This window comes from Mobula birostris, chromosome 7 (assembly GCF_030028105.1).
Source record: "Mobula birostris isolate sMobBir1 chromosome 7, sMobBir1.hap1, whole genome shotgun sequence".
Classification (NCBI taxonomy): Eukaryota; Metazoa; Chordata; class Chondrichthyes; order Myliobatiformes; family Myliobatidae; genus Mobula; species Mobula birostris.
The window spans coordinates 44,291,917-44,436,095 of NC_092376.1; the positions used below are offsets into that span (position 1 = coordinate 44,291,917).

Sequence of the window (144,179 nt, forward strand, 5' to 3'; positions counted from 1 at the left end):
TAAGAGAAAGTGTCGGTGAAGTACTGGCCGCCAAGATGGCAGAGCCATTGATAAACCACCACTTGCGTTTCATGATCTACCTGGTCTACCTACCTTGTCTGAGAAAAATCCTCACCCACAGGATGCCTGCTGTGATTACCCAGCTAGTATGCGAGCACACACGCCCTTATGGAACTCAAAAGCACTTTTTGCATCAAGAGCAGTAATGAAGCCAATTTTATTGCCAAAAATTTTCCACTATTTTTTTTCTGGTGAGGATGCTAATTCTGCATATGACCTTGAATAATTAAACTGAATTCTATAGTTTTGATAACATTGTTTCCCATCCTATATTAATAGAGATATAGAACTGTTGGATTATTCTTTCTCCTTTCTATACTACTTCCTTTGTACTGTAAATGTACAATTAAGATGAGCTGTGTATTTGACTGAACATGACAGTTCCAAGCTGTGGAACCAAGCCATTTCACTGATCCCTTGCCAACAACTGCTGAAAAGAAAGTATTTTTAAGAAATACTATATTCCACACTTGCTGAGTCACAGGCCATACTTAGCGGCTGGGAACATTCAGCCACCCCTGGATCACATGGACTCCATTCAATGCTTGGGACCCAGAGAAGAAACAGATTTCCTCAACTCCCTTTGTGAGTTCAGACATGACAGGAGGGTACTCTGGACACAGGCTTGTGAAGCAGCAGCCAAAGACCACATGTTTGCTAAAGAGGATTAACGGCAGATGGTTTTCAGATGATGGATTAGGCTTTAAACTCTGTGGTCAACTAGCCAGATTATGGGAGGATGAGCCATCAACAATATCTCTATCCTCCATTATGGCAAGATCTGGCATGTGTGCGCTAAAAGCATTTGCAAATATGTTCAAACGGAGGAGGTGTATAGAGAATCCAAATTAGCCACATCCAGCATCACAGAAGTCAGTCTCAAGGCAATTTGATTCACTCCACGTGAAATAAAGAAATAGCTGAGAGACACAAGGAATTCTACAGATGCTGGAAATTTTGAGCGACACACGGACAATGCCGGAGGAACTCAGCAGGTCAGGCAGCAACTATGGAGAGAAATAAGGAGTCAACGTTTCAGTCCGAAACCCTTCATCAGGATTGGAAGGGAAGGGGGCAGGAGGAGGAGAACAAGTTGGCAGCTGATAGATGAGACCAGTTGCGAGACAACTGGACACAACAAAGGATGTGGGTCCAGACAGTCACCTCACGATAATACTGAAAATCTGCTCTCCAGAACTAGCTGAGCCTCTGTTCATACCGTTCCAGTTCAATTGCAATTCTGACATTGACCTAAATGTATGAAAAATTGCTCAGGGTATGTGCAGTTCACAAAAAGTCGGGCAAATCCAAGCCAGCCAATTAATGGCCAAAGGGGCCAATTTCAATCACTGGCAAAGCCACGGAAGTATTGGCAACACTCACTAATCTCCATCATCCAGTTTCACCAGGACAGCTTGGCTCCAGACCTTGCCACTGCTCTGAGTTCCAGAGGTGAGGTGGCAGTGATTACCTTTGACATCACAACGGCATTGGACAGAGTGGGCATTTGGGCAACCTGTTAAAACCGAAATCAGGCCCATTTCCAGTTGCCCACCCATGAAATTCCAATGGCAGTTCCATCATTTAGTTTCCTCAGTTAATATTCTGGAGCTCGGCTGGAATAACCACAGTGTGACTGCAAGGTAAGGTTAGGCCAGAGACTGGTTCCTGGTGGTAATTAGCTCATCTCCTAACACCATTGTCCTTCCACCCGTAAAAAGGCTTGAGTCAGGATTGGTAAGTTAAATTAGTAATTTTGTTTATTATTGTAACATATACTGAGACACAATAAATAGCTTTTCCTGGCATACCATTCATACAGATCATTTCACTGCAAAAGTGCACTGAGGTAATAGAATGTGAAGCAACATTGTATTGGGATACTCTCCATTTCCTTGGATGACTGCAGCTTCTGCAATGCTCAAGAAAAGAACATAAAATAGTACAGCATAGTACAGGACCATTAGCACACAATATTGTGCTGACCTCTTAACCTATTCTAAGATAAATCTAACCCTTCCCTCTGACATGGACCTCCATTTCCTATCCTCCACGTACCTATCTAAGAGGCTGTTAAATGTCCCTAATGTCTGCCTCTACTGCCATCCTTGGCAGGGTGTTCCACACATTCACCACTCTATGTAAAAAAAAACTTAACTCTGACATCCCCCTATACTTTCTGCCAATTACCTTAAAATTATGCCCCTTGGTATTAGCCATTTCTGCACTGAGAAAAAGCCTCTAGCTGTCTACTCGGCTTATGCCTCTTGTACATCTCTATCAAGTTGCCTCTCATCTTCCTTCACACCAAAGAGAAAAGCCTGAGCTCACCCAACCTATCCTCATTTCTAGAAATGCTCTCTGATCCAGGTAGCATCCTTGCAAATCTCCTCTGCACCCTCTCTAAAACACCTACATACTTCCTAAAATAAGACAACCAGAATTGAACATGATTTTCCAAGTGTGCTCTGACTAGGGTTTTATACAGCTGCATATTAAGAGGGATAGATAGAGTGGATAGCCAGCGCCTCTTCCCCAGGGCACCACTGCTCAATACAAGAGGACATGGCTTTAAGGTAAGGGGTGGGAAGTTCAAGGGGGATATTAGAGGAAGGTTTTTTACTCAGAGAGTGGTTGGTGCGTGGAATGCACTGCCTGAGTCAGTGGTGGAGGCAGATACACTCGTGAAGTTTAAGAGACTACTAGACAGGTATATGGGGGAATTTAAGGTGGGGGGTTATATGGGAGGCAGGGTTTGAGGGTCGGCACAACATTGTGGGCCAAAGGGCCTGTACTGTGCTGTACTATTCTATGCTCTATATTACCTTGCACCTCTTGAACTCAATCCCCAATTAATGAAGACGAACATACCTATGCATTCTTAACCATCATATCAACTTGAGTGGCATCTTTGAGGGACCTATGAATGTGCACCCCAAGATCCCTCTGTTCCTCCACACTGCTAAGAATTAACCTGTATTCTGCCTTTAATTTCAACCTTCCAAAGTGAATGTCTTCAGACTTCTCTTTGATGAACTCTTCTGCCATTTCTCAGCCCAACTCTGCATCCTGTCAATGTCCTTTTGTAACCTATAACAACTTTCTACACTGTTCACAACATCCCCAACCTATTGTGTCATCTGCAAGTTTACTAACCCACTCTTCCACTTCCTCATTCAAGTTATTTATACAAGTCATAAAGAGAGGAGTCCCAGAGCAGATCCCTGCAGAACACCACTGGTTGCTGACCTCCAGGCAGAATACCCTTCATCTAAGCCACCCACTGCCTTCTTTAGGCAAGCCAATTCTGAATCCACACAGCCAGCTTTCCATGGATTTCATGCTTCCAGATGATCTGAATGAGCATACCATGGGGAAACCTATCAAATACCTTTCTAAAATCCATATCCACCACATCTACAGCTGTACCCAGACCAATGGTCTTCAATACATCCTCAATGTCTCCTCAGGCATGAGCTGCTCCTCACTAAGCCAGGCTGATTATCCCCAATACGCCTATGCTTCTTCAATTCCTCATAAGTTCTCTAAGAATCTTCTCCAATAATTTGCCCACCACTGAATATGAAGGTACCATTTATGGGTAATTTGGATAGTGCTTGAAAATGGGTGTGGGGATCTATTTTGTACTTAATCTGCACGTCCTCAACTTCATCTACACTTCATTTACTGGATTCTTATAGCTTGCATAGTCTAATGCTTTAAATGACTACCCAGCACTAAGTGCACAGTTGACTGCCTTATTTTGTAAGGGGTGAGGCAAGTAATGAACAATTAATATCTTTTAGACCATGTGACATACACAGGAACAAACTTAGGCCGTTTGGCCCATCGAGATTGCTTTGCTATTCCATCATGGCTGATTATTATCCCTCTCAATCCCATTCTCCTGCCTTCTCCTAGTAACCTTTGATCCCCCGATTAGTCAAAAAACTATTAAGCTCCACTTTAAATATATTCAATGACTTGACCTGCACAGCTACCTGTAGCAATGAATTCCACAGATTGACCATCCTCCGGGTGGTAGGTTATTGGTCGTTGTAACTTGTCCCATGATTAGGCTAGAGTTAAATCGGGAGTTGCTGGGAGGCACAGCTTGAGGGGCTGGAAGGGCCTCTTCTGCACTGTGTCTCAATAAATAAATAAATATATTAATTGCATGCACATTGAGGCCACACAGTTTTATTTTGAGTTTCAGGCTGTTTCATTATACGTATTCTAATGTTCTCTACCCAATGGCTTTTGTTTCAATAAAAGGCAACAGTTATCTATTTCAGCACACAGAATTCTGTCCAAAGTTTTCGGCTTTGTGCGATTCATCCCCCAACATCATTAGACATCTGCTTTTCTTGGTGACGAAGATTGATAGTTCCATAAATAACAAATTGAGAGCATTTTATTGTCATCTCCTGCCTCGATCTAGTGGTATCGGCAGACCTCAGCCGGCATACTCAGGTCGTAAGTGCAGTTCCCCTTTAACAGAAGCGTGGAAGCTGAGCCAGTCTGTACATACCATTCAAACACAGAGGCTTTTGACTCCTGTTCCCGACTATCCTGCAGATGAATGTACAGTCTCCTGAAAATAAAACTGAACACCTCAGGACACGATTATAGTACCAGAGGTACATCAGGGACTGCTGTATACTTTGTTTCATAGAAATGTGGCTATCCTCTGCTATTTCAGATGCAGCTCTGTAGTCCAATGGCTTCATCATTCTCCGCAAAGATGGGATGGCTCAGTCTGTTAACAGTAGGGGAGGTGGTGTATGCTTTGATTAACTCATCATGGTGCACATGCGTGGCAGTTCTGTCTCAGTGCTGTCACCCAACCTCAAACATTTAGTGGTTGTTTCATCCATTATATCTGCCAAGGTAGTTTTCTGCCATCTTCCAAGTAGTGGTGTTCATTCCACCCCTGGCCAACATCAGTCAGGCACTGGAGAAGCTCAGTTCCTTGATCATAGAAACATGGAAAACCTACAGCACAATACAGGCCCTTCGGCCCACAAAAATGTGCCGAAGATGTCCTTACCTTAGAACTACCTAGGCTTACCCCTAGCCCTCTATTTTTCTAAGCTCCATGTACCTATCCAGGAGTGTCTTGAAAGACCCTATTGTTTCCTCTTCCACCACCGCCACTGGCAGCCCATTCCACGCACTCGCCACTCTCTGTGTAAAAAACTTACACCTGACATCTCCTCTGTACCTACTTCCAAGCATCTTAAAACTATGCCCTCTCATGCTAGCCATTTCAGCCCTGGGAAAAAGCATCTGACTACCCACACGATCAATGCCTGTCATTATCTTGTACACCTCTATCAGATCACCTCTCATCCTCCGTTGCTCCAAGGAGAAAAGGCTGAGTTCACTCAACCTGTTCTCATAAGGCATGCTCCCCAATCCAGGCAACATCTTTGTAAATCTCCTCTGCACCCTTTCTATGGTTTTCACATCCTTCCTGTAGTGAGGTGACCAGAATTGAGCATAGTACTCCAAGTGTGGTCTGACCAGGGTCCTATATAGCTGCAACATTACCTAACTCAATACCATGGTTGATGAAGGTCAATGTACTGTATGCCTTCTTAACCACAGAGTCAACCTGCGCAGCAGCTTTGAGTGTCCTATGGACTCGGACGCCAAGATCCCTCTGATCCTCCACACTGCCAAGAGTCTTACCATTAATGCTATATTCTGCCATCATATCTGACCTACCAAAATGAACCATTTCACACTTACCTGGGTTGAACTCCATCTGCCACTTCTCAGCCCAGTTTTGCATCCTATCAATGTCCCACTGTGACCTCTGACAGCCCTCCATACTATCCACAACACCTCCAACATATGTGTCATCAGCAAACTTACTAACCCATCCCTCCACTTCTTCATCCAGGTCATTTATAAAAATCACAAAGAGTAAGGGTCCCAGAACAGATCCCTGAGGCACATCACTGGTCACCAACCTCTATGCAGAATATGACCCATCTACAACCACTGTTTGCCTTCTGTGGGCAAGCCAGTTCTGGATCCACAAAGCAATGTCCCCTTGGATCCCATGCCTCCTTACTTTCTCAATGAGCCTTGCATGGGTACCTTACCAAATGCCCTGCTGGAATCCATATACACTACATCTACAGCTCTACCTTCATCAATGTGTTTAGTCACATCCTCAAAAAATTCAATCAGATTCTGCCTTTGACAAAGCCAGACTGACTATTCCTAATCTTATTATGCCTCTCCAAATGTTCATAAATCCTGCCTCTCAGGATCTTTTTCATCAACTTTCCAACCACTGAAGTAAGACTCACTGGTCTATAATTTCCTGGGCTATCTCTACTCCCTTTCTTGAATAAGGGAACAACATCCGCAACTCTTCAATCCTCCAGAACCTCTCCTGTCCTCATTGATGCAAAGATCATTGCCAGAGTCTCAGCAATCTCCTCTGTCGCTTCTCACTGTAACCTGGGGTACATCCCATCTGGTCCCGGTGACTTATCCAACTTGATGCTTTCTAAAAGCTCCAACACATCCTCTTCCTTAATATCTACATGCTCAAGCTTTTCAGTCTGCTGCAAGTCATCACTACAATCACCAAGATCCTTTTCCGTAGTGAATACTGAAGCAAAGTATTCATTAAGTACCTCTGCTATCTCCTCTGGTTCCATACACACTTTTCCACAGTCACACTTAATTGGTCCAAAATAGCGCACTCTGTTGCCTTCCGTATCATTGTGGAGATTTCAACCAGACCGGCTTGAAGAAGTCTTTGAACAACTACCTGCAAAATATCGTCTGTGGAACCAGAGGAGCCAACACACTTGACCACTGTTAACAACCATCAGGAATGGTTACCATGCCATCCTGTACCCACACTTTGGAAAGTCTGATCATCTGGCTGTACTTCCATTCCCAGCGTATAGTCAGAGAATGAAGACAGCAGCATCGGTGGTGAGGACCAAGAAGGTACTTTTAAGGGAAGTGAAGAAGCACTTACAGGACTACTTTGAGTCTATGGACTAGACAATATTCAGGGAGCCATCTTAGAGTCCTAACTAATATGTCACAGTTGTCTATTAATCAAGACTTGTGTGGATGAGTGTGCGCCTTCAAAACATACCGGACATAACCAAACCAAAAGCCATGGATAAGCCAAGAGATTGTTTGTCTGCTGAGGGCAAGATCTATGGCATTCCAGTCCGGTAATCAAAAACTGTACCAGTTGTCCAGCTACAGCTTATGGGAGGCTATTTTAAGGGCCAAAAGCAACTCTGTTTGAAGTTAGTGACGGATTCGATGCACGTCAGCTCTTACAGGGTTTACTTCTTACAAGGCCATTACTTCCTGAAAGCGAAACCTACTACACTGTATCATGAATGGTTGTGATGCTTCACTCCCAGATGAGCTCAATGCCTTTTATACACACTTTGAAGGAGGGGAATAAGACCACCTCTGTGAATCCCTGCAGCATCCGGTGACCCTGTGATCTCTGTGTAGGATGTTACAATATCTTTCAAGAGGATGAACCTTTGCAAGGCATCACGCCCTGATAATGTATCTAGTAGGGCACTGAAAACCTGTGCTGACCAACTTCGATCTCTCACTGCTGCTGTTGGAGTTTCTTAATTGCTTCAAATGGCAACAATCATACCAGTGCCAAGAAGAGCTTGGTGAGCTTACGCAACAACTATCGCCCAGTTACACTCACATCTACTCTGATAAATTGTTTTGAGAGTTTGGTCATAGCCAGAACCAGCTCTTGCCTAAGCAAGGAAATAAACCCGCCACAATAGGTCTACAACAGATGAAGCCTCACTGGCTCTCCACTCGGCCTTTGAACATCTGGACAATAGCAATACCTGCTTCAGGCTGCTAATATTAATTATAGCTCAGCATTTAGCACAATCATATCCTCAGTACTAATCAACAAGCTGGGAAACCTGGGCCTCTGTACTTCTTTCTGCAACTGGACCCTTGACTTCCTCATAAGGAGACCACAGTCAGTGTGGATCGTAAGTAACATCTCCTCCTCACTGACAATAAAAAAATGGCGTACCTCAAGAATAAAATTGAAGACCTCTGAGCAAGATTGTAGTACCAGAGGGACCTCAGGGACTGCTGTGTACCTAGCTTCACAAAAACATGTCTATCCTCTGCCATTTTGGATGCAGTGCTCTAGCCCTCCATTCTCTACACCCCCAACTGTGTGGCTAGGCTCAGTTCAAACTCTTTCCATTTCCATCTATAAATTTACCCGTGACACAACTATTGGCAGAATTTCAGATGGTGACAAGGAGGCATACAAAAGTGAGATAGATCAGCTGGTTGAGAGGTGTCGCAACAACGACCTTGCACTCAATATCAGTAAAACCAAGGAATTGATTGTGGACTTCAGGAAGGGGAAATCGAGGGAACATGCACCAGTTTGCACCGATGGATCAGCTGTAGGAAGGGTGAGCAGTTTCGAGTTCCTGGATGTCAATATCTCTGAAGATCTACCCTGGGTCCAACATATTGATGCAAATACAAAGAAGGCAGAACAGCAGTTATATTTCATTAGGAGTTTGAGGAGACTTGGTACGTCACAAAAGGCACTCGCAATTTTCTACAAGTATACCATGGAAAGCATTCTAACTGGTTGGATCACCATCTCATCTGGAAGGGCCACTGTCTAGGACTGTGTAAAAACTACAGAAAGTTGCAAACTCAGCCAAATCCATCATGGACACTAGCCTCCCCAGCATCGAGGACATCTTTAAAAGATGATGCCTCAAAAAGACAGCATCTTTCATTCAGGACCCCCGTTACCCAGGACATGCCCTCCCCTCATTGCTACCATTGAGGAGATGGTACAGGATCCTGAAGATAACACACTCAACAGATTCTCCCCCTCCTTTTTTATATATATTTCTTAATGTAAGGTATAGATTTAAAAATTTTCATATATTGTAATGTACTGCTACCGCAGAACAACAAATTTCACAATGTAAGCCAATGATATTAAATCTGAATGTGGTTCTGAATCTCCAGTGCCTACTCTTGTTTTTTTTTTGCTTACTTTTCCTTTGTAATTTGGCACTCACAATACCCCTGCTGGTAAGATTGTTCCAGCAAACTGTAGCATCAAGACAATGATTGTTTTTATGACTATCTAAGTTATGGATAATGCAACAGAAATTCTTCATTAAGGATACATCATTGGCTTAAAGAAAGACTAGAGATACGGAATTGAAATATAGGATTTTATTGAGTTCATAGTCTTAGCTGAAAAAACATACCTTGAAATCTACTCTACACAGAAGTACTTTAACTACTATTTTAACCAAGTTTTAACATCTCATCTATGAATGCCAATGTTCATCTTGCATTTATAAACAGAATTATCATTTCTGAAGTAAAATGTTCCAACTGAAAGTTTTCCAATCCTTTGACAAGAACTGGAACATTGCATGAGAAACAGACATCTTTTGGCCACTCTCAGCATGCACTAATGAGTAAAAGATCATACAATTCCTTCCCCACCTTCTTCCAATACTTAGAGTCACTATCTTCCAATATATAGTCCACTACCAGCTACTCAACCAATCTTGATTCCTTCAGTAAGAAGGTTACACACATCATTCTTAATGCCAGTTATTTTGCTGAATTATTTCCTTCAGAGCACACTAGCAGTCAAATGGCACAGGTGAAAAACAATGCGAATGGCTATCTTCTTCATTTGAGAATATTAATACTTAAGAAATATTCTGTACAATGTACAGTAGCAATTTTCTAAAAAAACATTAAAGTGTACAACTGCATTTTCTAAAACTTTAATAGCAAAGATTTATATCTGGATACCTAATAAATCAAAACCAATTGGAAGAACACTGTCTATAATCCTCAGCAGGTAGTATAAGTGACTACAGTGGTTAATGCTGCAATCTTTATCTCACTGGTTGCTGTCCAAACCGTGGATCACTCATCACTTGTCTTCAGAAACCCTTTAGCAGCCTGAGCACAAAGATGTTTTGACAGTTCTTTATCGTCACCTTTGCAGCCTTAAACATTCCTTCCGCGAGCTTTGAACAACGTGCCAAATGGTTCACATAAAAAAAGTTAAAGTAAATCAGAAATGTATATTGTTGCTTAAAATGAAGCATATATTTAATAGGTTGTGGTTTCTGTCCGTGCTGAAAACACTGAAGTATTACATGATTTGCCATTGTTCAGCTGGAAAACTCAATATTCTGAGATTTCGTGCCCTGGTGGGATATTCCTCAGCTTTAGAAGGATGAAAACTGCAATGCTCCTCCGGCATGATCAAGTCATATTCTACAAAGAGTTCTGGAAATATAAAGTTAAAGTCGCTATTAACAATAAGTAAAGATACAGATAAATAAATTGTTACCCAAAGTGTAAAAAAGTCATGTGTTTAATTGAACTCATTGAATTTTTAATAAACACCCTCTATTTTTTTCTTGTTACCAACAACTAACACTTGTACATGGGAATACTAACAATATAATTAAAGGTATTTCTTTGGTGTCTTTCATATTTTATATTCAATACATCCTAATATTCTGTAACCTACATGTGAAGCGCAGCCTATAACTCAAGAAACATGGTAATCACAAGCAATAAATTCCTAATAATTTGCTTTGAATGATCTTAGTTAAGGGATAAATACTGGGCAGAACTACATTGGTAACTTCCATCTCTTGCTCCAACGTTGGGTTCTGGGATCTCTAATGTCCAGCAAAATGCACCTCTGATAGAATGATGTCCCTTACATACAGGAATGCCAGGTCATCTTATATATTTGTAATTAAGCCCCTGGAAGTTAGAGTGTTAACAACTGAGCCATGGGTGATACAATAATAAAGAATAGTCATTAGTAAATCATGTGATAAAAAACTGACAACTTTTCAGGCTAAACTTCCAGACAGAGTTTGATGCGCCAACTTTATATAAATTTGAAATTGCAACAGACCTAGTGACACACTCAACGTGTCAATGACCATGCTATCAAGTGGCATCTCCTCACCAATAACCTGTTCACTAATGCCCAATTTGGGTTTCTGCTTTACTGCAGACTTGATAAGAACTTCGATTCAAACGTTGACCATGAGCTCAATTCCAGAGGAGAGGGTAAAGTGATGGCCTCTGATAGCAAGGCACTATTTGCATGGTTTGGCAAATAGGAGTCTTGGTAAAACTAAAGTCAACTGATATCTGGAAGGAAATGCTGTAATGACTGGAGTCACACCTTGCACAAAGAAAGCTGATTGCAGATGTTTGAGGGGTTCAGAGGTCAAAATCTTAGTAGTGTGGCATTTCTACAAGGCTTCCTTAGTCAGAAGACTACAATGAACATAAAATCGTACAGCACAGGATCAAGCCCTTTGACCCCAATGTTGTGCCGAACTAAATTAGTAATCAAATGAACAACTAATCTCTTCTGCTTACACAATGTCCATATTCTTCCATTTTCCTCACATTCCTCTGCCCATCTAAATGTCTCCCTAAAGTCTTGAGTGTGTCAGCCTCTTCTACCACTCTCGACAGTGCATTCCTGGCACCCACCATCTTTTTAAAACATTTGCAGCTCACAGCTCCTTTGTCATTACCCCCCCCCCACCCCATCTTAAATGCATTCCATCTGGTATTTGATATTTTGACATTGGGGAGAAAAAGGTACTGTCTGTCTACATTCTCTATGTCTTTCATAATCTTATAAACCTCTGTTCAATGGTTCACCAACTTCTCAAGGACATTGAGAGATGCGTAATAATTGCTAAGCTTGCCAGCAATGCCCATATCCTGCAAATCAAATTTTAAAAAAAGCTCTGTTGTTTCAAAGAGACCTGATAATATATTCACATAATTGAACAAATTCTGCCTCAAAATAAAATGAAGGGTCCTACTGAGGGTCTCGGCCCAAATTGTCAGCTGTACTCTTTTCCATATATACTGTCTGGCCTGCTAAGTACCTCCAGCATTTGTGTGTGTTACTTGGATTTCCAGCATCTGCAGATTTTCTCTTGTTTGTGATCAAAATAAAATGATTTGTCCAAACGTGCACCTTGCAATAATAATTAAATGAGAAGTCTGAGTTTTGGAATAAAATACACCACTCACTATTTCATAATAAACAGATCCCAAATTTCACTTTAATAAATCCGATACAGACTTTAGAACTCTCCTAGAATTCCGTGACTTTCAGATCAGGGTAATGAGATTTCCTCCAGGTTAGAAACAATAATCAAGCTTCAACCTGTCAAGTACTATTAGAAGAATTATTTTTGTGGTTGGTAACATGATAACCCATACTGGTGTACATAGCTCAAATATAAACACAACTCTGTATGCTTAAATAAGTTTTGAAATCTGTATTGATCCTATTTATAGTAAGTGTCACTCGTAATAATATTGACAAATCTGCTGGGCTTTTTTATTTTCACAAATTAAATATATAATTAAAACAATATTCTTTTTCTGTTTAAATTAAGTCAATCAGCATAAAGTTTGATGAAACTTTCCACCTGACTGTGTCTATCTGTGCATGTAGATATGGGAGTGTGATAAGAAGGCAGCAGGCGTCTGGCTATTTCTGGTGTTTTAACTCATGGATTCCCTGTGCTCAGGTTGTGGTCAGGGCAATGTCTGTGCTTCCTTGTGCAGGAAATGTTGGCTATTAATTTCAGATTTAAACTGCCAGCTTCCATTTTTACCATTTTCCACCCACAAGAGACATCACCAGCTGCTGTCTCACATTGTCACTCCTTCTCTGTCAAAGAACATTCATATTAATATTCAAAGTACTCAAAAGCAGAAAACTGTTGCTTGAATTTTACACCTGTCAAAAATATCCATATAGATCATCATCATTTTGATTGTTGCAGTTGCCTCCCCTATTGCGACATATAATTTAATCCCTGGTGATCCTTAAGTTAAACTTTTAGAAAATCCAAATCTATCTCCTTCTGATCTCATAAACACAAGAGATTCTGCAGATGCAGGAAATCCTGAGCAACACAACACAAAATGCTGGAGGAACTCAGCAAGACAGGCAGTTTCTATGGAGGGGGATAAAGAGCTGACATTTTGGGTTGAGACCCTTCATCACATCCTGATAAAAAGTTTCATCCTGAAACATTAACTGTTCACTCCGCTCCATAGATGCTGCCTGTCTTGCTGAGTAGAGTGCGCTCCTTCTGATTTCATTTCCTTCTCCATCGGTAAAACACAACAGGCCAAGATGACCTGAAAATCTATTGACAGAAAAAGTAAGCAGCAATGCAGGAATAATTGTACTGTGAAGTTTACAGACAAGTGACAATTCTTTCTTCAGCTGTATACCCCCTGCAATACTGGTTCAACAAGTGTTGTCCAATTGGTCATGACCTCCTGCATTCCATGAGCCTTAGAAATTTACTTGTGCTGAAATCTATCTGAAAACAATGTCACTTCATTCAAGGTTCTATCACTAGTGTAAACATCTTGATTCCTATCCTACTATGAACCCTTAAGAACTTTTATATTTCAATAAGATTCTTATTCTTCTAAACGGCAGACCCCATCTGCTTAGCCTCTCCTTATATAACAAATTACCCTACCTTACGTGAGTACAGGTCGACCTTCACCAATCTGGCACCATTGGGACCTGAGGCGTGCCGGATTAGTCAAAGTGCTGAATTACAGAAGGATCACATTAAGCAATAGCTAACCTTCACTAATCAGGCTCCATTGGGACCTGAGATGTGCCAGATTAGTGAAAATGCTGAATTACAGAAGGATCACATTAAGCATAATCACCGCCGGATTATTGAAGGAACCGGTTTACAGGTAGTCGGATGAGTGAAGGTCGACCTGTATTGCGAAGTCATAGATTCCCAAATTTACTGATGTTTGATCGATGTTATTATTATATAGATGATTAAAGATTTAAATGAAACATAGGTGACATTCAACTGATCACTATGTCTTACCCCTCTATCTTCCTTTGGAACTTGCTCCACACTGCACTGCATTTGGCTCTGCTCTTCACCTCCATAGTTTGCTGTTGGGAGATCTTCGAGATGTTCAGAACCTTCTTGCTTTTTGCCCTCTACATTAGCTTCTTCCGTCTCAACTGGAAAGGACTGCAGACAAAGCAACTCAGATGCCTCCCCTTCCTTTGGACATGTATCTGAAGGCAGGATTATCGAGGCTTCTAAATTAGGGCTACGGGCAGTGATGTGTTCGGGAGAAGTTTCAATGTCTGAGGGGTGCAGAGACTCACAAGAAGAAGCGGTGTTGCTACAGTTGGAATCTCGCATCAGAGGCCAAGCTTCTGAGACATCACTATCAAAAGAGGGTGTAAAGATGTCAAGGAGAGAAGGCAGTACATCGCGACCACAGTCCTTGTTCCTGAGTGAGACAGAAAGCATGTTACAGTTGGCAAGGGGTGGTTGATAAAGACTAGCTGGTAAACCAGTGACTCAACAGTGCAGGGCATCAAATATCTTGTGATAAGATATGCTTAGTTTCTTGAGTAAAATACAATATATTGTGCAACAGTAAATGAAAATTCAATAACTGCACATACTGGAAATTGTAAGTAGAAGCAGAAAGTGAAGAAACACTTAGCAGGTTAGGCAGCAGCTGTGGAGAGAGAAACAGAGAAACATCTCAGATGGAAGACCCTCTGTCACCATTTGAAAAGAGAGGAAATAGATTTGGATTACTGTAAAGCTGGGAGACAGATAGATTGGGGAGAGGAAATATTTCTGTTAGGGTGAGGGCAGAATTGCCACTGCAATGAGTTGAAAAGGTCAACCTGTCAATTTATTCATGGGACAGTTAGACAGAGAAAAATTATTTTCCTTTCCTGTTTATAATTTCACTCCTTCAGGCAGAGTAACTTGCTTTGGCATGGTATTAAGTGGCAGGAATAACAGGCAGAAATGCGTGAAGAATAGGGGAAGATGCGAGTATTCTCAGTGCATGGTGGCAGCTAGAGACTGGGAATGATGAAAAAGCAATGTGAAGACAAGCCAAATGCAATGCAGTATGAAATGCCCGTTAGGTCTGTTTATGCGACTAGACAAAGAGTAACACAACATGGCACTCTGTGAACTGAAGGTAGGTTTTCCACATACTAGTAACGCAAGAACACAGGGTGAAAGCAATACGACTCAAAGTCAGGGTCCCCAACCAGGGGCCCATGGACCCTTCAGTTAATGGTAGGGGTCCACGGCATAAAAAAGGTTGGGAATCCCTGCTCTAAGCCATGATCGAATGAGTCAAAACAATCTGAGACTAACCAGTTAGCACTGTAAAAGCAGACTGTTAATTGTTGCTGTGGTGAACTGTGTGAGAGCTGGTAAAGCAGCTTGCTGTTGGACACGAGGTACTTCCTGCACTTACCTTTTCAGATGCTCTGACGCACTTGGAGGGAAAGAGCTTTCACTACTGTACTCCAGACTGCAGGTGTCATCAAAGCAACAAGACGGAACCAGGTGAACAGGACCTGAAAGAAAAAATCCAGTGACTGCAGGGAGGAAATGAATCGAAGTGGAGACAACAACATCCATGCTGTTCATTTTGGGGGCTCACCATGTTCCTGTTCACCTTCTTAGAGAATTCTAAAAAAAGTACTGTGCTGATTCTCTTTTCTCCTCATGTTCCGCCCTTACTACTTTTGTCTTTGTCTTTGTATCTTTCCCAGGATCTGTGCTAGCTTTTCCACGTGATGAGTTTTCCCTGTAGTTTGATCCTGTATCTTTAGCTTTTTTCTGGCACTCAGAGCTGCTGCCTCTCTGGATTATGAACTGGCTTGGTACCGCACATTAATTTTTGATTATCCCCATCTGATAGTCAGATAATTCTATCCATTAACAGATGCATTAGTCTGCAATGGCCCTTGGGCTATCTCTGTCTCGTTACAGGGAACTCAATTGATATAAATCTAGATTTTATGTTTCCCTCTCCCATACACCAGTTTGAACACTATTATAAACAATTAGATGATTTTTTTATGCTACAAAGTAAATATGGCTCATAATTGTTACATTGTCTAATCCAGCCAGGCCCAAAGCTGATTCAATGACATACTCTTACAGGAAACTATCCCAAAAATTGTTCTTACTTTGCTCACAAAAATCATCTGACACAAGCTAGCTAGTTACTCATCCCAATCTATATAAAGAATTAAGTTATGCCATCTCACAGCTACCACCAGAGCATGCTTGCACAGTAACAACCATGATATTAAATCATTTTCCATTTCTTGCTTCTACACCTGAAGTCTCTGCTTCTCTTGTTACATACCTAGTGCCTCACTGAAATCAGCTCGTTTTTATTTCCTCTTTGAATAGGAGTGGCACAGCAACATGGTGGTTAGCGTAATGCTTTACAGCCAGGGTTTGATGGCCGCCACTCTCTATAAGAAGTTTGCTTACTTTCTTCATGACCGTGTGGATTTCCTCTGGCGCTCCAGTTACCTCCCACATTCTAACGATGTAAGGGTTAGTAAGTTGTGGGACTGCTATGATGGCATCAGAAGCATGGCGACACCTATGGGCTGCCCTGGCACATCCTTAGACTGTGCTGGTCATTGACGCAAACAATGCATTTCACTGTGTGCTTTAATGTTTCGACATAAGCTAATTTAGTTCCTCAGAGTTGTAAGAATCCGTGTAGATGACTCAAGTCTCTGTACTTTACATAATCCCTCAGTCACTCGAAGATTATGCTCTGTTAGGCGGACTTCTTTGGCCAGAAATATAAAACTGCAGAGACTGCTAATCTGTAGGCAGTCACAGTACGTGGAACATCTTTCATTTTAAGGTAAAACACAAGGGAAGCCTCTAATTTTGATATATTTTTAGGATGTACAACTGAACCAGTGACAGAAGTTACATTATGTCTTGTCAAATTATCACTAAAGAGTGTGCGTTTAACTTTGGACAAGCATAATTGTATTAATGATATTACTTAAATTTATTGTTAGGTTTGTTAAGTTTGTTTAGAATTTAGTAAACCCCATAATTTTCCATCAAATTGAAATGAATAGAAAGAAAACAGTCATGACTGATGCACGAAAACCAATTTAAGCTGTGCTGCTTGCAATCCTATTGTGAGACCATATGATATAGGAGCAGAATTAGGCCATTTGACCCATTAAGTCAGCTCCACCATTTCATCCTGGCTGATCCAATATTCCTCTCAGCCCCAATCTCCTGCCTTCTTCCCATATTACTTCATGCCCTGACCAATCAAGAATCTATCAATCTCTGCCTTAAACATACATAAAGATTTGACTTCCACAGCTATCTGTGGCAAGGAATTCCACAGATTCACTACATTCTGACTAAAGAAATTCCTCCTCATCGTTCTAAAAGGATGCTCCTCTATTCTGACTGTGTCCGCTGGTTTTAGACTCTCCCACTATAGGAAACATCCTCATTATTTTTGCATTCCTCTTACAATGCACATAAAAAGTGACTGCGGTTTTAAACAGTAAAGAGGTATAAGCAAGGGGAAACCACTGCAATGGAGGTGTCAGTGTTCCCTGAAACAACACAGGCCCTTGGGCACCTTCCCTCACACTTACCACAGGTCTGTGCTGGACTTTGCTGACAGTAGGCACAAGCTCGGTGTGGACTCAGATTAATCCTCTGCCTGTCAAGTGAAGATAGTTCAGCTCTATTGAACTGAGCATCCTGTAGCCTCATTGACCCTAATAGCAAAATAAAAAGAATGGTGCTTGATGCAGATCTCAGTAATTCTCAACATACTGTTTCAGTAGCCACACCCTCTTTCCGAGCACAGGTACTGGATGTATCGGTGACCTTGGTTTTTCTACACCCACGTTAACAGAAGTTTTTTTTTTGAGATAAACAATGATTCAAACTACAAATATTCTTGCATGACTAGAGCTGTTTTAATCTTTTCTTTTCAAATATAATTAGCATATTAGATGGTACTCATGATTTTTAAGAAAAACCAAATATTTAACAGGGACTAGAAATTAGAAACATTTGAGATTCTGTGCTCATATTAGCATTGTAGATAAGATCTCCGTGTAAAGGATACACTAATAATACGTAGATGGTTGTCTTAATCCAACCCTGGGGTATTCCAAATGAGATCAAGGACATTACATTTTGCAGGAGTTTATCAACGAATCAAATAAGAACAACCAGCTCCATAACCAACATTCTCAGAACATCTAAAACCTAGCACACTTCAATTATTTGTAAATGAGTTCTCATGCTAAATACAGACAACGTTTCTTTGCAAACTTTCTGCATATCAATGCCATATGTATCAACCCACTGAACACAGCTGATAATTTGAAATTGGTCACTTCACTGAGAACTTTGTTCAGACATAGAGACAGGCTTAATATAATATAATTGAAAACATTCCTTCTTCATGACAAACACTTCTTTTAAAGTTTAAGAGTCCTTTCCACCAGGCCTGGATTCAATCACTAGACAGGTCATCTGCCTTCCAGATCAGTCTTTAAATTTCACAACATATTCTGAAATGATATAATAAAGCTGCTGTCTATGTGTGGTCTGTATCTTTGTACTTGAAATTAGTGGCTGCTTATGGTTAGTTTTAAATCCAATTGTAGATGTCAGTGCAATGAGAAGAGGTTCTATTTTTCTCACTGCTGGAAAAGGGCTGTTAACTTTTTGGTTCAATGAAAGACTGGGAAATAAAATATATTTTCTATTTAATCCATTCACAAGAAGATAATTTAACTACACCAATATATTACAGTTGTAATGACATTATAGAACCCTGAGGACTAGATAGATAGGAGTATACTCAGCTGAAGCCCGACTACTTGCTCCTTTTAGAAGCTCTTCAGATATGTCTGTACAGGAAAATTGTATTAATCACACCTTCACACCTCTTGTTACAATATTGCTTTGCAATGGTGATAAAAAGTGCCTGACTTTAGCCAGTGAAAATCATTACAGAATCAGAATCAGGTTTACTATCACCAGCCTATGTCATGAAATGTGTTGACTTAGCAGCAGCAGTACAATGCAATACATGATAATATAGAGAAAAAAAATCAATTACAGTAAGTATATATGTAGTGCAAAAACAGAAATAATATTAAAAAGTGAGGTAGTGTTCATGGGCTCAATGTCCATTGAGGAATCGGATGGCAGAGGGGAAGACGCTGTTACTGAATCACTGAAAAAGTGCCTTCAAGTTTCTATACCTCTTTGCTGATGGTAACAATGAGAAGAGAGCATGTCCTGGGTGATGGGGGTCCTTAATAATGAACACTGCCTTTCTGAGGCACCAATTCTTGAAGATGTCTTGGATACAGAGGCTAGTACCCAAGATGAAGTTGACTAATTTTACTACATTCTGTAGCTTCTTTCGGTCCTGTCCAGTATCAGCTCCCCCACCCCCCCCCCCCCCCATACCAGACAGTGATGCAGCCTGTCAGAATGCTCTCCACGGTACACCTGTAGAAGTTTTCAAGTGTTTTAGGTGACAAACAAAATCTCCTCAAACTCTTAATGAAATATAGCCACTGTCTTGCCGCCTTTATAGCTGCATTGATATGTTGGGACCAGGTTAGATCTTCAGAGATCTTGACACCCAGAACTTGAAACTGCTCACTCTCTCTGCTTCAGATCCTTCCCTGAGGATTAGTTTATGTTCCCTCGTCTTATCCTTCCTGAAGTCCACAAGCAGCTCTTTCATCTTACTGACGTTGAGTTCAGGGTTGTTGCTGCAACATCACTCAACTAACTGAAATATCTCGCTCCTGTCCATCCTCTCACCTCCATCTAAGATTCTACCAACAATGGTTGTGTCATCAGCAAATTTAGAGATGGCACTTGGGCTATACCTAGCACACAGTCATGGTATAGAGGGAGTAGAGCAGTGAGCTAAGCACACTTCCCTGAGGTGTGCCAGTGTTAGTTGTCAGCGAGGAGGTTTTATTATCAATCCACTGATGCAAGGATCCAATTGCAGAGGGAGGTACAGAGGCCCAGATTCTGTTGCTTATTGATCAGGACTGTGGGAATGATGGTGTTATACACTGACCTATAGTTAAAAAACAGCATCCTGACATAGATGTTTGTATTCTCCATGTGATCTAGGGCCACGTGAAGAGATATTGAGATTGTGTCCATTGTAGACCTATTGTGGCGATAGGCAAATTGTAGTGGGTCCAGGTCCTTGCTGAGACAGGAGTTGATGCTAGCCATGACCAACCTCTCAAAGCATTTCATCACTGTAGATATGATTGATACTGGATGATAGTCATTAATGCAGCCCACACTACTCTTTTACATGGCAAAAAGCTGATCAAACTAACTTTGCATGGGTTGTCAGTTTGATGTTGGCATCTTTTGGCAGCAGCCATTCTTATTTCACTTAATCATGTACCTTGACACTCGGACCACAACTGATAGGACTGTGGAACTGTAGTTATACCGACCTTGCCAGTGTTGAGCTACCCTGAATCTTAGGTAAGGTCTAGCAACAGTTAAGAGGCATCTAGACAGACACATGAACAGGTAGGGAATGAAGGGATACAGGCTATGTGCAGTCCAATGGGCTGAGTTTAAATTGGGCAAAGTGGTCAGCACAGATATTGTGGGCTGAAGGGCCTGTTCCAGTGCCATATTGTGTTGCATTTGCAGAATATATCTAGGTTCCATGTGTTTGGAGTAAAAAGATGAGGCAAATTTTAACTGGAGAGCAGCTTCCAAATGATCAGCAGCAGCCAACCTTCCCCTTGCTTTTCTGCATGTTATTGCTTAGCCAATCACATTGATGTGCAGTCTATTTGACTATAATGATACATTACAGAATTCAGTACTTTTCAGAATCAGTAGTAGAATTCAATAAATATTCATTGAAAAGTAGCAGTATTTATCCTTGTATTTGACACAACGGTGTTTTATCAACTTTAGCCATGAAGAGTTATCCTACCATTCTCTTCAGCTGTCCGTCACCTCCCTCTGTCACATCTCCTCCTTCCCTTTCTCCCCTCAGCCCTTTATCTCTTCTACGTACCACTTCCCAGCTTCTCATTTCATTCTCCCTCCCCCACCCACCCGTTTTCTCCCTCATGTGAGCTCACTTTTCACCTGCCAGCTTGTACTCCTTTCTCTTTCCCCTTCCTTTCCAGTCCCTCTGAAGGGTCTTGGCCCAAGATGTCGACTGTTTACTCCCCTCCATTGTTGCTGCCTGATCTGCTGAGTTCCTTCAGCATTTTACTCAGGAATTAGCTCTTGTTTCTGATTTGCAGACTCCATTCCCCACCAGGCCATACGTTTATAGAGGGTCATTTCAGGTCAGAAACTTACAGTTGGGATTCTTCTCCATAAATTGTTTCTTGCAGTAGATGATGCAGAGGATAAGGAGAGCGAGCAGGACCATGGCCAAAGCACTGCAGATCACTGCAGCCAATGCCGTGTCCCGAGGACTGGAGGACGTTGATGAGATTTTCACCAAGTTCACTCTAGCACTACCTAAAAGCAAAAGTAAATGGAAATTAGTGTCAGAAGTGATCTCAAAAATTTGGAATCCCACACTTCAGCCATAAATCACACCTAATCTGATTTGTATTCTGAACTATAGAGAATGAAGCAATTCTTCTATTCAGGGCCGAAGCAACTAGATTGGGCAACAATGTAGTAAGTGAGTCAGAGACCCTCTGTCAGATTTGACATATTAACTCTATTTATCTACCCACACATTCTGCCTGATCAGCTGTATCCAGTATTTTTTACTTTTACCTCAGATTTCATAGTCGCTACTGCCGTGTTGGAAACCCAACAGCCAATATGCACAAAGAAACTCTCACAGACAGAAATATGAAAAGCAAATGGTTGCAGGTAATGGAAATCAGAAAGAAATTGTAAAATGCTGGATGTACTGCAACTCTGCACAGCAAACTGAGACATGACAGTGACCGGATGGTTTGTTCTTTAACTTGACTGAGATATAAATATTGCTCAGGTCACAAATTCAGAGCAAGAAGGCTGTGAGAGGAACAGCTATGGATTTCCGGAGCAAAGGCATTTTACTACTCGGGGTAAAAGAGAGGCAAGACTGCACAGGTGCATGATGTCAGCCAGCAGAGTGAGAAAAGCTTAAAAGACCGCCATATCCAGCAGGCAGCGGAATGAGAGGGCTTTGGCTCAATGGGCTTAGGCAGTAACGAGGCGAGGTAGGTCTACCTGTGTTAATTGCAGAAAGGAAGTATGTGTGTGAGGCTGGTTTTATGTGCTCATTGTCAGATGTGGGAGGTCCTGTAGTCTCCCAGCCTCCCGGACGGCCATATCTGCACAAGGTGTGTCAAGCTGCAGCTCCTAAGGGACCGCGTTAGGGAACTGGAGTTGCAGCTTGAAGAACCTTCGTCTGGTCAGGGAGAGTGAAGAGGTGATAGAAAAGAGTTATAGGCAGGTGGTCACACTGGGGCCACGGGAGACAGACAAGAGGATCACAGTCAGGAGGGGGAAGGGGAAAAGTCAGGTACTATAGAGTACCCCTGTGGATGTAACCCTTGACAATAAGTACTCCTGTCTGAGTACTGTTGTGGGGGACAGCCTACCTGGGAGAAGCAACAGTGGCCGTGCCTCTGACATAGAGTCCAACCCTGTGGCTCAGAAAGGTAGGGAAAGGAAGAGGAAGGCAGTCGTGATTGGGGACTCTATAGTTAGGGGATCAGACAGGTGATCCTGTGGACACAGGAAAGAAACTCGGATGGTAATTTGCCTCCCAGGTGCCAGGGTCCGGGATGTTTCAGATCATGTCCAAGATATCCTGCAGTGGGAGGGAGAACAGCCAGAGGTTGTGGTACATATTGGTACCAATGACGTAGGTAGGAAAAGGGAAAGGGTCCTGAAAAAAAACTACAGGGAGTTAGGAAGGAAGTTGAGACGCAGGACCGCAAATGTAGTAATCTCTGGATTACTGCCTGGGTCACGTGAGTGAGTATAGGAATAGAATGAGGTGGAGGATAAATGCATGGCTGAGGGATTGGAGCAGGGGGCAGGAATTCAGATTTCTGGATCATTGGGACCTCTTTTGGAGCAGGTGTGACATGTAAAAAAGGACGGGTTGCACTTGAATCCCAGAGGGACAAATATCCTGGCAGGGAGGTTTGCTAAGGCTACTGAGGAGAGTTTAAACTAGAATTGCTGGGGGGTTGGAACTGAATTGAAATGACTGGGGAAGAGGCGGTTGACTCACAAATAGAGAAAGCTTGGAGACGGTGTGTGAGGGAGGATAGGCAGGTGATAGAGAAGGGACGCACTCAGACGGACGGTTTGAAATATGTCTATTTTAACGCAAGGAGTATTGTGAACAAAGCAGATGAGCTTAGAGCGTGGATCAGTACTTGGAGCTATGATGTGGTGGCCATTACAGAGACTTGGATGGCTCAGGGACAGGAATGGTTACTTCAAGTGCTGGGTTTTACATGTTTCAGAAAGGACAGGGAGGGAGGCATAAGAGATGGGGGTGTAGCACTGTTGATCAGAGATAGTGTCACGGCTGCAGAAAAGGTGGACGCTCTGGAGGAATTGTCTACGGAGTCTCTGTGGGTGGACGTTAGGAACAGGAAGGGGTCAATAAATTTACTGGGTGTTTTTTATAGGCCGCCCAATAGTAACAGGGATATCGAGGAGCAGATAGGGAAACAGATCCTGGAAAGGTGTAATAATATCAGAGTTGTCGTGACGGGAGATTTTAATTTCCCAAATATCGATTGGCATCTCCCTAGAGCAAGGGGGTTAGATGAGGTGGAGTTTGTTAGGTGTGTTCAGGAAGGTTTCTTGACACAATATGTAGGTAAGCCGACAAGAGGGGAGACTGTACTTGATCTGGTATTGGGAAATGAACCTGGTCAGGTGTCAGATCTCTCAGTGGGAGACCATTTTGAAGATAGTGATCATATTTCTATCTCCTTTAAAATAGCATTGGAGAGAGATAGGAACAGACAAGTTAGAAAAGCGTTTAATTGGAATAAGGGGAATTATGAGGCTATCAGGCAGGAAATTAGAAGCTTAAATTGGGAACAGATGTTCTCGGGGAAAAGTACGGAAGAAATGTGGCAAATGTTCAGGGGATACTTGTGTGGAGTTCTGCAGTTCTGTCTTCCAATGAGACAGGGAAAGGATGGTAGGGTACAGGAACCATGGTGCACAAAGGCTGTAATAAATCTAGTCAAGAAGAAAAGAAAAGCTTACAAAAGGTTCAGAGAGCTAGGTAATGTTAGAGATCTAGAAGATTATAAGGCTAACAGGAAGGAGCTCAAAAAGGAAATTAGGAGAGCCAGTAGGGGTCATGAGAAGGCCTTGGCGGGCAGGATTAAGGAAAACCCCAAGGCATTCTATAAGTATGTGAAGAGCAAGAGGATAAGACGAGAAAGAATAGGACCTATCAAGTGTGACAGTGGGAAAGTGTGTATGGAACCGGAGGAAACAGCAGAAGTACTTAGTGAATTTACTTCAGTATTCACTATGGAAAAGGACCTTGGTGATTGTAGTGCTGACTTGCAGCAGAATGAAAAGCTTGAGCATGTAGATATTAAGAGAGAGGATGTGCTGGAGCTTTTGGAAAGCATCAAGTTGGATAAGTCGCCGGGACCGGATGAGATGTACCGCAGGCTACTGTGGGAGGTGAGGGAGGAGATTGCTGAGCCTCTGGCGATGATCTTTGAATCATCAATGGGGACAGGAGAGGTTCCGGAGGATTGGAGGGTTGCGGATGTTGTTCCTTTATTCAAAAAAGGGAGTAGAGATAGCCCAGGAAATTACAGACCAATGAGTCTTACTTCAGTGGTTGGTAAATTGATGGAGAAGATCCTGAGAGGCAGGATTTATGAACATTTAGAGAGGTATAATATGATTAGGAATAGTCAGCATGGCTTTGTCAAGGGCAGGTCGTGCCTTACGAGCCTGATTGAATTTTTTGAGGATGTGACTAAACACATTGATGAAGATAGAGCTGTAGATGTAGTGTATATGGATTTCAGCAAGGCCTTTGATAAAGTACCCCATGCAAGGCTTATTGAGAAAGTAAGGAGGCATGGGATCCAAGGGGACATTGCTTTGTGGATCCAGAACTGGCTTGCCCACAGAAGGCAAAGAATGGTTGTAGATGGGTCATATTCTGCATGGAGGTCGGTCACCAGTGGTGTGCCTCAGGGATCTGTTCTGGGACCCTTACTCTTTGTAATTTTTATAAATGACCTGGATGAAGAAGTGGAAGAATGGGTTAGTAAGTTTGCTGATGACACAAAGGTTGGAGGTGTTGTGAATAGTGTGGAGGGCTGTCACAGGTTACAGCTGGACATTGATAGGATGCAAAACTGGGCTGAGGAGTGGCAGATGGAGTTCAACCCAGATGAGTGTGAAGTGGTTCATCTTGGTAGGTCAAATATGATGGCAGAATATAGCATTAATGGTAAGACTCTTAGCTGTGTGGAGGATCAGAGGGATCTTGGGGTCTGAGTCCATAGGACAGTCAAAGCTGCCGTGCAGGTTGACTTTGTCGTTTAGAAGGCATACACTGCATTGGCCTTCATCAATCATGGGATTGAGTTCAAGAGCCGAGAGGTAATGTTACAACTATATAGGACCCTGGTCAGACCCCACTTGGAGTACTAGTCACCTCACTACAGGAAGGATGTGGAAGAGATTGACTCTGTGGTTAAGAAGGCATATGGTGTATTGGCCTTCATTAATCGTGGAATTGAACTTAGGAGCTGAGAGGTAATGTTGCAGCTATATAGGACCCTGGTCAGACCACACTTGGGAGTACTGTGCTCAGTTCTGGTCGCCTCACTACAGGAAGGATGTGGAAGCCATAGAAAGGGTGCAGAGGAGATTTACAAGGATGTTGCCTGGATTGGGGAGCATGCCTTATGAAAACAGGTTGAGTGAGCTCAGCCTTTTCTCCTTGAAGCGTCAGAGGATAAGAGGTAACCTGATAGAGGTGTACAAGATGATGAGCTGCATTGATTGTGTGGATAGTCAGAGGCTTTTTTCCAGGGCTTAAATGGTTGCCACAAGAGGACACAGGTTTAAAGTGCTGGGGAGTAGGTACAGAGGAAATGTCAGGGTAAGTTTTTTACTCAGAGAGTGATGAGCGTGTGGAATGGGCTGCCGGCAACGGTGGTTGAGGTGGATACTATAGGGTCTTTTAAGAGACTTTTGGATAGGTACATGGAGCTTAGAAAAATAGATGTCATGTGTAAGCCTAGTAATTTCTAAGGTAGGGACATGTTTGGCACAACTTTGTGGGTCGAAGGGCTTGTATCATGCTGTAGGTTTTCTATGTTTCTAAAAGATAAATGAAAAGCAATCAAAACTGTAGATGTTGGAAATCAGAGATAAAAGGTGAGCAGGTAAGACAGATCAGTGGAGTGAGAAACCGTGGAAGCTGAACCATGGCCAGTGCACTGTTTCCAAGAATGGAGCAAGCAGGAAAGATCAAAGGGAATGTCTGAAATTATTCATTCACACTTGAGTTCCCGATCACAATAACATGTCTGTTCAGGTCAGATGCTGTATCTCAAGCATACTTTAATTTTCATATAGCTAGCCGTTGCAGTTCGCATTTCCAGTATTCCCTTTTATTTTAGCTTTCCTGAAAGTGCAGAATGCATTACCTCACACTTCCACCACTGTTTTTAATTTTCCTCTCTCTCATGGCCTCATTCATCTCCTTCAAATTACATCTTCTCCTGACAGGTCATTTATAATCGCAAGCACTTCAGTTACCATCAGCATTATAGCCTTGATTGGTATCCACTCCTATCGCAGAAAAAACACAAGTGTTTTTCCCATCCTCCTTCCCCACCTCCTCTCTGCAATTTAAATAGTTGGATTACTAAATTTTCCTAGTTCCATCAACATGAAACATTAACTCTGCTTTTCCCATTCTGTATTGATAATCAGTATGTTAGTCAACATACAAGGTTCCCAGCATTTTCTGTTGTTATCAATGGGAATAACACTCTTGCTTTTTTTACAAAACCATGTCTTGGTATTTTTATTAGGGGCTCCTGATAGGGCAGTGTCTTGGTTTTAAAGTTCATCTATAAGACAACATTTCTGAGAGGGCAGTAGTCCTTTGGTCCTACACCACAGAGTCAGTCTGGATTTAAGTTCCCAAATTGATGTGGGACTATAACCTGATTCGGAATCAAGAAAGCTATCACTTGACCAGCAGCTTACTGGTTAATGTCATTGTAACACTGTTAAAGTTTAGGAGCAAGCAGTTAATACTAACAAATATTGACTTAGGCTGGAGCTGATGAGGCACTGTTAATCTTTTAACTGTTTCCCTGGCAAGTTCAACACTGTCAATGTCAAGTCACTACTTGTTTTCTCAGCTTCTTAAAATGTCATGAAATAATCTTCATGTAGTGGGAATTACAGTTTCACTAGAGATATTGAATGCAAACATTCACAAATACCACAACGGAGAAGGATCTCTGTTAATCATTTAGTAAAACTTTGTATGAAAATTTAGAAATCTGAATGACATTCAGAATGCAAAAGACATTACATTTCTTATTTTGGTCCTGAGGTAATTCTTAGGTTATATTGTTTCAGAAGATCACTTTGTTTAGAGGGAAGACAGGGTGCCCATGGTAGCTTACCACTTAGCACGACACTATTACAGCTCAGTGCATACCATGGTTCTGACCCATGATTAGGTTAGGCTTAATCAGATGTGGCTCCAAGGGCAGGAAGGACCTACTGGGCACTGTATTGCTAAATAATTTATTTATTAAGATACAGCACAGAGTAGACTCTTCGAGCCCTTTGAACTGAGCTGCCCAGCAATCCCTTGCTTTAATCCTGGGCTAGTCACAGGACAATTTACAATGGCCAAGTAACCTACCAACCGGTATGTCTTTGGACTGTGGGAGGAAACTGGAGCACCCGGATGAAACCCACATGGTCATGGGGAGAACGTACCAACTCCTTACAGGCAGCAGTGTGAATTGAACCTGGGTCGCCTGTACTGTAAAGCTCTAACCACTACGCTACCGCACTGTATATAAATAAAGATTTATATTTCTATTTCTGATTTACTGCAGCAGTTCCAGTATTTCTCCCACTCACTCAGAAAAGTAATATTCTTTTCATTGCAGGAAGCTGGCTAACGGGAAAACACACGGCAAAAAAAAAGATTTAAATGCATTTGTTTTCTTTGATAAAATAATGATTGAATTAATGAACAACCTTAATTTTGCAGATTATAGAGCAATTTTCATCCCAAGATTCTGTTGTAATAAACCTTACTATTGAATCCTCCCTCCACTTCTTTAAATGTCAATACAGTAAGGTGTGGTAACAGAGCTGTGCACGGGACACCAGACATGGTCTAAAAAGGGCTTTGTTTAGTGTTGACAAAACTTCCTTTTATGTTCTACTCCTTTAATTATAAGGCTAACATACATTAGCCTTTTTGATTTTTTTTACATGCTTATTTGGAATCTGGGCTGGTGTCACTGTACAATTGTTATAAAACAAACCGGTTGAATTCTGGAACTAGGTAAGGAATGAAAAAAAGATGGAAACACTGAGATAATCATGTGGCACTTGTGGAACGAGATACAGAGTTAACATTTCTGGTCAAAGACACTTCTTCCACCTGACCTGCATTTTCTATTTTCATTTCAGATTTCCAGCATTTGCTACATTTTCTGATTTTCATTTAGAGATAGCCTTGTTGATTACTATTTGGAAAACAAAGTAAGGCATTAGTACCTCCAAAAGTCTTTCAATTGCAGCGACAGAGATAACTCTTGAACAGCATGTGAATAAAAACTGTAAAAATGTAATTTTTGCATTTATATGTTGTGGAATTGTGCAAAATCAAAGTGAATCTTGAATGCGTTTACTGACTAGGAAACAACGCCATGAGTTTGATGACCAAGTTTTGAAGTGTGCACTTTACCCCCCACTCACAGGTTCCATCTGCATACTTACTGAGTGATGACAGACAGATTCCTGAATTAGGACAGGCAATATCTGAGGAAAGGCTGGACTTAGTCGTATTTCTCCAAGTTCCCTCAGAGTTGCTCAAAACAGAAAGCTAAATTGAATAATGAGTGAAATTGTCTTAGCTCATTTCCTCTGGGAATTGATCAGAGCACATAAAGTCTAGTGGAAATAAACTAGGACAATTTCACTCATCATTCAATTATTCAACTGATAAATAGAGGGTTATGTGGGAGGAAATGGTTACTTTGATCTTAAGAGCAGGTTAAAAGGTTGGCAAAACTGTGGGCCAAAGGGCCTATACTATGCTATAATGTTCTATGTTCTAATATACCCTGCAATATATTTATTTTAAATACTAATTTCAGTGATCTAAAATAATAGGCCTGCCTCTAGTCTCTATAAATCAAGTTAGCTTAGCATAAGCCAAGAGGCAGCTTTGCCTACATTTTATGGTTCCGTACAGTAAGGCTTTATGGACTAAATTACTGGACAGCTTTCTTCCACTGAACATTGAAATTGGCAAAATTATCAAAGAATCACAATAAATTTTTGTACGCTTGATCTTGTTGATTCTTTAGGAGGAGCATGGGAGATTCAATGAATGTTATTTCAGCCTTCAAAGCCCTATATAACTGAGTGACTACAAGGCAAAAAAAGAATTACTGTTGTTAGGCACACAACAGCTTAAGAGAAGTAAATCCTACACGAACATAATCCCAGCATTATGAGGTCTGGCTGCATACCACCATGACAAGGTGGTTAGCCTTCACTTGCAGATGAAAGCCCTGGGGACTGGAACAAAGAAGTCTGCTTAAACAAAGAATAGGATAGAGGATTTTTTTTATTGGTGAAACAATTCAATAGAAACCTAAAATCTTTAATGGATTTCCTTTGTACTGGCATTTCTATACTGTATTATGCTTTCTGTCTGATTTTACCTGAGTGAACCTAACCTGGTGTTCTAGGCAAAGCCAGGGTGAGTCATCAGCCTACATGGCGAGTATGAACTTACCTCTATCAGATCTGACAGTGTCAAGTTACTGACTAAAGCAGTCCCTGAACTCAAGGGCACGGCTCTGAGTGGTAGCAGAGTCTTTTGGGCATTAATGCCTTCATGTTGTACTTGGGGTGGAAGCGGGAAAGGTGTGGTATTGGACATTGGACAGAAATGAGACAGCAGTGTGGTAAGATGCTTTTGGGGTCAAATATCATTATCACTAGGAAGTCCTGGATAACTCTACTACCTTTACTTCAGAATATTGCTGTGGTGTGGTGTTGAGGGATATTGTCAACAGAAAAATGGAGAAATAATTTTGATAGCCAGCTAAGCCAGGTCTTCTTGCCTTATTGCCTGTCAAATATGCCTAAAACATGGAATATTGTTGCATTTTCCTATATTTAAAAAGCATTCAAAAACTAGAAAAAAATTAATAAAAAATTTTTAAAAATCGTAAGAACGTATACAAAAAAACCAACTTAGAATTGTATACAAGTATTTAATTATTTACTGAGTCATTTCTGGGCTAGGCTAATGCATTATCTCTGTTTTTAACTAATGCTCCTGACTGAGCCACAGAGATGAGCAAACAACATGCACCAGGCACACTGATGAGAGTGTCATCACTGGTTTAAGTGGAAGCACCTCCACAGTCAGAATTCAAACATTTTCTGTTTGAACTGTGATTTTCACAGCCATAGAAAGAGTTTTCAGTCAATGAATACTTTTAATGTGCATCATTGTTGTAGAAACAAGGTAGCCAGCTTGCACTCAGCTGATACTCCACTGAACAGCTAGAAGTACTAAGGTGTTAATCTGAGATTCTATCGGCTTCATCAGGTGAATGTTATGAACTCCATTGCAATATTGCACAGTAAAAGCAGCAGAGAAAATCCTGGTGATATTTGCCTGCCTTCTCACTGTGATCCAGAATTCCACTTTGGCATCGTCCTGCATTATACACGCCAATGATTCTCAGCTTTATTTACTTGCTTTTAAATATAATTCCCTGTAATTACAGCCTGATAACACAAAAAATAACTCTGAGAGGGCAGCTTTGGATCTTCCTGGCTGCTGCCTTGCTTTATTGTATTCCTACAATTTATTAGTTCAGTATTGTACTGCAGCATTTGCACGTGAGGGCGTACAGGAGTGAGATATACCAACTAGTGGAGTGGTGTCACAGCATCAACCTTCCTCAGAACGCCAGTAAGACCAAAGAGCTGATTGTTGACTTCAGAAAGAGTAAGGCAATCCTCATAGAAGTATCAGAAGTGGCAAGAGAGAGAGCAATTTCAAGTTCCTGGGTATCAATATCTCTGAGGATCTAACATGGTCCCAACATATCGATGCAGCTATAAAGAAGGCAAGACCACAGCTGTATTTCATCAGGAGTTTGAGAAGATTTGGTTTGTCAGCTAAAACACTCGAAAACTTCTACAAATGTACTGTGGTGAACATTCTGACAGGCTGCATCACTGTCTGGTATGGGGGGTGGGCTACTGCACAGGATTGAAGTAAGCTGCAGAGAGTTGTAAAGTTAGTCCGTTCCATCATGGGTACTAGCCCCTATAGTATCCAAGACATCTGTGAGGAGCAGTGCCTCGGAAAGGTGGCGTCCATCATTGAAGACCCCCACCGCCCAGGACATACCCTCTTTTCATTGTTACCCTCAGTAAGGAGTTGCAGAAGCCTGAAGGCACAAACTCAGCGATTCAGGAACGGCTTCTTCCCTACTGCCATACGATTCCAAAATGGACATTGAACCCGTGAACACTATCTCACATTTTAAAAATTATTTCTGATTTTCCACTACTATTCTTAAATTTATGTCTTTAATATATATATATACATACACACATACACTTACTGAACTGATTTACTTGTTTCTATATTTATCATGCATTGCATTGTACTGCTGCTGCTAAATTAACAAATTTCACAACATATGCTGCTGATATTAAACCTGATTCTGATTTTAATTCCATTAGAATGGACAGAATTTTGTATACATCCATGTTCAGAAGTTGTGTGACTTATAGAAGAAAATGAACTTAGATGATACGTCCTTTTCCCAAAACCATCTTGACTGTACTTCTGATGGCGCCCCCTTTAAGGATTCCTTTTCATCTTTTACTTCTTCTGTTTCCTCATTTGTGCTCTGATAATGAGATTTTCTGCATATACTACCCCTGACTTCTCTTTTATCTTTCCTAATCCGCTTCTGTAACTGTGGCTTGCCCTTTACCGTGGTAGAGAGAGTACTTGACTGCATCTCTTCAATTTCCTGCATTTCTGCTCTGTAACAGAAAATGAGAATACTCGGCTTCATTTTCCACCCTCCTACTCTCCACATTGAAAAGATCGCCCTTCAGGGGGATGTAGCAGAAGCCAAGATTATGGCACTGGAAGTGGCTCTGCTGCACAGGAGGGCAGAAAAAAACGTGCCAGCGCTTTCGAGGTAGGGATTCCGTGGTAAGGGGTCGAGACTGTGGCCACAGATGGGACTCCTGGATGGTGTGTTGCCTCCAAGCTGCAAAGGCCACGGGGTGTCTCAGAACAGCTGCTGGGGATTCTGGAAGGGGAGGCTGAACAGCCAGTTGACATCATGCACGTAGGCAGCAACAACAGAGGAAGAAAAGTAGTTTGAGATCCTACAAGCCGAATTTAGGGAACTAGGAGATAAATTTTAATAAATAGTACCTCAACGGTAGTAATCGCAGGATTACTGTGCCATGTGCTAGTAGAGTAGCAATAGTAGAATGGTTACGATGAATATGTGGCTTGAGCAGTGAGCAGTGGGCAGGAGTAAGAGCTTTAGATTCCTGGGGCACTGAGAGTAGTTATTCCAGTACAAGCCAGGCAGTCTATGCTTGGGCAGAATTGAGATCACTGTTCTAAGGGGAATGTTAGCAAGTGTTGTTGGGAGGGTTCAAAGTAATATTTATTTATTGTGATACAGTATGAAATAGGCCCTTCGAGTGGTTCCACCCAGCAATCCCCCAGTTTAACCCTAGCCTAATCATGGGACAAATTACAATGACCAATTAATCAACCAGCTGGTATGTCTTTGGACTATGGGAGGAAACTGGAGCACCCAAAGGAAACCCACGAGGCCACGGGGAGAATGTATAAACTCCTTACAGGCAGCAGAAGGAATTGAACCCAAGTTGCTGGTACTGTAAAGCACTGTGCTAACCACGATGCCACCATACCCTAATATGGTAGGGGGATGGGAATTCAGGAGGAAGGTACAGAGGGCGGCAATGCAGAGACCAAAACGAAAGTCAGAAAAGTCAGAGAGTAGTAAAATTAAATGCAAGAGACCAAGATTACTAGATTCTCAAAGGACAATGAGCATTTTATCTGAATGCCTGTAGTATCCGAAACAACGTCAGTGAACTTGTGGCACTAATCAGTAAAAAGGGTATAATTTATGGACATTACAGCAATATGGCTGAAGGGTGGAGATGATTGAAAATTAAATATCCAAGGGTATCAGGAAACACGGAAGGATAGACAGGAAGGTAAGGGAGTGGGGTAGTGGTTTTAAGAATGAGAAAAGGGTGGTAGCGGGAGATGATACAAGATCTAAGGAGCAGAACCTTGAATCCATTTAGGTCAAAATTAGGGATAGTAAAGGGACAAATCACAGGTAAGATTCGACTATATCGACCACTGAATTACATGTTACAGGCAATACATCAAGGTGATTTGATTTATTGGAATAAATGGAATGGTAGTTATCATGGGGGGCTTTAAATTTTGCACACAGATTAGGCAAATCAAGTTGGTTGAGAAAGTCTTGAGGAAGACCTCATGGAATATATCCACGAAAGCTTTCTTGAACAGCGCATTAGTGAACCTGCTATCTTAGATCTGAGTCTGTCTAATGAGACAGGTGACAATCAACGATCTTGTAATTAGGGATTCCCTTTGAAAGAGAGCTCACAATATGATTGATTTTCTCATACAAATGGAGGGTTCAATAGTTTGAACTGAAATTAGTGCATTGTTATGATCTTGCACTTGATCGTTTACCTGCACTGCAATCTTTTGGTAGCCTTACATTTGATTCTGCATTGCTATTCTTTTACTTTACTCTAGCTCAATCATTGTGTCATGATCTGAACTAGATGAATGATATGCAGGATAAGCTTTTCACTGTATTTTAGTACATGTGACAATCATAAACCAATACCAATACACAGCTTCATCGGTACTTTTCCCTGATATTATTATTATTATAATAGTGTAAATTAATTTATCAACTGTCTCAGATTATCTCCAACTAATACTTGTTTTCACATAGAAAGAATCAGGCTGAGAGCCTGGCAGGCAGGAGATGTAGATGGAGTTCATGGAACCAAATATTGGGAATGGCAGGCAGAAACCTTTGCATTCATGTCGTCCTGATGCCGAAAGAAAAATTAAACTGAAAATGGTTTCAGGATGATCAAGTCTAAATTCTGATTTAAAAATGAATTTCACCCCTTTTTTAAAAATAAATGTAACATTTAGTGAAAAAACACTTGAAACAAATATAACTTATTATAAAACGTGGCTTTCCTGCAGACAGTTTTGATATTACCTTCTCCCTTATCTCATAAAATAAATTGTATTTTAGACTAGGGTAGCGGAAATCTTGCCCTAAGGTAAGGGTTCCTTACCTTAGAGCAAGATTTCCTTTAAAAAAGGAAGGCTGTGAATGTAACATGATTGAATTCACCTGCAGACTGAGAGGGAGGAGCTAAAATCATATGTATTCAGACTACAGTTCTATAAAGAGAATTACAGGGTCATGAGAGAGCAGCTGGCCGAAGTTGATAGGAAGGGGACCCTAGCAGAGGTGACAGCAGAACAGCAATGGCTGTCGTTTTGGGACTATTTCAGAAGACACAGGATTATTACATCCAAAAGCAGCAGCATTTTAAAGAGAGGATGAGGCATCTGTAGCTGAAGAGGGAAGTCAAAGAAAGCATAAAAGCAAAAGAGAGGAGATAAAATATTGTAAAAATTAGCAGGAGCTTGAGGATTGGGAAGCTTTTAAAAATGAACAGAAGACAACAAAAAATGTAATAAGAGGAGAAAAAATGAAATATGAAGATAAGCCAGCCAATAATATAAAAGAGAATACCAAAACTTATTTCAGATATATAAAGAGTAAAAGACAGGCTGAAAAATGATGCTGGAGAGGTAGTAACTGGGAACAAAGAAATGGCGAATGAGCATTTTGCATCTGTCTTCACTGTGGAAGGTACCAGCAACTTATCAGAAATTCAAAAGACCCTTTGTAAAACATAAAGATGACCATGCCAGTAGTCAATTTTTCTTATACACAGTGGAGATCCGCTCCCTCACAGCCCCAGAGATTCTGGGAAGGTGTGGAGAATGACAGGTTTTAGTTTGTTGTTAATGGAGATTGGATGCTTGATGGTTGGCGCAGACTTTGTGGCTGAAAGGTCTGTTTCCATGCTGCTCTAAGGGGAGATCTTCTACTCTGAGCTCACTGGTTGTCTGATCATGATGTTTTGTGCCCAGTGTGGTCCATGGTATAGTTGACAACCTGACTTCCAGCACAGTTGATGGAGTGCAGGACCTTTCCCGATGTTTGGATGGGGTAGTGACAAGAATAGTGTTGACAACAGTGAGGTTTCTATACCCCTCTCACTTCCCCCTGAAACATGCTCTTAAAAAGGAATATTTGCAAATACCTTTAACTTTCTAACAATATTAACAAACTACTAACAATAACTTAGAACACTGAACAAATTTCAGTACAGTACAGGCCTATCGGCCACGATTTTCTGCAAACCTTTTAACCTACACAATCAATCTAACATTCCCTCCCACATACTCCTCCATTTTTCTTTCATCTATGTCTCTTTAATGTCTCTAATGCCTCTACCAGCGTATTCCATGCACCCACCACTCTTCTCTGTAAAAATCCTACCTCTGACATCCCTGATGTACTTTCCTCCAAGCACTTTAAAATTATGGCCCCTCACATTAGCCACTTCTGCCCTGGGAAAATGTCACTGGCTGTTCACTTTATCTGTGCCTCTATCATCTTATACACCTCTGTCTAGTCACCTCTCATTCTCTTTCTCTCTAAAGAGAAAATCCCAGTTTTCTCAACCTCTCTTCTTTAGACGTGCTTTCTAATCCAAGCAGCATTCTTGTGAAACTCCTCTGCAGCCTCACTAAAGCTTCCACATTCTTCCTATAATGCATGGAAACTTAAAGACATGCAAGACATTAAAGCCAATATTCATTAATGCCTTGCAGCCAGAGCTCTGCTGAGCAGAAGGCTTAAGCTTTAGGGAGAGGCACCTGTGGATATGGTGCGATCTTGGACACCTTGTTCACTCACTGTTTTGTTTGGGCAGCTGAAGTCCATAGTCAAAGATTAATCTGATGTTGTTCTGCTGGCTTCCAAACACAAGGATATAACTACATGATGAAAGCAGCAGCTGAAATAGATCAAACAGGGTGGTGGGTGAGGGGCTGGGCTGCTCTCTGTTTGGACCCTGATCACTCTACAGATTTGCTTAGTTATCAGGATACATGTAAATACAGTTTCAAATGTCACTAGCCTGAGAGTATTAGCAGACATGGAACCAAATGTGTACAGTAATCGAGCACAATAACATTAAATCCACGCATCAGTAAATAAAAACTAAACTGATCTGTAGTGAGATATTTTAATTGGGTAAAATCACCAAACCAGAAAAAGTGAACATTTTAGATGAATATTAGCAGAGGAATGGTGAGCTGCCTTTGTTCTTTGGATTAAAGCACAGTTGAATGTGTCAAGATTAAAGTTTCTTTTTTTTGGTCTTACAAATGTTGACTAACCTGCTGAACAATACCAGCATTTTCTTCAAATGTCAACTATTCATGATCTTTTAGCTTTGGAGTGACTGTCATTCACCCGCGGAGCAATAGAGGGGCCTTGTGCATTCTCAGGCTCATTCTCCGCATCCAAAAGTATGGCATTAAATGCAAGGCGTTAGCAATCCTTATTTGCTATATAATTAAAAGAAAAGATTGCAAGTATATGCATGCTGAACACTGTTGCTGGCCAGACAGATCATTTGCTGCTTGACAGTCTCTTGTCTGCCTTCTAAAACAAACATTACTTTGCTGTTTCTGCCAGAGAGGAAGCTTTAAATAACATAGTCCTTGTTAAATGGTGGCAAATTAAAAATGTTAAAACTTGTTTTTGAGGCTATTTAAATTGTCATGAATTGCAGTTTGGATGGGTACTATCACAACAACATTTCTAGCCAGTAACAGAATATTTTCTAATCACAGCATAGGTTACAAGCATAGGCTGCATCTACAACAAAAACTTTACAGTCTCATCTTTGCAAGGGAGTGGATGAAACAATCCCTCCTCATTGCCATTTCATATATGCAACTTGTGAAAGTTATTCATAATTTTGCAAATATAAAATATAAAGAAGACATGCAACAATATAATTGATGTACCCCACGAATATGAATGAAATTTAAAATCAGCAGTTCTTTACAGAAGAAAAAGAATAATGTTAATGAGAAGTTAGTGAAGGGTTAAAGTTCAAAAGTTCAAAGTGAATTTATATATGTCACCATTTACAGACCTAAGACTCATTTTCTTGCAGACATACTCAGAAAATTCAAGAAACATAATAGAACTATTATGCAATTATTAAAGTTGAAACAGTAAGTTTGAAGAAAGTAGGATAAGAGATTGATTGTATGAAGACAAATCTGGGTTTTAAAAGCTATATAATAATAATAATAATAATAGGAGACCAAAAAAAGTGAACCAGTGATAATGTACAGAATTTTGAGGACTGGAAAAATGAATGCTCAAGAAATTATTTTACTTTGTTTTATGAGTAAGACTCTCATTCACAGTTGAATTTAAGTTGCCATTACTAGGGAAAAGTTGCTTGGGAAACAAAGGTCTGAAGATAGATACATCAGCTGGACCAGATGATCTGCACCTCAGAGTTCTGAAGAGGCGGCTGAAAAAATTGTGGAAGCATGATCTTTCAAGAATCAGTTCTGGCATTGTTTCAGAGGACTGGAAAATTACAAACATCATTTCACTCTTCAAGAAGGAAGAGAGCCAGAAGAAAGGAAACTACAAGCCAATTAGTCTGACCTTAGTGGTTGGGAAGATATTGGGAGTCGATTGTTAAGGAAGAGGCCTCAAGGTACTTGGAGGCACATGATAAAATAGGCCAAAGTCAGCATGGTTTCCTTAAGGGAAATCTTGCCTGACAAATCTGCTGGAATTCCTTTTGAAGAAATAACAAGCAGGATAGACAAAGGAGAATTGGTGGATGTTGTGTACTTGGATTTTCATAAGGTCTTTTACAAGATGCCACACATGATGATGCTTAACAAATTAAGAGCCTATGATATTAGAGGATATTAAAGATACTAGCATGGATAGAACATTGGCAGATTGGCAGAAGGCATAGAGTGGAAAAAAAGGGACCCCTGGCTGCTGGTGACCAAAGGGGTCTGTGTTGGGACCACTTTTTTTTACGTTATATGTTAATTATTTATGTGGCTGATGGGCAGATAGTGTTGAGGAAGCAGGGAGGCTGCGCAAGGACTTAAGACAGGTTAGGAAAATGGGCAAAGAAGTGCAGATGGAATACAATTGGGAAGTGTATGGTTATGCACTTTGGTAGAAGAAATAATAGGGTAAAGTATTTTCTAAATGGAGAGAAAATACAAAAGTCCGACGTGCAAAGGAACTTGGGAGACCTTGAGCAGGATTCCCTAAAGGTTAATTTGCAGGTTGAGTTATTGGGTGAGGAAGGCACATGCAATGTTAGCATTCACTTCAAGAGGTCTGGAATATAAAAGCAAGCGTATAATGTCAAGGTTTTATAAGGTATTGATAAGGCCTTACTTGTATTGTGAGCAGTTTTGGGCCCCTTATCTAAAAAAGGGTGTGCTGACATTGGAGAAGGTTCAGAGGAGGGTCACAAGAATGATACCGGGAATGAAAGGTTTACCATATGAGGACTGATGGATGGCTCTGGGGAATTCAGAAGAATGAGGGGGGGAATTCATTGAAACCTATCAAATGTTGGAAGTCCTTGATAGCGTGGTTGTAGAGAGAATGTTTCCTATGGTAGGAGAGTTTAGGACCAGAGGGCATAGCCTCAGAATAGAGGGATGTCCATTTAAGATGGAGATGAGGAGCGATTTCTTCAGCTAGAGAGTAGTGAACCTGTGAAATTTGTTGCCACAGGCGGCTATGCAGGCTAAGTCATTGGGTATATTTAAGGCAGAGGTTGATAGATTCTTGATTAGTCAGAGCATGAAAGGTTACGGGGAGAAGGCAGGAGATTGGGGCAGAGAGGGAACTGGATCGGCCATGATGAAATGGTGGAGCAGACTCAATGGGCCAAATGGCCTGATTCTGCTCCTATATCTTATGGTCTTATAACCTGAAGTCATTCTGTAGCCTGAACAGCTATCACAGATTCACAGAAAGTATGGAAGGCCCATTCAGCCTGAATATGCATTGTCTCTGTGCTAAAGAAATCCACTGTTGGAGATATTGCTGATGCCTAAGCAGCATTATCTTCACTAGTAAAGAACAATGTAAAATTATCTTTAGCTGTCATGCCCACTGCCTCCATGTGCCTTTTATAGTCTTACTGAGTACTCAGGATTGGGAATGGTATAGTTTCAATCTAATTTTAAAGGTTCTGAAGTAACTTATGAGGCCAAAATAGGAAGAATGGATTTTCCCACATATGGAACAGAAGGTGGTCAACAGGATGGTTGCCCAAGTAGCTTGTGAGGTAGTATATCCCTTCCAAGGCCTACACAGGGTTCCTGTGTGCTCCCAATTCTTCTCTAGAATTTCCCAGCTGTCAGAGGTGATGATGCAATTTTTCAAGCAAGCTTTTCACCTGGTAATCATCTCCCGTGACCGACCTCAGAATAGAATGCTTGCTTCAGGAGTCTGATATTGGGCATGCAAGCGATGCAACCCGCCCAGCATGGCCAACAGACTAACTGGAGTCCTGACGAAGGGTCTCGGCCTGAAACGTTGACTGTACCTCTTCCTAGAGATGCTGCCTGGCCTGCTGTGTTCACCAGCAACTTTGGTGTGTGTTGGGTAAATAATACACCGTTGTTTGAATGCATTCTTCTCTGATATTGGTTCTGCTGCAGACCCACCAGATAGTTCCATGACTTGTACGCCAATGTAGAGCAATGGTAAGATGCTGATGAAACATGTATCCACACTTCTTTACACCTGCAAACTCTGCATCAACTAATGCCTACACACTTTCCTTTTTTTATTGTACTGTACCACAAGCAGCTCGTATTATTTCAACTGGCCACACATAAACAAACTTCTCTCTGCATAAAGGACACCAAGATGAAATCTTCAGGAAGGTCAGAGGCATTGTGAACATGTTTACTCCAGAGAAGTTTGACAAGCTATGCATTGAGCTCCTCAGAATGGGTGTAGACTCAAATCTGGTCCTGAGAGGGACCAGCTTACTGACAGTAGACTGGAGAAAATGCTATAGAACAGAGTGAATTACACCACCTTGCAACTCGTCCATTTACATTCTCATCACAATGAACATTTGGAGAGGCATAATATGAATAGGAATAGTCAGCATGGCTTTGTCAAAGGCAGGTCATGCCTAACGAGCCTGATTGAATTTTTTGAGGATGTGACTGAACACATTATGACGGTAGAGCAGTAGATGTAGTGTATATGGATTTCAGCAAGGCATTTGACAAGGTACCCCATGCAAGGCTTATTCAGAAAGTAAGGAGGCATGGGATCCAAGGGGACATTGCTTTGTGTATCCAGAACTGGCTTGTCCACAGAAGGCAAAGAGTGGTTGTAGATGGGTCATATTCTGCATGGAGGTCAGTGACCAGTGGTGTGCCTCCGGGATCTGTTCTGGGACCCCTACTCTTCATGATTTTCATAAATGATCTGGATGAGGAAGTGGAGGGATGGGTTAGTAAATTTGCTAATGACATAAAGATTGGGGGTGTTGTGGATAGTGTGGAGGGCTGTCAGAGGTTACAGCAGGACATTGATAGGATGCAAAACTGGGCTGAGAAGTGGCAGGTGGAGTTCAACCCAGATAAGTGTGAGGTGGTTCATTTCAGTAGGTCAAATATGATGACAGAATATAGTATTAATGGTAAGACTCTTGGCAGTGTGGAAGATCAGAGGGATCTTGGGGTCTGAGTCCGTAAGACACTTAAAAGCTGCTGCGCAGGTTGACTCTGTGGTTAAGAAGGCATACGGTGCATTGGCCTTCATCAATCGTGGGATTCAGTTTAAGAGCCGAGAGGTAATGTTGCAGCTCTAGAGGACCCTGATCAGACCCCACTTGGGGTACTGTGCTCAGTTCTGGTCGCTTCACTACAGGAAGGATGTGGAAACCATAAAAAGGGTACAGAGGAGGTTTACAAGGATGCTGCCTGGATTGGGGAGCATGCCTTATGAGAATAGGTTGAGTGAACTCGGCCTTTTCTCCTTGGAGAGACGGAGGATGAGAGGTGACCTGATAGAGGTGTACAAGATGATGAGAGGCATTGATCATGTGGATAGTCAGATGCTTTTTCCCAGGTCTGAAATGGCTAACACGAGAAGGCACAGTTTTAAGGTGCTTGAAAGAAGAGATGTCAGGGGTAAGTTTTTTAGCAGAGAGTGGTGAGTGCGTGGAATGGGCTGCGGGCGATGGTGGTGGAGGCAGATATGATAAGGGTCTTTTAAGAGACTGCTGGAAGGGTACATGGAGCTTAGAAAAATAGACGGCTATGGGTCACCCTAGGTAATTTCTAACGTAAGGACGTGTTCGGCACAGCTTTGCTGGCTGAAGCACCTGTATTGTACTGTAGGTTTTCTATGTTTCTATGATTCTATTCCCAACATCTGCAAATTTAAAAAGAAATTCTTGTTAAAGTGGCCTTTTTTTGTAGTTATTGTTCATGCAATCTGTTGTCTATTTGTTATTTACAAAGATTACAGACAAAAACAATCCAGATCAAAGCTGTCTATTCTCTAAGTTGGCGGAGACAAGAGGAAATCAGCAATTGTTCAGAAGATTGGAGGAAAATTGGGGTGGAATGAGGTATGAATGTATATAATATTGGAGATGCAGAAACAATTTAACAGAAACCAGGTTAAAGAGCAAATAAATTGTGGCTTGAAATGGCACTTTAACCTAAGGCGGTAGATTGGTAATCAAGGGTGAGAGTGATGTAAACCAAATAGAATCGGGAAATCTTCAGAGACATCTGAGAAGATGCGACTACAGTCAAGAATCTCAAGAGTTGAGCACAGACACTGGGTGCAAAATTTCACTGGTAATGGTGTCATTGCTAAGCAATTTTCCTGTATACCTGTTACAAAAATTTAATAAACATCAACTCACTGTAACCCTTGTGTCCCTACATTTAAGGTCCAACTCAACAGAAACCCACAAGATTACTGTATTTTAAACAATTATTGTGGATAGAACATAAATGGAAAAGGAAACTAACTTTAGGTCAGAACCTCTGACCACTGGCAAAGGGACAGCAATGACCTGAAGAAATGTTCTTAAAACCTCTAACCATCAACTCCGTGCCAACAAAAATGACTGGAACATGCACGCATGATTAAAATAGAAGTACAAAATCACAACAATAAAACAAAAATTAACAAGTTATTTAATAATCTTTCTACTTCACAGTCATATGAGTAAATTACAATACACACACAAAAAATTAGTTTAACGGAACCAGATGATTTGCTAAACTCCAATAATGGTTTGTACTTGGACTTCATGTAACTATGCACTATTTTCAGAACTTGGTAAACAGCCAAAAAGTAATAATTCATGCAATTTTGGCATCATTGAGATGTAGAATTTTTAAGTTACAAATGAAGTGCTACATGACATCGTACATCAATGATTTGGACAAGAGGATTAAGTTGGTTTAAGATACAAGGCTGCGTGGGTGGTGAGGAGGATTGAGAGAAGCTGTAACGATATATAAACAGGTTTAATAAATGGTTGGGCAGACAGTTAATGAAATATAAAATGGAAACAATCAGATGTCATACAGATAGATAATTTATTGATCCCAAAGGAAATCAGTGTCACTGTAGCATTACAAGTGCACAGATATACAAATATCGTAAGTTAGATAGAATAAAAAATAAGATGCACGAGATTTAAAGTTAAAGATTACAAGATGTACAAGATTTCCAAGTTCACACTTATGATGGTAGTCCAAGAATTACCGTAATATTATACAGTAATAGGTGCACATTCACACCATCCAGATAAGAAGTGATGGTGACATTGCACAGGGTGTGGTAAACAAAGGTTATTGGCAGTGTAACAGGAGGGGGTCATCACTTCCCCAGCTATAAGGTTGACTCATTATAGAGCCTACCGGCTGAGGGTAAGAATGACCTCATACAGCACCCTTTGGAGCAGCGCAGTTGTCTTGTCTATTACTAAAAATGCTCCTCTGTTCAGCCAAGGTGGCATGCAGAATTTCCAGGAATTTCTGGAGGGTCCTTTGTTCTACCACAGCCTCCAGTATGTCCACTTTGACTCCTATAACAGAGCCGGCCTTTCTAATCAGTTTATTGAGCCTGTTGGCATCACCTGTGTTGATGCCATTGCCCCAGCACACCACCACATAGAAGATTGTACTGGCGACAACAGACTGGTAGAACATGAGAAGGAGAGGCCTGCATACTCCAAAAGACCTCAGTCTCCTCAGGAAGTGGAAGCAACTCTGGCCCTTCTCCTACACAGCCTCTGTGTTGGTGCTCCATTCAAGACTGTCGTCCTGGCGCACCCCCAGGTACTTGTAGGTTCTCACCACATCCATGCCCTCTTCATCAATAGTAACAGGGAGCAGTGCAGGCTTAGACTTCCTAAAGTCCATCACCATCTCCTTTGTCTTACTGATGTTGAGCTGTAGATGATTCAGCTTACATCATTTGACAAAGTCCTCCACCAGGGCCCTGTATTCATCTTCCTGTCCTCTCTTTATACACCTAACTATTGCTGAATCATCAGAGGATTTCTGCAGATGGCGTGACTTGGTGTTGTATCTAAAGTCCGAGGTAGACAGGGTAAACAGGAAGGGAGACAATACAGTCCCCTGTGGGGCCACAGTGCTGCTTAAAGCCATGTCTGACACACAACTCCGAAGCTGCACAAACTGTGGTCTGCCAGTCAGGTAGTCCATTATCCAGGGTACAATGGAAGTGCCAACCTGTATTAAACGGAGCATTTCCCCCAGCAATGAGAGCTGTATGGTATTGAAGGCACTTGAGAAATCAAAAAACATGATCCTCACAGTGCTGCCCTGATTATTCAAATAGGAGTAGGCTCTGTTCAGCAGGTAGATGACAGCATCGTCAACTCCAATGTGCTTCTGGTAGGCAAACTGCAGGGGAACGAGGGCTGATCTGACCAGGGGTTGGAGGTGAGCCAAGACCGGCCTCCCCAGGGTTTTTATGATGTGTTAGGGCCACTGGACGGTAGTCATTCAAGACTTTCTTGGGTACTGGGGCCATGCATGTTTTCTACACCGTCGGGACCCTTTCTAGGCTGAGACTCAGAAAGCTGATAGAAAGACATATGTAAAAGTAAAATTTGAAATAGGAAGAGATTGAAAGGCAAGGGCGTTTAGAGGGACCAGGATTGATGAAAGTTAATGTGTAGTTACAGCAAGGAACTAGAAAGGCCATTTATTGCAAATGGATTTGAATACAAGGGAAAATAAAATGTTATTACATTACACAAGGCTTTAACGGACTGCCCCTGTAATATTGTGTCGAGGTTTGGTCTCTCTGCTCTGGTATAGTGCAACCAAAGGTTCACTAGAAAGATTCCTGGTAAAGAGGGAATTGTCTTACAATGGGAGTTTAAGCAGGCTCATTCAAGCATAGCAGGATAAAATATACAAAATTCTTTGTACAAGTGCTTCAGAGATTCAGGGGTAATTCCACTGACTGCAATGTCCAGAACCAGGAGTCACTGCCTCAGCATGAGCTGTTGGCAATTCAGGACAGAAACAGGAAGAAATTTATCTACCAAGAAGATAGTGAATCTTCGGAATTCTCCAGTTACGACAAATACAAAGCTCAGCTACTGAGTATATACAAATAGGAAATCCATATATTTCTGGACACTGAGTGAACGAGAGATATGTGTTTCTGAGATAGCAAATTGGCTAGTTGAAAGGTACAGTAAGCCAGGCATATTGGGCTGAATGGCCTAACCCACTTCTTTATAGCATGTTCCCTTGAGAATGCTAAAACCAATTGCTGGTACTGTATAGATTTCTGTATTTGCCTCTGCATGCACAATATCCTTAAGGTGCTGCTAGTTTCATATCCTCTGATGGCAATTGCTGGTAACTTCGCAAACACAAGGAAATCTGCAGATGCTGGAATTTCAAGCAACACACATAAAAAAGTTGTTGGTGAACGCAGCAGGCCAGGCAGCATCTCTAGGAAGAGGTACTACCCGGCCTGCTGCGTTCACCAGCAACTTTTTTATGTGTGTTGCTCGTAACGTCACTGTTTTTATTACCATAGAATCTATATTTGCCTCTTTTTTCAATGGAATGAGAATTCAAATTGGAATTCAGCTGAGGTTCTTGCATCAAAGTGTTTTGCTAGGCATCAATCATGGTACAAAGTAAAAAGCTTGTGCTGAAGTACCTCATTGTGACTTTGTCAGCAGATGGAGTCATCCATCAGCCACTTGTGTTTATTTTTACACCTGAATGTGTGCTTGTTCAGCCTGGAGCACACAGGCCTGACCACAAGCAAACAGTAATCTTCTGAAGATCCTGGGCTAAGGATATATTAACATTCAACGGGAACTCCCCACCCTGCCCCCACAGCTCCCTTTCTTCCTCAATCCCATATATTCTCGCAGAACAAAACTGACATGTCTGTCCTCAGTTGAACAACACACAAGTTGTTTTTAAATTCATGAAATCCTGTAGATCGATAGCATGCTTTGTTTAATTATTCAGGTGCAGAACATTTTAAAGCTGGTTATAGCTGGTGTTAAAAAGACAACAGCCTGACAAAGGGGTTTTAATATTGGTAAGGGCCACCATTTAAGATCGGAGAATAAGTTCACTGGCGATCAATGATGGAAAACAGTGAAATAAATGCCAATGGGTAATTTGTTATCCAAACATAAAACTGTCACCATTACGGTGGAAGGCCCTTGACTCCACTTTGCTGTCTTTTCGGTCTGGACCTTCTCCAGTCAACCCAGACATATCTACACTGCTGCATATTCAAGGGAACTTTGTCTCCTGGGTTTTTGGCTTATGTGTATGTGTAAAAGTAGTCCTCAATGCAGCATCATTTATCAGTCCTGATACCAAGTTGTCATCCTTTGGTTTAAAAAACACAGGAGACAATGATGTGAAATCCCCTGTGACATTATGTTTTTACAGTTCCAGAAACAGTACAACTGCAAATCCACCATTAGTTGTCATTCCTACAAGTTTCTTTAATGCAGGAAAGATATTTAAATGAGAAAAGATGATTAATTTGAAGGCAAAAGAACTATAGCTTGGGGTAATATTCATTTCTCACTGCCTGCCTCTCCCTCTCCTTAACAGGGTTTGCGTTACATGAGCATGCTTGACTTGGCCACTTGTTCCAGTCTAACCTTTAAGTGGCACTGACTTTCCACTTGCCCTTCCACACTCAGCTGCTTTCAGGAAATCACACTCAAACAGGAATCGAATGACTTTACCATATACTGGTTATCTCAGACCTAAGAAATATCACATGCATATCCAAAGCTGCCATGTAAAACACAGCATTTACAGCATAATCTGTCACCCTGGGTTCAGATGAACTTGGAGCTTGCTGTGGATCCCTGCCTTCCCCACTTATGGCAAGGAGGGATGAGGAGGGCAGCTCTCATTGACTCTATGCATCCAGGAATCAGTCAATAAATATTACAAACATAAAAAAAAAGAGACCTAGCCAGCATAGTGCAGAGTACCCAATCCAAGACAGTATGGTGCCCTTGACTGGAGGTAAAGCTAGAGATGGAGCTTTGCCTCCGGAGGGCTTTTACAATATTTACAAGTTTCCGTCAAATTATTAAACGCGATTGAAATAATTAATCAATTGCTTTATCAGTTAAAAATTTAAAAAACTTAATTAAAACCACATTAATACAATGAACAGTAAAAATAAATTAAAATGAAGTAAAATAATTAACAGTATTTAGCAACCCCGTTCTCCAGACAAAAAATCTCTATTGAAATAAATGGGATCTGTCTGGCATATGACTGAAAGGGAAACACATCCAGTATAAAACTGCTGGCGATAGCTGAAATGTTAACTGCACAGTTGTTGCCTGTCCTGATGAGTATCTCCAGCATTTTGTTTTTCTTGTAAATTTCAAACAGCTGCAAGTTTTTGCTTTCGAATTCCCCAGCATAATGTTGGGCAGTATGGCAAGACAGGTTCAGCCTCTGGACTCTGCACAAAGTCCTGTAACAATGGAAGGGAGGGCTTTGCTTTTGGACTTCATAGAGTCCAGCAACTGTGGGGTGACAGATCCAATAGAATATGTAATTTGGTATGTCTAGGACTTAATTATGTGGGGAAAGTCAAACACCAGAGATGCCTTTCAGAACGGTCAGTCATAACATCTGACCCATTAAAATTATCTCCATTTTTTCAGATTTAAATTTTTTCCATAATTTCTTTCTACAGGAAATTCTATAAGAACTATTACAACCATTAGATTAATTTCAAATTACTTAATATTCAAATAATTAAGGTTTTAGAGGAAAAACTAGGTCGAGCGCAATGGCCCAAAACAAATGCTGGGGCTGATTATAAATCTACAAATTTATATTTGCAAATCTCATTCAAGCTTATAGTTGAAGAACCAAACTGCCTCCTTTAGATATGATGATCTTGTCCTGTAATCTAATTTTAACTTACCTAAGTATTTTAATTTAGGTTTAAATAATAAAACCACTAGGATTCCCCATTAGACTGAAGAGTATTAAAATTTGCCCAAGGGGTGAAGAGGCCCCATTGTTTTCCCTTTCTTTTAAAGAAATGGAGTGGAAGTGTGAGTCTGTACAAAGAAAGCTGTACAAGGAACCTCCTAGAAATTCTTCCTCCTGCCTCCTGCCTTCTAAACAGAGGGAGGTGATAACATCCGTTTATTACTGGGTAACAAACAAATGGAACGAGCTTGTACAGTATACTCACAGTGAGGCTCGTAAGGAGGAGGTGGATCCCCACATGGTATGCACTCCATTTCTTGAAAACCACCCAGTTTAGTCTTTCTGTAAAACCTGGAAGGAAAGAGAAACAAGTTTCCTCAGATTTACACAATACACATTTTGGGAATGTGGCAACACACTTAATGTTTCTCTTTCTCACACTGAGACACAAACTCAGAACTTCTCTGAAACGCTGTAGTCATAAGAGCCTGAAAAATCTTACCTCATACCCTTATCAGCTATAAAGAAAGGAAGGAGATGGAAGTATGAATGTGAAATGAGCATGATCCTTGGAATAATATTTTCGAAATAACATCTATAGTAATGAAGGAGAAATATACTTACACAAATTAATTAATAACGCATGTCATTAGTTTAGAAGATAAATAGCAATACACAAGAAAGGCAATCTTACCCAGATTAGGGGGTTATTGCCTTCAGAAAGAATAGAAATGAGATACTCATCTTCATCCCCCATATATGTGAGTAATAACATAAACCAAGACACTGTACAAAGTTCATCTCCCAAACCAATACCAGGAATGAAATGTAATTGTAGTCCTATTTAACAAAAACACACTACAAGTTTCCCCCACCATCCGAAGGTAGAGCGTTCTTATGAAACGGTTCGTAAGCCGGAACGTCGTAAAGTGAAGAAGCAATTACCATTTATTTATATGGGAAAAATTTGTGAGCGTTCGCAGACCCAAAAAATAACCTACCAAATCATGCCAAATAACACATAAAATCTAAAGTAACAGTAACATATAGTAAAATCAGGAATGATGTGATAAATACACAGCCTACATAAAGTAGAAATACTTTCCCGCAATCATTGCAGCACAGTCCACCGTAGTGAAAATCTCTCGCAAGCGCTCTCGGCAGAAGCACTCTCTCCAGTAACCTTTAAGCTATGAAGCTGCCAAATCATACCAAATAACACGTAAAAATACACAGCCTATATAAAGTAGAAATAATGCATATACAGTGTAGTATCACTTACCGGAATCGGGAAGACATCGAGCACACTGATGATGGTGTGTTAGGCTGTGTTGTTGGAGGTTGGGGTGGTGGGACACTGGGGTGTCATCTCATCATCGTCTGTTTCCATCAGGGCAGGCAGGTCATCTTCTTCTATGTCTGCCTGCCTCAATGTCGAAGGCCAAGGTTCGTCGTCTGCTCATGTGGAAGGCTTGAAAAACGACAGTATGCTTGACTACTTAGCCTCGCGCATTTTTCTATCATACAGTTCTTTGTAAGCACTCAAACCATCCTGCAAATATGCTCTAAACCTACGTACCCTCTCAAAACTAAAGTAGCACTTTTCTGCAATCATTGCAGCGTTGTCAATTGCAGCGAAAATCTCACGCAGTTGTTTCACGTTCAGTTCTTGAACGACTTCACTTTCGGTCCGTTCGCTACTGCATTCGGTTTCGATTGTTATCCTTTCCTCTTCCAATTGCATCAGCTCTTCATTTATCAGTTCTTGGTCATGGGATGCCAAAATCTCTTCAACATCATCTTCGACAACTTCCACAAGCCAAACTCACTTTGTCCTTACTTTGTTCCCCACGATCGAAACGCTTAATTATGTCTAGTTTTACGCTAAGTGTAACACCCTTACGAGCTCTTTTAGGCTTTTCCAATACCTTAGAACTCATCTTGCTAACAGATGCTCAAAATAAATCGACATAAAGCACAGATGCTCACAGGCACGTGTTTAAGCAATGCCGGCGAGAATGCAGTTCCGGGGAAAGAGCTTGGCTGCTTGGGGCGTGCGCTGCCTTTTTCGTGCGCTGCCTTTTTTCGTAACTGTGAAAACACCTTCTGTTAGCGAAAACAGGTTAACTAATGTAGGTCTTTCATAACAGCGAGGTGTCGTAAAGCGAATGTTCGAAAAACGGGGGACACCTGTACTTGCAGAAAAGAAAACTACTTGTAAAATGGCTAACCTGCAGCTTCTGTTCTTTAGAAGCTTAATACTACTAAATAACTCTGCATTTTGAAAAGGACCGAATCTCAAAAACCCTTTGTCAAATCCATCCTACAATTCCTAGTTGATATAGTTAGCCTATACCATAAATTGCTTCCAATCCTATTTAATTGTCATTCCCAAATGATTCTTGGGGTAAAGGCATACTTTTATCATGTTGAAGCTCAAACATATATTTGGATTATAAAGCTTTCTCCAGGGCTTAACCAAGATACTTGAGCAGGACTGCTATTGCTGAAGCCATCAAAGTGATGTGAAAAAAAGCACAATCTTATGTCCTTAGAAGAAGGATAATAAAAACAGACAGAAAAGGGTCCCTTCATTATTTCTGAATAGTCCATGAGCCCTACCTGATTTGCAGTATATATTTACTTTTGTAGCCTATAGTAATTTTTGTTTTGCACGCTACTGCTGCTATAAAACAACAAATTTCGTGACATATGTCAGTGAAAATAAACTGTTTCCTTTCTTCTCTGTAGAGAAATTAGCATATCTTTCAGCATCTTGGAATCATTCAACTGTTAAAACACAAGAGGCCATTGGGCTCTTTATAAGACAATCTTGTCAATCCTGTTTTTTTATCTCCCTGCATATTATCTTCCTTCATGGCCAGTCTGAATATCTTTCCTTGGCCATGATTATCTCCATTTCCAACAGTTTTGTAGGCAGTGAGTTGCAAGCAATCATTCACCTGGGCCTTTAGCTTTTGTCTATCACATAAGATCACTGTCACTGTATCTGTTAATGGGAACAGCTTCTAGCCATTTGCCCTCTCTAAACCAAGTTGCAATCCTGTACAGTTCTATCAAATCACCTCTCAATGCCCAGTTTGTACACATTTCCCCCAAGCACCTAGAAGCACTAGATCTCTTCACTCTTAAATTTCCTGACCTCTTACAATCTTCGAGACTTTTATTAAACAAGGCTCTTTTCTAATCATTGCATCTTTTCAAACTTTGTGATACTTCGTACAGCAAGCCATGATCCTTCAACATAAATGTCATTTTAAGAATTTTCAATAATTATTGGAAAGTCCTGATTTTAATCGGTGAAAAAGTGGGTGGGAAGTTCAAGGGGGCTATTAGAGGAAGGTTTTTTACTCAGAGTGTGGTTGATGCATGGAAGGCACTGCCTGAATCAGTGGTGGAGGCAGATACACTAGTGAAATTTAAGAGACTACTAGACAGGTATATGGAGGAATTTAAGGTGGGGGGTTATACGGGAGGCAGGATGTGAGGGTCGGCACAACATTGTGGGACAAAGGGCCTGTACTGTGCTGTACTGTTCTATGTTCTAAAAAGCCAGATCAGCTGGTAAATGCTAATTATGAATATAACAAAAATTAGTTTCAGATTTTGGGAACCCTTTGAATGTTAACTGAATACTTCATAGAATCATAGAAACATAGAAAACCTACAGCACAATACAGGACCTTCGGTCCACCAAGCTATGCCAAACATGTCCTTATCTTAGAAATTACCTAGGGTTACCCATAGCCCTGTGCTCCACGTACATGTCCAGGAGTCCCTTAAAAGACCCTATCATATCTGCCTCCACCACTGTCGCCAGCAGCCCATTCCATGCACTCACCGCTCTCTGCATAAAAAACATACCCCTGACATCTCCTCTATACCTACTTCCAAACACCTTAAAACTGTGCCCTCTCCTGCTAGCCATTCCAGCCCTGGGAAAAAGCCTCTGACTATCCACACGATCAATGCCTCTCATCATCTTATACACCTCTATCAGGTCATCTCTCATCCTCCGTCGCTCCAAGGAAAAAGGCTGAGTTCACTCAACCTATTCTCATAAAGCATGCTCCCCAATCCAGGCAACATCCTTGTAAGCCTCCTCTGCACCCTTTCTATGGTTTCCACATCCTTTCTGTGGTGAAGCGACCAGAACTGAGCACAGCATTCCAAGTTGGGTCCAACATAGCTGCAACATTACCTCTTGACTCCAAAACTAAATCCCACGATTGATGAAGGCCAATGCACCGTATGCTTTCTTAACCACAGAGTCAACCTACGCAGCAGCTTTAAGTGTCGCATGGACTCGGACCCCAAGATCCCTCTGATCCTCCACACTGCCAAGAGTCTTACCATTAATACTATATTCTGCCATCAAATTTGAACTACCGAAATGAACCACCTCACACTTATCTGGGTTGAACTCCATCTGCCACTTCTCAGCCCAGTTTTGCATCCTATCAATGTCCCGCTGTAACCCTGACAGCCCTCCACACTATCCACAACACCTCCAACCTTTGTGTCATCAGCAAACTTACTAATCCATCCCTCCACTTCTTCATCCAGGTTATTTATAAAAATCATGAAGAGCAGGGTCGCAGAACAGATCCCTGAGGCACACTACTGGTGACTGACCTCCATGCAGAATATGACCCATCTACAACCACTCTTTGCCTTCTGTGGTCAGGCCAGTTCTGGATCTACAAAGCAATGTCCCCTTGGATGCCATGCCTCCTTACTTTCACAATAAGCCTTGCATGGGGTACTTTGTCAAATGACTTGCTGAAATCCATATACACTATATCTACTGCTCTACCTTCATCAATGTGTTTAGTCACATCCACAAAAAATTCAATCAGGCTCATAAGGCAAGACCTGCCTTTGACAAAGCCATGCTGGCTATGCTTAATCATATTGTGCCTCTCCAAACGTTCATAAGTCCTGCCTCTCAGGATCTTCTCCATCAACCTACCAACTACTGAAGTAAGACTCACTGGTCTATAATTTCCTGGGCTATCTCTACTCCCTTTCTTGAATAATGGAACAGCATCATCCACAACCCTCCAATCCTCTGGAATCTCTCCCGTCCTCATTGATGATGCAAAGATCATAGCCAGAAGCTCAGCAGTCTCCTCCCTCGCCTCCCACAGTAGCCTGGGGTACATCTCGTCCGATCCCGGTGACTTACACAACTTGATATTTTCCAAAAGCTCCAGCGCATCCTCTTTCTTAATATCTACATGCTCAAGCTTTTCAGTCCATGTAAGTCATCCCTACAATCGCCAAGATCTTTTTCCGTAGTGAATACTGAAGCAAAGTACTCATTAAGTACCTCTGCTATCTCCTCCGGTTCCATACACACTTTTCCACTGTCACACTTGATTGGTCCTATTCTCATACGTCTTATCCTCTTGCTCTTCACATACCTATAGAATGCCTTGGGGTTTTCCTTAATCCTGTCCGCCAAGGCCCCTTCTGACTCTCCTAATTTCTTTCTTAAGCTCCTTTCTGCTAGCCTTATAATCTTCTAGATCACTGTTATTACCTAGTTTTTTGAACCTTTTGTAAGCTCTTCTGTTCTTCTTGACTAGATTTACAACAGCCTTTGTACACCACGGTTCCTGTACCCTACCATCCTTTCCCTGTCTCATTGGAACATACCTATGCAGAACTCCACACAAATATCCCCTGAACGCTTGCCACATTTCTTCCGTATGGTTGCCTGAGAACATCTGTTCCCAATTTGTGCTTCCAAGTTCCTGCCTGATAGCTTCATATTTCCCCTTACTCCAATTAAACGCTTTCCTAACTTGTCTGTTCCTATCCCTCTCCAATGTTATGGTAAAGGAGATAGAACTGTGATCACTATCTCCAAAGTGCTTTCCCACTAAGAGATCTGACACCTGACCAGGTTCATTTCCCAATACCAGATCAAGTACAGCCTCTCCTCTTGTAGGCTTATCTACATATTGTGTCAGGAAACCTTCCTGAACACAGCTAACAAACTCCACCCCATCTAAACCCCTCGCTCTGGGGAGATGCCAATCGATATTTGGGAAATTAAAATCTCCCACCACGACAACCCTGTTATTATTACACCTTTCCAAGATCTGTCTCCCTAGCTGCTCCTCAATGTCCCTGTTACTATTGGGTGGTCTATAAAAAACACCCAGTAGAGTTATTGTCCCCTTCCTGTTCCTAACTTCCATCCACAGAGACTCCGTAGACAATCCCTCCATGTCTTTGTCCTTTTCTGCAGCCGTGGCACTATCTCTGATCAGCAGTGCCACACCCCTATCTCTTTTGCCTCCCTCACTGCCCTTTCTGAAACACCTAAAGCCCGGCACTCGAAGTAACCATTCCTGCCCCTGAGCCATCCAAGTCTCTGTAATGGTCACAACATCATAACTCCAAGTACTGATCCACGCTCTAAGCTCATCCACTTTATTCATAATACTCCTTGCAGTAAACTTCATGATAACAAGAAATTTTTTTTTACACATTTTGGTTAATCAGTAACTATACAATTAGAACGTATCATAAAGAAAGCGTTAGACTGATCATATGTGCCTATCTAAAAAATTTTTCAACTGAGAGTCTGCCTTTGATGTGAAGATCTATGACTCCATCACACACTTCACAATCTATCACAAACTATGCACTAACCCACTCCAGCAAGAGACTGAAAAGGTCATGACAACCGTTAAGTAATAATCCCTCTAGGGAAAGACCCTGCTGAAGTAATGAAACACAGCAGAGAAGAGGAGAGCATGCAAGGATATCTCAGACTCTATAATTGCCAACTTAAAGAATGGAAAATCTAAATGCAGTAACTACAGAGAGGTCTCACTGATGTTTATCACAAATAACAACATCCCTCTTCAATCACCTCCTCCCAGTTGCTGAAGAGTTCCAACCTAGTTTACACTCATCCAACATGAGCTACAATGGGCATGATCTTGACTGTGTGTTAAGTCCAAGAAAAATATAGAGTAGAATCAACCACTGTACATGGCTTTTAATGAGTTCCTTAAAAACTTCAACTTTGTCAGCTAAGATTGATCATGGAGAACTTCTGAAATGTGCTGGTTACATGATGCCATGCAAGTTGGAATCCTAACCTGATGGTCCATCACAGACCCAGTACCAACAAGGCTTTGGTATCGCATCAGTCCTTTTCTCAATTTTCCCTTGTTGCAATTTTTCACCTCTGATCCAAGAAGCTCTCCCAGAGTGGAGTAGATTTACAGGACTAATGGAAAACTGAGAACACCCTAATCTCAACCATTAATTTACAAGATGTATAGTTGATATGATTTATATATATGGTTTCGGATTATATGGCCTCCACAGAGCCCTGATCTCAACATCATCAAGATTGTCTGGGATTACCTGGAGAGACAGAAGGAAGTGAGGCAGCCAAAATCTGCAGAAGAACTGTGGCACGTTCTCCAAGATGCTTGGAACAACCTAGCAGTCAATTTTCTCATAAACTGAATGACCGTGTCCCCAAACAAAATGATGCAGCTTTAAAGGCAAAGCGTGGCCATGCTAAATACTGGATTTGATTTAGTTTTTTACTGTTACTGCTACTTATAGTAATTTTTTTGTTACTTAGAAAATTTTCAAGATTTTTGAAAGCATATTCACTTCTTATTGTCATTTATACTGATTTTTTAATAATGAATTGCACTGTACTGCTGCCGCAAAACAACAAATTTCACAACATATGCCAGTGATATTAAACCTGATTCTGATTCTGAAATCAAGCACTTCCTATCTGAGGCCGAGTCTGGGGATCCCACGCAGGACCCTTCAGCCACCTCAGAAGGAACAGACTGGAATGGAAGAAGCAAGTCACTCCTGATGCTGAGAAGGGCCCAAAAGGACTTTTAAACGATCTGATTTCAAGGACCACTGGTGCACACTCTTTCTTGAATACAATCTCAAAATTAAACTTCTTCCCTCCCTTCAACCTGTACATTCCTCTCATAATTGAGAGGCTTTTAAGCGCAAGCTTAAACAGCTAAATGTTACCTACTTGTTGCGTCTCACTCTTTAGAACATTCATATGTGCTCCCTGGCACTTGGGATTCTAGTTATAAACACTGAAATCCTTGCTCTGTTAACAGTGCTCCGACTACAGTGATAGTTTACTTTTTTTGCTGGACTCAACTACAATTCCACGGAATAAATCTGACAATGATGGAGACATCACTTGGCTAAATGAACAAATGTGGAACACTTAAGTGTCCAACTTTGTTTACAGTTCTCATTTCCTGGGTTAATTCCTCACCAAAGTAAATTGACGGGGTATTAAATTCAAGCATAATAAAATGGTGGACATTACATTTTACAAACTGACCTTCCACAATAACCTTTAAAAGCATTATTTAGTGTACCAAAGAATGTAAAAACACAGCATCTCCAAACATCAGGCAATCAGTCTCAGAATGAGTAATGAATATAATGACAGGCAATAAAACTGGGAAACATGCTAATGGCTTGTAAAAATCAGCTCTAAAAGTCACAGTTGTCAGTGTTTGCAAAATGGTCAAAAAGTCACGTACAAAAATAAACAGCATCTGCAGAATCTCTTGTGTTTTTGAGCAGCTATTTTGGAATGCCTTTGAATAGCCTAATGTCCAAATTTAACAGCAATGTATTAAAGCTAGTACTTCTTTAAAACAACATGCCACATTCTATATTGTAACATGAAAATTTGATGGTGGCAGGCTAAATCATGGCAAACATGCCATACATGGTGAACTGTATTAATTAACTTTTGACTGATAGCAATCAGATCTACCATTATGAAGTATTTCAAGAGGTGCTTATGGCTAGAATTAACTCCTATCTAAGCAAGAACTTGGACTCACTGCAATTTGCTTACTGCCACAACATATCTACAGCAGAGGCAATCTCGCTGGCTTTCTACTTTGGAGCACCTAGCAAACAGCAAAATGTACAGCATGGTGCTGTTTTTATGTGTACAGTTCAGTGTTGAGTACCATTGCTCTCTCAGTATTAAACACTAAGCTTCTAAACATGGACATTTTTAACTTCCTCATCGGGAGATCACAGTCTGTGCAGATTGGTGACAACAAATCCTCCAGCAGTCCTTATTGAGGGGCAACAGTGGAAAGTGTGAGCAGCTTTAAGTTCCTGGTGTCCACATTTTGGAGAATCTATCTTGGGCTCAACACATTGATGCAATCACAAAGAAGGCACACCAGTGGCTAAGTTTGACTAAGTTTGCTATGTCACCTAATATTCTTGCGAATTTCTACAGATGAAGAACGGAGAGCATTCTGACTAGTTTCACCTCAGTGTGGTATGAAGACTCCAGTGCACAGGATCGAAAGGGGATTGCAGAAGGTTGTAGACTAGCCACCTCCATTATTGGCTCAACCCTTTCCACCACCAATGACAACTTCAAGCAATGATGCCTAAAGAAAGCAGCATCCATCACCATAGACCCCCACCATCCACAACATGCCCTCTTCTCTCTCATTATTATCATCAAGGAGTACAGGAGCCTAAAGACCAATGCTTAACCTTTTAGGAGCAGTTTCTTCTCTACCATCAGATTTCTGAACGGCCCATGAGCACGACCATTATAACACATCTTTTTCTCCATTTATTTATTTTGTAACCTACAGTCATTTTGTATCTTTGCACTTAACTACTGCCACAAAACAACAGAATTCATGTCATGTAGGACAGCGATAATAGTCATCGTCATACTTTATTGATCCTGAGGGAAATTGGTTTTCCTTACAGTTGCACCATAAATAATTAAATAGTAATAAAACCATAAATAATTAAATAGTAATATGTAAATTATGCCAGGAAATAAGTCCAGGACCAGCCTATTGGCTCAGGGTGTCTGACCTTCCAAGGGAGGAGTTGTAAAGTTTGGTGGCCACAGGCAGGAATGACTTCCTATGACGCTCTGTGTTGCATCTCGGTGGAATGAGTCTCTGGCTGAATGTACTCCTGTGCCCAACCAGTCCATTATGTAGTGGATGGGAGACATTTGTTTCTGTTGTTTCTGATTATGACTTTAATTCACTATGGGTAACGCAAATTTAGGAGACATCAATGAATTCAGGATGACACAGATCCTAGCGACATTAATCTACTGGGACAGTAAAACTTATTGGAGAACTGTACCTGACTATGGCCCCCATTTCCATCCCATTCCTAGCACATCTTTATGTCTTCCCTGGTTCTTTGTTGTTGAGCTTGATTGGAAGCTCAACATCAACAAAGATGCTTGACACAGATATGAATGGAAGGTATGGTGGGAGGTAGAGGGAATGAATGAAAGCTTTTCTTAGAAATAACTGATATGCAGACAATAAAATTTCAATGTTCCTAATTCATAAGAACTAAGATGACTCAAGCATATACCAAAAAGCTCCCATGAGGATGCACATGAGGTATATAGAACAAGTTACACCTTCACACAAGAGAGCAGTTAGCTCGATGCTATAAGGGCGTAGGGTGTTGGATATCAAAGTTCAAACTTGGCATTCTTTGTAAGGGTTTGTATGTCCTCCCGGTGGATTATGTGGGTTTTCTCCGGGTGCTCTGGTTTCCTCCCACAGTCCAAAAACATACTGATTGGTGGGTTCACAAGCAAGAGAAAATCTGCAGATACTGGAAATCCAAGCAACACACACAAAATGCAGGAGGAACTCAGCAGCCAGGCAACATCTATAGAAAAAAGTACAGGTGACGTTTCAGGCCAAAACCCTTTGGCAGGTTAGTACGTTAATTGGTCATTGTAAATTGTTCCCATGATTAGGTTAGGATTAAAATTGGGGGCTGCTCGACATTCGCCACTGCCAAGATGAGACCCAGTGCAAACATAAGAAACACCACCTCATATTCTATCTGTTTTATCTATATAACACAATGGTATGAAAATTGAATTTTCCAGTTTCAGGCAACCTGCTCCTCCAAAGACTCGGCTGTCTCCCCTGACCTAATCCATCTCCAATCATCTTATTTTGTCTTCTCTCCCATATCCCCCTGCCACCCCACCAACTAGACTCCCATTTTCCTCCCTCTTCTCATCCTCATACCACCCGCTTACTATACTCACTGCATTTCCCTCTCCCCCATCGGCCTACCTCTCCTCTAATGGCTCCCTTGATCATCTTTTGTACTCGTCAGATTACAGCACTGGCACCTTGTTTATCGCCCAACATCTGTCTCCACCTCCACTTGGTCCATCTGCCTGCCTATCATTGCCTTTTTCCATCTATCATCCACCTTCCACATTTCCCCAACTTCACCCCTCCTTTCCCTACCTGGCTCCATCCGTCCATTTTCCTTCACCCACCTTCAGTCCACCAGTCATCTCACCAATCCCATCCTCTCTTTAGATTGGCTCTCTTCCCGCTCCACCCTCAGTCCTGCTTCGGGGTCCTGGTAAAAAATGTCAATAATTCCTTTCCCTCCCCTCACCCAGCACCCACCCCCCCCACCAGAAGCTGAGTTCCTCCATCAGGCTGTTTGTTGCTCCAAATTCCAGCATTGCGGTCTCCTGGGTTACCATCCAAATGGAAGTACGGGGAGTAACTACATCAAGGCTGGAGAGCTGATGGAACTGAAAATGGTGGGAAAGGGGAAGAGGAGGTTTTCAGAAGGCATGAATTTTAAGAAGAGTTGGTGGGAAATTTTTTGAGTGAGAGGAAGGGGAATAGAAAAGATTAAGAGACCGAATGAAAATAACATAGGAGGTGTAGCGTCATCCCCAGTGTTTTCTTCAGCACATTTCAATTCTGTCCACGTTATATCAACTTTACAGTTTTACTGATGCATTTTTTTTTATAGGCATCCATTAGTCTCATGAGACCACGGATTTACGCCTTGGAAAGTTTCCAGGGCACAGGCCTGGGCAAGGTTGTATGGAAGACCAACAGTTGCCCATGCTGCAAGTCTCCCCTCTCCACGACACCGATGTTGTCCAAGGGAAGGGCATTAGGACCCATACAGCTTGGCACCGGTGTTGTCGCAGAGCAATGTGTGGTTAACATTGGCCATGCGCCAACACTTACTGATGCATAGTGCTGTGCTAAATTATAAAGAGTTCCCACTGTCAACAGTACACTGGTAGGGAAATGTTTACAAGTCCTGACATATTCAGATTAATGCCAGGCACATATAGGGTTGGAATGGAATTACTGACATACAACTAAAGAAGCAACTGTGGACCAAGCTGAAGATATACGAAGAGTACAGGATAAAGAAGAAAGTGAAATAAATGGTTACTCAAAGTATAGTGGACTTCACATGGCGTCTCAGTAAATTTCCCCACTTTAACCAATATTGAATTATGGTACACCGTCTCTTTTGTAGCAACAAAAATAGCTATTAAAACAGAAAGTAAGGTGTCTCTTGGACTACATTAAGATGAATAGGGCTTGTTATGGAAGATTCTGGTGCTTTATTTTACAAAATCAGACAGATATTTGAGCAGAATATGCAGCCAAACATTCTGTGGGAATAGATGTGGGATTTTTCCAACACTTTGTGCCTTCAAAGAGATAAAATTGAGTGATCCCAGATACTTAAAAGGTAAACAGATCACATCTGATGCTCCTTGAACCTACCCTGTCAAGCACTCTCCACATACTGCATTACTGGTGGCTGTGCAGTTGGCCTTCTGAATGCGATTAACGAGAGCACAGTCCAAGCATGGCTTACACTTCTGAAAACCCCAGTCTTCCTTGAACCTGCTTGGCCTGCAGGTCACGCACTGTCCATCATCCCCATATCCAAACCCGCATTCCTGAAAGGATTAATAAGAAAAGCCTGCTGTTAGAGGTAAGAGAAAAGGAGTGACAGTAAGGTAAAATTACTAGGACAAGAGGCATGTGTAATGAACACTGCAGACAGGCCTCAGCTGAGACAATGGCAACCTTTCACTGCATTCAAATGCCCCTTTCAGCGTTAATAATCTCGCTTACTGCTTTAATCAACACTTAATCATTCAGTTATTTCACAATGCACAGAAAATTTGAATGACAATAAGGACTGAGGTCCCCAACAGCTACATTATTAATGGCTATGGTGCAGTTATTTTTTTTAATTAACTTAGTCACATGAAATGGAATAAATGACATGTTTCTGCATTCATTCACTGTGTTGTTTTAAAATCTGAATAGTGTAAAGAGGTTAATTTGGTTCCGAAGAAATGATTATAGCTGTCCCTTTTAAGGACTTTATCATTTGAGGCTAAAATTTTTACTTATGGAACTTGAGCTATTTTTGTTTGCGTTTGTGGTGCGAATTAAATCCACAAATTAGGAATGAACAGTATAATGAGCCTTTAGTATAATATAAAAATGCCCTCCCCTTACTCAATTTATTCAAGTATTATTAATTATTCGGGTATGTTTTGGCAGACGATAAATGACAACCAAAAGTTGAAATTTTTATGATGGAAAAGTAGAGGAGGTAAGGGTTAGATTGACCGTAAGAGTAGTTTTAAAGATAAACACAATTTTGTGGAACGAAGGGTTTATACTGTGCTGTAGTGTTTTATGTTCTGTGTTCACTATCTAACCCCTTGTTTCCAATTGGCAGTTGAATTCAGGAGCCCAGCTGCCAGAGGAGTAATTGAAGCAAACCAAAACTGGGCATGTTCGAAGCACTCTCAGCAGGTCAGACAGCAACTGTGGAAAGAGAAACAGAGCTAATATTTCCAAAGAACCTTGTTGGAAATGGGAAAGAGAGAAGACAAGTTAAGTTTCAATTGCAGTGAGGGGAGACGAAGCAACTTCTTTTCTCTTTTTTCCAGTTCTACTGAAGAGTCGTCAACATGAAACATTAACTCTGGTTAAGTATAGAACATTGCAGCACGGTGGTGAGCTGCAATCATTGCAAGAGTTTGTTTATTGGTGAGGCTGCACGAGGTTTAAAAAGAACTTGGGGCCTCTCTGAACTTTTTAGCAATATGCAATCACTGTGATAAATTCATTCGTGGGGCCGTGAGAGGTGAGACTGCGCGAGGTTTAAAAGGAGCTCTAGGCCTTTCTGGAGTACTTTGGTGGGATGCAATCATTGTGCAAGGTCACTTGTTGGTGAGGTTGCACAAAATTTAAAAAGAGCTCAGGGTCTTTCGGAACTCTTTGGAGGAATGCAATCATCACAATCTTTTAGGCAATCGGCAGGGGCCAAAAAAAAGATAGTGAGGTGTAAAAGGAGCGGCCATTGTTGGAGTGCGACAGTGTTAGAGAAGTCAGGCTTTGACACAACAGGGCTAGTGTTACAGCGGACTGACTTTGATTTAACTGTCTTGGATGAGAACAGGCGGAGACTAGGACTTAAGCTTTAGAAGTTAGAGGTATAACAAGTGTAAGCAGGATGGTAGTTCAGGCAGTGGAACGGCCCTCCACTGACGGGAAAGATGTGAGATTTCAGGGTACCTAACATTCTCCCTGATGACTACATCTGTATGGTCCACCCAAATTCAACTCCTGATTGAAAAGATCAAGGAACTTGAGCTGGGACTGGATTTAACCAGGACTATCTGCAAGGATGAAAAACTCATAGATGAGGCTTTTTACTGAGGTGGTCACACCCAGAATGCAGGCTTCAGACAGTAGGTGGTTGATCACTAGGAGAAGAAAGGGGAATAAGCAGTTAGTACAGGACTCCCCAGTGGCAATTTCCCTCAGCAACAAGAACACTCCTTTGGAAACTGCTGGAGGGGATGGCATATCAGACCACAGCAGCAGCATGCAGGCCAGTGACACTGGCTGGCTCTGAGGATCAGCAGTGAAGGGTGAAATCAGGTAGTGATAGTGATAGAAGACTCAATAGTTCAGGGGCCAGACAGCCAGAATGGTGTGTTACTTCCCAGGTGCTAGGATCCAGAATATTTCAGAGTGGCAGCAGAAGATTCTCAAGAGGGCAGATGAACAGCCAGAGGTTGTGGTGCACCTTGGCACCAATGATGTAAGTAGAAAGAGGGAGGAGGTCCTGCACAGAGAGTATAGGAAGATCAGGAAGAGGCTGAAGAACAGGACCATCAAGTTAGTAATCTCTGGATTACTCCTAGTACTATATGCTAGTTAGGGCTCAAATAGGATGATAGTACAGATGAATGTGAAGCTGAGGAAGTGATGCAGGAGGCAGGGTTTCAGATTTCCGGATCATTAGGATCTCTTCTGGGGAATGTATGACCTGCAGAATAAGGGCAGGTTACATCTGAACCCAAGGGGAAACTAATATCACTGTGGGCGGGTTTGCTAGAGCTCTGGGTAGAGTTTAAACTAATTTGGCAAAGGGATGGGATCAGGAGTGATAGGGCTGAGGATGGGGCAATTGGTATACAACTCGATGCAGTGTGTAATGAGACTGTGAGGATAGACAAGCAAATGATAGGACAAAATTGTAGTGGGATGACTTGGAAGTGAAACATGGGGGCAAAATCAAAAAGGGTGATGAATACAGGATTGAAGGTGTTATATTTGAATGCACACAATAAGGTGGATCTTGTAACGCATTTAGAGATTGGCATAGATGATGTTGTGGGCATCACTGAGTTATGGCCAAAAGAAAATCATAATTGGGAGTTTAACATACAAGGATACACATTGTATCGAGAGGACAGGCATGTAGGCAGATGGGTGGGGTGGCTCTGCTGGTAAAAAAGAATGAAATGAAATCCTTAGAAAGAGGTGATGTAGGATCAGTAGATGTAGGATCCTTTTGGGCAGAGACAAGAAACTGCAAGGTTATAAGGACTCTGATGAGAGTTATATACTGGCCCATAAACAGTATCCAGGAGATGGGATATAAATTTCAATGAGAAATAGAAAAAGCTTGTAATAAGGGCAATATTATGATAGTCATATGGGGATTGCAATATGCAGGTAGATGGAAAAAAATCAGGCTGGTGCTGGTTTGCATGAGAGGGAACTTCTGGGATTCATACAGGATGGCTTTTCAGAGTAGCTGGTGGCTGAGCCCATCAGGGGAAAGGCAATTCTGGACTGGGTGTTGTGTAATGAACCAGATTGGATTGGGGAGCTTATGGTAAAGGAACCCTTGAGACAGTGATCAAAATATGATAGAATTCATCATGCGGTTTGAGAGGGAGAAGCTAAAGTCAGATGTATCAGTATTACAGTGGAGTGAAGGGAATTACAGAGACATGAGAGAGGAGCTGACTAAAATTGATTGTAAGGGAACGATGGCAAATGACTAGAATTTATTTTCTAGGGTAATTTGTAAGGCACAGAGTAGATACATCAACAAATGAAGTAGTACTCTAAAGAGAGGATATGGCAACCATGGCTGACAAGGGAATTCAACGATGCAAAGACAAAGGAGAGGGCATATAATATAGCAAAAAATTAGTGAGAACTTAAAAGGGTTGGGAAGCTTTTGAAAACCAACAGACAGCAACTTAAAAAAAAAGGAAAGATGAAATATGAAGGTAAGCTAGCCAATAATATAAAAGAAGATACCAGAAGTATTTTTCAGTTATATAAAGTGTAAAAGAGAGGCAAGAGTGGATATTGGACCCTGGAAAATTAAGCTGAAGAGGTAGTAAGAGGGACAAATAAACGGCTGACAAACTTAGTAAGTACTCTGCATCAGTTTTCACCGTGGAGAACAGAAATTCAACTGTCAGGGGCCATATGGCAGTGTAAACTGAAAGATCTGATGCTAGGTAAGTCACCTGCACCAAGGGTACTTTAAGAGGTAGCCGAAGAGATTGTGGAGGCATCACTGGCTTCTGGAATTCTTCTAGAGGACAGGAAAATTGCAAATGTCATTCCACTCTTTAAAAAGGGAGGGAGATAGAAGAAATAAAATTATAGGCCAGTTAGCCTGACTTTTGTGGTTGGGAAGATGTTGGGAGTCTATTATTGAGGATGAAGTTTCTGGGTACCTGGCGGCACATGATAAAGAAGGCCAAAGTTAGCAAAGTTAGCATGGTTTCCTTAAGGGGAAATCTTGCCTTACTATCTGTTGGAATACTTTTCAGGATTAACAGGCAGGATGGACAAAGGAAAGCCAGTGGATGTTGTTTACTTGGATTTTCAGAAGGCCTTTGACAAGCTGCTGAATACAAGGTTACTTATCAGGATAAGAGCTCATGGTATTACAGGTAAGATACTACCACAGACAGGGCATTGACTGACTGGCAAGAGACTAAGACTGGAAATAATGGGGGCCTTTTCTGGTTGGCTGCCAGTGACTAATGGTGTTCTGCAAGGGTCAGTATGGGACCATTTCTTTTCACATTATATGTCAATGATTTCAATGACGGAATTGATGTCTTTATGGCCAAGTTTGCAGATCAATATGAAGATAGGTGAAGAGGCAGGTAGTGTTGAGGTGGCAGGGAGTCTGTGGAAGGAATTAGACATTTTGGAGGAATGCGCAAAGAAGTACAGATGGAATATAATGTAGGGAAATGTATGATCATGCACTCAGTAGAATGAATAAAGGGTATTGATTGTTTTCTAAATGGGGAGAAAATGCAAAAATCAGAGGTGCAAAGGGACTTGGGTGTCATTGTGCAGGATTCCCTAAAGGATAGCTTCAGGTTGAATCAGAGGCAAATGCAATGTTAACATTCATTTAAAGAGGATTAGAATATAAAAGCAAGGATGTGATGCTGAGGCTTTATAAGACATTGGTCAGAACACACGGAGTATTGTGAGCAGTTCTGGGTTCCTTATCTGAGAAAAGAGGTGATGGCATTGGACAGGATCCAAAGGAGGTTCACAAGAATGATTATGAGAATGAAAAAGTTACCTTATGAAGAATGTTTGATGGCTCAAGATATGCACTTGCTGGAGTTTAGAAGAATGAGGGTGAATCTCACTGAAACCTATTGAATATTGAAAGGCCTAGATAGGGTGGATGTGGAGAGGATGTTTCTTAAGAGTGAGTCTGGGATGAAAGGGCATAGCTTTAGAATAGAAGGATGTCATTTAGAATAGAGATGAGGAGGCATTTCATTACCCAGAGAGTGGAGAATCTGTGGAATTCATTGCCATGGACAACTGTGGAGGCCAATCACTGAGAATATTTGAAGTTGAGGTAGATTCTTGATTTGTCAGGGTGAAAAAGATTATGGGGAGAAGGCAGGAGAATGGGGTTGAGAGGGAAAATAAATGAGTTAGGATGCAACGGCAGAGCAGACTCGATGGACTGAATAGCCTAATTCTGTTGCTGTCTTCTGGTCTTACAGGCCCTTTGGCTACTATGTTGTGCTGACCTTTGAAGTTAGCCTAAGATTAACTAATCTTTCCCTCCTACACAATCCTCCAGTTTTCTATCATCCATCTGCCTAAGAGGTCCTTAAATGCCTAATGGACTTGCCCATACTGCCATCCCTGACAGGGTGTTCCACACACCCACCACTCTCCGTGTAAAAAACTTACCTCTGACATCTCTCCCTATACTTCCCTCCAATCACCTTAAAGTTATGTTTCCCAGCATTAGCTATTTCCACGTTTGGTTCCCTTTCCAAGGATGCTGCCTCATTGGCATTTATTGTTTTTACTTGCGATTTCCAGTACCTTTACTATTTGACTTCTAGCAAACTAATTTAGTGTGAATTTAGCCTTAAGAAACACCCAATAACATCGACTCATAAACGTAATCTCTTTCGTACATATGATTCTAGGTTAATTCTCTGTGATATTCCCTTCCCAATCTTGCCCCTTTTATCAATACATCTCACATTTCCTATGTCATTTTAGGAAGATGAACCAGTGCAAGGTTTAACAACAGACCTGGTTTAGTTTGTCTGTGCATACAATTTTCCTAAAAACACAGACAAGTGATTGCACCAATTGTAAATGCACGAAATGGCCACTTTAACAAAGGAGCATTTACTTCTCATAGCAGTTCTACAAGAAGTATTTAAGTCTAAAGGCCAATTTATACTTGTGTGTCATATTGACACTGTAGGTACGGCATAGCCGCGTACCCTACGCCGTACCCTACACCGTAGCCTGATGCGCAACTCCCCGAAAATGTAACTACGCGTCGCGGCAATGCAGACTGCAACAACTGTGATTGGTCCGCTTGGTAGCATCGCACTTCCTCCTACGCTGCAATAGCTTCCCATTGGGCAACTGAAGGGCAGGGAAGGAACTCTGGCTGCAATGCTTTCCGTAAAGTTTTACAGACCTCCGAAATTATGGAGGACCCTGTGCTTGACGCCAGTTTGTAGCTAGCTGTTACAGCCTGTTGACTTCCACCTGAAGCTAAAACTCAAATGGTGATTGCCAGTCTCTGAGTATACTGTGCGTACACTGATGCAAAATAAAAGGTGGGAGATGATGAACCAAATCATCAAATCCACCTGCCGACATCGGAAAATATTTGAAATGCATCTCCTCATCTATGTCTCTCAGTGGCCGGACAAGCACAGAAAATTCACTCTCCTTCAGTTTCAGTTGCCATTGTTTGAAGTTTGAGTTTCTTCGTGTTGCGTTTCAACATGAAGAAACTCAACACAGTGGCATAGAAACCCCACCGCCAACTAGCATTTTGGCGGTGAATTGCAGAGCGACGCAGACACACCAATGCACAAGTATAAATGCTCACAACAGCGTAGCCCACTTGCATAGGCTACGGTGTAAGCCAGTACGCACAAGTATAAATCAGCCTTTAGGATCATTTTCAGGACCAAACCAACCTATGCATGATTTGCATATTAGTTACACAGTTCTTCAGCCCTCAACCTACACAGTCCAGCTTCCCGTCATTCCTTATGATTACAAGTAAAAGGTCATGAGTGATTCGTTCAACACTACAATAGAAATCGCTGGATGGAATTCAGATGAACTCAGATCATAGCAACACACACAAAATACCGCTGGAGCTCAGCAGGCCAGACAGCATCCATGGAAACGGTCGACATTTCGGGCTGAGACTCTTCAGTTCTGATGAAGGGTCTTGGCCTAAAACGTTGACTGTTTACTCTTTTCCATAGGTGCTGCCTGGCCTGCTGAGTTCCTCCAGCATTTTGTGTGTATTGCCTGGATTTCCAGCATCTGCAGATTTTCTCTTGTTTGGAACTCAGATCATAACTGCTTTCACTGAAAATTTATGACAACCTGATCTTTCACCTTGGGTGAAAGTCCATCCTAACTAAGGTTGAAGACATCATTAGCAATGGAGAACTACTTTAATTTAACAGAGTAGAACAGTTCCTTTAGTAGTTAATGAGTAAGTAACTGTCAATTGCCATACAAACTCCCGGGAGGGGGGAGAAGATGGCGGTGCGACGACAGCGTGCGCGGCCTCTCCAGTGATGAATATCTGTTATCTGTCAAGTAGGGGACCGCGCACAATTCTGATTTGATGGAGACAGACGTGAGAGAACAGAGAAACATCTGGAAAACTTCTGAAATGCCCGCTTCGCTGCCGCTGCTACTGTGTGGTAAAAGGAATCTCTGGAGCTGAAGGCCCCGAAATCCTCGGCTTTGCGTGTTTCAGTGGCCGGGGAGAAGTCGAAAGCACTCGGCAGAGGATGGCGCTCGGGAGGCTGTATCGGAGAGGAAGATCGGAAAATCGGAAGCTCGGAGTTTTCAGACGGATGGACTCAGTGTCGGCTGCTTCCAAGGCATCGGCAAGTTGACGGTGCCTGGAGGTTTATGGCAGGGAGTTTCTTCCTTTTGCCGCCACTATCGGGGACTCGGGAGTCGATCGACTCAGAACTTTGAGACTTTTATTTACTGTGCCCATGGTCTGTTCTTCATCAAAACATGGTATTGTTTTGCACGGCTGTAACTATATGTTATAATTATGTGGTTCTGTCAGTGTTAGTCTTTGGTTTGTCCTGTTTTCTGTGATATCACTCCAGAGAAACATTGTATCATTTCTTAATGCATGTATGCATTTCTAAATGACAATAAAAGAGGACTGAGTGTTCTCGTAATCTAAAAAAAACTTGTGCAGATGAGAAGCATGCAGGCTCAGAACCCAGTATCAACAGAATATATTCATAATAGTTAGGGCAACAGTTGGAGTTCTGAAATTGTTTTTAGCATCTATGGAAAAGGGATGGGCAAATCTGCATATTGATGTCTACCTAATAAAATATTGGCAGGAAGTTGCTTATGTACAGATGTCACAATTTATTGCCAAGGTTATCAAAAGAAGCCTCACAAAGGCAGGCAAAGTAACAAAACTATATCCCATCTGGGTTCATGGCTATTAGAGAGGAAGGAGTGTACTGTATTCAGAAAGTAATTATAACACAATTAGAAACAACTGTTTAAATAAATCTGCGCTGACTATTTCGAACCTTAACCCTTCTCTTTTGAGTTTTTCACTCATTGACTAGGTATTAAAAATGTTGATACTTTGGAAAGTTACCAGTTTATTGAAGTAATTTGCTTTGAATTCTCCCCTAGTGTCAGCAGCAGATTCAGTCCTAAGAAATTCAGATTTGCTCTCTTGTTAAATTATACCAACAGCCTTGTTTATCAACATCTGGGATCAGTACAACATTTTCTGTCCTATCTCATTAGAGATAATAGAGGAGATTTCAGAGTGGCCGCCAGCTACAAATGATGCAGATTTTAGTTTTAGCTCCTCAGTGTAGTTTTCAAGATAATGAATTGGTGATGTGATTAGGTCACTGATCATAACAATGAACTCTTTGTTTAGTGCCTGGCAAAGAGCCTTTAAAAACCATGATTCTAATGGGACAAAAACTCACACAGTGAAGAGGGGGCTCATGTTAAATGGCTGTTAATGAAATACAATTTGATGTAGTAAGATTGTTCCTTCATTAACTTGATAGATATAGGCAAGAATGATGCTTTCTATTTAGATCAGTTTTTGCAGGTCAAGTGGGGTAGGCAGAAGACTCACGGGCCTGCCCTATTTGACTTGCCACTAATTTATTAGAATAAACACTCTAGAAGAGTGGTAATTCAAATAACACTACAAGAAAAACTCAATAAGAGTTCTTTGGTCTAATCAGAGAGAAAAAAAAATCTCTTTATATCTTTGTATGTAGTGGCATGTATAGACGCAGATGGATTTTTACAAAAAGGAAGGAAGAGTCTCCCAAGCTTACTGTTAAGAGGCTGGAGATTGTAAAGGGCCAGCACATATACAGGGACAGAGTGGTGCATCCAGGCTTAGTCTGGCTGTGTGAGGCAGCTAGTTACAGAAATTCACTCTTTGGGTAAAAAAAAGTTTGCAGTTCAACTCTAATCCATCTAAAAATTAACTAAAATCTATGAAAATTCAAAAAAAAAATCTACAGATGTTAGAAAAGACGGCAACATTCAGCATCATCAGTGGAAGGAGGACCATTAAGTCTCTTTCTGTTCCTAAGGGTGAAGCCTGTCCTACTGAGGGTTTTCTGATTTTATTTATTTATTATTTTTCTCCAAAGCTTTGACATCACTAGAAAGGAAAGTATCACACCACTGAATGCACCTCAACACTGAGAGGAGATATTGAGCAGTCTGAGCTTGAGGTTGAAAAAGGAGCGGAGACTGATCTCCCACCAGTGACACTACCAGCATCACCACAGTGGACCCCACAGCCTGAGGCTGACCATTCCCTGTACCCAAACCCAAAAACCATGTGGCAGTTCACCAAGGCAATGAGCACAAGGGCTCAGCCTAACTCTATCTGAGAATCCTGAACTCCAATAACTATGGAGATAAAACTGTAATCTCTAAATATATACAGACTGTGAAGGAAACTACGTGGTGTATTAACGCCTTGCAAATACTTGCCAAAGTCAAGGCTGATGTGACTCTTGGCTGCCACATTTCTGTAGCTATAAGGTGGTTGTGATGTTGGTCCCAGTGATCATAGAGGTGTCAGCGGTGGGTGTGTGCAGGGAGGGGATTAATAATTGTACATCCAAGTTGGGTATCCCATTGCGGGGAGACAACTTTATCTCTAAATTTGGTGGATGGGTGGCTCCTTGTGGTTGATGTAAAGTAGTGTAACAATCAGCTCCGCTCATCAAAGTATACACTTCATCCGTTCTCTTAGCACAGACAAAAACCCTGGAAGCAATGGCTCAGCAGCAGAGTTGCACTCAGCTTTGTAGGACTAGATGGGTGAAGTGTATAAGTTTCTGGCTGGCAGCATGTCAGACTCCATGAGGAAGGGCTTCATTACCCTCATCAACAAATGAAGGAGAAGGAGGAGATCAGGAATTTTCAGTGTTGATTGTGAACTACAGTATAAGATTCTGTCCAAGGCTATTGCCAACCAGGTCAAGCTGCTCTGGGACAGGTGATCTACCCAGATCAAACCTGTGCTATAACAGGCAAGAAAACCTGTAACAGCCTTGCACTACTCTGGGATACCATCAGCTACGGATAGGACAGAGAGGTGGATGCCTGCCTGGTCAGTTTGGACCATGAGAAGGATATCACACATGTGCATGGTGGATATATTCTCCAAACTAGGTTCTAGAGAGGAAATCAGAAATTGGATCAAACTGCTCTCCATAGATATCTGTAGTGTAGTTCAAATTAATGGTTGGGATACCATTAATATAGTTCATCTATCCCCCATCAAGAAGGCCTTAGAGCTCTTCACTTCTTTTTTGACAAAAGACCCAACTGGTTCCCTCAACCAGCACCCTCCTTCATCAGTCAGAAATGGTCCTCACCTTCAACAAATTTCTCCTTCTGCTCTTCCCACCTTCTCCAAACTCAGATAGGAACCATGGGCACCCACACGCACCCAGGGCATGCCTGCTTCTTTGTTGGCTATGTGGAACAGTCCATGTTCCAAGCTTTAACTGGTAATGTTCCCCAACTCTTTCTGCGTAATATTGACTACTACATTGGTGCTGCTTCAAACACCCGTGCTGAGCTCGTTAATTTAACTAACTTTGCCTCCAAGTTCCACCCTGCCCTTAAATTCACTTGATTCATTTCTGACACTTCTCTCCCGTTTCTCAATGCCTCTCTCCATCCCTGGAGACAAACCATCTTCTGACATCTTTAATAAAGTTACTGATACCCATGGCTATACTGACTATATCTCCTTTCACCATCCTGTAAAAATGCTATTCCTTTTCCTTTTCAAAGAATGAGGTTTCCCTTCTTCCACAACTGATGCTGCCCACACCCGCATCTCTTCCATTTCCTGGTCAACACTCACCCTATCTTCCTTAACAAGGATAAAGTTCCTCTTGCCCTATCTACCGCACCGTGAGCCTTCACATCCAAACACATCATTCTCTGCAACTTTCACCATCTTCAATAGGATCTCACACTGTCACCCTGCCCAATTCCTTGCTTTCCACAGGGAAACATGCCCTTGTCCATTCGTTCCGCACCAATAATCTCCTTCCTGGCATGTATGCCTACAAATGACAGAAATGCTACACTTTCCCAATCTCTCCACCCTCACCTCCATTCAGGGCCCCAAACTGTACTTCCAGGTGACCAGCTTTGTGTGTGGATCTAAGTTACGTGGGCACTAGGTGTCACTGTGTGCTGAGGTTCTACTTGTCCCTGGTGTTGTGGAATAATAAAGGCTTGGCTTGCTATCTTGCAAAGCCCTAATCAGCTGGACATTGCCCCACTACCTGCCCTTCATGGAAGAGCACTTCCAAATAAATACCTTTGACCACAAGTCGATCAGGCACTGTTCAGCATGGAACATACTGTACAAACTGCAAGAACTAAGGATTCTGTGGGTTTGTTCCCTGAGTAAGTGGTCCAAACCATCTGACAGAATGCCTCATTCATCAGCAGATCTGACCAACAAGCACCAATACCTCATTTTACTGGCAGTGAGAGGGACCCCGCCAGTCAGAGCCTTCCTGTATAGACAACATATCATCCCCAATGTGTGCTACCCTCGGGATGGATGTGGTGGGGAAAATGTGGTCACCCACCTCTTTGCAGAATGCAGATGTGCGAAGAGGATGTGAAGATGGATGCAAGGGTCTGTGTCATGGTTTATCATCAGCAGCTGTGTATCAAAGGTCTACCTGATCTGCGGGCTGCTCCTAGGGACAGACACTGAAACAGGCATTAAGTACTACTGGAAGCCCATCAACTTGGTGAAAGTCACTCTTTGGACAGCTCAGAAATTGTTACTGTCACCTTCCTGTCAGCTTGAACTAGTCTTGCCATTCTCCTCTGAACTCCCTCAATAACAAGGCATTTTCACCCACTGAACTGCCACTCACTGGATGTCTTTTGTTTTTCACACCATTCTCAGTAACCTCTAGAGACTGCTGTGGATTAAAGTCCCAGGAGATCAGCAATATCTGAAACACTCAAACCACCAAGTATGGCACCACAATCATCCACGGTCAAAGTCACTTAGATCACATTTCTTCCCCATTCTTATATTTGGTCTGAACAACAACTGAACCTCTTGATAACATCTGTATGCTTTTATGCATTGAGTTGCTGCCATACGATTGACTGATTAGATATTTACATTAATGAGCAGATTTACAGATGTACCTAATAAAGTGTCCATTGAATGCATGTTCCCAAGTTGATGTGGGACCATAATCTCTCCACTCAGAAGCAAGAATGCTATTACTTATATTACAGCTGGCAACTTACTGGTTAATGTAACTGCAACATTCTAAGGCAAGCATGCTACAGGTGTACCTAAGAAAGTGCCCACTGAGTGTTAATCTGTTTTAACAAAAGCAATGTGACCAAAGTGACCAATTAGCTTCTCTCAGTACATTTTCTTGTTGATTTAGACTGGCTTCAAAACTATTTCTTCAAAGTACAAAATAAACTTTAATTGGAATGTCTTCTGCTTAAAAAAAACAAAGTGCCTGCAAATTAGATCAGTGTATATCTGACTGCACTGGCAAAACCAAATTCTTCATACATAAACTGTAGTAATACTAACAAGTCCTAATGACTTTGAAGTGTACGCCAAGAATGAATTATTAAAAAAAATGGCATATGAAAAATCTACTTCCTGACTGTTAAACATAAAAGAAAGCTGAGTAACATTTAGATAAGATGGGGGTTAGTTGGGAGTCACGCAATTTTTCAAGAATCTACAGATCCCAAACTGGATGCAGACATGATTTAACCCATTACATAAAGGAATATTTTTTGCATTTTTTGCAACATAGCCCTTTTTGCTTGCAATGTATAGAATACTTTGCTTTCTGTCATAAAAGTGGTAAAACTAGTGCAGAGTTTAATTAGTAAGATTACTTGTTCAGTGCTTAGGGGGGAACAGAAATAAGCAATCCAAGATATTTTGAATTTTTTTGTTATTTTGAATGAATCAGTGTGAAGAAGCATTGATCAATGTGTGCAGTGGTGAGTGCTGGAGACAGCAGCCAGAGAATTGGAAATGAATACCAATGAATTGATCCACTTGACCCGAAACAGTAGTGTGTGGGCCATGGCAGTCAAAGCTCAAACTGGGCACGGCACCTGATGATGATGATGATGGTGAGTGCTGACAGTATCTTGAAATTAGTTTCAATATATCGCAGTCTAACCCTTAAGCTCTTAATATAAAAACTAAGAATTTGTATTTATAAAATATCTTTCATGTTGTCAGAATTTCACACTTAGTAAAGCAGATTTTTGGAATATTACCACTATTGTAACATTGGTATTGATTGAAAGGGTGAGTAATTATCACGACATCAGGGACAGCATCGTTAGTCTCCTCTGACATGCAATCTTTTATTTTCACCAGTGTAGGCAGAAAAGGACATGGTCTATTATTTCATCTAAAATGTAGCAAATGCAAAAGTCACCTTCCTGTGTTCCTGCTACGGTAGTCATTGATCGACAACAACAATGCTGTTTTATTGTTGCTCTCTTTACATATGCTGCTTAGCTTCTTGAGTGTTTCTAGCATTTTCCATTTATTTTACATTTTCAACATCTACAAAATTTAACTTTACTATATTTTCTAGAACAGGGGTTCCCAAACTTTTTTATGCCACGGACCAATACCTTTAAGCAAGGAGTCCATGGACCTCAGTTGGGAATCCCTGTATGAAATGAATAAATGCTATTAATCATATTAAAGATCAAGTGAAATTTCAATATTATTTTACTTTAATGGAGCTACAAAATTTTATAAATCAGATTTTTTGTCATGCATTCTTCTGACCTGAGGTTATGCTGAATGGCTTCAGTTTTCATTATTTTTTTTAAGTTACCATAGTGATAAACCAACACAAGTTCACAAATTGGCCAAGACATCATCAAAGATGTAGCCTAATTTTGAATGAATATTTCATAAGTTTGTTTTCTTTTGTACTTAAAGCTGTAAAAGAGAATTCATCTGATGACACTAACTAGAAAAGAAACTTGCTGAATATTTATGCCTCTCTTGAACCAATTCCAATGGAATGACTTCTGTTCCTTTATACAGTTCAATCTTCAACCTAAAAGCAGTCTTTTCAGTCCTTTCATAAGATATACATTCAAACAACGCAACAGTTTGAATGTCTCAACTTAGCATATTTTCAATCATTAAATTTGCCTACGTCTTAGAATTGTGCAGAGAATCCTGAGTCGCTTGAGCAACAATTCTGTTTAAAATCTATAGTAGTTAAAATGTTTCAAAGACAAAAAATACACCTGCACTGTCTGTGTATTGGAGGTTACTTTCCTTTCCAACCAATCTCATCACCAAATTTAAAGGCATTAAATCCTGAGATACATTGCTCTTTGGTGAGAATGATAAATGAAAATTGTTGTTTTGTTGCGGAGGTCAGGCAAAGGAACAAAGAAATCTGTTGGATTTTGTTAGATTAGTATTGGGGAACACTTATTTTCCTGCTTTCCTCTATGTGACTGCACACAGTTTGGAACAAGTGAATGCTAATAAACATGCCTCCTGTGTTTACATATCTTGTTTTATGCTTCATGCACTTCCCCTATGATGCCTATTTAGATAAACATGATTTGAAAGTAAATATGGCAAAAATATACTGCTTTATGAAACAAAACTCAACATGCTGGGCATGCTGTTTTGGTGCCAGAATGTGTGGCGACAATTGTGAGCTTGCCAGCACATCCTTACGTGGTGTTTGTATTTCACTGTAATTTTTGATGTACATGTGATAAATAAATTAATCTGGTTTATTGAAATATTATCACTAATTAATATAGCTGATGAATTTACTAGCCCAGAAACCCACTCATAAATTTACCTAATCCACCTTCTGATTTTTAATATCCCGCCATCATACAAAATGAATCCGGCATCCAGCCTCTCTTACTCAAAAAATTGGCACACCTGGGCTTTTGCGGAAAAGCTCTCATGAGGTTATCAACCACAACAGAGACTCTTATCTTACCAATGATCCTGCCACATCCTGTGCTCTGTGGTGCCTGCAGCAGATGCTAGCCGCGCTCCTAGGTTAACTCTGCCCAGCACACAGTGGTTCATTTCCAGGAAGATTAACTAAACAAGGAAAATAGGAAGGGTGTGCAAGTAATAACAGAGACGCATTGTGTAGAAAGGAAAATGGAAGGACATGGAATGAAAAATGCAAGACTTTAGAAGAGGGAAAAAGTGAGTGATGCTTGCTCCTATCCTTCTCTTCATACTCCAGTGTATCAGCCTGAACAAATGAGGATGGACTTTCAAATGAACACTAGTGGAATTGGTTGCCCCTTATACCAGTTACTTGATTTTCATCCATTAAATCCATTGGAATAGAAATTGATTGTGTTCTCTACACAGACAGCGATGAGTCTGATCTTGTAGATTATTACCTACATAACCAAAATGAAATCCCAAGTCACCTGCTGTAATCTCCACAATGTACATAAAAATATTCACCATCCAAAAAGAAGGACCACGTCACTGGAGCCAGCCAATCTAAAAACTGTTCCTCGTGGTCACGTGGTCTCTGATAAACAAAGCCCTCAAGATGTAACTGTAAGACCTGAAAAACAAGTTTGGCAGTCCTGCTTTATGGGCAATTGCAATATTTGACATTCAGGATCGTTTAATATCATTTCTTGTACACAAGTGCAAAGGATAACAAAATAATTGTTACTCCAGATCTGATGCACCACCAAAAAAAGATAAAGATAAAGAACACATCAATAATTTTTTAAAATGTAACAAATATAAATACCCAAGATAGCTTATGTACTGTACATAGTTTTATTGTATGTCCACAAAGTGACACAAAGCTGTACGCAAGGTGAATGACAGGAAATAATAAAGCAGTGGTGGAAATGTTGATCACCCTTACTTGCTTAGGAAATCCTTCATGATGTTATTGGCCCTGTTCTGGCGTTTATAAACCCACGGACTCTCACAGCTACCTGGACTATACCTCCTTTCACCCTGTTACTTGTAAAAATGCCATCTCCTTCTCTCAATTCCTCCATCTCTGCCGCATCCGCTCTCAGGATAAGGCTTTTTATTCCAGAATGAAGGAGATGTCCTCCTTTTTCAAAGAAAGGGGCTTCCCTTCCTTGACCATCAATGCTACCTCAACTGCATCTTTTCCATTTCAAGCGTGTCTGCTCTTACCCCATCCTCCCGGAGCCCTACCAGAGATAGGGTTCCTCTTGAACTCACCTACCACCCCACTAGCCTGTGTGTCCAGCACATAATTCTCCTCAACGTCCGCCATCTCTGATAGGATCCCACCACCAAGCACATCTTTCCCTCCCCCCAATTGCTGCTTTCCGCAGGGATCACTCCCTACACAACTCCCTTGTCCATTCGTTTCTCCTCACTGATCTCCCTCCTGACATTATCCTTGCAAACGGAACAAGTGCTTCACCTGCCCCTACACCTCCTCTCTCACTACCATTCAGGGCCCCAAACAGTCCTTCCAGGTGAGGCAACACTTCACCTGTGAGTCGGCTGGGATCATATACTGTGTCCGGTACTGCCCGACGTAGATTGGGAGACTGCTTCGTTGAGCATCTACGCTCCATCCGTCAGAAGGAGTGGGATCTCCCAGTGGGATCACCCATTCTAATTTCTCTTCCCACTCCCATTCTGATATGTCACTCCATGGCCTCCTCTACTGTCCCGATGAGGCCACACTCAGGTTGGAAAATTCCGTTTGGGTAGCCTCCAACCTGGTGGCATGAACATTCATTTCTCGAATTTCCGATAATGCTCCCCACCCTTCTCCACCATTCCCCAGCCCCTTTTCCCTCTCTCACCTTATCTCCTTGCCTACCCACCACCTCCCTCTGGTGCTCCTCCCCCTTTTCTTTCCTCCTGTCCTCTCCCATCACAAAAAAACGATGAGATAGCCTACAGAGAGGAGGTGGAAAAACTCGAGGCCTGGTGCCAGGCAAATAACCTCTTCCTTACGATCAACAAGCCGAAGGAGTCAATTATCTCTAGCCCTGTATCTCTTTCACCAATTAACTTCCCAACTCTTTACTTCATCCTCCCCACCTCCCAGTTTCACCAAGTACCTTGTGTTTTCCTCTCCCCTCCCCCCCACCTTTTAATTCCGACTCCTTGGCTTTTTTTCTCCAGTCGTGCCAAACTGGAGAGTCACCCTGAAACGTCGACTGTACTTTTTTCCATAGATGCTGCCTCCAGCATTTTATGTGTGTTGTGTTGATTGCCAGTACCTGCAGATTTTCTCTTGTTTGTGCCGCCATTTATCCAGTTTAGTTTCTGTACCAAGCAGCGCTGCAGCTTGTTAGGATGCTGTCTACTGTACATCTGTAGAATGACATACGGATTGCAAAATCCAGTTCTCTTCAGCCTCCTCCGAGAACATAGGGCATTGCTGAGCTTTCTTGGCTGTGTGGGATGTTTTCTGGGACCATGCGAGGTCGTGTGTGATGCGCACTCCCAGGAGTTTGAAACAGCTTGCAGTTTCCACTGCTATGCCACCCACATTATGGAGAGGTATGAGTGGTGTGAGTTCTTCTGAAGTCAAAAGCCACCTCCTTTGACTTGTTGACCTTAAGGAAGCGGTTATTTGCCTGGCACCAGGCCCTGAGTTATTCCACCTCCTCACTGTAGGCTATCTCACCGTTTTTGGTGATGAGCCCCACCACAGTCATGTCATCAGTGAAATTGACAATGTGATTGCTTGGGTGTTTGGCCATGTAGTCGTGTGTGAGTTGAGTGTACAGCAGTGGGCTCAGCACACAGCCCTGGGGTCATCCGTGTTGAGCATGATGGGGAGAGAAGAGCGGTTGTGCATCCTTACTATCCGAGGGCTTTGGGTTAGGAAGTTCAACACCCAGTTGCACAGTGGCGTGTTTAGACCGAGGAGAAAAAGCTTGTTCACCAAGGTCTGTGGGACAATAGTGTTGAACGCCGAACTGAAATCCAGAAACAACCTTCTGACATAAGTGTCCTTGTTTTCTAGGTGTGTCAGGGCCAGGTGCATGTCGTAGAGTTGTTCTGATGGTAATCATAATGGGGTGAGTGTCCAATTAGATTAGATTAGATTATGAGGACACGCGGTCCCCATTTATTGTCATTTAGTAATGCATGCATTAAGAAATGATACAATGTTTTTCCAGAATGATATCACGGAAACACATGACAAACTGACTTAAAAGCTAACAAAAACCACATAATTATAACATATAGTTACAACAGTGCAAACAATACCTTAATTTGATAAGAACAAACCGTGGCACAGTAAATGTCACAAAGTCTCTCAAAAGTCCCATCATCTCACGCAGACGGTAAACCTCCATCGCCGCCAACTTGCTGATGCAGCATCCTGGAAGCATCCAACCACAGTCCGACTCTGAGTCCGTCCAAAAACTCCGAGCCTCCGACCACCTCTCCGACACCGAGCACTGAGCACCAAGCACCATATCTGCTGAGCGTTCCGACCTCAGCCCTGGCAACAGGCAATACGCAAAGCCGAGGATTTGGGGCCTTCTTCTCCGGATATTTTCCATCGCGCAGTAGCAACAGCAGTGAAGCAGGCATTTCAGAAGTTACTCCAGGTGTTCCTCTGCGCTTCTCACGGCTGCCTCCATCAAATCCGGATTGTGCACAGCCCCCTAGTTACATATAATCGATACTCATTCGGAACGGCCGCGCGCGCTGTGTCGCATCGCCATCTTCTCCTCCCTCCTAGGTAAGAATAAGGTAAGAATGGATTTTTTGATATGTGCCATTATCAGCTGTTCAAAATACTTCATGATGATTTGATGAAATTGCCACAGAGCAGCAGTCGTTCAGTTCTGAAGGCGTAGAGTCCTTTAGTACAGGGATGATGGCGACTGATTTGAAGCATGTGGGGACAGCAGCCTGGATGAGTGAAGTGTTGAATATGTCTGTAAAGACATCAGTGAGCTGGTGTGCACACTCCGAGTACTCAGCCTGGGATGTTACCTGGCCCGGATGCGGAGTCCTTCTTGTGCCTGCTGCTCTTACAGACAGTGGCTGATCACCCGACGGGGGGTAACTTCTGAGGCCGGCATTGTCTTGGATGCATCAAAAAGTGCAGAAAAGTTGTTTGGAGTGTCAGGGACGAAGGTGTTACCGGTACAGTTGACATTGGTTTTTTTTGCGTAGTCAGTAATGCCCCGCCACATACAGTGGGGATCGTTATTGGACAGTTATTCCTGAATTTTGTGTGCGTAGGTGGCCTTTGCCCTCTTAATGCCTAATGCTGCTGGTTGTCCTGAGAGCATTTTTGTTACCAGACTTGAAGGCAGCATCCTAGGCTTTTAAGTAGGGAGGTCACCTCTGTGCTCAGCCAGGGCCTCTGGTTGGGATGTGAGATGATTGTTCTTGAGGTACCAATGTCATCTATGCTCTTGCAGCTGCAGCTGATGACAGATGAGGCATATTCCTCAAGGTTTGTGTCTTTTCTCTCTCTCTGGCAGTCTCTTTGAACATCTGCTAGTTAGTCAATTCAAAACAGTCTTGAAGTGTAGAGATTGCCTCATTAGGCCATACAGCGATGGTCCTCTTGAATGGTTTCCCCATTTTCAGCAGCGGTCAGTATGCTGGGATTAACACTATGGCGATGTGGTCAGAGAAGACAAGATGAGGGCATGGGATGGTTTTGCAAGTACCACGTCTGTTTGTATAAATATAGTCCAGTCTGTTTGTTCCCCTAGTGGCCATGGTAATACGTTAGTAGAATTTGGGCAAACTGCCCTGCAGGTTAACATAATTGAAGTCTCCTGCAATTATGAAGAGACTGTCCGGATGCTTGTTTTGTAGAGAGTTGATAATACTGTAAAGTTCTTGCCGTGTATCCTTGGCGTTCGTGCTTCTTGTGGGGGGGGGGGCGCGGTGGGAGATGTAGACAGTGGTGGTGATGAATACAACAGTAAACTATCTGAGCGAGTATTCACGAGGAACTCTGCAGATACTGGAAATTCAAGCAACACACATCGAAGTTGCTGGTGAACGCAGCAGGCCAGGCAGCATCTCTAGGAAGAGGTACAGTCGACGTTTCGGGCCAAGACCTGACGAAGGGTCTCGGCCCAAAATGTTGACTGTACCTCTTCCTAGATATGCTGCCTGGCCTGCTGTATTCACCAGCAACTTTGATGTGTGTTGCTTGAGCAGGTTTTCAATTGCCCCAGAACTGTGACTGCTAACTACGGGTGGGTTTGTGCATCAAACTTTGTTAATGTACACACAGATTCCGCCTCCTTTGTATTTCCCCAACAGGGAGATCCTCTCTGCGTAGGACAGTGTCATCGTGTTGAGTTGAGACGCCGAGTCGGGCCTGTTGTTGTTTAACCACAGCTTGGTGAAAACCAGAATGCAACAGTTTCTCACCTCTTTATGCACGTTCGTTCTCAGTCTCAGTGAGTCCATTACATTTTCTAATGATTGGACGTTGGCCAGGAAAAGTGATGGTACCACTTAGTCTGGTCAGGTTAGCTCTCTAGTGCCATATTTCTGCTACCCCTCACAACGGCTGCGTCTGCTGCTTCCTCAGCTGAGGTTGCTGTCGCTGGGTCTGGTGACAGTAGAATTCTAGTCTGCTCAACACCGCTACTAACTCTGCTTCCAGCAGATTAACCGTAAATTTGTCTAAGAGTTCAGTGTCGCCGTATTCGCGGAGCTTTGGATGACCGAAATCCTTGACTAAAAACTTTGAAATTATCTAAAACTTTAAAGCTAGCGTTATTGGGAGTTGGAGTAGCTGCTGCATCCCTGCACACCGCCATCCTGCATCCCTGCACACCGCCATCTTGCAATAGTGTTTACAACATTGAAAATGAACACAAGATCATACAGAGGAGTATTATTCAAGTGATTTATCCAGACGACATTATATAATGTACATAAAATATTGAAGAAGGAAACAAATTATACTGGATTTGCAAAGCATCATAATAAATAAGGTTTTAAGAAGCAGCGATTATCAAGATGCTATCACAGCTTGGGGCATTCCGGAGCTTAGAGTTCAATTCCACTGCTGTTCGGTAAGGAGTCCGTCCCTCCTCCCCGTCGAATGTGTGGGCCTTCCTCCCACAGTCCAAAGACATACCAGGTGGGTTAATTGGTCATTGTAAATTGTCGTATGATAGCTGAGGGTTAATCAGAGTTGTGGAGTTGCTGGGGCTGAATGGCTTGGAGGGCCAGAAGGGACTACTCCATACTGTACCACTAACCAGCTAAATAAACAGACAGATAAATAAATAAATAAATAAATAGAACACGGAATAGAATTAAAAAGCTCTGAATCAGAAGTTCCAGAGGCTGTATTTTGAGAATATCTCTGTTAAGCATGCCCTTGAAGAAAATTCTCTTTACAAATATAAAATATATTATATCGTCCAACAAGTCCTCAAACCAGTTATTGATTTATGATTTGTTAGTAGTGCATCTTTTGATCGCAGCAATATTAAGCACCCTTCTCACTGTTAAAATCTGCGCATAGTAATCCCAGTCTATTTCCTCTATATATGAATTGGTAGGTTGTACAATGCATTCAGTATTCAGAGCAGGTTACAGATAAATGGACAGAGCAACTTGCCTAGGTACCTGGAACATGTCCAGATTGTGTAAATTGTGATTTAATATCTGTACAGCCTGTACCATTGTAAAACAAGTAAAAGCAGGAACTGACCAATGAAACAACATAAGAGATCAGTGGAAATTTTGTATAATATATGTGATCAAGTAGCTAAAACCGTATCTTTTCCATTTTGGTGTTACTGCAACGATAGCATATTCCACAGTGTAAACCAAATTTCTCAATATGTTCACACCTTTCAGCGACTAGTAACATTAAAACACAAAGCAATAACATTAATAGATATTGCATAGAATGGAACAATGATTAGATACTTAATCATTGTTTCATTCTCTAACATTGCTTCAAATAAGATCCCCATAGAAAACCAGGCTTAGCTGGAATTTTGATTGGCAGCCATTCAATTCTACAAAAAAAATATCAAACTTGCTTGGGATATAAGCCCTTATGGTTGCTTAGCTCCTGTGATAAATGATCACGTACACATGCATTCACTATAAGTATGAGGGCAGAAATTTCCAAAGTTTTTCCCTACCAGTGCTTAATATTCCCATATTACACACATTTTACATGTTCTACTTTTAAAATAAACCCCAAAGGAATGTTATTCAAGGATGTTACAGCTTTCTGGATATGAATTTTAGTGATTGGAAATTCTGTTCTTTGAAGACCAAACAAAAAGATAAGAGTTAATGAACAGCTTCAAACGACAGCTGAGAAAAAGCATCTTATCACTGAGTATTTTAAAGAAACCAGGAGCAAGCTGGGTGTTTACCCAGGCCTTTTTAAGGCCAAAATCGTTATTTAGTTTTGATTAGAGAAAATATAAACATTGATAAGAGATATTATTATTTCAGGGTAATAATTGGGCAATTATGGAAATGAAAATAAAGAACTTACACTTGTATAGTATCATAGTTAATTAGTTTTTAATTGTAGTCATTACTATTATTGGACAAACGTAGCTGGCAGTTAGCACATTCACAAACAAAAGACAGGATAATATCTGAAGAAATTCTTTTTCTTGAGATTGATTAAAGGATATAGTCAGCCCACTGTCATTCTTCAAGTATTTTACATCCACCCAAGCAGGTAACTGAGAGTTAGCACTAGATCCTTTTTTAACGTTTAACATCTCGCTTACCACTGCAAAAAGAACCACTGCCTAGCATTTATGAGCTTAACCCAAATTATAAGGCTTTATACCACATAACTTCCTGAGGCACATTGTAGAATTCTCCAAGTGGGCTAAAAAGTTGCAGAAGACTTTACATCTGAATCAGACTTGTTTTCACATGTTGTACACATGCGTTTTCCAGCAGGGATCATCTCAAAAGTGATCAGGACCTACAAATGTGGCTGATATTTCCACTCCCTAGCCTGGGGCACTCAAGCCCAGTTGTAGGACTCCTGCTGCTCCCCTCACTGAAATTAGCAAACCACCACATAATGTCTTAAAAGTTTAATAGAAATTTTCTTCCCAAAATAAAAGCTTATAAAATGAAGGCAAGGAAGTCTGTTGTGCTGGCAGTGTGGCACTATCAGAGGAAGACAACAAGACTACTAATAGGAATTATTAATTTGGTTACCCATGCTTAAACATGTGTGTAATTTTGCTCATTTCTTGCGCCAATGATCAAAATTCGTAATGGTCCATGAACAACAAAGACTTCGCTGAATACAAAGGCACAATGTGCATTAGAACAAGCACTCGAATTTCAATGGGTGACATGGCATTCTCACTAACAAAAAGTCACCATTGTCCCTGACTTTTTAGCATGACCATGTAAAGCAGTTCTAATGTGGCTAGGAACAAGATGACAGAACTAAAGATAACTTGAAGCCAAAACACTCATCAATGTCTAACAAAGTAAACAACAACTTAATCTAGTTCCCAACAAAGGGACTTCTAAATCACTTCTCTCTTCACACCCCACCAACAATACTACTTTGAAGCTAATCATTAATCACTTCAACCTGGTTGTATTTTGAATCAGGATTTTAGCTGTTGTAAGTCATTCTGACTATTTGATTCAAAATTTATTAACTATTTGAAAATAACTGGAAACTTTTAGAGCTTTAAAAAGTACTTTTTTATCTGACCTGAGACAAATTGATTATTCACAGTATGATGTCACTCTATCTGTTCATCTTACTTTCAAACACATAGAGAATGGGCCAAATTCTCTAATTCTGCTCCTATATCTTATGGTCTTAAATTGGATAGCCCCCACAAAAATGACAACCATTCTGTGTGATTATATTACAGGCATTAACCCCGCTGACCATAAGGGTTTCCGCATGCAGATGGTGCTGACTGTAGCGTTCACTGCCAGCATCGGTTCAAGCTGGTCTGCACCAAACAAGAAATGAACTTGAGCTGGGAGAGGGAGCAGAAAGATACAATTTTTACAAGAAACCCGAATGATTTTGGCCAAATCCATTGGGAACCTTGATGAGCAAGGAAAAAAGTAGGAGACACGTCTTAAAGCAGAAATCTTATCCACTAGGATCAATAAACCCACCTGCAAATGCCACATCCCATCAACTGCATCAACAGTCTGACAGGTAAATTCACCACCCCCACTGCTCACCTACCAAAAGCCTCATGTACTTCACTGCACATCTCCTTCATACACTTAACAGAGCTTCAGCCCTCCCACCCAAACTTCATGTTTTGCAAAGGTTGGTGGGTTAATTGGTCATTGTAAGTTTCCTATATTTAGGGTAGAATTAAATCAGGGGCTACTGGGCAGCATGGATTAAAGGGCTGGAAGGGCCTGTTGCATGCTGTATGTCAATATATACAAACGTTTGTAGATACAATCAACCATAAGGGCTGAAACAGCCAGATGTTTCCTGATGGATTTCCTTCTCCCTTCAAGGTGAGATGACATACATGTGGAGGCATCAGTGTCTACCTCTCCATAATGGAGGAAAGAACAAAGCTCATTATTGCAATGTACTTACATCGCTAAGGCTATTGCTTTTGATGGGGATGAAACAATAGAAATTCAGTCTACATTCACCTCTTCCTTCTCACATCCACTTGCTTCAGAATCCACAATGCATCCCTTCATTAACACTAACTCCATTGGATCTCCCTTGTGTCTTTCTCTGTTCAGATAGTCTAAGGACAATCAAACTAGGCAATTGGTGGGGGGGGGGGTGTGCATAAAATAATCAGTGATGAAGATAGGGAGTCACTCAATTTTGCATCTATTGCTAATAGATATGATGGTGATATGTCATGCAACTGCATGGAGGTGGAATCTGTAACTACTGAGAAATAAGGAAAACAGCCAAAAGGATGGACAGTGCATTTGCCACTTCAGCAGTGAATGAGCTCACACAGAGATATAACAGGAGAGGATCGGGTGAAGACTTTGAAGAAGATGGGTATGTTCAACAAAATACACCCAGAGGCAATCCAACAACATTGAAGAATGTAAAAAACACAGTATCTGCAATAACGTGGCACATGGATTTGCACATAACTTGGAGCCCAACCTGCCTGGCATGGAAGTCAACATCAAAGTCAAGCTTATTGACATTTATACAAAGGCACAATGAAAAACTTTCTTGCAGCAGTATCATAGGCACATGACATCATTTAAGCAACATTCACAAGAAACAAGTCAAAGAAGAAGTCAAAGCTAATGTAAAAGTAAAAGAAAGGGCATACAACAAAGCAAAAATTAGTGGGAAGACAGAGGATTAGTAAGTTTTAAAAAAGCTACAGAGAACAACTAAAAAAATCATTAGAAAGGAAAAGATGAAATATGAAAGCATGCTAGCAAATAATATCAAAGTGGATAGTAAAAGTTTTTCCAAGTATGTTAAAAATAAAAATGAGAGTGGATATAGGACCACTAGAAAATGAGGAAGGAGAAGTAACAACGTGGGACAAGGAGATGGCTGATGAACTAAGTGAGTATTTTGTATCAGTCTTCACTGTGGAAGACATTAGCAGTATGTGTGTGAAGGAAGAGAAGTGTGTGCAGTTACTATTGCAAGAGAGAAGGTGCTCAAAAGGCTGAAAAACCTAAAAGTACGTAAGTCACTTGGACCAGATGAACTGCACCCTAAGGTTCTGAAAGAGGTAGTGTTAGAGATGGTGGTGGCAAAGATCTTTTTGAAATGATCTTTAAAAATATCATTGGACTCTGGCATGGTGCCAGAGGAGCCGAAAATTGCAAACGTTACTCCACTCTTTAAGAAAGGAGGAAGGCAGCAGAAAGGAAATTATAGACCAGTTAGCCTGACCTCAGTGGTTGGGAAGATGTTAGAGTCAATTGTTAAGGACGAAGTGATGGAGTACTTGGTGACACAGGATAAAATGGTACAAAGTCAGCATGGTTTCCTTCAGGGAAAGTCTTGCCTGATGAACCTGTTCGAATTCTTAAAGGAGATTACAAGTAGGATAGATAAAGGGGATACACTGGATGTTGTATATTTGGACTTTCAGAAGGACTTTGACAATGTGCCACACATGAGGCTGCTTACCAAGTTAAGAGCCCATGCTATTACAGGAAAGTTACTAACATGTTTAGACCATTGGCTGATTGGTAGGAGGCTGTGAGTGGGAATAAAAGGATCCTTTTCTGGTTGGCTGCCAGTGACTAGTGGTGTTCTGCAGGGGTCAATGTTGGGATCACTTCTTTTTATGCTGCATATTAATGAATTAGTTGATGGAATAGATGGCTTTGTTGCCAAGTTTGCAGATAATAGATGTAGAACGATTTAAAACAGATTAGGAGAATGGGCAAGAATGTGGCAAATATGTGAAAGTGTGAAACGGAAGCACCTCTTTCTCCCTTATTGTGGGGGGGAGAGTGAGAGTGAGAGTGAAAGAGAGATATATCAAATACCAGGTGAACAAGTAGTCTTTGGAGTACTGCAAGTCTGTGTCTTTGCTGTTGCTTCGCTGCATGCTTGAGTGCTCGGTGGTGGGTGCTGATGCTTTTTTTTGCTGGTGGGGGGAGGGGGGATCGTTGCTTGCAGCCGCTTACGCGCTGGAGGGATGGAAGCTCGGGGGGGGGGGCTTTGGGGTTTTAACATTCAACTATCATTCATTCTTTGGAGGTACTCCTCTGTTTCTCGTGGATGGTTGCGAACAAAAAGCATTTCAGGATGTATATTGTATACATTTCTCTGAAATGTACAAGAACTCTGCTGGTTTCAAGATACTGCTCATCGCTAAGTGGAGTTTGTGACTGTTAGATGCAGACCATTTTATTTACCACGGGAATTCACCACTGCTCTTATAGTCTGTGTCTACATTCCCCCCAGCGCTAATGCTAAGGAGGCGCTCTATGAAATGTATGGGGCTATTAGCAAACGCAGAACGCACACCCTGATGGACTGTTTATTGTCGCCAGAGATTTTAACCATGCGAACCTTAAGTTAGTGCTCCCCAGATTCCATCAGAACGTGGACTTTACAACGAGAGGGAGAACAAGTTGGACCTTGTCTATACAAACATTCCTGACGTGTACCAGGCAGAGCCCCGTCCCCACCTCGGTTACTCAGACGACATCTCCATTATGCTAATCCCAGCATACAGACTGCTCGTCAGGCGCTCCAGACCAGTTCAGAAGCGGGTGAAAACCTGGCCAGCAGGAGCCATCTCTGCTCTTCAAGACTGCTTTGAGCACACTGACTGGCACATGTTCAGGAAGGCTGGAACCAATGGTGACTCTACCAACTTAGAGGAGTACACGGCATCAGTGACTAGCTATATCAGCAAGTGCATCGATGACGTCACTGTGGCTAAGACCATCAATACACGTGCTAACCAGAAATGGAGACCACATCCAGTGCTGCTGGCAGATCATCAACTCGGTGAAAGACGCTCTTTGGTCGACCCGAAACTTGATGATCTACCAGCACAGGGAGATGTCTGTGGGAGAATGCTGCCAACTGGCACATTCTCGGCTGCAGGACTACGTGCTGAAGCTTGGTGCAGCCACCGCAAGGGCTCAGTGGGGAAGGACCACAGTTTAGCGTTCTTCTCCCGTGGGAGTGGGAGGGGTTGGTGTGGAAAGGTGAAACAACAGAGTGCCACGTGGGTGGCTAAAAGAGTGGAAATGTATAGACCGTAATAGAAACATCTGTAAAGGATTGACAGAAATTGAATGGTTTAATGTACATAATGTTATTTTTGAATGAAGTATATTTTGGTAAAAAAAACAGAAGCCATGGATGACCAAGGAGGTGCGTGCGCTGCTCAGGACTCGTGACTCCACCATCAGAACGACAAAGCGTGCACACGCCCAGTGAATCCACAGCCACTTCCAGGACAGCAGCGACACGTGGTGCATGTGGAAGGGCATTCAGGACATCACCAACGACAAGACAACATCACCTGTCTGTGCTGGTGATGCCTCCCTCCCAGATGCGTTGAATAACTTCTACGCTCATTTTGAGGTGGAAAATGACGTGGTGGCGAGGAAGACCACCCCTCTTCCTAACAACCAGGTGCTGTGTCTTACCGTGGCCGATGTGAGGAGAACCCTGTGCAGGGTCAACCCACAGAAGGCTGCTGGACCAGACAATATTCCTGGCAGAGTGTTTAGAGGATGTGCAGACCAGCTAGCTGAGATTCTCACTGACATCTTCAACATCTCCCTGAGCAGCGCCATCATTCCTACATGCTTCAAGGCCACCACCATCGTCCCCGTGCCGAAGAAGTCTTCAGTGTCCTGCCTCAACGACTACCGTCCTGTTGCTCTCACGTCCATCATCATGAAGTGTTTTGAGAGGCTCATCATGAGGCACATCAAGACCCTGCTGCCCCCCTCACTGGAACCCCTGCAGTTCGCATACTATCCCAACCGTTCAACAGACAACGCCATTGCCATCACCCTCCACCTGGCTCTCACCCACCTGGACAAAAAAGACTCGTACATTCGAATGCTGTTCATAGACTTCAGTTCAGCATTCAACACAATCATTCCTCAGAAACTTATTGGAAAGCTGAGCCTACTGGGCCCGAACACCTCCATCTGCAGCTGGATCCTAGACTTCCTGACTGGGAGACCTCAGTCAGTCTGGATTGGAAGCAGCATCTCCAACACCATCACAATGAGCACAGGGGCCCCCCAGGGCTGTGTGCTCAGTCCACTGCTGTTCACTCTACCGACCCATGGCTGTGCTGCAACACACAACTCGAACCACATTAAGTTCGCCAACGACGCGACCGTGGTGGGTCTCATCAGCAAGAACGATAAGTCAGCATACAAAGAGGAGGTGCAGCGGCTAACAGACTGGTGCCGAGCCAGCAACCTGTCTCTGAATGCGAACAAAAGAGATGGTTGTTGACTTCAGGAGGACACGGAGCGACCAATCTCCGCTGAACATCAACGACTCCTCTGTAGAGATCGTTAAGAGCACCAAATTTCTTGGTGTTCACTTGGTGGAGAATCTCTCCTGGTCCCTCAACACCAGCTCCATAGCAAAGAAAGCCCAGCAGTGTCTCTACTTTCTGCGAAGGCTGAGAAAAGTCCATCTCCTATTCCCCATCCTCACCACATTCTACAGAGGTTGTATTGAGAGCATCCTGAACAGCTGCGTCATTGCCTGGTTCGGAAGTTGCACCATCCTGGATCGTAAGACCCTGCAGCGGATAGTGAGGTCAGCTGAGATGATCATCAGGGTTTCTCTTCCCGCCATTACAAACATTTACACCACAAGCTGCATCCGTAAAGCAAACAGCATTATGAAGGACCCCACACACCCCTCATACAAACTCTTCTCCCTCCTGCCATCTGGCAAAAGGCACCGAAGCACTCGGGCTCTCACTACCAGACTATGTAACAGTTTCTTCCCCCAAGCCATCAGACTCCTCAATACCCAGAGCCTAGACTGACACCAAGCTACTGTCCTCTATTGTGCACTTTATGCAGTCCTGGGTAGGTCTGTAGTCTGGTGTAGTTTTTGTTTTGCCTTACGTAGTTCAGTGTAATTTTTGTATTGTTCATGTTGCACCAAGGTCCTGAAAAACGTTGTCTCGTTTTTACTGTACCAGCAGTTATGGTCGAAATGACAATAAAAAGTGACGACTTGACTTGACATTAAATGCACCTTTGAAACCTTTGAAATGAAATACAATGTTGGAAAATGCATGGTCATGCAATTTGGTAGTAGAAATAAATGTGTTATTTTCTAAATGGGGAAAAAATCTGAAAATCTGAGATGCAAAGGTACTTGAGAGTTCTTGTGCAAAACACTCTAAAAGTTATCTTGCAGGTTAAGTCGGTCGTGAGGAAGGCAAATGCCATGTTAACATTCATTTCAAGAGGTCCAGAGTACAAGAGCAAGGATGTGATGCTGAGGCTTTATAAGGAACTGGTGAGGCCTCACCTTGAGTATTGTGAACAGTTTTGGGCCCCTCAGCTTAGAAAAGATGTGCTGGCCTTGGAAAGGATCCACAGGAGGTTCACAAGGATGATTCCAGGAATGAAAGGGTTATCATACTAGGAACATTTGATTTCTCTGGGTCTGTACTTGCTGTAATTCAGAAGGATGGGGGGGGGTGCGGATCTCATTGAAACCTTTCAAATGTTGAAAGGCCAAGGACAGAGTAGATGCAGAAAGGATGATTCCCATGATGGGACAGCCTAGAACTAGAAGGCAGAGCCTCAGGATAGAGGGGTGCCCTTTCCAAACAGAGATGCAGAGAAATTTCTTTAGCCAAAGGGTGGTGAACTTGTTGCCACAGGCAGCAGTGGAGGCCAGGTCATTGGGAGTATTTAAGGCAGAGATTGATAGGTTCTTGATTGGACACAGCATCAAAGGTTATGGGGGAGAAGGCTGGGAACTGAGGTTGTGGAGGAGAAAGAAAAAGAATCAACCATGATTGAATGGTGGAGCAGACTTGATGGGCCAAATGGCCTGATTCTGCTGCTATGTCTTACGGTCTTATGGATAAAAATTAAAATTATACACAATTTTTACAACAAAGAACACAATTAGAACAAAGAAACAATGTCTATTTTAGTGCAAAGTGATTAAAGTGGGCGTAAGTGTTGTTAAACTGTAGTGATTGGGATCTTGCTCATTGGTTCAGGTACCCAATGGCTGAAAGGACATAATGAATTGAATTGTCTTTATTTCTTACATCCCTCACATACATGAGGAGTAAAAATCTTTATGTTATGTCTCCGTTTTTGAACTTGATGCTGTGGGACTTCTGGGTTCTGTACCTCCTATACAATGGTAGCTATGAAAAGATGTTATAGATCTTTGATGAGAGACATTGACTTTTTGAGGCTGTATAATATCAATGGTGGGGAGTGATGTCTCCATGATGTGTTGGGTAGAGTTTACTGCTCTCTGCAACTTCTTACATTCCCACCATGATGAAGCCAAGTCAGAGGTTTTCCACAGTACTGAAAGTTTGTAGGAATTAAGAGTGTTTGGTGACAAGCCAAACCTCCTAAGAAAGTACAGATGCTGTCATGCATTCCCTATGATTGTATCAATGTCCTGCCCAGGTCCAAGACAGGTCATCCATTATGCGAATGACCAGGTATTTTAAGTAGATGACTCTCTCCACTGCAGATCCCCCAATGTAGTAAGGTGTTTGTTCACCATCCTTCCCCTTCCAGCAGTCAACAATTAGCACTTTATTTTTGTTGATGTGAGTGGCATCTACTAAACCAGCAGGCCAACTGTATTTGTACACTTGGGAGTGTCGCAACTTCCATTGCAGAACAGTGTCTTAGCTCTACAGTAGTAGGTCAAGTTGTTGTAAGGTCACTTGACAACCTAGCAAGTTCATATTGTTTTCATGCCCGTGGTATAAAATTACTACCCCACAACCATTAGCCTCTTGAACAAAGGGGATAACTACACTCACTTGAACATCCACTGAGATGTTTCCACAACCAATAATCTGACTTTAAGGATTCAACATCTATTTATCTCATCATCTGGTTCTTTATTGCCATTTATTTATATTTGCATTTGCACAGTTTGTTGTCTTTTGCACTCTGGTTGATCATTCACTGATCTTGTTATAATTACTACTCTACAGATTTGCTGAGTATGGCCGTAGGAAAATGTATCTCAGGATTGTATATGGTGGCATATATGCACTTTGATAATAAAATTTACTTTGATCTTTGAACTCTTGACAGATAAATTTCCAAAGCGGCTTTCAGTGAGCACCTTCAATATCCCAATAATGAAGGGCAAGTCTGTTGAATAATGTAAGTTCAGGTTAGAAGAAGGCATTGTCTGAAGTGTAGCATGGTATCACATTAGCACAGTATGCTGTAGTGATCTCTGCTCTGCATATGTGTACAATAATGCCTTCAACCCAAGAAATCTGTGAAAATTAGCATTGTGAATGCCGACATGCATGTCATTTTGGTCACCAATAAGTAGAGAACCTTATGTTGCAGTCACAATCATAACAAATATTTATTTTTTAATTAACTCTGAGAATTTAACACTTTGACTATATGAAGCTAACAATTCAACGATCTATCTTTATGAAGAACCATGTATGTTTTTAATATCCTTTTGCAAGTAAAGGCCTCTTTAAATCATTTCTGGCCTTCAGCTTCACTTCCACGGGGAAACTGGAGTAGATTCTGTTAAACGCTGCTTTGAACTTACATCTGGAATTGGCAGAGCCCCCAGAAGATCTAAATTGGGCTCACCCTCAAATTCCGGCTCTGGTAAGTCAGATCCATAGCTTCAGCAATGCAGTATAATCAACAACCCCTTTGTTGCATACTTTTTGAAATCACTGCTGAGCACCATTTTATCAAAATGTTGACAAATCAAAAGACACCATATAATTAAAGGCAAACAGTATTTTGTTTTTTTTTAATCAATAGTTATAAATTTATTCCAAAATGACCTCTAACAATTTTTACAACAAAACTTATTTCAGAACAAATGTGAGTTTATTCTGTTTTGAGTGAGTTCCCTCAGTATAAAAAGCCTTTAAATCACATTGACTCAAACTCTCTAGTATGTGCTTCACTTTGTATGCGCAGGGAGACAATAGTGAGCACAGCAGGGCTCAGGCCTGATGTTTTTGTATTTCCTTGTGATCTCTGAACCAGTGCCCCTTTGTATACTGGGACCCACAAGCAAATCGAAATTACTTGAATTCACTCACTTTTCAAGTCTAAGACAGTGACTGATTTTGACTAGTTACTTCAAATGTACCAAAGGCAAAAAGCATTAACACACTATAGTTCTGGAGCTTTGCATTTTTTTTGGGATTCTGCCAGGACTAGTTTGACATTCCATTCACTGCAAACTGTGTGCTGGAAAGTGCACGCCTTGCAGATTCAAATTGCATAGGGCCACGAACAGAAGAGAAGAAAAGTAGATAAATAATTTCTTCAGCATTTCGTACCTTTGAGAGTTCTTGCCCTGGACCACACTTTTTGCAGGCCACACAGTTCCCAGCCTCGTCCCTGTACTCCTGCTCCTGGCAGTCTCCCGTTTCGCCTGCTGTTCCTAGTACCTAATGAAGATAGTTAACATTTATTGAGCAAATCCAGTTCCAATCTTTCACTTATGTTGGAAGAACTAAATGTTGGTGAAGAGTAAGTGAATAATTGAAATTTCTTTGTGCATTCAGTGCCTGCAGAGCAATATCAAAAAAAAGATGTTGATAAATCCAATGCGTCATTACTCTAGACTAAATGGGCATATTTAGGAATCAAACACAGATAAGCCTTAAGGAAGGTCTGTTTGAACTTAGAACGACAAACAAATGACATCTGCTGTTCCACACATGCTATCTAAATAGTTCTAACAGCTTGTTTTCGAATTTTCAGCACCGATGTATTCCCATGTCTGGTGTTGCATTAATTCCACTACAAGTTTCCTTGTTATGTAGGTTCCACATTGCCAGACAATGCTTATGGCAAATTAATGGGAGTCTACATTTGATATGTGCCTTCCCATTTTGGTGCTGGTGAATGTCTGGTGTTGCATAGGTTTTACACTGGCACTCCAATTACAGACAAAGCTTATGGAAAACCATCTGGAGTCTATGTTTGATCTGTGACTTTAGGACATTGCAAGGCTGGCAACAATTTTCCTTGTTTTGTCATCTGATCTATCTTCTAGCACGGCTTGATGTCAAGGACTGTAAGGATTGGCATGGAGTAACGGTGAGGACATTAAACTTTGCTGCAGGACCCAGAATAAACCAAACCCATTGAGAAGATAACACTATACAAACAGTGTGGACTTTGATATTGCAGTCATCTCCGACAAAAGTCATTTTACTTTTGGAACATCTGGCATTCATGAAATGATATCAACTTAAACCTCAAATTTAGTATTAGACAATAACTGTTAGACATTCCTGCATTTTACTCTGGTACTCTGGTAATTCACGGTTGACCCTGGTTTAATTGAATTCAAGTATCTTAAAACAGCTGTGGGAATACTTGGCTAAAGAAAGATGGCAGTGTAAACATTAATATAAAACCATCCTCCTAAAATTTGGATATAAATAAAAAAGAGATAAGGAATGAAAAATATGAAAAGCCCTTTAAAATTAATTCAAGGAGACAAAATAAATGAAGGCTTATTCACAAACATTTGCTAATTGAAGTGTACTGCTGTTATACATTGCAATATATGAAAAGGGATTAGACTGACACTACAAGGAAGACCCCTACCTAAGCATCCATTTTTAGCAGTTCCCTCCCTATTTTGCATCATTAAAAGGTTGTTTATTTATATTTTACAACTGGACTTGACACAAATAGCACAAACTACCAGATCATGCATTAAAATACATAATGGACATATCTGCAGAATGGAATGGTCGGATGAAGAAAAATAGCAACAAGAGAGAAAGGGGTGAAAGATGTTAATTCAGGCAGACTCCAAGTTACGTAAGGGGTCTTTTCCTCAGAACTGACTGTAAGCCAATTTTTCCATAATCAGAAACACCCATATTCTATAGCTAGCCATATCATATTGCTCTATATACACTTGCTATAATTTTTTAATTTCATTAAATAATTTCTCTAACACTACTTATAATTAAACTAATGGAATATATACTGCTTCCATTCATTAATGAATACCATGAAACATTTGATAATGATAACTATTATTATTACCACCACCATTTAAAATACTTCATAAACGTATGGAAAACTTTCCATGTAAGTGATTTTGTTCTAACTCAAGTCAATCAGGATCTGGAGAGCTCCAAAGACACAAGACAAGGTAGAAAGAGACTGATGTGATGCACAAGGTTCATGTATGAATTGTCCAATTTGAGAAACAACATGGACTAATTATTGATTCACCTTTGAGTCAGACAGCTACCTAGTGCAGTTAATCACAATTCAACTAAAATTGGAGGTTTCTAATTCAGTGAGGATCAGACCAGACCAGCCTAGCAAGTGTCCTGACTGATGTCAGGTACATCAGATTCTCATGAAGACTTTACAATGAAATAAAAAGGGAATCTTTTTCTCTGAAAGTTGTTGTGTTACATAGATTTCCCATATTTTGTATGCTTTTGTTCAATAGATTGAGAAAAGTGTCTAAGCTGTTTCACTGCAATTCATATATTGTCTAGAGATTTAAAACAAAGGCAAACACTATTCTGGGTAATTTATAATTACAAACAACTCATGTCAGCCACTAGAAGGGCCAAGCTGCCAAAATCTGATAAAGAGTTAGGTTATCGTAAGTCTGGTATTACACAATATGCCATATTCCTTTTTTTGCTCAATATATATCAGGTAACCTTCACCTTGACTTTCCTGAATATGCAAAAATTCTAGAAAAATATGTTAATTAAATTATCCATTTAAAGGCTTAACTGTAATTCATCATTTTGTAAAGATTATTTTGGGCAAACTAGTTAGACAGAATATTTTGAAAAATAATGGTACATGCAAAAGAAATGCAACATACATTTTAGATAGACTGCAGGTATTGAAAATTATAACATGACGCCTTCATGTTTTGTACTATCTGGGACTATTTTAAAGAGCTGGCAGCAATTTGCACTACTTTCTAAATGTTTTTGTATTTGCAAAATTGTGTACGTTCTCATTTTCCGAATTATGTGAAATATAAATGTGTGATGATAAAATGCACCTCTATCAAACTGCTCACCAACACAAAATACATAAAGATAATTTGGGAGTCTTATGATATTTGCATTACTTCCTGCAATGACGCACTGCAGTTTGCTGCAAAGACTTTTTCAAGGACTGGTACAGAAGAAGCTCCTTACCAGACAAAACAAAGCGATCAGCAGGTGTAGCAAAATGCCTTTATGTTTGTGGTCCATCCCGACTGCTCTTCGTGCCGCATCAAGAATATGCACCGAGATATGCCTCGGCTGTCCTGCCAAAAAGTAGATCTGGAAAATAAAAGACCTCGGTAAATTCCAGGTAGACAAACCATCCAACCGACCACCGGCGTATCAAGCCACTCAGCTGGAGTGATAAATACACTCCCCCGCAGGATGTTCCAAATAGATGATTGCATTCCTGCAAGTTGTGGTTCAAACATGTTTTAATTCTTCAATATCAGAATTGTTCGTGAGTTGTCGTTAATATTACACTACACAAAAATATTCTGCCGACATAAATGAGCATAACCTGATAAACATGAGCGTCTCCTTACTCAGCAGAAGTTTGTATTCCCCACAAATTCTGCCTTTGATCCAATTTCCCGCTTCTCTTTGCGCTCTTAGGTGTATTTTTAACCACAGTTTGTGAGGCGAATTGAGATTTTGCACCTTTGCAGCAGGAGACCCGGCGCTGGGTGAAGGAATATCCGCGCGGACAGCTCGGTTTGTGGCTTATTGGCGGTTCACGGCAGCGCAGAGGGGGTCGGTTCGGGGTCGCCTGGCTCCCGATACGCCAGCGAGTGGCCGGGGACCTGGAACGGGACAGCTGGCGACTGCAGCCGGCTTTATCCGAAGCCTACGGCAAAGCGTGTTCTCTGGTAGGGACAGGGCGAGTTATTTTTTTTAAAAAGGAGAAAGATATTAATGATGCGGTTGATAATTGCCTCTGGGTCGTAACAGCATGGAGTGAAAACGCTCCCCGTCCGGTCCTCAACCACAAGAGAAAGGAGCGGCATTTATACAGCTACGAAATATTTAGTTTCCCTGGGGATACTAATGTTTAATCGATGCGCGCAGTCGCTAGAGGCATCGATGACAAAGGGTGATCGTGTGGTGAGGCGAATGGCGAAGTTCGGAGCGGCTGAGCGTGACCGGCGAGCTCCCTGCGCTGGGTGACTGCCCTCGACCAGTCCCGCTCACCAAAGTAACAGGCATTTTCCTGCGTGTGCACGAACTGCTCTCCGCGCACGTCCCAGTGTGTGTTTTCAGTTTTCTTCAAACTGGTCTGTTGTCGCCAAAGTTCAATCGACTATCAAAGGAGAAAGAGTGCCCTCGCTTTGTGGACAATTAAACCCAGCGCATGTTTCTTCCCACTGTTTTACCTGCGTCCGACTCGCCCCCATCTTCTTTCCCAGTTGGTTTCCTTTGCTTTCACTGTTTTACAATGTAAAGATTCCCGCTTCACCCCCAACCCCCACCCCACAAACTTGCCGAGCTCGGAGCCGCAAAGCCCTTTCCCGTCGGATCGCCCACTCAGTGAAAGCAGTTACTTCAAAGGAGCAGCCCGGCCAGCAGGCTCTCGTAATCTGATCGGAGATCAGCGCGCGATCAAAGGCTGCCGTGAACCCGGAGCATTTAAACAGGTTCAGCACCTACCGCGATGGGTTGCACTCTCTCTTTAATGTGGTGTCTACCTCGAAAACCTTTTTTTTCAGATCCGATTGCTTTTCTTACATCCAGCAGTCCGGAGGGAAAAAAAAGCGAGCGAGCTCTGCCAGACTTCCTGCGCAGTGTGATGTTTTATCTGGGTCTGATCGCTAGGCTGTGGAGTGTTTGTAACTGTGTGAAGTACTTCTCAGCGCCAGGGGTTACAGTCTATCCCTTTCATCTCGGTCTTCAAATCCCATGACATCATCTAAACTTCAGACTGCAAAGCGGATTGGCTGGGAATGAGGCATCCTGGGGAAAGTTGGTAATAGTATAGAACAAAACTTTAATCCTTCTTCAGGCTGGCTTTAAACACATGTCTGCTTAAATTAAGAACGTAATCCTGACAAAGATACGGGCAACCACAACGAGATGCCGTTTGTCGTTTATTGTCAATACATGCGCCATCGAGGTGATACAATAAATTTCTGCATTGACATGTACAATGATAGCAAAAATTTTATTAAAACCAATTTTCACGGGATTCTTTGAAAGGCTGCAGAATAGATGCAAGGTTGAATGCAAAAATACTTTGCATTTACAAAGTGGGCAGAATTGTGATGGTAACAACTTTTATGCATTTTGACATTGGGGGAATTCTTATTGCTCACTGATGTTTCCCTCCTGCTACTCAATAAATGTGAACTTCAGCTGAAGGCGGATTACACTCCAGTACCTCATCCGAGTGATTTTAACAGACTGCAAGGGGTGCCTGAACTGAATTTTAACCCATTCTCCATTAAAACATTCACACTTCTTGTAGAGTTCGTTAACTGGCAACACAAAATTGAAATACTGGTAAACACGAGAGATTCTGCCAATGCTGGAAATCCAGGGTAACATACACAAAATGGTGGAGGGACCCAGCAGGTCAGTCAGTATCCATGGAAAGGAATTAAAAGTCAATGTTTTGGGCTGAGATCCTTCATTGGGACTTGTGAAGTACTGGTGATAATCCTCTCCTTATTCCAATGATCACATTCAGGAAATGAACCTGGAATCGTCCTGTTCATTGAAGTTTGATTATTCACTAAGTTGTTATAGTTGATAAAATTGAGGAATTTTGGCTATAGTTTGGAATCATGATTGCAAAATATTTCACTGTATTCTGACTTATAGATCCACATATTGCCAGATTAGTCAACGTCAGGCATTTTGTAGAAATATTATTTTCATCTCAAAACAATCAAATGAAGAAATTCACTATAAGAGTACAGGTTAAACCAAAATTGCATTGCCCTCATGAAGAGGTCACTGTAGGGATTCATCTGAGAATAACTGGGAATCACAAGATCTATAAAATATAAATAAGGATTAAAAACAGAAAATACTCGAAGTCCTCAAGAAGTCAAAAAATGGATGGAGTAAGAAAAGCTGTAATGTTCCTTTTCTCTCTGCAGATGCTGCCTGTCCTGCAGAAATGCCAGACTGGGCAGAAGGACAGAGTAAAATTTGAATCTTGAGAAAAACAGGGACCAACGAGCTTGACAGGAGTTGAGACGCTTGGCCGTACGGATATATTCCAGATCCTTGTGATCAGTCTAGACTAAGAATGGCACCTTGGCTTTCTCCAGCAAATGCCTCCACTCCTCCAGAGCTAGCTTCACGGCCAGCAGCTCCCGGTTTCTGACATGGTAACTCCGCTCTGTGGGAGTGAGGCAGTGAGAGAAGGTGATGCAGGGGTGTACCTTCTCATCCTTAGGCCGAGCACTGAGAGAGAACAGTTCTGACACCAATGTCAGATGCATCCAGCTCCACAATGAGCTGCTGGTCAGTGTCCGGTTGAATCAGGAAGGGGGCAGAGGTGAAACATTCCTTCAGGTCAGAGAATGCTTTTTCATCAGCAGGGGACCTGGAGAATCTGACAGCCAATGAGGTAAGAGCGGTGAGTGGTGCAGCCAGTGTACTATAATTTCTGATGAAGTAACAATAGAAGCTCAAGAAGCGTTGCAATTCCCAACAAGTTGAGGGTTGGGGCCATTCAACCACCACCTTGACCTTCTGTTGGTCCATCTGAATGAAACCACCTGAAATTACATAACAACAGATTTTGGATCTCCCCCTCCCCCTCCAACTTTCAAATCCCTTACTCACTCTTCCTTCAGTTAGTCCAGACGAAGGGTCTCGGCCCGAAACGTCGACTGCACCTCTTCCTAGAGATGCTGCCTGGCCTGCTGTGTTCACCAGCAACTTTTATGTGTGTTGCTTGAAATTACATACCCCAGGAAGGAGACTGTATTGCGATGAAACTCTCATTTCTCAGCCTTTACAAAGAGCTGGTTCTCCAGAAGGCTCTGGAGAACTCTGCAGACATGACCTGTATGTTCAGCAAGGGACTTAGAAAACAAATCAAAACGTCATCGAGATACCCAAAGACAAGTTGGTTCAGCATGTCCCTGAGAATATCATTTACTAGGGCTTGGAAGATGGTGGAGGCATTGGTGAGACCAAATGGCATGACCAGATACTCATAACGGTGTAATCTGACACAGATCTGCACCCCTAGTGCATGTGCAGCATTCCTCTCTCCCATGTTTGGAGTGATAAAACCCTTTTCTCATCATCTCCTCAGAAAATAACTGGAAACTATCGCAGGAAGGGGAGCATGCCTCCCAGATGGCTGTTCCCCATTCTCTCACCCAACCGGACATTTGGGTGATGATGTAGGCTACCTTGGCTTGATCAGTTGGAAATGTTGGTTGTAATTCAAAAATGAGGGTGCTCTGGGACAGAAAAGAGTAGCAGGTACCAGGCTCACCCGAGTACTTTTCTGGAGGAGGCAGCCAAGGCTCTTAGACAGGAGAAATAAGCGAGAATGCAGAGGGCAGGGCAGAAGATGCAGTCGCAGAATGTTGACGGGCGCTCTGAGTTTGGGCCACAAGATCGGCTACATTGACAGAAAATGACTTCACTGCCCTGAACACGGAGTCCAGCTGGTTCTGATGTCTCCCCAGCATCATTCCCTGTTGTTCCCAGACAGCTCTCAGACAACCAGGGTCTGCTGGATCCATTCTGGCCAGATTGTACTGTCAGGACACTGAAGCAGGGACCCAGTTGCAGACCACATGCTGTGCGCACTATGATATTTACTGAGTAGCAAATCCCCAGGGTGGGTAGGCAACAAAGTTCAGGTGGGGATCAAAAATTCCAGAGAAATCCAAAAACCAGAATCAGGAAACAGGCAGGGTCATTATTCAGACAGACAGATTTCAGATACAATTGCTGGAAAGGCTCAGGAGAACTCACTAGCACAATCTGGCAACAAACAGGTGAAAACACAGGACTAAAATACACTGAGCAATATAACAGAGAGGCAGATGATAGGTGGAGCACAATGAGACATAAGTGGCAGGAAAACAGGTAATAATGAGAAACAGGTGAGAGGCGGAGTACTCAGTAATACAGGGACAGGAGCACATGGGGCATGAAAACAAACAAGAGAACATGGTAATACAAAACCACAAACTGATGGCTAGGAGGAAACACACAAAAAGACAGTTCAACTGGAAGTACTGACAAGTATATGCAAAACTTTACAGTTGTTTAATCCTTGAATTATTTGCCTTTGGTTAAGAAGAAAGTTATGTCAAAACAATCTTTTCAAATATTTATTGTAACATATCAAGATTTTAAACCTGATTAGTCCTGATCCGATGTAGTATAAAAAGCACAATGAACATAAAGAACATTAAAAAAAGACGAAAATACACAATAAATAAAAATATAAAAGCAGTCCATGCTGTTATATTGATGCAGCTATAAAGAAGGCAAGACAGAGGCTGTATTTCATAAGGAGTTTGAACAGATTTGGTTTGTCAACTAAAACACTCAAACTTCAATAGGTGTACTGTGGAGAACATTCTGACAGGCTGCATCACGGTCTGGTGTGGGGGTAGTGGGGGGGGGGAACTACTGCACAGGACCGAAAGAAGCTATAGAAAGCCATAAAGTTAGTCAGCTCCATTTTGATACTGGCCTTCATAGTATCCAAGACATCTTCAAGGAACGGTGCCTCATAAAGGTGACATCCATTATTAGGGACCCCCATCAGCCAGGACATGCCCTCTTTTCACTGTTGCCATCAGAAAGGAGGTACAGAAGCCTGAAGGCACACAGTCAATGATTCAGGAACAGCTTCTTCCCCTCTGTCATCCGATTCCTAAATAGAATCCATGAACAACACTACTCCACTTTTTACAAATATATATTATTTCTGTTTTTGTACTATTTTAATCTATTGTATATACTTACTGAGATTTATTTATTTATTTATTTTCTTTCCATATCGTCATGTATTGCATTGAACTACTGTGCTACATCGACATATTTCACAACACATGCCGGTGATAATAAACCTGATTCTGATTCTGATTCCTATAAAACAAAATGTACAAGACATGCGAAATCTATGCAAACTCCTAAGGAAGTAGCAGCATTGTCATGCTGTCTTTCAGAAGTACAGCCAGAATCAAAATCAGTTTTAATATCACTGGCATATGTCATGAAATTTGTTGTTTTGTGGTAGCAGTACAGTGCAATCCATAATAATTTTTTAAAAGCTTTAAATTAGAGTTGATTTTGGTTAATCGGGCTACGTTGGGGCTGGTACATTTTGGCTCAAATAAGAGGCTACCCCAATTAGCCAAAGTTTAATTAGGTAATTAAAAAGATATAATAAAAGTGAATTACCATTTAACTGTTACTGCCCATTATACTGCTGGCGTTTAGGGCAGCAATGAAAGTCCTCTCCCTCTGGTGGTGCTCAGGGCTTCTTTCATCATGTCAGGAGCTTCCTCTCAGTTTTCACTATTGTTAGTCATCCAGTTTGGTCACCTACCTGCAGAAAAGATGTTAACAAGATGAAAGAGTACAGAGAAAATTTACAAGGATGTCGCCGGGTCTGGAGGACCTGAGTTGTAAGGAAATATTGAATAGGTTAGGACTGTATTCCTTAGAACGTAGAAGATTGAGAGGAGATTTGATAGAAGTATACAAAATTATTGGGGTATAGATAGGGTAAATGCAAGCAGGCTTTTGCCACTGAGGTTGGCTGGGACTACAACCAGATGTCATGGGTTAGGGGTGAAAGGTGAGAAGTTTAAGGGGAGCATGAGGGGAAACTTTGTCACTCAGACAGTTGTGAGAGCGTGGAATGAGCTACCAGCACAAGTGGTATTTGCGAGCTTGATTTCAACATTTAAGAGAAGTTTGGATAGGTACATGGATAGTAGGGATGGGGAAGGCTGTGGTCTGGGTGTAGGTCAATGGGAGTAAGCAATTTAAATGGCTTTGGTATGAACTAAATGGGCCAAAGGGCCTGTTTCTGTGCTGTATTTCTCTATGATTCTGTGACTCTAAGTCCAGAGTAGAGACTCAGAAATACCATTGCATTCAGATGTAGAAGGATTCTTCATTGCTGTTTCTGTTACAATTGTGTTTTACCAGTCTGGGCTGTTAGCCCAGAGCTGAACCCCTGAACCTGGAGGACCAGTGGACCACTCTTAGCCTGGCCTCTACCCTTTGACCTGTTTGGCCTGGGTGACCCTACCAAGAGCCAATGCATAAAGCCCTGACTGCAGCCTATGTAATTCTCCCAGGTCACCGAGGTACACAAGCCTCCAAACCACAGCAAGGCTGTGGTCCTCTTGGAGGACCATTTAACTGAGTTACAAATTAACTACCCATGGACACACTTTCAAGGACTCTTAATGTCACATTCTCAGTTTTTATCGGTTATTTATTCTTCTTTTTTCTTTTGTATTTGCATGGTGTCTTGCACATTGGTTGTTTGTCCGTCCTGTTGGGTGTAGTCTTGAATTGATTTGTTAGAAACTTGGGTTATGACCAAAGAAGAAAAATGGCTGGTGTCACTTGGCACTTCTGTGCAAGGGCATTTATTAGGTGCATCAAAAAACAAATTGACAAAAAAATAGTGAAAATAGTGAAAAGAAAAGTGCTAATATTTAAAAAATGGCATCTACCAGAAAACACAATAATAGCTCCATACTTTTTCATGTCCAGTGTGAACTCCTGGCAGCCATACTGAGGGTGATGAGCTTTTTATTAGGCACCAAGACATACTATCTTTAATTACCAACAATTTTAATTTAAGACTACACATGTATTAGAATACGATGTAAACATATTACAACTAAGTAGAAGTATCTACCTTAAATAGAGTATACAATCAACATATGCACATTTACACATCCCCATTACTAAAGAAATGGAATATTTTGTTGCGTATGGTGGGGAAGGCACCATAAAGTCAACCTGAGTGCATCAGCTTGGTTCAGGACCCAGCAGTGAAACAGCAGAATGCTCAACACGATCACATACTTACAGTTAAGACCATGACCATAAGATATAGATACTGAAGTAGGCCATTTGACCCATCGAGGCCGCTCCGCGATTTCATCAGGGTACAAATCCAGTACAAATAAAGAATAAAATTAAAATAAACTTTGGTGTCTGACTTGGAATGTATGCAGCAATGTGGGGGGAACCAGTGGGTTAATTATGAGAATATACCAGTGAAGACACTGAAGTATGTATACTCTGTGCAATGACAGCAGAATGACAAAGCAACGTTTGTGTGTGTGTGTGTGTGAATGAGAGTGTGTAAGGAGTGTGTTTAGCAAGTGCTCTCCATCACATGATTCTATGTGTTTCTTGGATTTACCACGTACGCCCACCAGAAAATGAACCCCAGAGTTGTATAGGGTGACATGTATGTACTTTGATAATAAATTTACATTGAACTTTGAACTATAAACTGAATGAGAACACTACCAATACTACTACAGTACTATAAAACTGTGCATTAGTTCCTAATAGTTATTCACAGAGGAATTCATCCAATGTACACTGCCATGTTCTTTTGATTGACTGTAACTACCCAAAATCAGTACACGGTAATTTTTTTCAGCTGTGACAAATCTTTTTTTTGGCATCTTGGCAAAGCTTTGACTTTTTTGAAAATGAAAATTAAAACCAAAATTATCAAAAATCTTTTTGAATTGGCGTCTGCTGGCCCAAGTGGATAACACAACCCAACCACAAGCAAATGATGCTATTTAAAACCTGCTCACTCTAAGTAGAATGTAGTGTCTAACGGCTACACAAATGCCACTACTGATGTGAGTTAGAAACTGTCAGCAGTCCCCAGTCCCAATTAAGCAGTATAGTGTCCCAAATAAATAAAGGAAATCCCAGTTATTTTCTCAATTCATTCTTATTCTTTAAGAGTTGTCCCAAGTAAGTGGCTGTCCCAATTAACTGATGGGCCAGTTAATTGGAACCCAATTTTTATATAAAAATTTTGATTTAATATATAGTGCAAAAAGAGAGCCAAAAAAAAGAAAAAAAAATGAGGTAGTGTTCATGGGTTCATTGTCCATCCAGAAAACTCTTGGCGGAGGGGAAGAACCTGTTCCTAAGATGCTGAGTGTGGGTATTCAGGCTCCTGAACCTCCTCCCTGTTGGTATCAATAAGAAGAGGAGATGTCCTGCGTGATGGTGGTCCTTTAACGCCTTTTGAAAATATCCTCGATGCTGGGGAGGCTAGTGCCCTTTGAAGATATCCTTGATGTTGGAGATACTAGTGCCCATGATTCAGCTGGCTGAGTTAATGACTTTCTGCAGCTTTTTCTGAGCCTGTGCTGGGTTCCCACCATACCAGATGGTGATGCCAGGAGTTTGAATGGTCTCCACAGTACACCTATAGAAATTTGCAAGACTTTTGATGACATACCAAGTCTCTTCAAACTCCCAATGAAATATAGCCGCTGCCGTGCCTTCTTAGTAACTGCATCAATACGTTGGCCCAGTACAGATCTTCAGAGATGTTGACATCCTGGAACTTGAAACTGCTCACCCTTTCCACTGCTGATTCCTCGATGAGGATTGGTGTGTGCTGCCTCAACTTCTCCTTCTTGAAGCCCACAATCATCTCCTTGGTCTTACTGATGCTGAGTGCAAGGTTGTTTGTGATGACACTTCATGTAGTGGCTCAGGTCAGATCCTCTGAAATGTTAACAACAAGGAATTTAAAGCTGCTGACCTTCTCCACCTCTATTTCCTTAATGAGGACTGACTCATGGAACTCTGTCTTCTTTCTCCTGTAGTCAATAATCAGCTCTTTGGTCTTGCTGAAGTAGAGTGAGAGGTTGTTGTTGTGGCTCCACTCAACCAGATATTGAGTTGTAGTGGCACAACTCAATCAGCTGGCCTATGGATGGTCATGGTCCTGGTAAAAGACAATTTAGCTGAAAATGGGAGATGGTCAGAACTGATTAAATGCTGTTGAATTGGAAAAAGCAGAGCTGCAGTCTCCCCTCTTTGGTGCACGAATGAGAACATTAGAATGACATTTCTGAATCTTAGGTTGTTCATTTTGATTTTCGAAAACATTTCTCCAGAATGTGTATCATATGCCAATAGTCACCATTAATAACTTATTGAAGAAACTGGTGGCTGAGTTATTCTCCAATCAAGCAGCAGTGCTGTAATCCTAAAATAAAACATGCACATGACAGTTGCTGATCTGATGACCTTTGCTCTGAAAATCATTATTGAGTTGATAAGTCAGATGACTTTCCATTAACTTTGAAAATTGAACCAATATTCTGACGTTGTCATGTGAGGTGTTTATTTATTTATTTAGAGATACAATGCAGAATAGGCCCTTCCAGCCCTTTGAGCCACACCGCCCAGCAACTGCTAATTTAACTACAGCCTAATCACAGGGCAATTTCCAGTGACCGATTAACCTACTAACCGGTATTTGAACTGTAGGAGGAAACCGGGGGACCTGAAGAAAGCCCATGTATTCCACGGGGAGAACATACCAACTCCTTACAGAGGATTCTGGGATTGAACTCTGAACTCCAAGTCCCTGAGCTTTTATAGTGTCATGCTAACCGCTACTCTACCATGCTGTGATTTGTGTGTGAGCTGTGAAAATAAGTTCGTGTGGAACTGGAGTTTATCCATTTCTGCCAAACTAAATGTTGATGATGTGTGGTTGAAGAGGAATTTGAAGGTTTTATTATTATCGCTGACATAATCAGGTTTATTCTGCTGCTGACTAATAAATCCATGAGTCGATGCAAAAAAATTGACTGAGGTGATCAAAGCTTCAAGGCTGGAAGTTACTGTTGAAGGAAGCTTAGTGATTACTCTGCAATCAGAAAGTGCTCTGCAAGTCTGTGGGAATGGATATAGAGTTCAGGATGGGGTACTGACCAAATGTACTGTTTTATTGTTAATAGTATTGAGTGTTTTGAATGTTGTTGTAGATGCATCAACTTAACTGGGTTGTGAGTATAACATCCGATGAATTAAGTAGTCTGGAGGTAAATCAGGCATATCAGAACATCCATCCCCTATTCTGCCCTTACATACAAATTGCTGATATGGCCAGTGAAGTTAAACTTCTAATCAAGTGTGCCCCAGAATATTAATTATAAGTGACACATTTTAATGCTACTGCTGAAAGTCTTTGGGAAATGTTTAGACCTACTTTGCTGAACATAGTTAATGAACTGGTAGTTAACATGATGTAATCTCACACATTGCCTGTTCAAAACCTGGGCTCTCCTATTGGGCTGTCTAATGACTAAAGGAGCTGTGAATGGAGTGGAATATTGAAAAACTGTAAACTACCACTCACCACTCTTTGGCTTCTGACAGAGAGAAGACAATTGCTGAATGAACTGAACCTGAATGGGGAAAGGACACTGCCCAGAGAAATTCCAACATCTGTGTCTTGGTGCTGCAATGACTGACTGATAAAGATAACCATTATCCAATATATTTAGTATCACTTTGCCCACTACAGGAACTCCCCATCAATCTTTCTTTGCAAGAGCTTGTTAACACCATACTTCATTGAGTGCAGCCTTGACACTAAATACAGTTGCTCTCCTCTCCCATATGGAGTTTCTTTTCCATGTTTGAATTAAGATTGTGATAAGATCTAGGACAAAGTGGTCCTGGAAAAACTCAAGTTGAGCACATTAATTGTTAGTTGAGTTTGTTTAATACACAGACTATGACTGCTTCAGCCACTTTATAGATGATTTTCTGAAAGATGTTAGGTTGATAACTGACCAAACCAAATGTACTAGGCTTTTTGTGGATAGGATGCATTAAGAGATTTTCATAACTGCACTTGAATATTTTGTTTAAAGGGCTATAGAATCATATAAAATTAGGGAGGACTAGTTCTTGCACAAAAGGCCTTGGCATTATAACTCACAATCATCCTAGTGGACTGTTCAGCCTTGTGCTTTGCTTTCACATGGTGATGAGCATGCTTTCTGGTTTCCTTTTATTAGGTGCCTGACAAGATGCTATCATATCTTGGCAAAGATGCCCACCTTCAAATGTAAACTGAGATGGCATATAGCATTTACCCAATAGGTGTCAGACAATAACTGGTCTCACGACCGCTGAACTAAGTGTGTAAATGTAGGAAGGGACTATGTTGAAAAATAAATGTGCCAGGTTTTCTAAAATTGACTCCTTCTACCTTAGGCCACAAACTTATCAATCACCCCTGGTAAATATGCAGAGGAGAATGCTTAGCAAGTTTGTCCATTAGCCTTTATGAAGCCCCTTGACAAAAAATAATGAATCAAATTTATTATCACTGACATATGAAATGAAGTTTGTTGTTTTGCAGCAGCAGTACAGTGCAAAGACACAAACATCTATAGAATACAAAAATAAATAAATAATGCAAAAAAGGAATAATGAGTTGGGGTTCATGGGCCATTCAGAAATCTGATGACAGAAGGGAAAAAAACTTCTAAATTGTAGAGTGTGGGTCTTCATGCTCCTGTACCTCCTAATGGCGCAAATCAGGGTAAGGGAATTTTAGACCACAATGTCAAAGTTGCTAAAATGTTTTTTCAATGCAAATGCTTTCCCCTAGATGCCTTACTATTTTAAAAAACTTATTGACACTTTTTTTGTTATTCTCGTAACCCACTGCAGTAGCTTTGATGCTAGATTAGTGGACATTTAATTATGTTCAGTAAACAATGATTTTCCATCAAGATTAGTCTATGCAATCTCAAGAGCCTCCAGGAACATTCCTGCATTAGATAATCACAGGTCTGATGTAGCTCTCCCGGCTATTATAAAATCTTGCTTAGTTGTACATTTGAGTTTGAAAGGAATTGACTTAAATTTTCACTCACTCTTCTTAAAAAAATATTCCTGTATGTAGATCTAGATTATATAATTGCATATTTATAAAATGGATCATAGAGAATGGTTTATAAATCTTATTATTGGCACTAGTTCCACATTACATGTTAAGAGCATGAATGTTTAATAACTCATACACAGGTAAAAAAATGAAAATTGTGCTTTGTGCTTTGACTCTGTTGCCACAGTACGACAGTAATTATAAAGGAATCCCTTTGTATATATAACAGTGGCTGGCAGATGAATTATGGACAGATTTTCATAAACAATTCTAATGAAAGAACAGTGAAAAGAGCAACATTGAATTCTGGTAATAATTTACTCACATTAGCACAGTGCCAGAAATTGTGTTTATTAAGATTGCTTTTATCATGATTTGGCTCCATCATCGTTGTTTTTAAACCCATCTCAGCTTGACTTGAATTCTTGGATGTTTTTCTCTTCTAGTAACCAGACTGAAGCTATCACTGTGCTCTCTTTATGTTGAATTTATATTGCTACTTCATTAATCTTGTTATGAATTTTGTTCTTGGAACTTAGTTGAGAAAATAGAATGTTGTATTTTACTTTAATTAATAAGTAATTGCGAATGCATCAAGTTGTTTGTAATTATGGAGTACTTTTTGCCATAAGTGAAAGGTGTTCAACATACTCATTGGACCATTGAACTAGCCAAACCTACCTCCAATTTCCTCTACACCATGGAGCACCAATAAACATACCATATAAGTTACTTAAATGTCAGCACACACAAGTTGTATTGATAGACACACTGTAGAAAATCAGTGTATCTAACCTGCAGCTGTAATAACCTGGCTGCGCACACTTAATATCAATGAATATATTAAAAGTCCTCTAGTCCCAACCTGCACTAGTAATTACACTTTGGGTAGTTTCACCATAGATCACAGAATCCTTACAAAGGAGCTTCTGTATACTGTGTGGTATCAGAAGTTTGGAAACAGAAAGATACACTCAGTCATGGATTTATTCGAGTAGCTCCTATTTAAAGTAGAATAATTAAACCAATTTTCAGGAATTAATCTGAGCTAGTAGAGCTGCTGCCACACAGCTCTGGAGACCAGACCTCTGATACTGTTTGTGCAGAGCTTCCATTTTTTCTTTGTGACTGCATGTTTCCTCTAGGTGTTCCAGCTTCCCAAAATGAGCTGGCACACTACTGGTCCACTGTAAATTGGCCCTAATGTATTGGCAAGTGGTAGAATCTGAAGAGGGGTGTGTAGGTGTGAATGTAGGAAGAATATCAAACATGATTAGTGTAGATGAGTACTTGATGGTCAACACAGGCTTACAGGATCGAAGAAATCTAAGAACAGGTTTCCAACATTAAAACTTGATGTTTCAGGAAAGCCCAATGATAGTTGCTTCTGGAATGTGATGGACTAAGTTCTGCGAGAATGATCGCAGGACTGATGTCTTCTGGATTTGCATCCAAGCTGAAAATTTTGTTAAGTCCATGAGGATGTTATGCATTAGAAGGGGCAGAGAGTAAGGTTGCTGGATTAACATTTGGACAGGGCAGGTTGTTTCATGAGGAAAACTTAGAAAAGCTAGACTTATATCCATTTGTCTTGATAAGTTGAATGTGGGAAGATTTTTCCTCTTGTGGGAGATTCCCAGATCAAGAAATTTTAGTTTAAAAATAAGTGTTCCTCCATTCAAAGTGGTGATGAGGTGACTTCTGTTTCCTCTCAGAGTTTGTGAGTCCTTGCAGCTCGCTTCCTAAACGATGAATAGAACAAGGAAGTGAGGTGATGAAATATTATTGCGGGTAAGCAGGATTGTGAAGGTTAAAATCACATGAACCATGATCTTATTGAATGGCAGAGCAAGTTTGGTGGGGTGTGTGTGTGTGTGTGTGTGTGGTTGGAATGTGGTGACCGATTCCCGCACCTAGTTCATATGTTTTGATGTCTGTAAACGGGATTTACATTGTGAATTGCCATGTTGAATTTCTGCTGCAACATGAAATGACCTGGAAGTGGTCATACTACATCACACTCTGGTTAAAAGTGCTTTTTCAGTCTTAAATGGATGAAATAAACAACATGACTGAACTTGTCAGCGCTGAATTTTACATCACCTCACTGGCTGTACGTTGATTGTTTCAATGAAAGCTGTAGCAGCTTATACAATGGAGGAATGGGGAATTACTAATAACAAGTTACGGATTTCTCCTTTGAACCAGCCATGTTTGCTCCAAATTTTGCTGTCATGTTTCATCCATTGAAGTGGAAACCCAAGCATAATTAATTATAAGTGCAATTCATTTATTTTTAAAATCCCTTTATTGTTTGCATTATCGGATTTAGTTCTGTTTAGATTAAGCTACATCTGGGCAGATGTCATGTGGAGACTCTAGGCCACTGAGCTCTGTTTTCTTCTGATAATCTTGTTCAACATTGGGAAATGAATGACAAGGAAAATGAGATTACATCAAATGATGAGGGCTGATTTCCTTCCTTGCTCACTTTGGCAATGTGAGTGCCTGCAGGAAATGCCTGATACAATGATCCCCCTAATCTGTAATGACCAGTGTGTGCAAAAATCTTGTGTTGTGCAATTTTTTTTGCCCAATGACAACAACATGTGCACACTGCATTTTACATTTTGAGGTATCCATTTTAGCAGCTAGCAAAACACTGTCAATAAGAACTTTGATCTCCTCTGGGTTTTGATCATTTTCGCTCTTATTCTTCTGCACTCCCACAAAACTTACGTAGCAGGTCTGTAATGGATAATGAAGGATTTTCTCACCGGAGCATATGCAAACTGCCCATATGTGATTTGCTTGCTAAATGACGCTTTAAAAAGTCAAGTTTTCAAATGTCACTCCACTTGCAAATTCTCCAGCAACTTTTGCATCGCGACAGTACACGCAGGTAACACCAGTTTCTGTATTGAACATAAATATTTCTCGTAGCTGCATGTTCCTGACCTCATGAGCTTTCGGTGTAGCAGTTTCTACTGTTTCATTAAGCCATTCTGCTTTAAATTAACTAGTAGTTCTGTTTCACTTCACACCCTTTGCTTCTTTGGAATTCGACATAGTGAATTAATAATTTCTTCCATAAAAACAGAATAGAACATAGAATAGTACAGCACAGTACAGGCCCTTTGGCCCACAATGTTGTGCCCACCCTTAAACCCTGCCTCCCACATAACCCCCACCTTAAATTCCTCCATGTACTTGTCTAGTAGGCTCTTAAATTTCACTAGTGTATCTGCCTCCAGCACTGACTCAGGCAGTGTATTCCACGCACCAACCACTCTCTGAGTAAAAAACCTTCCTCTAATATCCCCCTTGAACTTCCCACCCCTTACCTTAAAGCCATGTCCTCTGGTACTGAGCAGTGGTGCCCTGGGGAAGAGGCACTGGCTATCCACTCTATCTATTCCTCTAAATATCTTGAATACCTCTATCATGTCTCCTCTTAGCCTCCTTCTCTCCAAAGAGTAAAGCCCTAGCTCCCTTAGTCTCTGATCATAATGCATACTTTCTAAACCAGGCAGCATTCTGGTAAATCTCCTCTGTACCCTTTCCAATGCTTCCACATCCTTCCTATAGTGAGGTGACCAGAACTGGACACAATACTCCAAGTGTGGCCTAACCTGAGTTTTATAGAGCTGCATCATTACCTCGCGACTCTTAAACTCTATCCCTCGACCTATGAAGACTAACACCCCATAAGAAGCAGGACCTCCAGGGTAGTAATCTCGGGATTGCTACCTGTGCCACATGCTAGCAAGGGCAAGAATAGTCGGATCAGGCAGATGAATGCCTGGCTGAGAGACTGGTGCAGGGGGCAGGGCTTCAGATTCTTGGATCATTGGGATCTCTTCTGGGGAAAGTATGACCTGTTCAAAAAGGACAGGTTACACCTGAACCCAAAGGGAACCAATATCCTGGCGGGAAGGTTTAATAGCACTGTTAGGGAGGGTTTAAACTAATTTGGCAGGGGGATGGGAACTGGAATGATAGAGTGGAGGAGGGGGAAAACAGAAATAAATCTAAGATAGTGAGCAGTAAAGATGTCAGGAGGGACAGGTAGGTGATGGGGCAAATTTGCAGCCATTGGGATGAGTTGCAGTGCAATAAAGTTTCAGTGCAATCAAAGCAAAAAGTACCAAATACTGGACTTAAGGTGTTATACTTAAATGCACACAGCATAAGGAATAAGGTGGATGATCTTGTCGTACAGCTACAGATTGGCAAGTATGATATTGTGGCCATCAGAGAGACCTGGCTAAAGGATGCATGTCTCTGGTGAACATCCAAGGATACACGGTGTATCAGAAGGATGGGCAGGTGGGCAGAGGGGGTGGCGTGGCTTTATTGGTATGAAATGATATTAAATCATTAGAAAGAGGTGGCAAAGGGTCAGAAGGTGCAGAGTCTTTATGGGTTGAGCTAAGAAATCAAAGGGGTAAAGGACCCTGATGGCAGTTATATAGACAGGCCTCCTAACAGCTGCAGTGAAATGGACTACAAATTACAACAGGAAATAGAAAAGGCTTGTCAGAAGGGCAGTGTTATGATAATTGTGGGAGATTTTAACATGCGAGTGGATTGGGAAAGTCAGGTCGGCACTGGATCTTAAGAGAGAGAATTTGTAGAATGTCTGCGAGATGGCTTTTTAGAACAGCTTGTTGTTGAGCCCACTAGGGGATCGGCTGTACTGGATTGGGTATTGTGTAATGAACCTGAGGTGATTAGAGAGATTGAGGTGAAGGAACCCTTAGGAGGCAGTGATCATAACATGATTGAGTTCACTGTGAAATTTGAGAAAGAGAAGCTGAAATCCGATGTGTCGGTATTTCAGTGGAGTAAAGGAAATTACAGTGGCATGAGAGAGGGACTGGCCAAAGTTGACTGGAAAGGGACACTAGCGGGAAGGACGGCAGAGCAGCAGTGGCTGGAGTTTATGTGAGAAGTGAGGAAGGTGCAAGACAGATATATTCCAAAAAAGAAGAAATTTTCAAATGGAAAAAGGATGCAACTGTGGCTGCCAAGAGAAGTCAAAACCAAAGTTAAGGCAAAGGAGAGGGCATACAAGGAAGCAAAAATTAGTGGGAAGACAGAGGATTGGGAAGTTTTCAAAAGCTTACAAAAGGAAACTAAGAAGGTCATTAAGAGGGAAAAGATTAACTATGAAAGGAAGCTAGCAAATAATATCAAAGAGGATACTAAAAGCTTTTTCAAGTATATAAAGAGCAAAAGACAGGTGAGAGTAGATATAGGACCGATAGAAAATGATGCTGGAGAAATTGTAATGGGAGATAACGAGATGGCAGAGGAACTGAACAAGTATTTTGCATCAGTCTTCACTGAAGAAGACATCAGCAGTACACCGGACACTCAAGGTTGTCAGGGAAGAGAAGTTTGCGCAGTCACAATTATGACAGAGAAAGTACTCAGGAAGCTGAATAGTCTAAGGGTAGATAAATCTCCCGGACCAGATGGAATGCACCCTCGTGTTCTGTAGGAAGTAGCTGTGGAGATTGTGGAGGCATTAGCAATGATCTTTCAAAAGTCAATAGATTCTGGCATGGTTCCAGAGGACTGGAAGATTGCAAATGTCACTCAGCTATTTAAGAAGGGGGCAAGGAAGCAAAAAGGAAATTATAGCAAACAACAGGAATTCTGCAGATGCTGGAAACTCAAGCAACACACATCAAAGTTGCTGGTGAACGCAGCAGGCCAGGCAGCATCTCTAGGAAGAGGTGCAGTCGACGTTTCAGGCCGAGACCCTTCGTCAGGACTAACTGAAGGAAGAGTGAGTAAGAGATTTGAAAGTTGGAGGGGGAGGGGGAGATCCATAATGATAGGAGAAGACAGGAGGGGGAGGGATGGAGCCAAGAGCTGGACAGGTGATTGGCAAAAGGGATACGAGAGGATCATGGGACAGGAGGTCTGTGAAGAAAGACAAGGGGCGGGGGGGGGAACCCAGAGGATGGACTAGGGGTATATTCAGAGGGACAGAGGGAGAAAAAGGAGAGTGAGAGAAAGAATGTATGTATAAAAATAAATAACGGATGGGGTACGAGGGGGAGGTGGGGGCATTAGCGGAAGTTAGAGAAGTCGATGTTCATGCCATCAGGTTGGAGGCTACCCAGACGGAATATAAGGTGTTGTTCCTCCAACCTGAGTGTCAGGATGAGGCTTTTCATTCTAGGACGAGGGAGATGTCCTCCTTTTTTAAAGAAGGGGGCTTCCCTTCCTCCACTATCAACTCTGCTCTTAAACGTATCTCCCCCATTTCACGTACATCTGCTCTCACTCCATCCTCCTGCCACCCCACTAGGAATAGGGTTCCCCTGGTCCTCACCTACCACCCCACCAGCCTCTGGGTCCAACATGTTATTCTCCATAACTTCGGCCACCTCCAACGGGATCCCACCACTAAGCACATCCTTCCCTCCCCCCCCACCCCGCCTTCCGCAAGGATCACTCCCTACGTGACTCCCTTGTCCATTCGTACCCCCCATCCCTCCCCACTGATCTCCCTCCTGGCACTTATCCGTGTAAGCAGAACAAGTGCTACACATGCCCTTACACTTCCTCCCTTACCACCATTCAGGGCCCCAAACAGTCCTTCCAGGTGAGGCGACACTTCACCTGTGAGTCGGCTGGGGTGATATACTGCGTCCGGTGCTCCCGATGTGGCCTTTTATATATTGGCGAGACCCGACGCAGACTGGGAGACCGCTTTGCTGAACATCTACGCTCTGTCCGCCAGAGAAAGCAGGATCTCCCAGTGGCCACACATTTTAATTCCACATCCCATTCCCATTCTGACATGTCTATCCACGGCCTCCTCTACTGTAAAGATGAAGCCACACTCAGGTTGGAGGTACAACACCTTATATTCCGTCTGGGTAGCCTCCAACCTGATGGCATGAGCATCGACTTCTCTAACTTCTGCTAATGCCTCACCTCCCCCTCGTACCCCATCTGTTACTTACTTTTATACACACATTCTTTCTCTCACTCTCCTTTTTCTCCCTCTGTCCTTCTGAATCCTCTGGGTTCCCCCCGCAACTTGTCTTTCTTCCCGGACCTCCTGTCCCATGATCCTCTTGTATCCTTTTTGCCAATCACCTGTCCAGCTCTTGGCTCCATCCCTCCCCCTCCTGTCTTCTCCTATCATTTTGGATCTCCCCCTCCCCCTCCAACTTTCAAATCTCTTACTCACTCTTCCTTCAGTTAGTCCTGACAAAGGGTCTCGGCCTGAAACGTTGACTGCACCTCTTCCTAGAGATGCTGCCTGGCCTGCTGCGTTCACCAGCAACTTTGATGTGTGTTGAAGGAAATTATAGACCTGTTAGCTTGATATCAGTGGTTGGGAAGTTGTTGGAGTCGATTGTCAAGGATGAGGTTACGGAGTACCTGGAGGCATATGACAAGATAGGCAGAACTCAGCATGGATTCCTTAAAGGAAAATCCTGTCTGACAAACCTTTTGCAATTTTTTGAGGAAATTACAAATAGGCTAAACAAGGGAGATGCAGTGGATATTGTATATTTGGATTTTCAGAAGGCTTTTGACAAGGTGCCACACATGAGGCTGCTTAACAAGATAAAAGCCCATGGAATTACGGAAAAGTTACATACGTGGATAGAACATTGGTTGATTGGCAGGAAACAGAGAGTGGGAATAAAGGGATCCTATTCTGTTTGGCTGCCGGTTACCAGTGGTGTTCCACAGGGGTTCGTGTTAGGGCCGTTTCTTTTTATGTCGTAAATCAACAATTTGGATTATGGAATAGAATGCTTTGTGGCTAAGTTTGCTGATGATACAAAGATAGGTGGAGGGGCCGGTCATGCTGAGGAAACAGAGAGTCTGCTGAGAGACTTGGATAGATTGGGAGAATGGGCAAAGAAGTGGTAAATGAAATAACAGTGTTGGAAAGTGTATGGTTATGCATTTTGGCAGAAGAAATAAAAGGGTAGACTATTATTTAAATAGGGAGAGAATTGAAAGTTCTGAGATGCAACAGGACTTGTGAGTCCTCGTGCAGGATACTCTTAAGGTTAACCTCCAGGTTGAGTCAGTGGTGAAGAAGGTGAATGCAATGTTGGCATTCATTTCTAGAGGAATAGAGTATAGGAGCAGGGATGTGATGTTGAGGCTCTATAAGGCACTGGTGAGACCTCACTTGGAGTACTGTGTGCAGTTTTGGGCTGCTTATTTAAGAAAGGATGTGCTGATGTTGGAGAGGGTTCAGAGAAGATTAACTAGAATGATTCCGGGAATGAGAGGGTTAACATATGAGGAACGTTTGTCCGCTCTTGGACTGTACTCCTTGGAGTTTAGAAGAATGAGGGGGGACCTCATGGAAACATTTCAAATGTTGAAAGGGTTGGACAGAGTGGATGAGGCAAAATTGTTTCCCATGGTGGGGGAGTCTAGTACGAGAGGGCATGACTTAAGGATTGTAGGGCGCCCATTCAGAGCAGAGATGCAAAGAAATTTTTTTAGCCAGAGGGTGATGAATCTGTGGAATTTGTTGCCACGGGCAGCAGTGGAGGCCAAGTCATTGGGTGTATTTAAGGCAGAGATTGATAGGTATCTGAGTAGCCAGGGCATCAAAGGTTATGGTGAGAAGGCGGGGGAGTGGGACTAAATGGGAGAATGGATCAGCTCATGATAAAATGGCGGAGCAGACTCGATGGGCGGAATGGTGACTTCTGCTCCTTTGTCTTATGGTCTTATAAGCTTTCTTAACTACCCTATCTACCTGTGAGGTAACTTTCAGGGATCTGTGGACATGTACCCCCAGATCCCTCTGCTCCTCCACACTACCAAGTATCCTGCCATTTACTTTGAACTCTGCCTTGGAGTTTGTCCTTCCAAAGTGTACCACCTCACACTTCTCTGGGTTGAACACCATCGGCCACCTCTTAGCCCAATTCTTCATTCTATCAATGTCCCTCTGCAATCTTCGACAATCCTCTACACTATCCACAACACCACTAACCTTTGCGTCATCTGCAAACTTGCCAACCCACCCTTCCACCCCCACATCCAGGTCGTTAATAAAAATCACGAAAAGTAGAGGTCCCAGATCCGATCCCTGTGGGACACCACTAGTCACAACCCTCCAATCTGAATGTACTCCCTCCACCACGACCCTCTGCTTTCTGCAGGCAAGCCAATTCTGAATCCACCTGGCCAAACTTCCCTGGATCCCATACCTTCTGACTTTCTGAATAAGCCTACCGTGTGGAACCTTATCAAATACCTCACTAAAATCCATGTAAATCACATTCACTGCACTACCCTCATCTATATGCCTGGTCACCTCCTCAAAGAACTCTATCAGGCTTGTTAGACACGATCTGCCCTTCACAAAGCCATGCTGACTGTCCCTGATCAGACCATGATTCTCTAAATGCCCATAGATCCTATCTCTAAGAATCTTTTCCAATAGCTTTCCCACCACAGACGTAAGGCTCACTGGTCTATAATTACCTGGACTATCCCTACTACCTTTTTTGAACAAGGGGACAAGGGGACAACATTCGCCTCCCTCCAATCCTCTGGCACCATTCCCGTGGACAAAGAGGACATAAAGATCCTAGCCAGAGGCTCAAACAATTTCTTCCCTCGCCTCATGGAGCAGCCTGGGGAATATTCCGAAAGGCCCAGGGACTTATCCGTCCTCATGTATTTTAACAACTCCAATACCTCCTCTCCCTTAATATCAACATGCTCCAGAACTTCAACCTCACTCATATTGTCCTCACCGTCATCGAGTTCCCTCTCATTGGTGAATACTGAAGAGAAGTATTTATTGAGGACCTCACTCACTTCCACAGCCTACAGGCACATCTTCCCACCTTTATCTCTAATCAGTCCTATCTTTACTCCTGTCATCTTTTTGTTCTTTACATAATTGAAGAATTCCTTGGAGTTTTCCTTTACCCTAATTGCCAAGGCCTTCTCATGCCCCCTTCTTGCTCTCCTCAGCCCCTTCTTAAGCTCTTTTCTTCCTACCCTGTATTCCTCAATAGACCCATCTGATTCTTGCTTCCTAAACCTCATGTATGCTGCCTTCTTCCACCTGACTAAATTTTCCACCTCTCTTTTCACCCATGGTTCCTTCACCCGACAATTCTTTATCTTCCTCACCGGGACAAATTTATCCCTAACATCCTGCAAGGGATCCCTAAACATCGACCACATGTCCATAGTACCTTTCCCTGCAAAAACATCATCCCAATTCACATCCACAAGTTCTAGCCTTATAGCCTCATAATTTTCCCTTCCCCAATTAAAAAGTTTCCTGTCCTCTCTGATTCTATCATTTTCCATGATAATGATAAAGGCCAGGGAGCGGTGGTCACTGTCCCCCAGATGCTCACTCACTGAGAGATCTGTGACCTGACCTGGTTCGTTACCTAATACTAGATCCGACCTGTGAACATACTGTGACAGGAATCCATCTTGGACACACTTAACAAACTCTGCCCCACCTAAACCATTGGAACTAATCAGGTACCAATCAATATTAAGGAAGTTAAAGTCACCCATGATATTTTTGCACCTTTCCAAAATTTGCCTCCCAATCTGCTTCACGGTATCTCTGCTGCCAGGAGGCCTATAGAATATTCCCAATAGTGTAACTGCTCCCTTCCTGTTCCTGACTTCTACCCATACTGACTCAAAAGAGGTTCCTGATACATTACCCATCCTTTCTGTAGCTGTAATAGTATCCCTGACCAGTAATGCCACCCCTCCTCCCCTCCCCCCCCCAACTCTTTTAAAGCACTGACATCCAGGAATATTGAGAATCCATTCCTGCCCTGATGCCAGCCAAGTCCCTGTAATGGCCACTACAAAATAATTCCATGTATGTATCCAAGCTCTCAGTTCATCACCTTTGTTCCTGATGCTTCTTGCATTGCAATACACACACTTTAGCCCTTCTACCTTAACACTTCTTTCTGCTTCTCTTTCCTCAAAACCTCTTTATATGTTAGATCTGGCTTTACTCCATGCACTATACTTGCAGTTCTCGCATGATCTTTATCCTCCTCCACCTCAGAATCTGCTCTAACACTCTGGTTCCCCTCCCCCTGCAAATCTAGTTTAAACCCCCCCGGAGTATAAATAAGCCAGTTCTAAAATCTGCAGACAAACCATCACAAACTCCACATTGTCAACACTGTCTGCATCAGAAATTGGAAAAGGGAATGTGATTGTGTACGATGGTGAAACATACTTAACATGCCAGTGAAGTAGAGGGTGACAATCTTTTGTATGCTAGCAGAAAAAGATGTGTGCACACGCACACCTTAGAGGGAACATTGGCCTGATATTGGTCTCTGGGTTAGTGGTATTAAAGAAAGTACAGGGGAAAACACTTTTGTGTCTCATTTGAGCATGGATAAAAATGACATGTTGTTGCTATGTTTTTCACTGTTTCCCCACCTTCTTCAAATTGACGGTCCCTCTTCATCAGAATTTTGAGGCCTCACTGCACCATCCTATCCAATAGTCACCATCACTTCAGAATAGTAAGTAAAATGTCATACACTTAAATAGGGAGTGAAACTAAACTTTCTGCCTAAGGGACAACAGGCTTCAAATTGAATTTACATCATCATTCAAATCCAGAAATTGGCTAAATTTGCTATCTTTAAATATTGAAGTGAATGTAACACAATATTGGTGCTGGGAAAATGGATTTTACCCTCTTACTAAATACAAGGTAAGGACAGATCTAATGCCAAAATGAAAATCAGCCAAAAGAAACACCAAGTTGGACATTCTTGCTTTAAAAAAGTTACAGTGCGATGTATACAATTCAGAGATGAATTAATGCTTTCCACCCATGCCGTTGCTCACGAAGCAGGTTTGCCTTCTGACTCATGCAGTAGAAAATGGGTCAGTACTACTAATGTAATCTTTCCAGAGAGATCCCCACCCTGGAGTAGGCTGATTGCCTCTCAGGTCACAGAGTCCAGAGCCCCAGGAGTCATCGGTACCATTAGGTCCCGATAGAGGGATCTGTTAACGGTAATTATCAGTTCACAAATCTCTGCTCTGTACCAGTGCTGACAGGCAATAGAGGTTCATAGGTAAGAAATTACTGGAGATACTTTTCAATGTGTAAAGTATTCCACTGCAATAGTTTAATTTGTGCGGTTTTCATGACTTTCAGCAGTTCTCCAACATATATTTCCATAACACAAATTGGTTACAATATAATTGATGGATGGGGAACACTATTTGCAATACTCAGTCTACATTGGTTATGGTGCAATCACAATTAGGAAAACTTGTTAAAATCTGGGCTTGTACTGCTCTAGAACAACTTTCTTAGGAATGCAACTATCATGTTATAGCAGTACTACCTGTAATTGCACAGATCCTAATCATGACGTCTTGTTCCAGTTTTGATTATTAACTAAGCAAGTCATGGTTTGCACTATGATTAGGTCATTATGGTGTGTGAAATGCAATGGGGAATAATAACCCCTTTAGTGTGGATTATGCGAGGAGGTGCCCAATCCAATTTCACAATGGACGAGACTTTGCCAGGAAAAAGGCGCAAACTCTGGAACACATGCACAAATATGTATGTTATTGTTAAAACATAAAGAATGCATGCAAGTATATTTAGTCTAATGCAGTTTCTGAACTTGGCTCTGAAAACAGCAGGGTTTGCAAGCAGCTTCTATCATTGGCTTGTAAATAGTCTGAAGTCTGTCTTTTGCCACTGATTTAATTTTTTAAAAAAATATCTTGGCAATTTTGCTTTAGAGAAGGAGAGGAGGATTTGATCCCTCAATGTAAGACTCCTACTTGGAATGCATCAACAAAGTTCTTCCACTCCAAACATCTGGACGTCAGCATTCTCCATTGGCAATATATCTGAGACTGGATTCTAAATGTCAGCAGCTGCCTCCATCATTTCTGGCAAAACTTCTGCAGCTGCTGTGTCATCTCCTTTCAATTCTACCCTGTGTAGATTGTTCCAAAGATAATTTCTGACCATTTACGTTCTGTCATTTTACATCAAAATTTGTTCTCTGTAAGATCAGGGTTTCAATCCTGCTGCTGTCAGTAAGGAGTTTGTATGTTCTCCCCTTGACCACATGGGCTTCCTCTGGGATCTCCTCTTTCCTCCCACACTCCAAAAGACATACGGTCAGGATTGTGAGTTGTGGGCATACAATGTTGGTGCCGGAAACGTGGCGACACTTGCGGCCTGCTCAGCCACAATCCTTGCTGATTTGATTTGATGCGAAACAATGGATTTCACTGCATGTTTCAATGTACATGCGACAAATAAAGCTTTTCATTAAAATATCATACTCCAATTATATCACATAGTAAAGAATAGGAAATTGATTAAGATAAATTACTACCTGTTCTAATTATTTGTCACTTCCCTGATGCCAACAATGATGTGGCAGCAAAAAACTATTTGTCAACAGGTCTGTTATCCACTACTTTTGTTACCACATAATTAGATAGTAATTCCTAAACCTCAAAACAGATCTTTCAGGACATCATCTGAATTTTGAATGCCACCTTATCATAAGTGGCTGCAACAGTATGATAATATAAGCCCAGCATGTTGGTTTTTCTATTGTACATTTCCATTCTCTTAGATATTAGAAGGGTTGCTATTATCAAAATAAGGATCAATTTTTTATTTTCTGTTTGAATCTTTGCTGTAAGATACAAGTAGAAAAGGGAAGGTAAAGACCTCAAAAACCTTTGTGAAATCTCTGTAATATTACCACTTTATCCCTTTAACCATGTGCAGAATGGTCCTTAAACAACACCCCATGCGTGAATGATTTTAGTTTGTTGAAGAGATCCTACACATCCACATGGTGGTATCCTTTCCACACAAGGACAATGAGGCACCAGCGCAGGATCATCCCCTTTTCCCTCTAAAGGGAACGTAGGGTCAGTAACAAAGTCATCAAACCTACCTTGTTCCATGGGTAACACACAAAATGCTGGAGGAACTCAGCAGGCCAGGCAGCATTTATGGAAAAAAAGTACAGTCGACGTTTCGGGCCGAGAACCCTCGGCAAGTCCTGCTGAAGGGTCTCGGCCTGGCCTGCTGAGTTCCTTCTGCACTTTGTGTGTGTTGCTTCGATTTCCAGCATGTTTGTTCCATGGGTCGGGTGTATTCACGGCGTTCTCCTACACCAGGCCCTCAGCAGAGAAGAGGGAACCAACAAACCAAGCAAGTTTCCATGAGATCGCCTGCCTTAGGAAGAGATATTCAACCCCAACCTAGATGGTTGTGACACTAGGTATAGGTTCCAACCTATAGCTCCACCCTTCTCTTTGCGGAAGAAAGTCTTAGACCAAGATACTCCTTCAGGGACAGAGGGACATTCAGAAACCCCATCTGTACTATGGAGAGAGTATGAAACTGAGCACATGCCCCCAGGCCCATCTTATCCTTCACTCTCTAAATATACAAATGGATAGTGTCCATCCCAAAGGTCCACTTCCTCCCTGCAGCTCCAGGAAAACAAAATCTAAAGAAGGGGAAGGTCGACATTAATGTAACAAAAACTACACAGGAGAAATTTAGGCCCTTCCATATGCAAAAGCTCGTATTGTTGGCTAAATTTGACCTGCAAGTTATTACAACAAATGCTGCAAGAATTGACTCATAAAGATGTAAAAATTTTGTACAGCTCTGGCCAATAGCTTCTGGTCACACCCATTTCTTGAAAATGACAGACAGAGGCTATGCAATTTACATTTAAAAAAATTCTCAGCTTTATTGTACAAAAGTTAATTTCCTACTGTAAGTATGACAATTACTAATCAGGCACATAGTTTCATCCCTGAATTTAGACAAAACGTTGCTCAAGTAGGATACCTAAAGACCATAAGGTTCCCCATGTAAGGCTCCTTCAGAAAGTAAGGAGGCATGGGATCCAAGGAGACCTTGCTTTGTGGAGGATCTGAGAGATCTTGGGGTCTGTGTTGATAGGACACTCAAAGCTGCCGCGCAAGTTGACAGTGTTGTTAAGAAGGTGTATGGTGTGTTGGCCTTTGTCAATCATGAGATGGAGTTCAAGAGCAATGAGGTAATGTTACAGCTATACAAGACCTTGGTCAGACCCCTCTTGGAGTACTGTGCTCAGTTCTGGTCACCTCACTACAGGAAGGATGTGGATACTATAGGAAGAGTGCAGAGGAGATTTACAAAGATGTTGCCTGGATTGGAGGGTGTACCTTATGAGAATACTTGGCCTTTTCTCCTTGGAGTGACGGAGAATAAGAGGTGACCTGATTGAAGTGTATAAGGTGATGAGGGGCATTAATCGTGTGGATAGTCAGAGGCTTTTTTCCAGGGCTGAAATGTCTAACATGAGGGGGCATGATTTTAAGGTGCTTGGAAATAGGTACGGAGGGGATGTCAGGGGTGAGTTTTTTACACAGAGAGTGTTGGGTGCGTGGAATGCACTGCCGGCGGCAGTGGTGGAAGCGGATAAAATAGGGTCTTTCAAGAGCCTTTTAGATAGGACATGAAGCTTAGAAAAATAGAGGGATATGCACTAGGGAAATTCTAGGCAGTTTCTAGAGTAGGTTACATGGTCGGCACAACATTGTGGGCCGAAGGGCCTGTACTGTGCTGTAGATTTCTATGTTCTATGTTCGTAGAAGCCTTTCAATCAGCCTTAGATCTATTATGTTAGGGCTTTCATACCTGACTATGCTCAGTTTCAACAACATTATATGACAGAGGTAAATGGAGAAATGCCAAGCTTTTTGTTTTTACCCCAGCAGGTTATGAAGCACTAGAGGAATTGATGAATGCAAATTGTCAAGAATGTCTGGCCTATAGTAAATGAGCAGTCACATGACCACCTCCTGTAAGGAAAACAAAACCCACTGCACCAATGCAGGTGCGGCAAATTGATTATATAGGCCTACTTCTGGCATCCCAAGGCAACCCACCTCAGTGAAACCATAATAATTATTTCGTGATAATTGATCTTTGTACAGGATATACGTGGTTAGTTTCCACGACCTCTTGTAGTGAGGCTGCAACCATCACTGCACTTCAAAACTCCATAGTCCTATATTCTGGCAGTCACGCCTGCTATTCCTGCTGATCAGGGATCTTCCTTCAGTGGTAAAGGCTTTCAGGCCATGTGTGAACAAACAGACATGCAAGTGGAGTACAGCACACCATTCCAGCTGAAATCGAGTGGCATGCTGAAGTGAAGGAATCAAGAGAGTAAGTAAATCCTGGCAAAACCAATCTACTCTATTTTATTTTATTTTATTTAGTGATATAGTGCAGATTAGGCCCTTTTACCTTGGAGCTTCGCTGCCCAGCAACTCCTAATTTAACCTAATCATGGGAAAATTTACAATCACCCGTTAACCTACTAACTGGTACGTCTTTGGACTGTGGGAGGAAACCAGAGTACCCAGAGAAAACCCACACTTTCCATGGGGAGGATGTACAGATGATGTTGGAATTGAACTCCGCTCTTTGAAGTCCAACGCCCTGAACTGTTCACTTGGAAGGTGGAACTTTTTAGTGACAGAAATTGTTCAAACACACTACTTACTTTTTAAAGTTTATAAAGGATATGACTCTTGGAGTAATTTGATGATTTGATCTGTGTTGTGTATCTCAAGAAAGAAATGCAAGTCTGGTTTTAAAGAATGACTTACGATGGATGCAACAATAAATGTTCTAAAAGGACCTGATATTCATTAACAATGGCTAGAAGAAACTCAGTTAAAGCAAAACAATATTTCTTTATACAGTGCATTGCATGAGTAATAGAACTGACACAATGAGACAAACAAAGCACCTGTTTCTTTCACAAGTTTTGGTTTGCAGACTCATACGAAACTCTAGACTAGATTAATGCTCTAGCTGAAACAAGAGCTCAGATCTTTCTACTAGCCACAGCACATTTAGCTTCTGCAGTTTATACAGTTTCTGCATGGATTGGCTCTACTTTAACTTGGGTTACAGATTTTTTTGTTTTGCACTTTTTAAATGGAGAATTCTCTTAGCTATTGGAATTATTGTTTTTGTATTCCTCTTTTTGTTGACATGTTGAAGTCTGCAAGGTTGGAACTTTGGTGACTTCTGCTTTTTGTATAACACCTCCGCTCTTAAGACTCTGTTAATTCCCATACCTAAGCTGCACTACCATCTCTCGTATAACTGCTCTGCTCTTTATCTATTCCTCTGGTTCATCCTCAGCCCTGGAAGAGTGAAGAACAGGGACGTCCCTGATCATGTTACCTTGCCCTTTTCCTTTTCCTAGACCTGATCACTAACATTGCGTACGATTATGCATACTTCCTGCTTCATCTTAAGGGGGTTTGGGATGTGTCTGTGGCAAATAATTAGTTTAAAGACACAATCCCACAGAAAGATGAGTTGACAAACATTATTATTTACTTACCTATTTGGACGTTGCATATTTACTTTTTAACATATACTGTTTACTATATACTGTATATGGTTCCAAAAATGTTATATAATGTACTTTTTGCAAATGCGCTGTTCATTGCTAATGATGGCATTATGCTATCATGGTTTACACCTTTGACTTAAAAACCATCTACCCTACTAGCTTTTATGTGTTATTTTATACAATGATGTAAGACCTACCAGGATGAGAAAGATAGCTACCCCTGAGGAATGCTATACTACTGTTAACTTCTTACTTATTCTATTGTGATTTCTTCAGAAATGGAGGTGTAATTGTAGAGCAGTGGTTCCCAACCTGGGCTCCATGGACCTCTTGGTTAATGGTAGGGGTCCATGGCATAAAAAGGGTTGGGAACTCCTGCCCTAGAGCCTTCTAGGTCTACAAAGCATTATATTGTCCAAAGGTAGAACTATTTGAATGTGTTTTACTTATTATTTAGGTATAAGCATATATTGTGTATGTGGTATTTCTACAATGCAACAAGTAGGACCACTAAGCCTAGTAATACTGCTACTTGTGTTATATTTGTTACCAGAGCAGTCTGTATATTTGGTTGATAAAATCCAGTGGTTTGACAGAACACACTGGATAGCCCATGCTTAGTTAAAGTTTTCTGGAAAAACACTGAAGTTTTTAGTTAAGTCCAATCCTTAAAATAGTAAATGAAGAAGACCTGAACAGTTGTATACAGGACACAAGAAATTCTGCAGATGCTGGAAATCCAAAGTAACACGCACAAAATGCCAGAGGAACTCATCAGGTCAGGCAGCATCCATGGAAATGAATAAACACTTGATGTTTCGGGCCAAGACCCTTCTTCAGGACCGTAAAGGAAGTGGGAAGATACCAGCATAAAAAGGATGTTCTGCTTTCAGTGGATGGAGCAGAGGTGGCTCGACGAAGCAGTCCTCCAATTTACAATGAGTCTCACCAATGTAGAGGAGACCGCATTGGGAGCACCAGATATAGTAGACGACCCCAGTAGATTTGCAAGTGAAATGTTGCTTCACCTGGAAGGACTGTTTGGGGTCCTGAATGGAGGAGAGGGAAGAGGTGTATGGGCAGGTGTAGCACTTTGACCACTTGCAGGGTAAGTGCCGGGAAGGAGATTAGTGGGGAGGGACAAATGGACAAGGGAATTATGGAGGGTGCGATCCCAGTGAAAAGTGGAGAGAGTGGGGGGGAAGTAAAGGTATGTTTGGTGGTAGGATCTCTTTGGAGATGGTGCAAGTTGTGGAGGATGATGTGTTGGATGCAGAGACTCACGTGGTGGTAGGTGAGGAGGAAAGGAACTCCATCTCTGTTAAGGCGGCAGGAAGATGGGGTGAGGGTGGATGCTCGGGAAATGGAGGAGATGTAGGCGAGGACAACATCAATGATGGAGGAAGAGAAACCATGTTCTTTGAAGAAGGAGAACATCTCTGAAACCCTGGAAAGGAAAGCTGCATCTTGGGAACAGATGTGGCGGAGACGAAGGTACTGAGAAAAGGGAATAGTATTTTTACAGGAGACAGGATGGGAAGAGGTATAGGCAAGTGAACCGTGTGGAATCGATGGGTTTATAAAAGAAGTTGGTCGACAGTTTATCTTGAGAGATAGAGACAGAGAGATCAAGAAAGGGGAGGAAGGTGTCAGTAATGGACCAAATGGATTTAAGAGCAAGTGGCAGTTGGAGGCGAAGCTGATGAAATCGATGAGCTTAGCATAAGTGCATGAAGCAGCACCAATAGAGTCATCATTGTTGCACAGGAAGAGTTAGGGAGCATTACTGGGGAAGGCTTGGAACATGGACTGTTCTATGTAGCCAATGAAAAGGCAGGCATAGCTGGGGCCCATGTGTGTGCCCTCAAGAGTCATGAAAATAGGAAGAAACATACAGATGGTTTGGCTGGTATTAGAATATTAAGTTACAGCATACCAATGGATGTCCATGGGACGACATAACCAATTCCTATGTTGTGACTTTTTTTTCTGGGAGCTTAGAATGAAAGTTAAAGACAGAACTCTTAACAGCAGAACTGTACTCTTCCCTGCCTTTGTAAATGTTTCTTTTTTTATGTATGTTATTACATTGTGGAATCACATAGCTGATAGATATAAATTTTTATGAGTAAAATGTGAGATTACAAATCTTTAGGAAAAAGAAGACAACGTTACACTATCAGTAACTCGTTTACAAGATTCGATTTCAGAAAACCTGAGTAAAGTTGTGGATCACATCAAAGGCAATACAGACACCCCATGAAAGAGAAGAACTATCTTCAGCTAATTGAGAGACATTGCCAGTTGACCTGATGAAGTAATGGTGACAGAGACAGTGATTTGGTTTGCATCAAGGAAATGGTAAGAACTGTTCGTGGGGAAGAAAATTTTAAAGGTGGACTAATATGGATTTATAATAAGGATGTTGCTGCATCATTGTCAAGTGTTTATGGAAAATTATATTGGTGACCTTCCTTTGAGATTTGGGAAATGTGTGCAGCTGAGATTGAGAAAGTGAATACACAAAAGAGAATATCACACAAGGAATCTCTACGTTAGGAAGTACCCAATGAGTGCTTTTGAGCATCGGATCAAAGAGAGTGAAGATAGACTTTTCTACCACCAGTAACCCACTGGAACCATTTGAGAAGTGATAGTCTGTTCCCAAGAGGAGTTTCGATCTCAAAGCTAATATCAGTAGGAAGAAGTTGGGTTGGAAATCTTGCTAAGCGGGGGTGGGGGCTGGTGGTGGAGGTGATAGATAATTGATTCTATCACCTGTTTGCTAAGCTTGATTTTTCTAAAAAGCAGCTGTCATTTGAAAGGTCACAAAAAGATGTAAGTTAACATTCAACTATATTGTTTTATTTAACTTCTGATTATAAATGGAAGACAGTCTTCAGTTTTTGAAATGAAAATGGAAAGCAGCTTGAAGTAAAAAAAAATCACTCTTTGTAGGACAGCTTTAAAAATAGCCTCAGTATTTTCAAGATGCGCTGTCTGTAAAGAGTCACTGCACCTGCTTTATTATTGCTCAAGAGTAGAATATAAGACAATGGGTTGTTTCAAACAGACAAACTGACTCTTAAATTGATTAGTTCAAGGTAGCTTGCAGAATCAAATCAATAATATCATTCAGAATATCAATAACTGATGTGTTTATAGTTGGAAGCGCTTTATGACTCAGAAGTTAGTTTTACAGCATTAATGGTAGCTAGCTAAGATCTATTTCTCCAAAAAATGCTTGAAAGGATGTCTGAGGAAATATCACATGCTTGCAAGGTCACTCATGTGGGAGAAAAAGGGTACAGATGTAGAGAGCAGTTCAGGTTTATTAGGAATTGGGGAAGGAACATCAAGAAACAATGAATAACTAGAATCTATTTCTCCAGCTTTTGTTTCTGCAACAGACAACTTGTTTGTCTGCATCTTTGTTTTTTTTAGTTTATGGGAATTGTACTTGTGTTTTGGAAATCCTTAATCCTTTATGTTTGAGAAATACTTTGTGTTTTGTGTTTTGGAAATGGTTTGTGTTTTAGAAGTGGTTTGTAATTGGGAAATACTTAAGATAGAAATCCTCTGTGAGTTTTAAATGTGTTTTAAGAGTGTTGTGTGGATTTAATCTTGTATTACTGTAAATAAATAAAGTATGCTTTAAAATACTTTGTTAGCTGGAAGCTTGGTAGGGAGAGGAGACCCACCACTTGGATAAAATCACTATGAAGAGTAAACAGGGAAGTAAACTAGTCTTCGAAGGTTGGGTAGTTACAGTATAATCTCTCTTTAGTGAGAATACTTGTAGCTATTTATATCCAATATGGCTTGAAGTCTTCGTCTGAGTTTACAACTTCATGGTTAGCAAACCCAATACCATCACAGTATGTGATAGTATACACAGTTTCCTGGCTGTAACCATCACTTGATCACTCTGAATCATTCACCTTCCTTCTCTTTCTCATATGGCTGCTGCACTGACAATCACACATTTTGGTCATAAAATGGAATTCTTGAGTTAGTTACTCAATCATTTCAGAATATACATTCTTTTCTCTGAAATCCATTAGCATACAAACTATTGCACCATTCTGCATTTCCAAAGTATGCTGGCACCAATTTGGGAAATGAGGTTACATCTGCAGAAAAACCTTAAATACAATGCTTTGAACCATCACAATGCCTTCAGAAACAAAACCACATACAAGGCCAGTCAGTCCTTTTTATATGTGTGCTGGATCTTTGAAGGGCTCTCCAGTTATTTTCATCTTCCTTTATTGCCAAATGGCTCTGCACAATGTTTCTTTTCAGCTTCAGATCTAATTCCCTTTGAATGTTCCTGCTAAATTTCCTTCCAGAAAACAATAACTGGTATCTCTCTTAACTTTCACATTCAGAAGAGAAAAATCCCAGTTTCTTTGTTCTTCCTAGATTACTAAAATTAGGTTTGTACATTCTGCCATATGCTAATCTCAGTGAAAAATTAAATTTGACTATCAAATTGGGCATACTGTCTTTTGCTGGAAATGCTGAACAGATTAATATGTACATGGAAACAAAGCCCTTCAGCCAACAAAACCCATTTAGCTAATCATGTTTTATTCTCTCCACATTCCTGTCAACTCTCCCAGATTCTGCCACTTGTCTACATACTTGAATGGCCAAATAATCTACTAATGCATAGGATGTGGGAGCAAACTTGAAAACCTGGGGGAAAACCAAGCAGTTTCAGAGAGGATGTGAAAATTCCACACAGGCACCATCAGACCAAAATTGAATCTGGGTCACTGAAACAGTGAGGCAGCGGCTCTATTCACTACACCAAGGTGCATTCCATGATTTAGTGCTTGCGAATCGCAGATAACTGCCCACTGTATGTCTAAAGTCCACATGCTAAGACAACCAAGGAAACAGAATGTATTATAGCTTCAAATAAAAGCAGGACTAGTTCTCAAGAGTAAAGCATGTGGAAGTGAGTTCTATATATAAATTATGAGCATAGTTTCAGTTATTTACAACGTGGTCACAAAGCCTGATTGATTGGGGAATTACCCAGTCATATCCCCCGGCCGGCATCAGCTTTGTGATTATGTCCAAATCTGACATGATAAAAAACCAGTATGACATTTTGCTACATTAAAATAATATATAACTGAAATTTGATGAAATGAATTTGTCCCTTTCTAAGTAATCTGTCAAACACGGACCCACAGTATTGGTACTCTCTTAAACCTTGAAATTAAGATCAGGATAATACGATTACAATTATCCAAGACTACTTTGCCTGCCGTTACAATTAAGTCCATACTTACCTTTTTATTGTTTAGTTTTTGGAATGTAGGAGAGACCAGCATTATTGTCATCTCCAATGGTCCTAGAGTAGGTTATGCTGAACCACACTCTAGAATCAGAACAGACCTTCTAGACCTACTCCTGACTTGAGGGGAATCCATAGACAGTGATATTCTCACGCACCTACTAACATTGTTCTTCTTCTTGTTGGAAGACAGTGGTAATTTTGGAACATGTTCAGTAACTGAAGTGTTTTACAGTTGCCACATACTGCAGCCTTTTTGCTCTGGTTTTGAAGGGAATATTTATATTGATGCTAATCAATTGGGAAATTTTGTTTTGGATGACTCTAGATTCAATCACTCTTGAATACACTGCATTTAATCTTGTTTAATGTGATTCTGTCAAACACCAGGACTACGTTATTTGTTGTTATAGGCTATCTGTGTTCAGCCACTAAAATAGTCTCTGGTCATTTCTAGCCTAATATTACTGGATGCAAATATTCATACTAGATTTTCATATGATCAATATATGTGTAAAGAACAATTAAGTTGTTCCAATTCTAATCTGCAGAAGCTTTCTATTTTTGTTGTTTCCTTTTTTCTCTTATTTGGTTTTAATGGGATTCTTTCACTTATCAGTGTGACAGAGGAACTTGACAGAATATTGCCGAGGAGATTCTAGAATCATTGCCCAACTTTGCTCCTGGAAACAAAGGATGGGCATTCACTATTTACCTCACTGAGAAATACTGGAGTTTTTGTGAGCTTGTAATGTTCTCCAAATATGCCATCTGTTTCAGTTTGGAGCCCTCTGCAGGATTGTGAGAGTGGGAACTTGAATAAGAAGTGCTACTGCTCAGATTTAAGAAACCTTGTAGAACAGATAGAGAGAGAAATATTGAATTCCTTGATCAGGTGAGCTTGTGTGGGAGGGTGGTGGGGCAGGGAGTTGTGGGTTTTAATTAAACCAAGACTCATAGAGTATCAAAACCTAACCTAACAGTTAGGAGAGTGTTGCATATATAATATTTCAGTAATATGTAAGTAATCATCTAAATATATTGTTTGATTAAGCATTCTTTGTTGTTTATATAATTCATTATGGTTATATGTGAAAATACATGAATTGCTTACATCATGACATTACCATGTGATACGTGCATGCCTTGCTTAAAGTATACAGAGTTAGACTCCATTTTGGACTCCTGTATCTTCTTTTGAATTAGTTTAATATTTTGAAGTTACAAAACATACCAGTGGTGATGAGGTATTTTTAAAACAAACCCGAGATAGCTACCAACCTGTTCAAGTACAACGAGATGTTGGAACTAAAAAAAAGTGCAATGAGGAACGGCGAGTAAAATATGCAGCCCAGCACGTGCAGGAATACTTGAGTTAATAAAAAGCCAGTAAACAGAAGAATTTGTGGGTTCATAAATAGTGAGTACTGGGTGATAATAATTATAAATAAGAAGAGCAGAAATGGCTGGCTACATTGGAAAGATTGATGTGTTGATTACACAATGGATAACTGGCTCATGTAAACTGAGCTAATTGAACAGTATTTTGAAGCAAATGAAATAGCCAATGAGAAACAGGTACCAATTTTCCTAATTGGGTTTAAAGACATGCAGTTTCAAAGGTTTCAAAGATACATTTAATGTCGGAGAAATGTATACAATATACATCCTGAAATGCTTTTTCTTCGCAACCATCCACGAAAACAGTGGAGTGCCCCAAAGAATGAATGACTGTTATATGTTAGAACCTCAAAGTCCCCCCCACCAGCTCCCCTCCCTCCCACACGTAAGTGGCAGCAAGCACCAATCGCCCCTCCCTCCACCAGCATAACAAAAGCATCGGCACCCGCCACTGAGCACTCCAGCACGAACAAAGCAACAGCAAAGACACAGACTTGCAGTTCCCCCAAAGACTTCACGTTTCACCTGGTATTCGACTTTCCACAGGCTCTCTCTCTCCCTAGTAAGGGAGAAAGAAGAGTCTCTATTTCACAGCGAATGGGGAGATATAGCATACAACCTGCTGGTCTATGATGTTAAGAGTCCATTATGTTGCTTTTTCGAGCTCTGTGCCCAGAGATCTTGAGTCTCTGGGCACACAGTCATAGATATTCCAACTCCCTCGATGGTACACGGGTCGCCTGCCATGACACCAACCTTCAATCCACCCATCTCCAGAGCCCTGAGATCCTAGGCCTCCAAAGCCGAGCTGAGTTCTTGGCGTGCCGAACAATGGCCAGTTATGAAAACCCGAGAGTGGGTCCCATTCCCGTAAAGAACCAAAGTCAGCGTGTAACTCCAAGTTAAGGTCTTCAAAAGAACCCTGAAAGGAAGAAATAAAGATATTAAAGAGGGAAATAGAGCAGTTTGATTTGAAGTTTAACTGCTCCAACCAAACCGGTAGAAGTTAGCTTTACTGATATTGTGAAAGTAGTGCAGGAATATTTAGAGCAAAAGCCATTGTTGATTGCAGAACACTTTAGGTTTCATAAGTGGAATCAAAAGGAAGGGGAGTCCATTTCGGCGTATGTGGCTGAATTGAAGAGGTTGTCTGAGTGTTGACAGTTCAGTAATGGGCTTAATAATGCACTGAGAGATCATTTAGTTTGTGGAATCTTACAAGAAAGCATTAACAAATGGCTCCTAACTGAAACACAATTCATATTTAAAAGAGGAATTGAAATTGCTTTTTTTCAATGGAAACTGCAGACACTGACGCAATTGAGTTGCAGTCAGGAATAAAAGTGAATGTGAACAAAATTGCAAAGTCTAACCAGAAACTTGCCTGGCTGAACAAATTGCGTATCTGTGTGACAGGGACTCACATATACCAGACCAATGCAGATTTAAAGGCAAAACCTGTAGAAAATGCAACAAAGTAGGATACATACAAAAAGTATGTTGGACAGAAATAGACTATACAGGGAATGAAAAGATAAAAGTCATGTTGCAGTTTCAAAAAGACCACTAATTTGCATGCTGTTGATGAAAAATCTGATGAGTGTGACACAGGACTGCATAGCCTTGGGATTTACAGTGTGAAAACTAACAAGAGATAAACCACATGGCTTACACCAGAAGTGAACTGCAAATTAACTAAAATATAACTGGATGCTGGCTTGGCTGTTTCAGTCATTCCACAAAATGAGTTTCCTTTCCAATATTTTTATTAGTTTCTACATCGAAGAATACAAAGTACAAGAAAGTATATATAAAAGGTCAAAAAAGATTTTAAAAAACTACCAGTTACATTATATCTATTCATAATAACAATCTCATTATTCCATATTCATGTAAGTTAATCAAAAGTTATATTGAAATATACTAACTTATTACAAAAAAGAGTCTAACCCCCACCAAAACTGAAGATGTTCATTAAGGAGAAAATAAGTAAAATACCTTTTCATATAATAAAAATTAATAATAGCCAATATCTGAATTTAAACAATGAATTGAAGGTTTTGAAAGTTTTGAAAATAATTCAGAAAAGGTCCTCACAATGTTTGAAAGTCTTGATGAGATTCAGAAATTGAACAGCAAATCTTCTCTAAATCTAAGCATGACATAACATCGCATAACCATTGAGCATGAGTAAGAGGAAAAACACCTTTCCATTTAAACAAAAGTGCCCTCATAGCTATAAGAGAGCTGAAGGCCAAAATAGGAAGGACAAACCAAGGTAGAACATACAGGGTTAATGGTAAGTGTTACGTACCCCGTAACTGGGTTGCCAAACCAGCAGAAATGGATCACTCAGTTGGAGTCTGGATTACTAGAACTAAGCAAGTTTTATTAAAGAAACAAGCAACACGGTACTCTAATCAAAAGGATGATGAATGCAACAGTTCAGCAATGATAAACATACATGTACACAGAATTAAGATAACAGGATCAATCAAGCTCTATCGTTGTCTAGGGGTAAATGACCAGTTTCAAAGTGACGCAAAGTTCAGTTCAATTTAGTTCAGTTCTGCAGTAATCGCTGCCATGGCGATGGACAGTGGGAGGAAGGAGAGAGAGAGAGCAAAACGAATGAATATTCAAAACGGCTTCCACACAGACCTTCGCAGTCAGCTTTCAGGCGAGTCCTTTGTGATGTCATCTGAGGTCACCGACCGTGACCCCTCCGTTTCCAGATACGATCATTTCCCTGCGGTGAACCCGGCACCCAGGCAAGGGTGGACACACACCAGGTTCCCACTGATCGTGCCTTTCCACCCTGAGCGTCTATGGCTTGATCCCGCGACCAGCCGTCCTAAAGCTTCCCACCGACTTGTGAGAGGCGCATCGCTTCCAGGGTCTCGTTACCTCGGGTGTCGTGTGTGTCCCTGACTTAGCGAACCTGTCCCTTTTTATCCCCCTGCTGGGGTATCGCCTGTCCATCACTTCAAACAGTTCAGGGTTCAAAGGGGGAGCTGATCTTGACAGCTCTCTCCTCCTGTTACTCTCTCTCCCATCCCTTCATTACACATCTCCAAATGCTGCTCCATTGTTTTCCTTATCTCTCTCTCCTGAAGACAGGTGGCAGACCAACTGCTGATCCCACTGGTGCCAGCACAGGACAGCTACATCTTAATCTATGTGTATTCTTGTCACATAAGGCACTGAGGAGTGCAGTAGAACAGAGGGATCTGGGAATACAGATACAAAATTCCCTAAAAGTGGCATCACAGGTAGATAGGGTCGTAAAGAGAGCTTTTGGTACATTGGCCTTTATTAATCAAAGTATTAAGTACAAGAGCTGGAATGTTACGATGAGGTTGTATAAGGCATTGGTGAGGCCGAATCTGGAGTATTGTGTTCAGTTTTGGTCACCAAATTACAGGAAGGATATAAATAAGGTTGAAAGAGTGCAGAGAAGGTTTACAAGGATGTTGCCAGGACTTGAGAAACTCAGTTACAGAGAAAGGTTGAATAGGTTAGGACTTTATTCCCTGGAGCGTAGAAGAATGAGGGGAGATTTGATAGAGGTATATAAAATTATGATGGGTACAGATAGAATGAATGTAAGCAGGCTTTTTCCACTGAGGCAAGGGGAGAAAAAAACCAGAGGACATGGGTTAAGGGTGAGGGGGGAAAAGTTTAAAGGGAACATTAGGAGGGGCTTCTTCACACAGAGAGTGGTGGGAGTATGGAATGAGCTGCCAGACGAGGTGGTAAATGTGGGTTCTTTTTTAACATTTAAGAATAAATCGGACAGATACATGGATGGGAGGTGTATGGAGGGATATGGTCCGTGTGCAGGTCAGTGGGACTAGGCGGAAAATGGTTCGGCACAGCCGAGAAGGGCCAAAAGGCCTGTTTCTGTGCTGTAGTTTTTCTATGGTTTCTATGTTTTTTAATATGTAAATCAGATGTCTTCAGCTTGATATCCTGTCCTGCTGTTGCAAGGATGTGGCTGGGGACAAACCCAAGTGCAGGACACAGGCGCTGAGGCAGGGTCGTGAGTCGTGAGCACCGCCGCGAACGAGGAACCGGTATCCAGGAGAGTCTTTACACAGAGACAAGGGTCACATAGAATATCCAGAAAACGATGCAAAACTTAGAACTGACAATTCTCAGGAATCAGGAAACGAGGTTTCCTCACACTAGAGTCGACCAACGAACTGGCAGCTCCTTGTTGTGATCACAGGGTCTTTATCCTGCATTTTCTGATGGAAAACAGATGTGTGTAGTTAGTGGAACCTGGGAATGATCGAAAATTCAACCAGGGGATTGAGGCCCAATCCCTGAGGTAACTAGCAAGGTGGGGGATTGCCAGAAGGGACCATGACACCTGCAATAATACTGAATAGGGCCGTCAGAGGATTAGGCTTAAAATTGACTTTGAAAAGTAAAGAGAAAGTTTGAAAAACTTCCTTCCAATATTTTTCAAGATTTGGACAAGTCCAAAACTTATGAATTAATGAAACTTCTCCACTATTACATCTGTCACGGTAGGGAGATAGATCTGAATAAAAATGACAGAGCTTATCTTTAGTCATATGGACTCTATGTACCACCTTAAATTGTATGAGGGAATGGCGAGCTCATAGTAATGAAGTATTAACCAGTTTAAAAATTTCATTCCAAGTTTCCTCAGATATTGCTGTCTGTAAATCTTGTTCCCAGAGATTCTTAATTTTGTCTAAAGGAACATTCCTCGTCTCCAGTAACATACCATAGGTATTAGATATTGAACCATTATGAAAAGGTGTCGAATTAAAAATTACGTCTAGTAAATTCTTATCTCAGCTTATAGGAAATGTGCATAATTGAGATCTTAGAAAGTCTCTGATTTGTTGGTATCTAAAAAAGTGAGTTTTGGGTAAGCTATATTTAGCTGACAATTGCTCAAATGAAAAAAAAAAGATCTCCTCCAACAAACAGATCCCAAAAACATTTAATACCCAACCTGTCCCATTCTTTGAAAACTAAATCAGTCATGGAGGATTTAAAAAAAAATAGAATAAGTGGGAATTGAAAAGGAAAATCTCAATAAACGAAAATGTTTTCTAAATTGTACCCAGATCCTTAGAGTATGTTTAACTATTAAATTATCTGTTAGTTTACTTACAAATAAAGGAAGTGAGGATCCAAGAAAAGAAATAATAGAAAATTTATTAACAGAGTTAGCTTCTAAAGACACCCATACCGGACAGTCTACATGATTAATATAATATAGCCAAAACAGAAGATATTGTATATTAACTGCCCAGTAATAAAAGCTAAAATTAGGTAAGGCTAAACCTCCAGACTTTTTAGAGTTTTGAAGATGAACTTTATTTAAATGAGGGTGTTTATTTTTCCATATAAAGGAGGGTAAAATAGATTCAAGAGAGTCAAAAAAGGATTTAGGAATAAAAACAGGTAAAGCTTGAAAAAGATATATAAATTTAGGTAGAATATTCATTGTAATAGAATTAATTTGTCCAATCAACGATATTGAAAGAGGTGACCAATTTAATAATATCCTTTTTACATGGTTTAATAAAGTAAGAAAGTTTTCTTTAAACAGGTGTTTGTAATTCTTAGTGACCGTTACACCCAAATAACCATATAACCATATAACAACTACAGCATGGAAACAGGCCATCTCGGCCCTTCTAGTCCGTGCCGAACTCTTACTCTCACCTAGTCCCACCGATCTGCACTCGGTCCATAACCTTCCATTTCCTTCCTGTCCATATATCTATCCAATTTAACTTTAAATGACAACATCAAACCTGCCTCAACCACTTCTGCTGGAAGCTCGTTCCACACAACTACCACTCTCTGAGTAAAGAAGTTCCCCCTCATGTTACCCCTAAACTTTTGTCCTTTAACTCTCAACTCATGTCCTCTTGTTTGAATCTCCCCCATTCTCAATGGAAAAAGCCTATCCATGTCAACTCTATCTATCCCCCTCATAATTTTAAACACCTCTATCAAGTCCCCCCTCAACCTTCTATGCGCCAAAGAATAAAGACCTAACTTGTTCAACTTTTCTCTGTAACTTAGGTGATGAAACCCAGGCAACATTTTAGTAAACCTCCTCTGTACTCTCTCAATTTTATTGACATCTTTCCTATAATTCGGTGACCAGAACTGTACACAATACTCCAAATTTGGCATTACCAATGCCTTATACAATTTCAACATTACATCCCAACTCCTATACTCAATGCTCTGATTAATAAAGGTTAATCCACATGAGACTCCACCTTCAGGGAACTATGCACCATTATTCCTAGATCCCTCTGTTCTACAGCATTCTTCAATGCCCTACCATTTATCATGTATGTCCTATTTTGACTAGTCCTACCAAAATGTAGCACCTCACATTTTTCAGCATTAAACTCCATCTGTCATCTTTCAGCCCACTCTTCTAACTGGCCTAAATCTCTCTGCAAGCTTTGAAAATCTACTGCATTATCCACAACGCCACCTATCTTAGTATCATCTGCATACTAACTAATCCAATTTACCACCCCATCATCCAGATCATTAATATATATGACAAACAACATTAGACCCAGTACAGATCCCTGAGGCACACCGCCACACACCGTCCTCCAATCTGACAAACAGTTATCCACCACTACTCTCTGGCGTCTCCCATCCAGCCACTGCTGAATCCATTTTACTACTTTGATATTAATGCCTAACGATTGAACCTTCCTAACTAATCTTCCATGTGGAACCTTGTCAAAGGCCTTACTGAAGTCCATATAGACAACATCCACCACTTTACCCTCGTCAACTTTCCTAGTAAGCTCATCAAAAAATTCAATAAGATTTGTCAAACATGACCTTCCATGCACAAATCCATGTTGACTGTTCCTAATCATACCCTATCTATCCAGATAATTATATATACCACCTCTAAGAATACTTTCCATCAATTTACCCACCACTGACGTCAAACTCACAGGCTGATAATTGCTAGGTTTACTCTTAGAACCCTTTTTAAACAATGGAACTACATGAGCAATACGCCAATCCTCCGGCACCATCTCTGTTTCTAATGACATCTGAAATATTTCTGTCAGAGCCCCTGCTATTTCCACACTAACTTCCCTCAAGGTCCTAGGGAATATCTTTATTAATATCTTTACTTATCTCTAAATAAGTAAATTGATTCCTTACAATTTTTAAAGGGAGATTAGTATTAAATGATACCAAATTATTTAAAGGAAATAATTCACTCTTATGTAGGTTCAATTTATATCCTGAAAACTGGCTGAAATGGGAGAGTAAAGAAAGTACGCAAGGTAACGTGGTTTCAACGTTAGAGATAAAAAGCAATATATCATCAGCATAAAGTGAGATTTTGTGGGTGATACCTCTCCTTAAAATACCACAGATATCATCAGATTCTCGAAAAGCAATGGCAAGGGGTTCTAATGCCAGATCAAAAAGCAAAGGACTCAACAGACAGCCTTGTCTAGTTCCGTGGTGAAATTTAAATGGTTTGGAATTTTGAAAATTACTAAGAACCCGAGCAAAAGGAGATAGATAAGGTAATTTAATCCATTGAATAAAATCTGGTCCAAAATTAAATTTTTCTAAGGTTTTAAATAAATAATTCCATTCAACCCGGTCGAAGGCCTTCTCAGCATCTAAGGATATCACACATTCCGATATCTCCTGAGAAGGAGAGTAAATAACATTTAATACACAGCGTATGTTAAAATGGGAATGTTGGTTTTTAATAAATCCAGTCTGATCATCAGAAATAATAGAAGGTAAAATATTTTCCATCCTATGAGCCAGAACTTTAGAAAGAATTTTAGTATCAACTTTGAGTAACGAAATTGGCCTATATGAAGAACGTTCAGTTGGGTCCTTGTTCTTTTTTAGGATAAGCAAAATAGAAGCTTCGTAAAAAGATTGAGGCAAACTACCCAATTTGAATGAATTGAAAAAGACTAAATGTAACTGTGGTATAATTAATGAAGAAAAAGCTTTATAAAATTCTCCAGAAAAGCCATCTGGACCCAGAGCCTTCCCTGAGTGTAATGAACATATAGCCTCAGCGATTTCCTCGTAAGAAATGAGTTGACCCATCTGTTTGCAATTATCTGCAGAAAGTGCAGGAATATTTAATTGATCTAGAAAATCATTCATTACAGTATTATCTTTCGGGGAATCAGAACTATAAAGTTTAGAATAGAATTCTCTAAAGGTATCATTTATTTCAGAGTGATCAGTTGTCCTATCACCATTAGTTTTGCAAATTTCTTTAATTTGTCGTTTAACTACGGAAGTTTTTAATTGGTTGGCCAATACTTCGCCTGATTTATCTCCGTGAATGTAAAATTGAGTTTTATCTTTAAGAAGTTGAGTTTCAATTGGATATGTTAACAGACGATCATATTTAGTTTTAACTTCAACGCGTCTTTTATATAAAACAGGATCTGGAGCTATAGCATATTTTTGATCTAATTGTTTCAATTGATGGGCTAATTCAATTCTTTCTTTATTAGCTTTTTCCATAACACTGGTAGTATGAAGTAATTTGTCCTCTAATATAGGCCTTGAAAATATCTCATACAATAAGATTAGAAGTCTCTTCCTTTTTATTCTCTTCAAAAAACAAAATAATATGCTTCTATAGAAATTTAAAAAATTCCTTATCAGATAACAAAGTTGTATTAAAATGCCAAAATCAGTTGGTTTGAGGAAGACCAGAGAGATTTAAAGATAGAAATACAGGAGCATTAGCTGAAACAGCAATCTCTTTATATTCACAGGAACGAACTGATGAAATCATTAGATTATCAATTAAAAAAAAATAAATCCTGGAATATGTATGATGAACATGGGAAAAAAAGCGAGTACTCCCTATCTAAAGGAATGTAAAAAATGCCAAACATCAACAATACCACATTTCAATAAAAAAGATTGAATAAACAAAGCTGATTTATTAAGAGACGCTGGTGTAAAAGATGACCGGTATAAAATTGGGTCTAGCCAACAGTTAAAATCTCCTCCCATCACCAAAGAATAAAGATTCAGATCTGGTATAAACGAAAAAAAAATGCTCAAAGAATCCTGGATCATCTACATTTGGGGCATACACATTGGCAAATACTATTAATTTATTATCTAGTTTTCCTGAAACTATAAGAAAACGTCCATTAGTATCAGCCACTACTTTATGTTGGACAAAGGAAAGTGTGTTATCTATAAGAATCAAAAATCCTCTAGATTTGGCCTGAAAAGAAGAACGAAGACAAAGTCTGTTCCAACGGCTAGAAAAAAACGTGGATTGTCACATTTGCGTATGTGAGTTTTTTGTAAGAAAATAGTAGGGACCTTAAATTTCCTAATATAAGCAAAAATCTTATTATGTTTACCAGGGTAAAACTAAGTAAATTAATAGTTTGGTCTATTTTTAATATTATTTAAAGGAAGGGTTAAAATGTAACTTAAAACCAAGCCGTAAACCTTGAGAAATGGTAACCAAACGACAAGTTGGCTTAAAAATTCGAAAACAGCTTCTGAGAAAAAAAAACATACCCCGCCCACCTCCCAAAGAAAGAAGACCGACCAATAGAAAGTCGGCATCTACAACTACGGACAACCCCCCAAAAAACCTGATGATTACTCCAATTAGTTTCAAGGTTATTTGTATTCCAACCTAGACTAAACAATATCCAAAGAAGAAATTCAATTCTTGTATATCAAAAATACAGTATTAAAAATATGAAAAGAATTAGTTACAAAGGTTTACCAAAAGTAAAAAATACAATTATTCATACAGAAAGACATTAAACATTTAATCTTATATCTTCATGAAAAAAGCAGACTAAGCAGTTAGCCTTCAAATTTAAAAAATCTTTGTGCTTCAGCATTCAAACGATACCATTCGAAGAATCCATCTTTAATGAGATTCTCAGTCAAACTGGGTA

General features: G+C 41.3%; 1 protein-coding gene across 7 annotated transcripts; it reads right to left on the reverse strand.

The window, feature by feature from the left end:
• Nucleotides 1-9,300: 9,300 nt before the first annotated feature.
• Nucleotides 9,301-98,993, reverse strand: tnfrsf19 (tumor necrosis factor receptor superfamily, member 19). Of its 7 annotated transcripts, none has more exons than XM_072264311.1 (10): nucleotides 98,841-98,993; nucleotides 97,266-97,394; nucleotides 94,401-94,511; nucleotides 60,726-60,904; nucleotides 48,344-48,429; nucleotides 21,396-21,560; nucleotides 17,651-17,776; nucleotides 15,463-15,565; nucleotides 14,043-14,463; nucleotides 9,301-10,398 (listed from the first exon to the last, which is right to left on the reverse strand). In XM_072264311.1, the coding sequence occupies exons 2-10, from the start codon at nucleotides 97,320-97,322 to the stop codon at nucleotides 10,387-10,389; spliced, it is 1,260 nt and encodes a 419-aa protein (XP_072120412.1). In that variant the 5' UTR covers nucleotides 97,323-97,394; nucleotides 98,841-98,993; the 3' UTR covers nucleotides 9,301-10,386. The 7 variants fall into 7 exon arrangements, with proteins under 7 accessions (XP_072120412.1, XP_072120410.1, XP_072120411.1 ...); XM_072264309.1 differs by having other exon boundaries at nucleotides 98,801-98,993; XM_072264310.1 differs by having other exon boundaries at nucleotides 98,763-98,993.
• Between the last annotated feature and the right edge of the window lie 45,186 nt (nucleotides 98,994-144,179).

Excerpts from the sequence above, each read along its gene's own strand:
- tnfrsf19 (XM_072264305.1), bottom strand. The coding sequence starts at position 98,122 with ATGCCGCTCCTTTCTCTTGTGGTTGAGGACCGGACGGGGAGCGTTTTC. Across the intron at positions 21,561-48,343 it reads TCCTCCTTACGAGCCTCACT|GTAGTGCTAGAGTGAACTTG; the intron begins GTGAGTATACTG and ends TTTTGCTTTTAG. Across the intron at positions 17,777-21,395 it reads TATGGAGAAGAATCCCAACT|GGTCAATGAGGCTACAGGAT; the intron begins GTAAGTTTCTGA and ends TTTTGCTATTAG.